The following is a 144179-nucleotide window of genomic DNA, read 5'->3' on the forward strand; positions in this document are numbered from 1 at the left end:
TTGATATAAAATCTTAGATTAAAGAATATTTAGTTAGAGGTTAGATATTAAAGAAATTGATATTTTTGCATACTCCTTCCACATTGCACCAATTATTTGCCAGTTACTAATTCTATAATTTTTCTAATTCAAATGAGTGATTATGATTTTGATTGTTTCTTTTAAGAATTATGTTACATACAGTCATTTTTTTATATTTTTTACACATTTCACTAATATGATTAGCTAAAATAATTATTTTATATTAAAAAAAGTGACGTAGTCAATCATATTAATTGAGTGTGTAAAAAATATGTAAAAGTGACTGTACATAAAATTTTTGCTATTTCTTTTAAATTATAAAACCAAATGTGATTATTTACTATATTGCCAATAAAAAAGTTATATTTTAATTGCAATTAGATCCGATCACTTTTTTTCAAATGGAGTACGTAGAATTTACACATTCTAAAACTATAGTATTTAACGTTACTCTAATAATTTTTGTGAATTGTCTTGAGTTTTAAACCATTCATGGATGTGTCTATTTATCTAGTATATGAATAAATAATTGGAATAAATGATTGTATAGAATTGTAGTCCGTGTATGTTTGAGTTGATTTGAATTAACGTCTTGCATCCAAATCTCATCCTAAAGATGTTAATATGAGTATTTAACTTACTGAGAAGACAATAGATATAGATTTCGATTATTCTCAATAGTTAAGAGTGTGAAATAAATAAACCCAGAAAATGAATTTCACAATACTAATTGAGAATTTAATAATATCTAAGAGATTTACACAAAAATAATAAATATTTATTATTCACTTTATTGTTATTATTAAATAATTACTCCCATTTCATTAGGTTGACATTAGTTGATTAATTTTTGAATTTTAAATCTTATTTTCTAAAATATTAAATATAGAATTTGATCAATTATACCAAGTAATGTTATAGACTGCATGTAAATGCGATTTATTTTTTCTAATATTTTCCTTAGTCTTAGAGGTTGGATGTTACACCTCGGTTTTTTCAAATATTTAAGATGGATATATTGACTTCACAATAGTAATAACTTAAAGAATAACAAGAGAAAAATGAACTAAAAACCTTTATTATTTGAGTTCAAACCATCAAATCAACTCAGATTGTTCTTTCATAAAATTTCAAATTAAAATTTAACTAATCTATAGATGACAATTATTTCATAGCTCTCATTCTAACCCTCTCATGTGTCCTCTAAGCTATTGGTATATTCCTATTTAATATCTGTAAGAGCATCTCTATTGGATTCCCCATAAAATTTTCTATAATTTAACTAAAAAGTACATTTCCTAAAAAATTTTTCTAAATTTTACTCATTTTTCAAAAACCTTCTACATCTCATTCCTCATTACTCAATCCTATCTCTATTATATTAAATAATATTTCTCTATTCTTTCTTTATTATTTTTTTCTCTCTTCCATTTATAATCTTAACTGCTAACTCTTTTGTCTTATTATCTTCTTTTCAAATATCACATTCTACTAAATACTTATACGATTTTTACTACAGAATATAGTACAACATAAAACACAATTTTAATTCAATAAATCTAATTGGATTTTCGCAACAACCAAACAACGGTGAGAAAAATGAGCAAATTTGGAAATATTAGCTTCGACCACAACACAAAACAAATTTCACAACTATATAAGTCCGAAAGTCACATCTCATAGAAAGTGAAAAAAAAACATCTATACAGCGTAATTTAAAAAAAAAATTCTACGAAACATCATCACTTTTTGGGCAGCCAAACTCTCAACACAGCCAACTAAAATACAGACAAATTAATGACAACGCAAGGTCAAAATGAGAATCGGTTTCCTCAAACAAAGCCCAAAATGAGAATGACTAAATGAGAGTGACAAAAAATAAAAAAATATTAAACTAATATGAAAGCAAAGAAACATTCTCGACAAGTAAACAACTAAACAATGAAGAGATCGTCAATGCAGAGCACCAAATTGTAAGTTCTTCATCACATACTTACCTTGATCATGGCCTCGGGAGGAAAAAAAAAAATGGAAGAGAGAAATAGAAAAGGAGAGACGTATGAAGTGAGAAAAGTTTTTCGAAAATGAGGGAGAGGGGCTGCGAAATTTGGTGTTGCGAAATCAAAATCACAAAATTTTGAAGAAATTGAAATCAAAACTTACAAAATTTGCCGATGGAGAGGGGCTGTGATCGTTGGTGTTTCGAGTGAGGGGTCAGATCCGGTAAACTTAAACTGCAAAATGGGGAATCCAATGGGGAGGGATTTTTCTCCAAAACCTAAGTTTGTCTCCAAATTATAGGGATAGATCCCATATAGGGAATCAAATGGGAATGCTCTAATATAAGAAATTTAACAAGTAGAAAGTAAGTCCACGACTCGGTAAGTAGGATTGATTAAAGTGGATGTAACTTTTGAGCCTCATTTATTAAATTAAGAATAAACTGAAAATGAAACCGATAAATAAGATCATAGTTGTGAAGGCCCCGCCTAACGCGAAAGGAGACAAACCATTTCTAGAGTTGAGTGGAAAAAAAAGCATAAGAAACGCTCCAGTGGTCTAAGGAATTAGTAGCAACGGGTGATGCAGAGTTCAGTTAGTCCAACGTCTAGGCGAGCGCACTGTATAAGAGGCCTGGTTGACATGTCCCATAACGAGATAGAGATGAAAGTCTCGGCTATGGTAGACGAGTTAGAAAAGTTTCCTACTATGAATACGAGAACGAAGAGCGAGGCTGGTGAACTCGAAAGAAGAGTTAACGGCTGGTGAACGAAGAGTTAACGGCCCAAATGCGAGATAGGACTACTCGCCTAAGATGAGTCACTGATAATAGTCGAAGTGTGCATAATTTTACTATTTTAGATAAAATATTATCACAACTATGTAGTGTTAATTCTTATTATTTATTAGTCTTGAAATATTTTTTTTTAATCAGAGTACTAACAAAATTGCTTTAGATGTGAGCATAAAAGCAAAGATAAAGAAAAAAAAAACTGATGTTGGAAGGAAGAAAAAAAATTGAAGAACTGAGATAATGAAAAAAAAAAAAAAAAAAAAAGCATGAAAAGATGGGTTGGACTGCGGCTTGGGCGCACCTAGCAGAGTACGAAATGGAAAGGGTCCCTTCAAGGTGTATAAATAGACCGAGTAGTGATAGGCTTATAATTTTTAATGAAGTAATAATTTTTAAATATTTAAAAACATCAAATTAAAATAAAATTCAAACTTAGATTTTAAAAAATATATTATTTTAATTCTTAGATGTAAACAATTTGTTTACAAATAGTAGGTCTATTATTTTTTTAAATAGACTAGATGCTACATACGAGAAAAAAGGAACAAGAGAAGAAAAAAAGTTCAAGCAGCACCGCAGCAGACTCGGATTGAAGAAAAGAACTGGATTTTTACGGTTCTACCTCCAATTTTATAGATATGTTTACATTTTGAAAAGTATTATAATTTTTATTTTTCTTTAATTTCTTTTAGATAATATGTTAATGTTTATTTACGTTCAGTTTTTGGAATTTATTTTTATTAACATACGATCTAGTTAAATTTTCAATGTCTAAGATTGATGATGTGTGATATCCTATATAATAAGGATAATGGTAGGTGGTATATGAGATCCTACATTATTAGGAATGAGAAGTTCTTGCTCTTTATAAGATTTCAATATGGCTTCAATTGTATCATTGACTAGTCCTTTTGAAATATAGGTCATGTGGTTTGGGCCTTCCTTGAAGCTTTACATGATGAAACTTCATCGAAGATTAGTAATATTATTTATGAGATTGATTTTTTTCCTCAGTTATTTATGTATTCAACGATATATTGTACTTGCTTCGTATCAATTGAAAAAGATAGAATTCTTGATATGAGTTTAATCATGTTTTTCTCATAATTTAGAATACTCTTAATAGGTTGAAAGAAAGCATGTTTCATAATTTTGTTAAAAATAAAATCTTATATCTTTTGTGATTTATTTTAACAAATACAAGTGATGATATGATTTTATATTTTTGAGTGAAGAAGAACATATTTTAGATATTTTCTAAAAAAATGTTTCAACGATGATATTTTCCATGACAACAAGATTGATTTCTAGATTATCATGTAGAATTCGGATTATTACTATGGAATTAACGAGGTGGATTCCAAAACCTTAGTTCATTCTCCGTTGCTTGTTTTTTCATTGTTTAGATTAATTTGCATATTTAGAATTTATTTTAGTTTATTTTATGGTGATTTAATTAATTAAATTAATTATTTTTTGCTTTGATTTATTGATTGTTAGTTCTTAATTTTTTATTTTATTTGAGGATTCATCTTTCTAAACTAGATTAAAACTTATTTGGTTTATATTTGATTGGTTTCTTACGTTTTTACAAGTCCATGTCGGTTCAACCTTATTCTTGCTAAAACTATACTTTGGTACGGTTTGTGCACTTGTGAATACAATTAAAATTTCACAACAAATTTTTGGTACCGTTGTCAGGGACTTGGTTAGGAAAACACATTGAATATTGACTAAATTTATTTTTCTACTAGTTGTAGTTAGTTTTTTTTATTAAATTTGTTTCTAAAAATTCAAGAATTCAAAAATTAGAAGAAAATTGCAATATTGTGTGGTGTATGAAAACATAGGTACATGATCATACACATTGTCTTGTTAGTCTTGATTCTGATTCATTGTCTACAATAGGGAAAAACTTTGATGATGCAAAAACTCTCAAGGAGTTGTTTTCACCCATTACCACTTGTTAACGTCAGTTTCGCATGCCTTTAAGCTAGGTTTCGGCAACTCAGATTTTTAGAACTTGGACCTGCAAAAGATAGGAAAGAAGGCAACTGGAAGAGGGGCGACCTTGGGGCTGGAAAGTCTCTGATGCCAAAGTTAATAAATTCTCTTAGAAGTTTGTAAATAAGTGAATAAATATTTTAATCATTATGTTTCTGTCTATATTTATGCACTGAATTTTCGATGTGAATGTTTTAACTGTTTTCAATACACAAGCATGAACCTATGTATGGAAACTTAACATCTCTGTGTACGAATGTCTATCTCTGTGTGAGTAAATGGTAGCGTGAATCTATAATCATGGTACAAGACAAAGAATTCATTGGGACCATTCCATGAAACGTTGCCACGTGCTCCACACGAGAAAGAGAATGCCTTGTGGGGATTGGGGTGGAACAGTGTCGTATTTGGTCACACCTGATAGTCAGGATGTGGAATCCCCCCAGTGTATCATGTGGTGATGTCCTCGAGTTGATTGGTCGGATAGAAGTATCCTCGGTACAACAAGTATCTGTTTGTGTGGGGAATAACTGTCTGTGAGGCGAATATCTATGTGATGAGCACCTGTGTGGTTGAAAACTATTATGTGGCTGAAATAGGCCGAATACTAATTTTTATGAGTTTTTATTATTGGTGATGGATTATTCTTCGCCTTACTAATATTATTATGTTTTTACCTAGTTTGCATATCGAAAGGGCAAGGTCTCTATAGGGTGATTCATTGCTATGCCTATATATATGTGTTTACCTAGGGGGTGATTCCTCATCATATTTAAGTATGCACATAACTGTAAAAGTGAGGGTGGTTGCTCACCACGCATATACGCGTATGTCTAGTATTTACATAAAAAGTGTTCATAGCATCTTTGATAGCATTATCTCTCATTAGTAGTCTTGTTCTAGCCACTTAACCTACCAATGGTTTCGTTCTTTGAAACACATATTTGTGATGTAGGTCCAGATCCTGACATGATGCCTGAGGAAGACAAGTCAAACCCACCTAAATCTTTTAGTACGAAGACTGTCTTAGTGCTAGTTCCCATTATAACTACCTTGTGCCTTTCACTAGCCTATATGATACTATGTTAGGCGACTACTTGTATCCAGTCCACCCCTTGTGGCGATTAACTTTATATACTTTTGGATAATATAATATTTTGAGATTTAATAAAGGGCGAGAAGCACCATTTTTGTTGGGAAGTTTAATATTCTATTACTTGGTAGTTATAGTTGTTATGACAACAAATTCTTTATAAAATTCTGTTGCAATTTCATAAATGGATATCTTACGCGTGTACTTCTCTCTGAAAAACTACACGCCTATTCTATTCCCTCTCGGGTGTTGACCATTAGCAAGCTTTTTGGACACCATAAATCCTCGCCTAATTCTTCATGAGGGACGGGATGCTACACAAAGCGAGAGAGCTCAATAACATTTCTCTCCATATTGGTGAATGTTCATCAACCGTTATACCAAATTGGTGAACTCTATATTTTTAGTGTCTTTAACAAACTTTGGGAAGAAACACTCAGAAAAACTTATGAAGATCCTAGAATTTGCAAAACCTATAAAACCTTTACTCTTATACCAAACTGTCATGCCCCAAATTTTCTAAATATTGAATGTGAATCTATTGGTGTTACAATGGTAACTTAAATAATAACAAGGAAAAATGAACTAAAAGCCTTCAAATATAATAATTTGAGTCCAAACCATCAAATCAACTCAAATGGTTATTTCATAAAATTTCAAATAAAACTTTAAGAAATATATATGACATTTATTTTATACATCCTCATGTGTACTCTAAGCCTACTTATTGGCATGCTCCTCTTTAATATCTGTAAAACAATAAATTATACAAGTAGAAGGTAAGTTCACGTCTCAATAAATACGATTGATTAAGCTGGGTGTAACAAATGAGCCTCATTTATTAAATTATGAATAAACTGAAAATTAAAATAATAAATGAGATCATAGTATTGAACGTGAATTAAAAATCTTGTACCATATGAAGAAGCAATTCCAAAAATTTCGCCCACATAAAGAACTACCCCTTCCAAGGGTAGTTATCATTCCCATAAACTCATCTCCATTTGGGATCTACACCTTTTAAATGTCTTTTGATGTAGTTATCATTCCCCTTACTTCTTTGTTTAGGGCCTACACATTCTTAACATCCTTTAGTATTCCCATACATTTTTTATTGAGTGGGTCTACAACTTCTCAAATTCTTTCGATGTAATTATCCTCCCAAATATAATATAGTAACGGTACCATAAAAATCTTCTATGAATATGCCATGACAACATTTGTAAATGTTCATGCTATGCAACCATTATTTTTTTACAAGCTCAAGTCACACATTCACTAGAATACTAATTTGCCTTGAGATGTTCTAACATTATTAATATGCAATGCAAAATTAATTTTTCTAAGCAATAACATTTCATATATGCTTAATAAAAATAAATGCCCATAAATTATCAATAAAAATACTAAATTAATTAAATCCACTTACCTAGATAGACATATTACCACTTGATAAAGACAGCATTATCACTCACAACGCATACAACTTATTAGAGAAGGGACCTGCAAATTGTAGGAATTACTCGAAAGAGAAATAATGTTTTTAGAGAAGATGAATGGAATAAATCGTGATTGTGTTGGGTGTTTTGCAGATCAGTTTTGGGGTTCAGGGTATTTATTTATAGGGGAGGGTGGAGGAAACCAATAGCCAGAATTTATTAAGGACTCGTTTGTTTTCAGAGATGAGATGAGATTAAAGTTAAAAAGTTGAATAAAATATTATTATAATATATTTTTTAGTATTATTTTTGTTTTGGGATTTGAAAAAGTTGAATTGTTTATTTTATTTTGTATAGAGAATTGGAAAAGTTATAATGATGAGATGGGATAAGATGAGATGAGATAAGATGTTTTCTGAAAACAAACGAGACCTAAAAAGATGTGTTACGAACTGCAGAAACGTACACAATCTGAAAAGTACTTGACGGTGCTCAAATATTCTGCTGTTTTTTCGTTTCGCTCAAAGGGATAGAGTATTGACTTTGGATTAGTTAAATGTTTTTTTATCTTTAAATTTAACAAATATCATCCATATTTACTCCATATTAAATTAGTTAAATTATTTTTATTCAAAATATAAATTACAGTAAATTCGTTATTCTTTTCAAATATGAAAAGAACTATAACAAGTTTAAAGTATTTTTTGAGATTAATATATTATAAATATAAGATTTTTATTTACATATAGGGTTTTACCATTTATATACATATGAGATTATTATATTATAAATTGTTGGATTGTGATAATGAAAATGAATATGATTGTTGGAGGTTATTGAAGATTATGAAAATAAAATAAACAACTAATTAAAAAATATAAAAATAAAAAATAAAAATATTTTTTTATTATAGACAGTGTAATGACTAATCTAATGTAGATTTCAAGTTTTGAATGATTAGTTAAAAGTGAAAAAACTATATATTAGTTAAAATTTGAAGAATAAGATGACCAATCCAATTCTAATACTCACTACACGAAAAAAAAACACCATAGCATTGGTATTAGATTAACCAAATGCATGCTATTGAATTAAAGTCATATTTTAGAAAATGTTCATTAAATTGAGTTTATATTAGATTAGCTAAATATAATTCATCTCAAATATTAGTTACAATAAATTCATCCCACTTTTCATATATGAAGATGACTGAATCACCTTCATATTAATATTTTATTCATTTCTATTGCACGGTCGTTTGGGTTTCTTCCCGCTAGTGTATCTCAGATTCACGCCTCTTTCCCTTTTGCTTCCCGCGGCCATCTCCTTCCTCGCACGACTCCTTTTCTCTTCTTCACAGTCACTTCTCGCAGCCATCTCCTTCTTCAGTACACGACCATGTCACTTACAATAGCTCTCTCTCTCTCTCTCTCTCTCTAAACTGAGACACCCATAATTTCCAGCCACCCAACAGGCCTTACGCAACAAAAAAAAACCCACTCCCTCACATCTCAGCCCTTGCCTTGCCGTAAACACAGTGGAGCCACCGTCAAACACAAGCAAACAAACCGAAACCATAGAGACCACCATATGAAGCCCCTCTCAAACGGCAACAGACCCCTCACGTAGCACCTCCCCCATGCAAGCCACCGTCCAACCCGTTGATGGATGCCAACTCAAACTGCTGCGACCAACAGGAAAGAAGCACTATACACGCACGACAGCCCCACGTTCAAGCTCCCTTCACCACGAAACCAACGTTAGCCACCCTATCTCCTCACAGGCGAGCAACTGGCAATCATCCAGCCACGATTTCTGTCATCCATGGTGTTGCATGGTACCTTTTTCTCTTGCTTTACTACCATGCACAGAGTAGACCCATTAGTGCTCACCGAATCTTAGCCCCAAATCTGCCGCATTCATCGTAAATCTCCCTCCATTTTTCCATTGGCTTCTCGGTGTAGCAGCGCCCCCAATAATCTCTATCTCTCTCTCTCTCTCACAGTGCTCTGTCGCCGCGCTAGCCACCGTTCACCTCACCCAGCTCCGTAGCGTCTTCTTCCCTCGGTGAATCACAGGTACGGCATCCTTCCCTGGTGAGTCTTCTGTCATTCACATAATTTGGACTTTTATTTTGTTCTTCCCGTGATTTAAACTCTAGGTGTAGTATTAACACAAATGCCACTCTAGGGTAGTATCAGAGCAGTTTTATTGGATTAGTTAATGTTATAATATATTTTTTATGAATGTAAAATAAATTTTACTTTTAGCTATTTTATTCACATAAATTTTAATATTGAAATAGCCATTTTTTAATTATATGACAATGAAATAATAAAAGATAAATTTAACTTTGACTATTCATATTAATCTCTATATTAGATTATCTATTTATTCATAGGTAATTAATAATTTTAAAAATATTTTTTTTAATTATGAAATTATTTATTTTATCATATTTTAGTATTTATAATATTATATATTAAATAGTAATCATATTCTAATTAAATTATGGATTAAAAATAGAAATTAAAGAGACATTGATGAGATCTCAGGAGAGAGAAACAAATGATATAAAATAGATTTGATGAATAAACAATATCTTTCAAATTTAGAAATTACTTTAGAAGTTACTATGAAATATAGTTATTCTAATGTGATATATTTTATGGTTCAATAGCTAAATTCTCATTAGATTTTATTTTTAACTAATCCAATGAGAGTGCTCTAAGAGAGAAAGAGCGCGCAATTGTAACTATTGTGGATGAGATACTGTAAGCGCATTTATGCACATTTATTATTGTAAACAATTTTGATTTCGGTTTTAAAGTTAAACTGGAGAAAGATTGTAAATATAAGATTTTGATATTATAGATTATTAGATTGTGAAAATGAATATAGTTATCGGAAGTTATTAGAGATTATGAAAAAAATAAAAAAAGTAATTAAAAAATAAAAATTAATTAAAGAGAGAAAAATAAAAAATAGTAATATTCTATCATTATAGAGAGTATAATAACTAATCTAATATAAATTTTAATTTTAAGTGATGAGTTAAAAGTAAATATAAATAAATTACATATTAATTAAATTTTAGAGAACGCAATACCAATGCTCTAACTACTAACTCTCAACTGACAAGATGTTACTATAATCACGTTCCGAAAAGTCACCTAGAATTACACTGCTAACCATTTTAAAGTCTACATTAAAACGCGAGTGCTACATATTAGATAAAAATAATTTTACAAGTTGACGAAATTTTATGTAATTTATTAAATTTATTTTATAATAAAAATAATTTAATAATTTAATAAAACACATTAAACTACAACAGTTTCTAAGATTATTTTTACGTAATTTATTTATAGCTAGAGTATTTTTCTATAAAAATTATAAACACACATAACTTTCACAATACTTTACACAACTATATTTTAAAATGAAGAGTATTTTTGTAATATAACTTATAAAAGCAACCTCATTTTAAAACATGAGTATATATTTTGAAATGTATTGTGTGGTATCAATGTATCATTACTCTTTCTCTATTTAAAAAGAAATGCTATCTAGTAGCCATTTGACTACTATCCTATAACTTGATAGAATTAGTAGTGGACTCAATAAGGTTTGACCAAAATTTAGTTGGAGACTTTACTCGTATAAATTTAGGTAGCTACTTTTCAACAACATCAAATTACAGACTCTCCAAATCTATCACTATTATATTAAAATATTAATTTTAACATTTTTATTTATTTTAATTTTAATTACAATTTGAATATTTATTCGTCATTAAAAAAAGTACACATTAATTTTCTAACATTGATATTAGATTTAAAAAAAAATTGGCATAAAATAATATTAATATTGTAGAATTAGAACTTGAAGCACTCCAACAAGATGATGCCACGTCATTGAAATGATGATTGATGGAGACTGATTACTTTTTGTGGTTGAGTTTGAGATTTGGGCGCTTTGTGATTTTGAAACGGATAGGAATTTTCTGAAGTTGTGAGCTCGAATGAAATGAATAGTACGCGAGAGAGAATTTTTTATACCAAAATAATATTTGGCCAGTAACTTGGACTCAACAGATTTGACTAGTAAAAATTATCAAAGTTAAAAGTACTGTAATTTTGTTGAGTCTACTATAATTAATTTTATACAATCTAGTTAAACTCTGGCCAAAATATAATTTTGTTAAGTCCACTATTAGTACTTTGATATAACTTGAGATCATTACACTACTATTCAATATTTTATCATTATTTTTTACTACTTTTTATTATTATTATTATTTAATATTTTATCATTATTTTTTTATATTTTTTTACTATTTTCACAAATTATTTGAGACTACTTCATTACTCAAATATAACTAATAATTAGAGATTATTGAGTAATGATATACACACAACATATTATACAATAATATTATAAAATGAGAATACTTTTATAAAATAGTATTACTTTTATAAGATGTTTTATAAAATTATCATTTATTTAAAATATTATTATGTAAAGTATTGTAAAATATGTTACGTGTAAATCATTTTTCATTTAGTAGTACCGGCCATGTCGCCGTGTTTTGACAGGTGGGTCCCTTTCAACACGACACCTCATTTCTGTCCCCTTTTCGTATATTCATTTTAGTGCATAATTTTCCTAAAACACGTGGCAATTTCTGACCCATCCCGGTTGAGAGATCAGAACGACAAAAACATTCGCAAAAGCAGAAGCAGCAAAGCCACAGAGAAAAGGGCAAAATCATCCTCATCCTCGAACTTTGGCAGAACACTGTACTTACAATCACAGGAACAGAAAAGAGAACAGCTTTGTTTCGAACAGGAGCAGATAGAAAGATAGAAGCTTTTTAGTTTTCTCTCTGTCTATGATCTGTTTAAGCAAGACACCGGTTTCGATCCCTATAGAAATTCAAATCCCAGTTCTTTTGGCGAAGCCTTCGCCATTACATGTCAGAAAGAGGAACCTGATATCGGTGGGGCTGACCCGATACGAACCCGGATTTTTTTTCAGGTGGAAGACAAAGAAAATGGCGAACGCCCTCGATACGTCGCCGTTGTCGCTGATGTTGACTTCTGGGGCGAGTGGGCGCATGAACGCGCTTCTCTCTCCTCGGGTGTGGAGGAGCCTGGTGATGCTTATCAACGCGTTTGTGCTGCTTCTCCTGGTCCCGGTCCGTGGGCGAAGACGAAGCCCGTCATCCTCGTGGCCGAGAAGGGAAGAGAAGCGTGAGGAAAGCGGCGGGACCCAGCATCATCACAGGAAGGGTGGTGACTGTGGACCCTTGGTTCGGGTCTCGGCGAAGATTCTTCCGTGGTTGAAGAGGAGCGTAGTGGAGCAGGAAGTCGCGGCGAGGAGAGCCCTGGCGATGAGGAGAGTGTTGCAGGATGATGCTGATGGCAAGAGCTTGGTGAGGGAGTACTCTCTGTTTGTTACGACGAGAGGCGATACCATTTTCACGCAGTCGTGGACGCCAGTTTCCATCAGGAAGAGGTAAATGGTTTCTCTATTTCTTTTCTATTTTCATTAGCTTGGTGGTTTTGGGAATATATTGGAACATAGAATCTGCTGTTTTTTGGAAATTACCATTGTTTTCAGTTCATTTTTCTTTCTTGAAACAACGTTTGATGGTTATTTAATTGCAGTTTAGGAACTGCCGAAATGGGTATCTTTTCAGATTGTTATGAGTGTATTGGCTTTTTCAGTTGTTCTTCTTGTTATGTGGCTTGAGAGGCAGACGTCTTATGGGAAAAATGGCATCCCGGGAGTGGTGATCATAAAGAGGTGAACTCGTCGTCTAACGAGAAAGGACAATAATAATGTTGTGAAATTTGTTATGACAGTAGGATTTGGAGATAGGTGTAGATTGGATTCTACAGTTTTTACTAAGCATTTATTTACAAGGACAATAGTAATGTTGTGGAACCCACAGTTTAGACCCTAGAGCTCGGACAAAAACTTTAGGAATCTTGGTCGAAGTCAGTTCATTATTGTTGGTCCAACATGTATTCAGTATTTAGGTCCATCTTTGAATTAATGAAGCTGTCATTCCTGCCCAAAGTTGGCCCCTTGAAGTGGTTCTTACTGTTCTTGGGTTCTATAGCAGTTTCACCCAGGTCTTCAGCTTTTTTTGGGGATCAAAGGCCTAATTGTCGCCTAATTTGTGCAGGGGGGTGGTTCTTATTATGCATGGCTTGAATGAACACAGGTCTGTTTTGAAGTCATTTTCAGTTGCCAATAAAGTATGATGTATTTCTCAAGAATTCTGTTATTGGAAACAGTGGCAGATATAATGATTTTGCAAAGCAGCTGAATGCTAATGGCTTTAAGGCTTATGGAATGGATTGGATTGGTGAGTCCAAGAATAATCTTCACATGCTCACCATTGAGTTTCACCTTCTAATTAAGCCATCATTATCTGTACGTGTTCTTCTATATATCATTGCTCAAATTTTATTTCGTTCGTACCTCTTAAGTTTTGTTTTTTTAGTTTTTGTGGTGATTTATTTTAAAATCAGAGATGATATCAGACTCTCATTACCTCCTTGATAGACCTAGTGTATCTCCATTTGCTTCTTTTATGATGGTATCATGAGCAATAAAATCAAAGATATATTGATGATACCCAGTGTTTTTTAGTGGTGTTCTTTCTCAATATTGCAAGTTATGAACAGTCTTGCAGAAGCAATTTATGAAATGTGTGAAAGAAAAGGTAGATAAAAGTATCTTTGATATAATTGACTGATAAGCTCTCTTACTTACCAAGGCATTATAATTGATGGGCTCTCATTCAGCAGAAAGAAGGAACAGAATTGTAAGTTAAGGAGCATATCCAATTTGCAATGCCCTTACTATGTTTTCATGAAGCTACTGTATGAGTTTAATCAATATGATACCTTTCAGGCCTGAATCTCTGATGCTGAACTGTAGAATGGGATAGGGATCTCAAATTAAATGGTGAAGAAATGTATATATAATCCAAAGCATTCCAATAATTTTTTGTTAAGTAAGCCCAGATGTTACTTAACAAAAAATTTCAGATGTTACTTAATAATTTCATGAATCTCTGATTCTAACAATCCAAAAAGTGCGTAGAAAGGGACTCAGATGTTACTTGTATTCGCCTTTAGTTTTTTTCCCTTTTGAACTCTGTTACTGCATGTGAAGGAGATTGCCCGTGATGTATTATAACATGGCCTGTTATTTTTGGCCCTCTTCTCTTAACATATTATATGTACTCCATTAATATCCCTGCCCTGGATTTATATATTAAATATAGATTAGTCTTCATCTTTTAGTATTTGGGGCAAGGAAATGGCAAACATTTTTTTCTAAATGATTTCCATATAACCTTGTACTTATTTCTTTTACATTTTTAATTTTCTTTTTGTGCTGGGGAAACAGATTCATATTCTAAATCTGTCTTTATAGTTCTTCATTTTTTTCCTGATTGGTGGGAGCCTTTTGAATTGATAACAATAGTTTGGGAATGTGATGCCTTTGCAGAGTCAAGCTTTTTAAGAATGTTAAACATTTTAATAATCGAACTTGCATAGATGCATGTGACCACGGGACTTTGATCTATAGGTATTATGCTTAATACACACTTTTGGGTGGTGTTTGTAACTTGTGTTTGGATCTGACCTCTGCATATGTACTGAACTCTATTGTTACCCTTGTAATATTATAATTTATATGGGCTAATTGGATTGTATTTTTTTTCTCTTTTATGTTTTTATTTTTCTTTTTGTGCTGTTAATTTCTTAAGCTAAAAATATGCTTTTTTGGTCTTCTTCTTCTGAACCTCAGCAAATCACTTCTATTAGGTGGCTGCAAATATTATAATTGGGCTCTTTATTAGCTTTGCAAATTTGACCACACACCTACTTGAGCAGCTAGACGGGATGGATTAAAATGTAACAATAAAATCTCATGTCCTTGGGTGTACAGCTAACTTTAGCCCCAGCTAGTTGATGCTTTTTTTTTTTTCCAGTTCAGTAGCTCATTCTTTTTGGTTATAGTATATATGTTCTCATCTGTCTGTTCGTTCCTATTCCCGTAGGTCATGGTGGAAGTGATGGGCTGCATGCATATGTTCATTCGCTTGATGACGCTATTACAGATATGGTATGTTATGAGGTTCATTTACAAGGGGGGCTGATGAGAATATAGTCAAAATAATCAACATAAATCTTTGGTTATTAATTCTTTCCTAGCATATAGGCATGGACAGGGGCGTTGTGTTCAACTTAATTGCTAGCAAAAATAAACTGTTTTGCTTTTAACGATGTGCATCTGCAACTCTTAATATCTGTACAGAAGTCATTCATCAGGAAGATTTTAGCAGAGAATCCTGGGCTTCCATGTTTTTGCTTTGGACATTCAACAGGTGCAGCAATTGTTCTGAAGGTAAAGTTTGGTTGAAGGATATGATACTTGCAATGTGCAACTTATCCACCGATTGATAATGAAACTTCAATCCTCTCTTTACGGACCCAATAGACCTGGAATTTATGTGAGGTTTGTATTTGTTCCGTGTAATTTTAGGCAATGCATGACCCAAAGGTGGAAGCCCGTGTATCTGGTGCAGTACTGACATCACCTGCAGTTGGAGTTAAGCCATCCCATCCCATTTTTGCGGTGAGAATATTCTTGTAGTGATATTCTATTGTATCTGATTGCCAAGTGCTCACGGGTTGAGATACCTTTATCGAGTACCACTTTGTTGAATTTAAAAATACTCACCATAAAAGTGGCATATTGATCAGTTAGTAGAATCTTCCTTATCATATTGTTTCTTTATGGCAGGTACTGGCCCCAATTTTCTCATTTTTGCTGCCAAAATATCAACTTCGTGCTGCTATTAAGAAGGGAACACCAGTTTCTCGGGACCCAAATGCCCTAATAGCCAAGTATTCAGATCCACTAGTGTATACTGGATCCATCAGGGTAAGGACTGGTTATGAGATTCTCCAAATAACCTCCTACTTGCAGCAGAATCTGAGCAAATTGAGAGTGCCTTTTTTAGTTCTCCATGGCACTGCTGACACTGTAACTGACCCAGAAGCTTCTCAGAAACTGTATGAAGAAGCTTCTTCGGCTGACAAAGCCATCAAATTGTATGAGGGATGCTTACATGATCTCCTTTTTGAACTGGAACGAGAGGCTATTGTGGAAGACATAATTGAATGGTTGAATTGTAGGGTATGATGGCAGATGGTGCAGTAAGAGAGAGTATTGAGAAGTTCTCGAACTAGAACTTCTTATCTAGTGACCATTTCTATGGAACCTTGGAAAAGGCTTTCCAATGAAAAAGGGGAGAAAAAAGGGGTAGCTGATTAAAACACTAAGGCAAGCCTTATGTTGAGAATATGACCCTGTTTCATTTTTCTTACACAACCTGTAAAACTAGTGACTGAAGAAAGAGGAGGATTGCTTGGTTTGGAGCATTTGCCTTTATAATGAATACATGTAAGTATTTGAACTTTGAAACAATAAAATTACTTGTTTTAATCCTATTTTATTTTCATCCCAATGTTGAATTTTCATCACTCTTGGATTGTTTCTTGCATGTTTTTTAATTAAAAAAAATCAAAAGTTAATGAGTAATTCTACTCATCATCCTAATTCTCATCATCCTCTCATCATCTCATGATGTGGCATTAGATGATTGTAAATTGTTTATTATATTTCACTTGTGAACCTATCATCTAATACCACATCATGAGATGGTGAGAGGATGATGAGAAAATAGATGGTAAATAGATTTTTTCTTATCGCGGTATCTACATTACAAAGATAATCTTGGCATTATGAGATAGGAACACGGCTCTCCCTCCCATTTCAACAGCACTTGTTCCCCGAACAACACCAACAGGCAACAACAAGAGCTTCAAAACAGGGAGAAAGCCTAAGGTAAGGATTTCTTGATTGATTTCCCTCGACTTTTCTTCTTCTATGGCTGTGTTCAATAATCTATCACACGAGCTCTGAGTTGGATATAGTTTTGAGGTTACCCTAAAGTTTGGTTATTAGTTTCTTTTGCACACAATTTTCCTACTATTTCACCTTTTCTTTTAATGGTGGTGCATGGAATTGAAATTGATCTATTTATTTTTTGTTTCAAGTTGTAATCCCACCATATGTTTTGCAACACAGTTCCTTGGGAAGAAAAACCAATACCAAATGAGCCCTGGTATTTCTTTTTCAAGGAGGGGAAAAACAAAACGAAACAAAAAACATCCTTGCGAGACACAGAGCTTAAGAACATATCGGTGCAGTTCTCTAGAATGATGCCAGAAATAAGCCTAGCACATAGTTTTTCTTAAGGACAAAAAAGGATAGGAGGGGGTAGCCGGAGGTGGTTTCTCTACCTGAGCATGACCACACCCTATCCCCTTAGAATTTTGCACAGAGATGCTATCCAGGCAAGATAACCAACAACAATCAACATCCATGCCATCTAGCATAGATGTAATGCACAACTTCTACAACCAAACAACAGCAGTTAACCAGCAACAATTTGCAGTTCACGACAATCCATAACTCGCATTGGCATTTTAGCAACAATGCCTACAAAATTCTGAATGACCTCCACGCCGTTTTGAGGTTGGTTGTGCTGTTTTGCGCATATAAGTGTTGAGAAGTGTTGTGAAAATTCTTTGCAAAACATTTTATCATCAAGCCAAAGCTATCCTGGATGTGACATTTTATTCTATTAGTTCCATCATCATAACTGATCGACATCATAAAGCAACTGGGTGTTATTCTTTGGAATTTTTAAACAAAGACTTAAATAAATGTTCTCTTAATCAATTTACACCAAAATAGTGGGTTCTTGTGGCGTGCACCTTACACGCTATAATGAATGGTCCTCAAGCAGTTGTGGGTGGGGAAATTAATGTTGATGGCAACTGTAATGGTCCTCAAGCATCTTGGACAATTGCCGTCTCATCTTCTAGCATGTATACATTGGAGCCAATCAGCAGTATTAGGGGTGATAAGTCGTGGCTTTCTTCTTTTTGACTCCTTTTATATTCCTCTTTATTTCATATTGTTCTGAATTTGCCTTTCCTTTTTCCTCGCTGCATACCAAAACCTTCATTGTTGGAGTGATTATTCCCTTCTTTACATTTTCATGCTTTCCTTTTATTCTGAAGTAAAGCAGAATAAAAGGATGCAACAAATCGGTGACATTGCTCAGAAGTAAAGCATGAGCTAACCACAATGTATCAGCAGATCAACAATGTGATTTTGAAACAAAAACAATGAACGACTCACAGAACGATTTTGGTGGCAGCAGCTGTGGTCCACTAATGGTGGCTATCGCAGTTCAATGTTGGTTTAGTCATTCATTTAGGCTGTTTGACATCACTAGATGAGGCTGTTGTCTATTAAACCACATATTGCAGCAATTAGCCCGAATAGATACCTCACCCAAAAGCTAATTATCAGCGCCTGCTATTTCATTCCAATTTCCTCCTGTTGCATCAGTGTTGAGTCAAGAATTTTTGTATCATAATTAAGAGATCTGATCAAGTCAGTGAGAATTGTGGAACGCTAGCAGTTGAGAACCACATGTAATTTTATTTTTACTGTTCTACTAGGTTGCCTTTGCCTTCCATTAGAATCGTCTAAAATTTATCCGTATCACTCAATAATCTCAGTGCCAGTTACATTTGTATCAAAAGAAGAAAGAAAAAGATGATTACACAAGTAGACATGCATAATTCAATTGTCACCAATAGCCTCTGCACGAGCAGGATCCATTCCTAAAATGATGGAATCGACTCGCATCTCTCAAAATAATTTCATTGTCAATGATCTTGGATATATAGGTAATAGCAGTGTGGCAATCACCACAGACCCGCAAGTTCTTGGTGATTCGGATCGGTGCTCCTTCTGGTGATGTTAGGATGCCATAGGCAAGCGCCAACTTCTCACTGTGTTCAAAAAGAAGGTCACCCTTCTCCTCATCGTCAACATCATGAAGAGCATAGCTCATCTCAGGAATATACCCCATGGCTTTGATGCGTTGAATTAGGTCAGCAAGGATCTCATATATTTGTTGAGACAGTGGATGAGACCTGTCTCCCACAAAGAATGTTGCAGTGCCTTTCTTTCCTTGGACCCAACTGCAGCCAGGCCTCTTTCTGATCCCTGTATGTTTCATCAGAGATCTGATTCTGGCCACATCTTTCCAACGCCTGGCATTGGCATATATGTTCGAAAGCAAAGTATATGACCCATCATTCTCAGATTCCAATTCTGACAATCGCTTTGCAGCATATTCCCCGAGTTTAACATTTGAATGGGTCCTGCAAGCACTAAGCAATGCCACCCACACTATCGGGGTCGGTTCCATAGGCATGCCTTCAATGAGTCTCAAGGCTTCATCCAAGCGACCAGCACGACCCAAGAGGTCAACCATGCAAGCATAATGTTCCACTCCAGGAACAACCGCAAATTCTTCCCTCATGTCATTGAAGTATTGGATACCCTTCTCAACCATTCCAGTATGGCTGCAAGCATAAAGAGCAACAACCAATGTCACACCATCCGGCACCCACCCTGCTCTCCTCATCTCATCAAAAACCTGGAGAGCTTCTTCTCCACGACCATGCATGCCATAACCTGTCATTAGAGATGTCCAAGAGACATCATTCCTCCGCCTCATGTTATCAAACAAAACTCGAGCAGCATCAATGTCTCCAGATTTGGAATACATATCTATGAGGCAATTAGCTACAAACACCATCGCAGAATCATACTGATTACGGAACACATGAGCATGAATTTCTTTACCACATCTTAGAGCACCCAAACGAGAACAAGCCATCAGTGCACAAGATAGAGTAAAAGCGTTTGGCTTTAGGAAATTCTTAGGTCCAAGCATCTTGGAGAAAAGCTCCAAGGCATCATTGGCTTCCCCATGCTGTGCATAACCACCAATCATGACAGTCCAGGTTACCACATTCCTACTCCTTGGTGCCATCGAGTCAAACATCATTCGTGCTACTTTTGCACTTTTGCACTTACCATACATGTCAATGAGACCATTAATTACCATTAGATCATCCCCAGAATCACCTCCCTCCAAATTCAGAATACATTTTATCGCATAACAATGGGTCTCTTTTCCATGAAGGAGTGCTCCCACAGAAGCACAACCAGAAAGAAGAGACATAAGAGTAACAACATTCGGCTCTAAACCACAAGCTCGCATTTGTCGAAACACGCCCAATGCTTCATAACCATGGCCCCTCTGAGCATACCCAGCAATCACCGCACTCCATGTTACGACATTCAACTTGATCTTCTCCTCCCGCATCTTCTCAAACAGAGCAAGAGCATCCTCAAATCTACCAATCTGAGAGTACCCAGTAACCATAGCATTCCAAGAGACAACATCCTTAACAACCATCCGCTCAAAAACATTGTTTGCTTCATCCATCATCTGACACTTGGCATACATGTCCACGATAGCATTACCCACAAAAACATCTTCCACTAACCCACTCCGAACTGCAAAACCATGAACCTCCTTACCCTGAGACCACGCGCCCAATGAAGCACACGCTGGAAGAGTATTTACAATACTAACAGCATCTGGACAGATTCTAGTATCTGCCGTCATTCTACCAAAGATTTTTAGTGCATTGTTTGCATCACCGCTTTGTACATAAGCAGCCACAATCGAATTCCACGAAACCACATCACCTATCCCTCTTTGGCATAAATCTTCAAACACCCGACGTGCCTCATTCAACATACCACACCTTCCATACATTGCCACCACTGCATTACAAATGAACACATTGGAGTCAAACCCATTTGCAAACACAACGGCATGGACCGAAGCGCCTCGACGATATGACGGAAGCTCACCGCAAGCTTTAAGAACAAAAGGGAAAGTGTAGTGGTCTGGTCTCCACCCAAGTCTCTGCATTTTTCTATACAAACCCAGCACGTCCTCAAGAAACCCGAGATGCACGGCATGCCTTATCAGGGCATTCCACCAAAACACGGTGGAGTATGTTGGAACAAGGCGTTCGAGCACCAAAATTGCTTGCCCTGGAGCTTTGCAGGCTATGTAGGTGCCCATGAGGCTGGTGGCCATGTTCGCGAGGCCCTGGACCAAGATTTGCTGATGGAGGAGCTTGGCTTGTATTAAGCTCTTGCATTGTTTAAAAAATGTGGCTGTGATGAGAGGAATTGTGGGTGTTCTAGTAGTAGTGCAGAAGAAGCAGGTGGTGAAGGGATTGAATGGAAGAAGCGGCTTTGGTTTTACATGAAGGAAGAAAGCGAGGAGCATGCTATGCTAGTGGAGCGGGGTAATGGCAGGAGACTTCAGAATGAGAGATGGTAGTTTTTCTCAGTTTTTTGCAAATGAGGTTTTGTTGTTAGTTTTTAAGGAATTTAGGAGAAAAGTTTGTGGTTTCATGTCACGGCCCCTGCTGGGGGGTGAACCCTTTAACCTGAAATCCATAATAATAAGAAAACTTATATACAATAACCCTCCAAAATCAAATATCTCAAAAAAAATATTCCAAAGAAATTAAACTCAACACTACTAAATATTCTCTAAAATCTCCCAAATTCACTTATGCCACCTGACACTTGTCTCACATTTCTTTTATAATCCTGTCATGTGCAACTCATACAACACCATATACTGTTTTGAATCCTATCAAACAACTACTAAAATCTAAACGCTTGCTCAACCAAAACATCAACTCCACAATGGCCCAACTGTACAAATCTACAACTGCCACTAAGTTTTCAGTCATCTAAAATCCCTCCCAACAGTGTCAAATCAACATGCTATGATTTTCGCCAAATATAAAAAATCCTTTAAAATCCCCAACATTTGACCAAACCAAACGTCACGCAACACTAGTAAAGTATAGGAATTTACCTACTGTCAATGGTGACCCAGCTCAAGTTTGAGGAGGACAGGGGTGTGCAGCGTGCGATCGGGCTTGACAGCGTGGAACGTCCGTTCGACTGGGTCACGGTGGCAATGCGGTGGAGTTTCTGTCATGGTGACATCATGAAAGGTGCGGCTCGTGAGAGAGAGTGACAGATAGATGAGAGGGACAGAGAGAGAAACTGAGAGGAAATGAGAGAAACGGTCGGAGAGGGAGAGGAGAGAGGGAAACCGAGAGACCTACCAGCCTTACTGGCCTGGTGAAGCACAGCGGCAGCAGGGCTTTTGGCGTAGGCGCCGTGGAGTGCGAAAGAGGCGTGACGCCGTCGGAAGAAAAAACAGAGAAAGAGAGCAGTGGCGTTCGATGGTGGAGGAGTTGGACGAACGGTGTCGGAAAGAGCAGCCTAATCACTGGGAGAAGGAGGGAAACCGAGTGAGAAGCAGAGAGAGAGAGAGAGTGGCGGCGTGCAAGCTGTGCATGTATAACGAGCGGCAGCGGCGGAGAGACGTGAGAGATAAGAGAGAGAATCAGAGACGGAAACGGAGAGAGAGAGAGAGAGAGAGAGAGAGAGAGAGAGAGAGAGAGAGAACGCCGGGCGGCGTGGCTTGGTATGGAGGTGCCGACGGATGTGAGCGAGAGACGTCGGGAGGCTGGGGAAGAAGAAGAAAAGAAATTATCTAAGGGCAGCCGACCAAATCCTCGTCGTTTTGGGTCATTTCATTTTTTTTGGAAACCGGGCGGGCTGGGTCTGGTCCTGGCCTGGATTCTAACGGGTCGGGTTAAAAAACATAGATAAATTTATGGGACCATTTCATAAATCAAAAGATGTCATTTTGTATATTCACTTAAGAGAAATTCATTCCAATTATTTGTATATGAGAACTTTTTATAATTGGGAAGATATGTAAATTCGCTCTATTTAATGTTGTTCGTATATTTTCTAAGGTCATGTTTGGATACGAAAAAAAATGTTTGAAAATATTTGAAAATTTTAGAAATTTATTTGAGATTAGGCCATGTTTGGATATAAAAAAATGTTTGGAAATATTTGAAAACTTTTGAAATTTGTTTGAAATGAGGTTTTAGAAAAAAAAAAAAAAAAAAAAAAAAAAAAAGAGAAATTCTTGAATAAGAATATTTTTAAAATAAGTATTACATTTGAGTTTATAAAAGTGGATAGATATAATTGAAAAGCTGCTTGAATATAATTTTTTAAGATTATCCTTTATTTTGAAACTTTTAAAATTTGTATTAACTTTTTTTATTTGAGTAATAATTAGGTAATTATTAGATGAAAAAGATAAAATAGAAATTTTTTTGTGTTTGAGTAATGTTTAAGAATGGAGTTATGAGAAAAGTTGAAAGATGTTGAAAATTTATGAGAATCCTAAGGTCACCAAATATGTTGTAGTGTTCATATTTATAGCTCTCTAATTATACATAGTGCCGGTAGGCAAACAATTTTGAGGAATCTTTATCTAAACTATCTCTAAATTATAGGAACTCAAACATTCTTGGTAAACTACAAACAAGGTGTCAAGGAGTCTTGAAGTGGTAAATTAGGATAAAGGTGAGTTCACAAGCTTTGCTATAGTCCAACTACAAACTCGTTTTCATTGTCCTCAAAGCTCTAGTCATTCATATTTTAAATAAGATCTTAAGTTTTATTTATTTCTCTTTGCGCATGTACAACAACAAATAACTCGAAGTCATTTTCTACAATGTGTCACTCCCTTGATTTTTAACATGCCGATAAAATCCTCTATGTCACAAGACCACTTAATTTAAGCGAGCAGCCTAATAATACCATTCCAATTACTACTAGTTACCTGATAATTAGGGTTGGGCGGCTAGGCACTGCCACCTGCCCGTACTCAACTAGGAGCCTAGGGAGGGACTCGGGCTGGGACCAAGCCCGCTCAAGATTTAACATGTCTGCCTGGCCAAACCCATAAATATATATATATATATATATATTTAAAAATAATAATTTTATTTAATAAAACAATGTGTTTCTTATTAGGTTTTGTTTAAAAACTTAAACCCCTCCCCCTAGCGTCTCTTTCTTTTCCCTTTCTCACTTTTTCCACTCTCAGTGTCTCTTCCTTTTGCGGCCTCGCCTAAACCCCCACCGTCTGATGTTGTCTCTCTTTCTTCCTCTTACTGTCGACCTTGCCTCCTAGTCGTAGTTATGTCTATCTCTCTCTCTACCAAAGTTTGGTTTTGGATATTTTTTATTTTTTATTTTGACTTTTCGGTTGATTTTGGGCAGTGGTTTTGGCTGTGGTTTGGGGGGCAGGGGGGAATCCGCCCATCGGCATACGGACTGGGGCCCCCACCTATCAAGGGCCAAACTCTTCCCCTGATCATGCAACGACAGGGGTGAGACTAGGGTGGCCCTCGTTCAAGGGTGCGAGTAGCACCCATACTCACAATGCAATAATAGACCATCTATCATACTTAAACTTATCCAAAATGAGTATCTTCCCTACAAAAGAAAGCAACTTTTAAAAGTTTCTTAATTTGCTACCAAGAAAAATATTGATGGATTCACCTTAAACTATTAGTATTAGTCATTTAAGAATTTCTTGATTTTCCTAGCGTAGTTGGGGTTTAAGACTCTAAGCTATGAATTAAACTCAACTTGAGAAAGCACCTACAATTCTTCGCCGTCCAGATTCCTCTTGTTTGGTTTCTAGCGGGTAAGATGCTTATATGGTCATGTTCAAGTAGTGAAGTCACTTCTAGTCACCCTCTCCTGCCCAAAAGAAAAATCGTGTTTATACACGTTAAATAGTTTATGATAAAGTTCACATGTTAAATAGTTTTTAATTGAAATCATCTCCTGCAGTTATAGTTGCTTTTGATGACATAAGCTTGCCAACAAGCATACACGAGGTTGCTTTGAATAGACTATGGGCAGGCTTGCCGATAGAACTTTTGCAACTGGACTATTCCAACTATCCTTTATTCTCTATTTTCCGAAGCTTTGAATGTGTTTGCTATTTTCACTGATTTATGATCGTTGTGTGAGAAACCATTCTCTTTGTGAGAGTGTGTGTGTGTGTGTGTGAGAGAGAGAGAGGGAGAGAGAGATGTGTGTCAATCAACATGGGATGGGACAAAGATTTCCCCAAACCATTCATGTAAGACGTTACCACAAGCTTCACACGGGAAAGAGAATGCCTCATGGTGACTAGGGTGGAGCGATATCGTATTTGGTCTCACTTGGTAGTTGGGATGTAGAATCTCTTGACGTATCACATGTTGGCATTTTCAAGTTAGTTGGTCGGACAAACGTTTCTTTAGTGCAACATGTTATCTCTGTGTGAGAGTTGACCTATGTTGGGATATAGGTGAGCTGACTTGCACCATGTTGGTCAGGTAGAAGGGATTTCCTTGATTTCAATGGTGGAACGGCTCATCCCCTATTGGCCTACCAAGCAACGTATGTCTATATGATGAATATCTATGTGATGAGCTTCTGTGTAAAGGCGATCGTGCCTTTTGAAGAAATGTTATTTATGGATTTTAACTATTAGAGTAAAGGGTGATTTCTCGCCTAAATAATATCTATGCTTTAAAATACATTGTGTAGAAATAATTCCTCGCCATGCTTATATATATGTATTTCACTAAGAGGATGATTCATCGCCATATTTATAGATCCATTTGTTTATCCGATAAAGGGTGATTTCTTGCCAAGCATACATATATATGTTCTTCCACTGTTTATAAGAAACTATATATTTCATCTTTAGGAGTCTTATGTCTTGTTAGTAGTTTTTGTCATTACTACCTAACCTACCTATGGTTTCATCCTCTAGACCATATACTTGGATATAGAGTTAGAACCAGGAGTGATGTCTGAGGAAGAATAGTTGATCCGGCCCGAACCTTGAGAACAAAGGCTTGTCTCTGTCGTAAGAACCATGCATCATTTGAGTTGTACTTAGTCCATTCAAAGGGGCGACCACTTGTATTTTTTCTATCACCCGTTAGGCAATGAATGAACTATTTAGGTTGTATGTATTTCTAAGTTTGGATTAAATGAGGAATGATGATAATTATTTATATGATGTGATTTAGATTTATGATACTACAAGGTCTAGTTTACCGACTATACCTCTATCTCTTCTACTACTATTTTATATTTGAAACCTGACACATGCACTTCCATCTGGACGATGTGTGCCAATTCCTAACTAAACCTTGGGTGTTAACCGTTTGGTTGACATCCTTAACACCATAAATCCTCACCAGGACTTTTACAAAGCAATGGGGGCCCATAAAGGCCCTTAAGGCTGAGCAAAAATCTGAAAACTCAACTCCGAATCCGAATCTAACTCCACTCCCACTCTGACTTCGTTCAAAGTCATAGTCAGATTTTTTTAATATTTTAGTCAGAGTTGAAGTCAAAGGCCGGACTAACTACGCTCCGACTTTATACTTCGACTCCGATACTGTACATATATTATAAAAATATGTATTTATCTATATATTGATCATATTTACTAGTATAGTTATATAACTAGAACTTATATAATTAAATTCAATAGTATACTAGTATGAGCTAATTATTATAAATTAATATACTTATACTATAGTATAAATAGACTAATAATAGTTTAATATATGCAACATGATAGTATTACTACTATACATAATATAACAACATGTAATTAGAAACTAGAAATAAGTATAGTATATATTTAGGATAGAAATAAGTTAGACACTATTATAATATGTAATTAGACACCGTAGTATAATAATAACATGTAATCAAACACTATAATATAAGTTTTGTACAAAGATAAATTAAACACTACTATAGAAATAAGTCTAGTATAATAAGTTAATAACACATAATACTAGTTTACTAAAGTATAATCACATGTAATTAGACACTAGAAATAAGTATAGTATAGAAATAAGTTAGACACTATAGTATAAGTCTTGTACAAAGATAAGTTAGATATTAGTATAGAATTTATCTAATTAAATTCAAGAGTAATAATAGACTAATAATAAATGTGATGATTGTTAAATGATAATATTAATAGATTAGTAATCAATTATATGTACACACTACACATCATAGTATTACTATCGTACATATTACATATGTTAAGGTAGATGAAACTTGACTAACTAATAATAAGTCATGTAGGTATAATGTATATATCGTACGACTATTAATCTATTATCTAGATTCTAATATAGTAGTACATAACTAGAAAAATGATTGTGTGAAATTGTAGATATAGAACAATTTTTGTAGTTATAACTTATAAACTACACATAACTTAATACTAGTACTTAGTAATTATTAATTTTAATGACTCAATACAAACAATTAAACTTAGTGTTTAGAAAAACTAGAATTTTTTTTAAATAATTAAATTTAGGGTTTTGGAAAAAAAAACCCAAAACTGCACAATTAGCCAAGCCCAAAAAGCACCCTAGCCCATTTCGACCGAAACGACGTTGTTCGGGTGATATAAAATGGCGTCGTTTAGGTTGTAAGTTTAGTGCCTCAGCCCAATGCCCATTAATTAAAATGGTGCTATTTTCTTCCACCTAAACGAAGTCATTTTGTGCCTCCATATATAACCCTAACCCCTTTATGTCGCTCGAAACCCATTTCTTTTCGTCGTCGCTTGAAACCCTCTCTCCTTCACTCACTAACCACTACTGTCCCTAGCTGTTGGATCCTCCTCGTCTAATTGCTCTCCGTTAGCCCATCATCTATCTCTTTTCTGACCTGTATGCAATTTGTTTAATTTGAATACTTCAATCTATCTCTCTCTCTCTCTCTCTCTCTCTCTCTAGATCAATATTTCTCTCTCAGGTCTTATTTGATTTGAGTGTTATTTGTTGGTTTTAGGTGATGAAGGTGGATTCAGATTTTTTTATTGTTCAAAATATGGTTGGTTTTAGGCGAGATATGTGTGTGTCTAAAATGTATGTATATGTGTATTTCCGACTCCGCACTGGTTCCGCTCTGATAAATCAGAGTCAAAGTTGAATCGGAGCCTATGTAAGTCGGATTCAGAATCAGAGTTTGGATTCGAACTCCAAAAAAGTCAAGTCAGAGTCGGATTTAGGGGATACCCACTCTAATTGAGTTGATGCTCAGACCTAAAGGTCGTACTTGAGCCTCATGCTCTTTTGGTATGTTCTTTATTTCATCCTTTTATGTGTTTTTTTAAAATATTTCTTACATTATTGGTAAAAGGGGAGATTATTTATTGTGTATTAAATAGAGATCATTTTATTTCTTGTTCATATAACCAAATTCTTATGTGTAAGTCCCACTTACCAAGTAGATTTTACAAATTGCAACAAAAAATAGACTGAAAAAAATTGTAATAGAATTTTAGGTATTGGGTGGGATAGTCATGGTCTTCAAATTTCTCTTGGTGGAATGGAGAATTGGGATTAAGGAATCTAAACACCTTTGTCATCGAGAATATTGATGAAGTCCATTTGGGACAGTTTCATTGAGAAGATCAAGCATAGATTAGCTCGTTGAAAGGGCTGTACTTGTCGAAATGTGGCATTAACACTTTGCTTATGAGTACACTTTCCAAATTTACCTATATATATCGTCCATTTTTGTGGCGCCCCCAATCCCCCTTATAACAATACACGGGGATCAAGACACCAGGATGGTGACAACACAGTCACATATCCCAACAAAGTGCCAGTGTGTGTACTTGCAACGGTGTACAAATAAAATCACGCAGCGGATAGTCAACTAAGTACCAGAATTTAAAATACAAATTAAATATCAGTAGAGGTTTAAAAGCAGTTATACAGTCATCCCAAAATAAAATTTAACACATGCCCCGAAGATACGATAAGCAAAATAAAATAATAATAACAAGTGATCCCAGATCACTCCTTTGGCGGAGCCGTCTCCTCAGGCTCGCCCTCCTCCTCCTCATCTGCATCAAAAATCTGCGTTACCACAGAAGGGTACCGCAGGTAAGTATAACCCAAATAATCCTCAAGAAATAAAATGCATTTAATGCAACCAACATGCATGCATATGATGAAATATGCATTTTTCTCAAAACATCATTTTTCCCGAAAATGACAATTTTCCAACACACGCCAAAATCTCATTGGCCCAAAATATCCGTAAAATATTTTCCCAGAAAATGATTTACACAAAATCCACGCACACTATTTTCCCAGAAAATAGCCAATTTAATCCTTTATTAACCTATGCACCATGGCCTCCCCTAGGGACCATCCGCACATCCTGGCTTCGTAGCGATGTTCATTTCCGCGCCCAGCGCGTACATGGCCGAACACCCACTACGCACAAGCGATGCCCAGTTCCGCGCCCAACGCGTACATGGCCAGACATCCTCTAGTCCCCGCCAGCAGAAGGACCACGGAGTTGGCACGAATCTCTTGTCCGATCCCATCATCGCCTAGCGACAATCCAGGGGACGTTACTCAGTTTATTCAGCTCCCGAGTAACCAGAGGAGCTCCATCGAGATAATGCCCCATCTCGGCTTGGGGTCGTGATACACACGCACCCAAAAATATTCTCACATAAAATCATAATTTCCAATTCACACATGAGCATGAATGCACAACACGAAAACCCAGTTTTCTTTACAAATATGATCATGCATGAAATAATGAGATGCACAGGTACCAACACCAATCCACAACCATCAATAACCAAACCAATCAACTCCAACCAAACACTCCAACCAACAAACCATCTGACTCCCGTACTCCTCGGACTCAGTCCGGCAAAACCAACAATAGATTAAATACAGTAAAATGTGTTAGTGCAAAAATACATTAAATTCACAAGAATTCTTTGGAGAAATACTTACAGTGCAATATAATAATTTTCGGAGGATCACGAAGCTGCAAGTGGTGATGTCTGAGCAACACCACAGTGTAAAATACACTGTGGCCGTGGGTCACAGATACCCACTTTTCAACGAGGACAAGCGAAGACCAAAAAATTGTAGGGTAGGGCCTAGAGAGGTCGGTGAACCCAATGGTGGTGGTGGTTTGCCGTGGGTGGCGGCGCAAGGAGTGGTTTTAGGTCAAAAATGCACAAATCGGAAATGGGCTTGGTGGGGCTTCACCGGTGACGGATCGGAGCCGGGGTTGGGTCCATTGGGTTGCCAAGAGGTCGGGGATGAAGTGGTAGGAAGATGGTGGCCAATGGCGGTGCGACGGCGGCGCAACGGCGGAAAGAGTGCCGCGGCTTCGTGGGCTTCGTGGGGGCTAACGGCGGCACGAACAGAGGTGATATTGGTGGGGTAGGACGGCCGGCGGCAGGGGAATGCAAGGGACCGGGCGGTGTCGACCACCGCCGACGGACAGCGACGCTGGGAGGGGACGTTAGAAACGGGCGGAGGAGAGGAGAGAGAGAGATCGCGTGGGAGAGAAGAAACCGAAGGAAAATTAGAAGAAAAAGAAAAAATGGAGGAAAAGAAAAGGAGAGGAAAGAAAAAGAGGGGAAAAGAAATGAGGTCCAATCCTCATAACTTGGGTCACAAAAATGATCCAACGGAAACGATTTTAAAACCACAAGTTAAATAAAATAATTTAAACGTAATGGTAAAGTCAAATTGAAATAATTAAATCCCACGGTAATTAATTTAAATATTAAATGTAATTTAAATGCGTAACAATAAATAAATATTAAGAAAGCACATAAAAATAATTTTCACCAAATTAAAATCATAGAAATAAACTCACTAAAAATCCAACCAATTTTAAAATAAGAGAATAAATTTTTGATTACATAAAAATAATTCCTTCAGTAAAAATACACTAAAATACGGGGTGTTACATTCTCCCCTCTTGAATAAAATTTCGTCCTCGAAATTGGCAAGGTCAACATTAAGACTAAGACAGGAATAAGATTCAACTAAGAGCAGACTTAAGAACATACCGCCAAAATAGTTCGGTAAGGCCACTATAAGCAACAAGTCCAACCTTCTCTACGATCTGAAAAGGGCCAACATATCTTGGCTAAGTTTTCCTTTCTTACCAAAGCGCTTAACGCCTTCCATAGGAGAGACTTTGAAATAAACCCAGTCACCTACTTCAAAGGATAAGTCTCTTCTTCTCGTATCTGCATAACTCTTATGGCGACTTTGCGCTTCCACCATTTTAGTCCTTATAAACTGAACTTGATCATTCATTTCTTGAATTAACTCAGGCCCAAACGATTTGCTCTCGCCAACTTCATCCCAACACAAGGGCGATCTACACTTCATTCCATACAAAACTTCATACGGGGCCATCTGAATGGAGGAATGAAAACTATTATTATAAGAGAACTCAATAAGCGGCAAGTGATTCTCCCAACTTCCTTGAAATTCCATGACACAAGACCGCAACATATCCTCCAGGGTCTGAATAGTACGCTCTGTTTGACCATCCGTCTGGGGGTGATACGCAGAACTAAACTTCAACTTAGTGCCTAAGGCTGCCTGCAAACTCTTCCAAAAATGGGACGTAAACCGCGGGTCCCGATCCAACACGATACTCTTGGGTACTCCATGCAAACGCATTATCTCCTTGCCATATAATCGAGTCAACTTACCCAAAGAGTCAGTATTATTAATGGGCAAGAAATAAGCACTCTTGATCAACCAATCAACAATCACCCAAATTGAGTTCTTCCCACTAGGAGTCCTCGGCAAACCTACCACAAAATCCATAGAGATATCATCCCACTTCCACTCAGGAATAGGGAGAGGTTGAGGTCTACCTTGATGCTCAGCCTTAACTTGACGGCACGTGGCACTTTCCTCAATGAACATGGCATATCCAACATACTCGTATTAGTCTCCTAGTGGCACATCACGACCAGTACTCCTAAGGTGACTATACTATCCAAAATCTCATTTCCTCGAGAACCTTAATACCACATCCAGAAAATTCCAATGATCAATAGCCCTTACAATACTATATGCCAACCTCAATCAACTACTATGCTACAACTTCTAAACCTCCATTGAATTCTACTTTTGGTAACCTAATGGCTACTTCCAAAGTTAACCATCAATAACAAATTGCACAACCAAATGATTAATCTTCAATTACAAGTATCTTGTCAAAATTCAAGTCACCACTAATTCCTCAAAAAAATAACACAATCTGAACTCCTGACTACAACAAAAATGCAACGCTTCTGCTGCACACTCTGATATTCGCCACATGCATAAAACTTATGTCCTCGTGAAATTAACACCATCGAGTACAAGGTGGCTCCATTCCTACTAACCAAAACTCTTATCACAATTTGGTAGAAAAATACTCTCTCCCAAAACCACGAGTTATAACTCAAATTCCTCAATTAACTCCTGCTGCCTTGATCAAAATCAAATTCCATAAACTACATTCATGATCATAGACAGAAACCCAATATCAAACAACCTTAGCATCCCAAATTGGAAATAAGCACTCTCAACCCAAAATACACTCATCTCATCTAAGATAAGAAACATACTTTAAAAGACTCAATTCCAACCTAGCGAACCAAAAAGAGCGCCTAGAGACTTCTACCTAACAACCTAAACCCCAAAGCTCATCATCTACATTATGAACAACATCTAATCTAGCTATGACTAAACTCACTACGAACCACCATTGAGTACACCAAAACATAATCGAAACCATCTTGGTAACTCGCCCACCTATTTCTACTCCTCCAAGCTAGCATTAACACAACTAATTCCTTCAATAGGATATCACTATTAAACCTCAGGGCAAACCATACCGATCAAGTCTTCAATCTACCAAAAGCCATTGCAAAGCACCCAAGGATCCTAGTATTTTATCAACCCACATACTCGATCATATTATCCACTGTTGATGCCTAAGCTTCAACTTCGAAGATATTTTCTTACACCATACATGATGTCCCAACAATCTCTCTTCAAGTTAAATAACAATGTCCTTAATTCAACCAATTGGATGCTCAATCTCCAAAAGAAAATATAGCCTCAAGAATTTAAATTCTTAGGTAACCTCAAGTCACAATTAATTCCTAAAAATAATCACAATAACTATTATCAACCATAATTCCATTAAGTAACCCACTCGACTACACACTTCGATCAACTCGCCAAAACTTCTAAGCCAAGGTCTCGTGACTTAGTACTATTGTGTGGACTCCTCTTCAACACTTACCAAAGTCACTTTCTCTAAACCAAAATAAGACTAGAACCTATACCCTCCGAAATGCATACACACCATTTCTACGCATCAATCTCAATGCACCTCAGCCAAACCAATAATCCTCAAAACGTGCAAGTGATCATCCTTACCATTTCCATCACTAAACCTATATCCTCGAAATCAGCAAAAATCATTTCCTAAATCCGCACCATCTATTATCCTTAAAATTGATATGAATTAAATCTTTAACCTATCACTGTAACATCAAGCTAAAAACAATTATTTAACCAAACTAGATCAACATCTTCAATCCCCAGAAAATAAACAAACTAGATCATTACCTTCCATCTCCAAGAAAATTCACGCCTGAAAAAATTTCTCATATCAGTAACTCAACTCTGTAATTCTAAAACCTTAACCCAGATAAAAATCATTTTCCAAAATTCTCAAGATCGATGATCTTAAATCTAAAATATTCACATTATAAAACTTATAAATCTCAAATCTCAAATGTTATCAAATTGCTTATCTAGGTCGACTCGATCGAAAACTTCTAATCTAAGTAATCCCATAATTGCTTGTTGAACCTACCACCTTAAATCTCATAACTTATTTCCTAAAAACTATGGATCCTCAAATCTTAGATGAACTTCTCATAAATCTAACACTGACATTCGTTTAACTTACAACCTCCTACCCATAGACTCACTACATAAATTCTACAGAACCTAAAACCTCAATTATTCTAAGCAATTAAAAACTATTCCCCTCCTTAGTAGCAACTTGAGTTCCTACTCCAAAAGAGTTCACTCAGACCATCATCTTCGAGCCTCGATACTAAAACAAACCAATGACCAAGAGTTCAGGCCTACTACACCAAATGTTCAAGCCTAACAATGGCCTTCTCAGTCGTATCACCTTCCTGTCATAGCACAACCCTTAACCCGCCTTTCAATTTCGAACAAAACAAAATAAAATAAAATTTCATAAATAAAATAACATACGACAAAATGCATAAAACCAATGAAGTGTTCACAATAAAATAATTAAAATAATAAAATAACATACCATAAAATATAACAATAAAATAAATAAATAAACAAGTAGTATACAATAACTAAACAAAACCAATAAAAACCACATATTTTAAATTAAATAATGTCAAATCAGAACTTAGAAAAATTTTCTAGTACCTCACCATTTTCCTGCCAAAAGCAATCCTCAACCCTGCTTAAATCCAGATAAAACCAAACTCAACCAAAAGTAAACTCCAACTAAACCAATAGCATAAATAAAATCAAATAACTTAAATTAACATAAAATAAAATAACAATAAACTCATAATATAAAATAAATAACTTAACTTACCCCACTTCAACAAAAATTTATTATTTTAAAATAATAAAAATAATTTTCTGGTACTATCCTAAGGGACATGTGGTTTTACCCAGAGCCGAACTGCTCTGATACCACCTGTGGCGCCCCCAATCCCCCTTATAAAAATATACGGGGATCAAGACACCAGGATGGTGACAACACGGTCACATATCCCAACAAAGTGCCAGTGTGTGTACTTGCAACGGTGTATAAATAAAATCACGCAGCGGATAGTCAACTAAGTACCAGAATTTAAAATACAAATTAAATATCAGTAGAGGTTTAAAAGCAGTTATACAGTCAACCCAAAATAAAATTTAACACATGTCCCGAAGATACGATAAGCAAAATAAAATAATAATAACAAGTGATCCCAGATCACTCCTCGGGCGGAGCCGTCTCCTTAGGCTCGCCCTCCTCCTCCTCATCTGCATCAAAAATCTGCGTTACCACAAAAGGGTACCACAGGTAAGTATAACCCAAATAATCCTCAAGAAATAAAATGCATTTAATGCAACCAACATGCATGCATATGATGAAATATGCATTTTTCTCAAAACATCATTTTTCCCGAAAATGACAATTTTCCAACACACGCCAAAATCTCATTGGCCCAAAATATCCGTAAAACATTTTCTCAGAAAATGATTTACACAAAATCCACGCACACTATTTTCCCAGAAAATAGCCAATTTAATCCTTTATTAACCTATGCACCATGGCCTCCCCTAGGGACCATCCGCACGTCCTGGCTTCGTAGCGATGTTCAGTTCCGCGCCCAGCGCGTACATGGCCGAACACCCACTACGCACAAGCGATGCCCAGTTCCGCGCCCAGCGCGTACATGGCCAGACATCCTCTAGTCCCCGCCAGCAGAAGGACCACGGAGTCGGCACGAATCTCTCGTCCGATCCCATCATCGCCCAGCAACAATCCAGGGGACGTTACTCAGTTTATTCAGCTCCCGAGTAACCAGAGGAGCTCCACCGAGATAATGCCCCATCTCGGCTTGGGGTGGTGATACACACGCACCCAAAAATATTCTCACATAAAATCATAATTTCCAATTCACACATGAGCATGAATGCACAACACGAAAACCCAGTTTTCTTTACAAACATGATCATGCATGAAATAATGAGATGCACAGGTACCAACACCAATCCACAACCATCAATAACCAAACCAATCAACTCCAACCAAACACTCCAACCAACAAACCATCTGACTCCCGTACTCCTCGGACTCAGTCCGGCAAAACCAACAATAGATTAAATACAGTAAAATGTGTTAGTGCAAAAATACATTAAATTCACAAGAATTCTTTGGAGAAATACTTACAATGCAATATAATAATTTCCGGAGGATCACGAAGCTGCAAATGGTGATGTCTGAGCAACACCACAGTGTAAAATACACTGTGGCCGTGGGTCACAGATACCCACTTTTCAACGAGGACAAACGAAGACCCAAAAATGGTAGGGTAGGGCTTAGAGAGGTCGGTGAAGCCAATGGTGGTGGTGGTTTGCCGTGGGTGGCGGCGCAAGGGGTGGTTTTAGGCCAAAAATGCACAAATCGGAAATGGGCTTGGTGGGGCTTCACTGGTGACGGATCTGAGCCGGGGTTGGGTCCATTGGGTTGCCAAGAGGTCGGGGATGAAGTGGTAGGAAGATGGTGGCCAATGGCGGTGCGACGGCGGCGCAACGGCGGAAAGAGTGCCGCGGCTTCGTGGGCTTCGTGGGGGCTAACGACGGCACGAACAGAGGTGATATTGGTGGGGTAGGACGGCCGGCGGCAGGGGAATGCAAGGGACCGGGCGGTGTCGACCACCGCCAACGGACAGCGGCGCTGGGAGGGGACGTTAGAAACGGGCGGAGGAGAGGAGAGAGAGAGATCGCGCGGGAGAGAAGAAACCGAAGGAAAATAAGAAGAAAAAGAAAAAAGGGAGGAAAAGAAAAGGAGAGGAAAGAAAAATAGGGGAAAAGAAATGAGGTCCAATCCTCATAACTTGGGTCACAAAAATGATCCAACGGAAACGATTTTAAAACCACAAGTTAAATAAAATAATTTAAACGTAATGGTAAAGTCAAATTGAAATAATTAAATCCCACGGTAATTAATTTAAATATTAAAAGCAATTTAAATGTATAACAATAAATAAATATTAAGAAAGCACATAAAAATAATTTTCACCAAATTAAAATCATAGAAATAAACTCACTAAAAATCCAACCAATTTTAAAATAAGAGAATAAATTTTTGATTACATAAAAATAATTCCTTCAGTAAAAATACATTAAAATACGGGGTGTTACAATTTTTCCCTACTAGTGTGGTCAAACATATAGAGAGGCTGCAACGAGATGGGATAGGAGAATAATTCAAATTTTACCTCGTAAATTGAACCAAGTATGCTCCCTGATTTTTTAGGGAGGTTTGGATATCTGTAGTTTTCTTGTATTCACAACATACTTTACTTGGAAAATGGTTATGAGATATGAAAATGGTTTGGATGATCCCTCTCTCTCTCTCTCTCTCTCTCTCTGTGTGATGGCCAATTCCGGCGCTTCCCATCGAGTCATTTCTTTGTGATCTTTATTTTTTAGTAATGGGTTATTTGGGGCGGTTATTGGTGGACTCAAAGAATTTCATTTTCTCAAGAGAGGATGAAAATTATCTTAGAATTACATAGAGGAGTAGAAAAGTCAGAAAATATATCTCTTTGGAAGGGGTAATGGTGGAATGGTTGGTTGACACATTATAGGCTTGCATCCATTTCAAAAACAATAAGAATTTTTATGAATCAAGTAAGGATGGTAATTGTGCATTTGTGGCACAATGATGCACGAATTTTTATAGTCGATTCATGGTGGTAACAGAATATAAGGGAAGTGTAAAACAATGTTTTATCATTATATCGAAGGGAGAAAATGGGAATGACTGGCATAGTTTCTTTGTTACTCTGATTAAGATGGTTAAAATGAAGTCTTATGTGACAAGGAGTGAAAAGAGAGGTAAGGATGGTAATCGTATGGGCCGACAATGGGAGTTTTTGAATAGGCCTCATTGGAAGGATGCGAAGATGAAGGGATGTTGGAGTGTGTAAGGAGTGAATTATTGGTGATTAAGGAGAGGATTAATAATATTTTGTTGAAGATTGACATGGGTCTGGGCTTGGGACTGGAGCTGGGGAGTGCTTTTAAGGCCGACATAAATGTGGGGGCCCATAGTCAATCTAAAGCTGTTGTGCAAGAGTTGTTGTCGAGCTGCATCTCTAGGGCTTATGGGTTTTCTTTGTTGGGTGTGCCCTATAAGAGCGAGACTAGGCTTAATGAGAAAGGGAAGGAAAAAGTTGGGCCTTCTCAACTGAAGTCAGCCCAACTCATTCCGTAGTGGTTGGTCAAAGCTGCCATGGGATCTTGCGGTTGTCTTTGAATATCCATAAGGGGACATCATCCCCTCCTCCTCTAGCGTCGAGGCATACATAGTACAAGTTGCCAGCAGCTTTTGAGTAATTACACTGGCGCATTCTTGTGAGAAGAAAAGTTGTGTCGGGAATAAAATTATAGCTGTTTTATCCTCGATATATCTTTTATGGGAGTCTATTGTTACAACTCAAGTGATAGAGACTTCACAAAAGTCCTCACCAGTAGTTACGGAGCATATGCATTATGCCCAGGCATCGTTGGATGCTCCAGTGATGTTTAATGGTGTCGGAACAACACATGTCCCATTCTCCAATGTTGATGGTGAAGTAAATATTGGTTTTAAGACTTTGTCGATACATTCCTAGTCGATGGAAGGTGGCCCAAAGTAAGAGGAAATGGCAGCGTGTGAAAACACAGAGGTGGAGGTGGAGGTGGAGGTGGAGGTGGAGGTGGATGTGCCAATAAACTTGCTTTTTGTTGAGAATAAAGATGCGTTGATTCAGGCTTAGGTTCTAGATTGTTGTATGCAAGATAAGAAAGAACAAATGGGGTTAGGGGAAGTATAGAGGTTGGAGGATATACAGATGGTGCTTAGGATTGGGACTGTATAAAGTCTTGTGGGCAACAATGGAGGGAGAGCTTCGATCCAACTCATTTATTCTCCTTGCCTCCGCATTCTGAGATTGTGGTTTCACCATCGAAATGGGTGCTTAATAAAGTGAGAGAGACTCAAGATTGTGTGAGCATCTCATGTGAGGGATTTGAAGAATAATTTCAAACTTTGCTTATTGCAGTTGAGTCAGGTCGTTCTCCTTTAGCAAAATCAGCTTCAAAACATGGCAGAGAGCTAAAGAGACTTACATGCTTTTTAAATTATAATATGAAGGAAGACAATGTTAGCCAAGGTAGATCCAAGGGTAAAGCGACATAATTGTTTTTTTATAAAGCCTAAGATCTTATCCTGGAACGTTCAGGTGCTAAATGATTTCAATAAGTGTCTTTATATTAAGAATTTGTCGAGGCTATAGAAGGTAGATATTGTATATTTGCAAAAAAAACAAAATTGAGATGGATTAATAGAATTACTATTATAAGGTTGTAGGGTTGTTTATATGTGGGATGGGCGTTTCTCGCTTCTAATGGGGCGTTGGGTGGTGTGTTGGTAATGTGTGATAGGAGGGTAGTGAAGAATTTGGAGGATTGTATGGGAAAGTTTTTGGTGGCTTGTCACTTTAGAAACGTGTGGATCTTGTTGCAATATATGGTCCAAATGTTGATAGTAGTAGAAGACTGTTGTGGGAAGAGAGAGCTAGTTTGCTTAGTTGTGAGATTTTCATGGTGCGTTGGAGAGGACTTTAATGTTACTTGATTCCCAAGTGAGAAATTAGGGGATTCATCTTTTACTTTAGCTACGAGAGAGTTCTTGGAGTTTATCGTTGAGTCAAATTTTGTGGACTTACCTCTTGCGAGAGTTGTTTTTTTACTTGGTCCAACAATCAGGCTTGGTCCTAATTGGACAAATTCTTAGTATCTTCTTTGTGGGAGGCTAACTTTTCAGAGGTGTATCAAAAGAGACTTTCACGGATCTGCTCGGATTATTTTCCTATTCTCTTGGACCGTGATTGTATTCATAGGAGTCAAATATAGTCCAAGTTAAAAAAAAAGTGGCTTAAGGCTTATGGTTTCAAAGACATGGTGAAATAAAGGTGGTCATTCTACCAGTTAAGGGGTACCTCAAGTTTTATATTGGAAAAAATATTAAAGGTTCTAAAGAGGACTTGAAGACCTAGAATGTGCAAGTCTTTAGGAATGTGGATAGCCATAAATATTCTCTTCTTGAGGAGCTGCAGGGTTTGGAGAGTAGGGTGAAGGATAGAACTCTTTTGGATGAGATCTCAAGGAAAAGTATCATTGTTTCAAAACTTGAGAGGGTGATCTTGATGAAGGAGATTCCGTGGAGGCAAAAATCAAAGGCTCTCTAGTTAAAGGAATGAGATAAATGTACTATAACACTCGACATCCTATTTAAGGATTTTAAGTTATTTTTATTTTTATCATTATTATTACTAATATTTTGGAATTTTCTTCCCTTTCACGCCGCCATGGTGATTTCTTAATCTAGAAGTAGCCTAACTTGTAACTGACTTACAGGTCGAAGCCCTCATGTATGAGAGTTGCTACCAGCTGAATGAGTGAAATACCATATTTAACACCCGTGAATGAAGAGCTGACATGTATGGATTGTAGCAAACTATACAAAAAAATCGCATGCAGAGAATCACATTAATTTCTTCATGTGAAATACCTAGCCCGATCTTTTCTCCTCTCTCTATCTCTCCTCCCTCTCTCTCTAAAGTACGTTATCTCTCCTTTGAGGTTTGAAATACTCTCTCTTTCCAAGTCCCCTTTCGCCCTCTCCTCCGATTGGTTCCCCTCCCCTCTCTCTTTCTTAGTCAGTCGAAGGTTGAAAGTCGAAGCGTCTCAACTCTATGTAAGTAATTGATTAGGTGTATTGTAGGGGTTGGGTTACTTAAAGGTTTTGATTGGATGATTTTTTTGGGTGTATTATAGGGGTTGGGTGAGTGAATGTTTTGGGTATGGATTTGTTGTAATAAAGCCTTCCATTGCAAGGTTCTATCATATTGAGTTTGTGTTAATGATATTGAATTTGTTCTCTACCATTTTATAGCTATTGTTGTTGCGAGGAGTGTTGTTTTCTTTAATCAACCTCAGATTAAGGAGCACATTTATCTCTTTTATGAGAAGCGCTTAATGGAGTAGTTTGTTTGGATGCCAAATCTTGATGGTTTAGCGTTTGACAATATTGACTCTTTGAGTGCTACATGGCTTAAACAAACTTTTGAGGAGAATGAAGTTCTATAATTAGTAGGAGTGATTGCTAAAGACAAAACTCCTAATCTGGATGGTTTTATCGTGGCATTCTTTCAGCTTTGTTGGGAATGTACGTGAGGATGTTATGAAGGTATTTCATGAATTGCATTCTTTTGGCAAGTTTGAAAAGAGTCTAAATGCAACTTTCATTGAACTTATTCCTAAGAGGGCGGGGGCTTCTGATGTGAAGGATTTTCATTCCATTAGTCTAGTTGATGGGGTTTATAAAATCATTTTCCAAAGTTCTTACCAATTGCTTAAGCACAGTCATGGAGATGATTGTATTGAAATCTCATAATGCATTCATTAGAGGGAGAAAAATTCTGAATTTCATTCTAATAGCTAATGAATGTCTAGAAAGTAGAATTAAATTAGGAGAGCCAAGTATTTTATTCCAAGTTGATATGGGAAGGTTTATGATCATGTCAATTATATTGGAATCTATTCTTTATCTACTATGGAGATGTGGTTTTGGGGGAGGCAGTGTAATTGGGTTAACCATTGGTGAATGGCTCCCATGTGGATTTCTTTAATAGTTCTAGTGGATTGAGACAAAGGGATCTATTGTCTCCCTTCCTTTTTGTTATCATTATGGATGCTCTTAGTCAAATGTTGGGGCTACAATTGATGGCAGTGTTTTGACAAGTTTCTTGGTGGGAGGGTCTTATAATGGATTGATTAATGTTTTTGACATTTGGTTTGCAGATGATACATTACTTTTTTGTGATTTGAATTTAGGTCATGTGCAAACTTTGAGAGCTCTCTTGCTTTATTTTGAGGCTATGTCTGGCGTTAAGGTAAGACTTGATAAATCCGAGATGGACTCAATGGGCCCAGTGTAAAATATTAGAAGTTTGGCATACATTTTGGGCTATCAAGTTTCTTCACTATAGATAAGATACATTGGGATCCTTTTGGGGGCTACTTTTAAGGCCATAGTAGTTTGGGATGGGGTGATAGAGACTGTAAACAGAAGGCTGGCGTGATGGAATAGATTGTACTTATCTAAAGGGGGAATAGCTACCTTAATCAAAAATACTCTTTCCAATCTCCTTACTCATTTACTCTCATTGTTTTCCCTACTAATTGGTGTGGCTAACCAAATTGAATAGATGTTTTGAGACTTCTTGTAGGGAGGTATTGGGGAGGAAGCCAAGTTCCATTTGGTTAGTTAAGACAAGATTTTTACTCCACTATTGTGTTGAGGGTCGGGGGTTCGAAAGTTGAGGGCCTTCAATATAGCTCCTCTTGGGAAGTGGTTATTGAGGTGTCATCAAGAAAGTGAGTTTTTGTGAAGGGTTGTGATTGATTCCAAATATGAGAGTGCATGGAGGTTGGTGCTATAAGGAGTTAGGTACACATGGTGTGGGGATTGGCAACATATTAGGAATGGTTGGGAAGAATTTGCCAAATATGTTAGTTTCAAGGTTGGTAATGGTTCTAGGATTAGCTTTTGGCATGATTCTTGGAGCAGTAGTAGGGGCATTTGCGTTGCATTTCCAGGTCTTTTTCACATCTCTCAGAATCATAATGCTTTAGTGGTTGATGTTTTGGATTGTTCAAGTGGATCTCCACAATGGAATGCACATTTACTAGAGCAGTCAATGATTGGGAAATGGATCCAATGTATGATCTGTTTGGTATTTTTTATGGTTCAAATCTTGGCCAGGCCGAGATGGACAAGCTAGTATGGATTCATACAAATAATAAGAAGTTTACAGTTAGATCTATGTACAAGTTGTTGACTAGTCCAAATATGGTACACTCTTTTCTTTAGAAGTGTATTTGGAGGACCAAGATGCCTTTAAAGGTTGCGTTCTTTGGCCGGATAACTTCTCGAAAGTTTTGACTTTAGATAATCTTAGGAAGCGTGATTAATTGTTATGGATTAGTGTGACATGTGTAAAAAAGGTAGAAAGTTAGTGGATCATTTGTTCCTTCATTGTGAGATGGTGAGAGTGTTATGATATGAGATTTTTAATAGGATTGGAGTGGTGTGGGTGATGCCTAAGAGGGTGGTAGATCTTTTTGCTTGTTGGAGAGGTCTAAAGGGTAACTGATAAATTGCCATTGTTTGAAACATAATTCCTTTATGTCTTGTGTGGTGTATTTAATTTGAAAGGAATGACCGGTGTTTTGAAAATAAGGAACGCTCAGTGGATGAGTTTAAATGCTTTTTCCTTAATACCTTATTTCTTTGGGCTTCAGCAATTGTTTGTAATGGAACTGGTGTCTATAATTTTCTTATTTCTCTCTAGTTCCTGACTTGTAATAGGTTTCTCTATTTGTATACTTATTATATGCTAGGGCTGTGTTTATTTACTTGTTTTAATAAAACTTTCTTATCTATGTATACATATAAAATAATACATGTATGTGGAAGGCAAGAGAAATTACTTCTGTACAAAATAGATCAGGAAAGATTTCTTTTAGATCTTGCCAGGAAAAGCTCATAACAACAATAATGCCATTCCACATGTTACCATATCTCCAAGGGGTAAGGAGGTTAAGAACAATGCAAAAAAAAAAAAAAAAAAAAAAAAAAAAAAAAAAAAAAAAAAAATTCATCCTCATCATAGAGTCTGATTCCACCGCCAACTCAAAAGTGGCCAAAATATAGAATAAATGCAAATCATTCTTCAAAGTTGAAAGTTTTGCATGAGTATGCAAAGCCAGTTCCATATAATATATAGAAAATTCAGATACAAAGATAGGTTTAACTTCCAGATTTGGTTAATCATGCCTTATATATTTATGCTTAATGTAATCTGTGAAAAGGGTGATGCTACATCCACAAAGGATCCTCACCGAACAGTCAAAAAGGCTTTTTCTTTTGGTTTTTTTTTCAAACATTTTTTAAACACTTTAAACATTTTTAAAAAATACAAAAAAAAAAAAAATCATAAATTCATTAAAAAGCACTTCCTTAACCATTAAGGGGAAAAAAAAAATAGAGAATCGGTACAAAAAATCAATGACATTACTCGGTAAGAGTAGTGTTTTCCCTGTAAAAATGCCCTATGAATTTTATCCATAGCTTTTTCCGGGGATTTAAATCAGAAAAAAAATATGAAATAGGCAAAGAAGAAATGCTAATTTAATTAGAGTGAGTTTAAAAACCTAACAATATATAGCAATCTACCCTTCATACCAACCATTTTCTTTTGAATCTCAAATAGTAGATGCTAAAACTTGAGAAACAAGGGACATATGTGATATAAACTCACATGTTTATTACTTCTCTACTCTTGGATTGGATATATTTTTCTTTATGATGGATGTGTCTCTTAAAGATATAGGTAATTAGAATGGTTCATTAGATGTGTTTCTCTGTGTGAAAACATGGGATTTCTCTACAAGGGTTTTCCCAATGATCTCTTGCAAGGGACTTGATCCAAGTATTTTTTCATGGTGCATTTGGGTTGACAAACCCATTGTGAGTATGTGATATGGTGAATTTCTTCGTTGTGAACATAGGCTTTAGTTTATAATTAAGAGTAATGTTAAATACAGATATAGGATATGCAAACCTTATATATGCCATATAAAAAAGTGAGATATATCATGTAAAAGTATACATTTTTTTTTGAGTAATACTGCTCGTCATTTCAATTTTCATCATTCTCTCATTATCCTATGATATGACATTAAATGATTAGAGACTATTTATTATATTTTATTTGTAAGTTTATTATCTAATGTTACATCATGGATGATGAGAAAATGATAAAAAAATAATAATAAATAAAATTTTTCTTTTTTTTTTTTTATACGAATTCCATTTTTTTCAAATGATCAGTGTGCGATTTGCATACTTACTCTATACAAATCATTTGCACTTTCCATTGTTTATCCTTTGGTGGGCTTCATCAGCAAATCTTTGCAAATCTTTATATTTTTCTTTGTCATTTAATGATAGTCTAGGATGCGTTAAACACCCTTGCTTCAAAAGTGGTTGACAATTATCAAATTAGATCCTAAAAATCAGAACAAAATCTCACATGATCGTAAAAGATCACTACTCTAATCATCTGACTTTGTTATTTTAATAGAAACTTTTTTATTGAGATGATTTTATTTTTTCTAAGTTATAATAAATTTAATTTTTTAAGTTGAAATATATAAAATAAATTAAAATAAATTTAATTTTTTTATAAAAAATTAAAAAAATAATTAATTTTATCAATAATTAATTTAAAATAAGTTGATATGAGTTGAATTTAGTTCAATTATAAAAATCATTTTTACCTATTTTATCTGTCAAAGATTGGACATAATAAAAAAATAATAATTACTGAATTTTTTGACACATATTAAATTAATGTCATCATGGTTGATCTGAGTCGTTGGATCCATCAACTTTGGAAACCCATGTAATTATTTTTTATTAGGGTAGCCGGCTGGCAATAATGCACATAAGGAGGATTGTGTTTGGACGGAAAGAATTAGAGGAAATAATAATAATAAAAAAATGGATAAGGCCTGTCATTGCCTTGCTGGACAGAAAACACTGTAATTATCGAAACCATAAATTTTATTAATTTTTTCTTCATTATTTTATGGAATATTACCAATGTGTTTCATCTCAAACATTTTTCATTTTATTTTATTTTTTAAATTTTTTTCTAATTTCTAAAATCATATTTATGCAGGAGTTTGAAAGTGGAGGATTCCTTAATATTTTTTTTAAATTTTAGGCCCATATTCAAAATATAAAAGTAAATTAGATAGAACAAAAGTGTTTAACAGTAGTGAAGTCTTCTGAAATATTCTTTTAATAGAAATGAAAAAGTAATAAAAAAAAGTAATGATAGAATATTGAATAGTAGTAAAAAATAAGTAAAAAATAATAATAAAATAATAAATAGTAATGAGGTATTGTGAGAATACGTGAAATATTTTCAATACCCAAATTAGGCTAAGTCGTGATTCTCCAATTTCATAAGATAATTTATCGAGCAATTTCTCTGAAATCTAATCATTCTTTTAAATTTAACATGAAAGATTTGTAGTGTATAATTAACATATTATATTCAATTTTAAAAAATAATAAAATAAATAAAAATAAAAATAATACCCCTATAACTATTTTGCAATTAATTTCTCGTTCAAATGCAAGTATTCCACCTCATTTAAAATGGGTTTTAATTTTATAAAACTATCCTTTATTTCACATAAAGTTATAATAAAGCTGTAGATTAATTATTTTTCAAACATAGTGTGTATGAATTACAATTTTAGTACAACCCATTTAAGGAAAAAAACAAGGTCTACTGTAAAAAATTATTTTTAAGTGGATTTAATTTTTTTAAAAAAATACTTACACGAAATTTATGCATTCTAAATTTATGCAAATTGTTTTTTTTAATAAAGAGAAATATTTTAATCACAAAGAAATTACATAAAATAAAATCTACAAACTGACGTGGCTTGATGCAATACGTTAGATTGTAAAATTATTTTTTATGTAAAGTAGATCTAACGCATCACAAGAAGTCACACCAATTTGTAAGTTTATTTTTATGTAATCTCATTATGTTTACAATAGTTCTCTTTAATAAATAAATTTAAAAAATAAAATCGGATTAACAATTTTGAAAAAAAAAAAAGAATTCTTTTATTCAGTATCCCCTAGCCATACACCTGTTGAGAAAAAAAAAAATATATATATATATATATAAAAAGAATAATAATTATTTTTATTTTTTGAAAAAATTACCATCATCTGATCAGCATCAGTCACTAGACGCGATCTTATAAGCAAACAATCTCAACAGCCTTGACCTTCAAGAGGCAGAATCCCACGCAGGCTCCAGGCTCCAGGTGTGAGTGACGAGGCTCTCTCTCTCTCCCTATATATATGCGCGCAGAATCCCTCCTCATACTCCCACCAAACCAAACCCCCCACACCAGACCACACCAGACTCTCCCTCTCCCCCCCTGCCACATTTCATGCAAAAGGCTCTGTGCTACCTAGGGCTCAACTCTCCTTTACAATATGGTGTTTCAAGGCAAGAAGCTCATCAACGATCCCAACGGTTCGTCTTTTTTTTTTCCCCCCTCCCTCTTCTCCAATCTCTCTCGATTTTCTTCGCATTTTGGTGAAATTCATCAACCAGACGGGTGGTGCCACCTTCTTGTTTTTCTTCTCTTTTGGTCTTTTTTGATTATCAATCTCTATTTTGAGTGTATTTGGTTGAATGTGGATACGAAGTTAACTTCCTTGTACCTCCCAGTTTGTTTGCTTTGAAAATTATAGAAAATGCAAGTATTATTATTATTATTTTGTGTGGTTTTCTGGAAGATAAATTTGGTCGCATTAGTTTTCGTGAAATCTCTCGTGCTTATTTGTGTTGCCCGGGATGATTTATGACTATTTTCCAGCTCAACATTCTTAGGTGTTGGTTGCTACTTGAACTGTCTATTGTTGAGATAAATCCACTTTGAATGATTGTACACTTTGTTTGGTTGCCAAGACAATTTAGGACAATCTCGAAGCTATGTTTCATGTTGCTTTTGGGAACTTGAGATGAAAAACGTGGAGTGGAGATTCTTTTTTTTTTTTTCAATTTTTTTTATAAGTAGAAGTTAAACTTATGGTAAAAGCCAAAAGGCATATTCAAGTACACAGGAAGTATACACAAAATACACCTAATAACCACTAAGCACTAGTGATGGATACAAGCAAATTATGAAAGCTATCCTCATTACAGACAATGACCGACACCCAGGAAAATAGTGTGTCAAAAAAGAATCTCTTCAAATTATGAAAGATTCTTTCTTCTTGCATGTTTGCTGCTACCAAACGGGTATTTAAGGCTGAGTTGAGGACCCCTTATTCCTATTCACTAAAGTGTCGAGATCTGTTTGTTTGTTTTCCTTTTCTTTTCCAACAGCTTTTCAGCAACTAAATTGGCCTTAATGTTCTAATCTGCTTGCTTAGTGTAATTTGTTCCAAGATGGTTCACTGTGGTAATCGATGTAGGCTAGATGCCTACAGCAATTTATGGAAGAACAATTATCGATAGGATCTTTCGTTGCATGCATGGATGATGTTTATGTTTAGAAGATATGATAAATAGATGGAAATTTTGCTATTGTTGTTTCAGACATCAATTTCTGAATTCGGGGAGCGACTTAGCTTTGAAATTGGACCAATTGGATGAGGGACATGGTCCTTGCATCTGTTATGGGACTCATGTCCTCATTCAATGAGTTTGGTTCCAAGCCCCTCCCTTTTAGTGGAAGCTGAAAAAGGCCGATTAGCGGACAATGTTTCCAAAAGAATCTCCAAAAGCACATTTTCACTACAAAAGGCCCTCAACGCTAAATATTTTAATATTTTTCTCATTATTTTTATTTTCTTTATTTTTTTCCTTTTTTAATATGTAAAAATATTTGTTCTTTTTGATTTTGATATTAACTAAAAAACTGTAAAAACTCAAGGAAAGTCCAAGCCACAATTGGGTCTATACTCTAAAAAGACTAGTTAATGTTACAATTGGAGTTTTGGGAATCATTATTAAAGGAAACAACTTCTCCCTCCAAAGGAATGTGAGATCTCTCATACACTACACTTCATAATAAACTTGGGGCATTATATATTCTCCTTTTAAATCCTCAACGTCCTCATCATGCCATTCCGAATGAGTGGCACAACTCAAGTCCTACGATCCTGGTTGGGGGTTGGCTTTGATACCACCTATGATAGCGTGGCTTGACGGGGACATCGGTGATTTAAGGGGGGAGATTTGTAAAACCTTGGATTGAGAGTAGGACGGTGGTGAATAGGAATCCCACATTGATTGGAAAGGAGAAATTTTTGCCCTTTATAATGACTTCATAGGGCTCCAATTGTAATATTGATTAATCCTTTTGGATTATGGGCCCAAATGGACCTATGACCTAGGTCAATCTCAACTACATGGAGTAGCAAGCTTAGAAAACAGGGCAGGGAGAGTCAAGGCAGTTCTAAAGTTTAAACCAATGCTAAAGGAAGAATGAGGTCCATTGAAGAAGAAGACTGAGGTTTTTGCGTCAAATATTTTTAGTCCAATGAAATTCTGTCGAGCTTTTGTAATGACCCAAAGAAGGCCCAAGTCACAATTGGGTTCATACTCCAAAACGACTAGTCTATAATTGGAGTCCTTTGGAATAATATAAAGGGCTTGAACTCCACCCTCCCAAGATATATGTGATCTCATTCACCACCTTTCTATACCGAATCCAATCCGGGGCATTACAGGTTTATTTATTTTTATTCCTTAAACCATTTGTTTCTTAACCTAATACACCTACGAAGAGTAGCAAACTTAGGAAACATGGATTCTTAAGGCAGTTATTGACTGACATGAAGTGCTATATCACCTAAAAAGTCTGTTCAGAAAATAAGACTCTGAAACATGAACAATAGTTTTCTTTTCCTCTTTTCTTTTCTATTACATGTGTTACTTCTTGGGGCATTATATATTCTCCTTTTAGTCTTATCCTATCTTAGTTCCTTCAAGGACAAGAGATGGGGAAAGGAAGAAGCTTAAGCTAACCTTCCTTTCCTAAGGAGTATGATTTCCTTTTTGTCTTTCTTTTGGAAGTATATATTGATAGTTAGGGAGTTGGCCTTTGCCCTTGTGTAAGTAGATCTCTATTATAATGTTTTGGGTTGTGCAAGCAAAGCAATGAGTTACAATGTAGTCTTTGCTAATTGGGTGTTGTTTTCTTGTTATTGTGTTTGCACACTGTTGCAGATGTTGTGACTGAGTTCATTGAGGGACTTGTGGAAACTTATCCTGGGCTGCAGTTCTTAGATGGTTTCCCTGAGGTTTTTTTTTTTTTTTTTTGCTCAAATATTTTGTCAAGGAACTTATATGCATAAAAGTGGATTTATTCTGACATTGTTTGTCTTATTACACAGGTGAAGGTTGTCTTACGTGCTGATGTTTCGAGTTCAACATATGATAAAGTTGCAATTATATCAGGTTTGAGACGATGCAAGATTTTAAGCACTGTTTTCATTTTTAGTTTCTTATTCTTTTACAGTACAAATAAACTATGAACAGAAAAAGTTAGCCTTTTTGTTTTTTCTGTTTTTAATGAAATGTGACTGTTACCTGTGAGTTAATATGATACAGAATTTGTTTACCGATAAAAAAAAAGTTAATATGATACAAAATTCGGATTCCTTTTCTCTGAATTAATATTGAACAGAGAGCTTTTTTCTTCCACGTTTGCATTTCATTGCATAAATTATGTTTCACAACTTCATTAGCCTATGGTGCAACATGAATCTAACTGCTTACGGATTCTTGATGACATGAATCTAACTACTTATGGATTCTTGATGCCATCTCTTACAACTTCTTGCACAATCTATTCATGAAATGTTTTGGCAAAAGCATCAAATCAGCATCTCTGTGAAAGCTAATATTGTCAAATAAGTGATTTTGGAAATGGGTCATGCGTTTAATGCCAACTGTGCTATGTAACTTGAGATGGAAGATCCAGAATGGGGAGGTAAATTTTTGGTATGATAACTGGATGGGTGATGGACCATTGGCGGAGGAATATCCGGTGATTGGGAATGTGAGTTTGAAGTTGCGTGAGGTGATTGATGATAATGGGTGGCAGGTGGCTCTGCTAAGAACGCTTGTCAATGAAGCTGTGGTGAATAAGATTTTACAGGTGGGTGTTAGTTTAAGGGAGGGGAACGATATTTGTGTTTGGGAGCATTCCGTCGATGGGAAGTTCACGACCAAATCGGCCTAGACTCTAATTCGAAAACGTGGGATTGTTTGCCCATGGAGGAAGTGGCTGTGGCAGGATCATGTGCCGGCAAAGATGGCTTTCATGTGTTGGAGGGCTAGAAGGATAGCCTTGCTTGTAGATGATGTAATTCAATAGCTCGGTATTCCAATGGTCTCAAAATGTTATTGTTGCGTGGAGTCTAAAATTGAGACATTAAATCATGTGTTATGGGAAGGGGATGTAGCGACTAAAACATGGCAGTATTTTGCATCAGTTTGTGGGGTGCAGGTGCCAAGAGTTCAGAATTGGGAAGGAGCTATGAATTTTTGGTGGGGTCATGCGACTAATTCCTCTCAGGTAGGATGGATTCGAGGGATCGTTCCTATCATTATTTCTTGGGCCCTTTGGCGATTTCGATGCTCAGCTCGAATGGAAAATATTCATTTTGATTGGAGGAGTGTTATTCGGTTGGTGAAAGTGACGCTGATGGAGGCATCTAGCAGGGTGTGGCACTTCAGTAAAATGGGGAATATAGACGAACGAGTAATGTAGGATCTAAATTTTCCAATTATTCCTCTACGTGTAACTGTACCGAGAATGATAAAATGGAATGCGCCGGATGTTGGAAGGATAACGCTGAATGTGGATGGTGGGTGTTGTGGCAACCCGGGGATGTCGGGTGGTGGAGGAGTCATTCGGGACTTGCACGGAAAAGTATTGGCAGGATTTGCTCACTTTTATGGCCAAGCGACGAATACAATTGGGGAGTGTCGTGCTTTACTTGATGGGTTACGGTTGTGTCATATGCTTGGATTGAGGGATTTTTTGGTGGAGTCCGACTCTTTAGTATTGGTTGGATGGCTTAATTCAGATATTTGTAAATATTGGTATTTATGGGATTTCTGGGAGGAAGTAATGTTGCTTGTTCGGTTGCTTAAGGCACGAGGTCGGCATAATTTTAGAGAAGCTAATATGGTTGCGGATTTTCTGGCTAAAAAGGGAACAAAAGGGACGAATATAGATTTCATGGGAGAAGAGCATGTCATAGGAAAACTTCGGGGTTTATTGCGCTTAGATAAATTGGGGATTGCTTATATTCGAGCTTGATGTAAAGTTTATTTCTTTCCACGTCGTACTCATGGTTTTCCTCCACCCTAGTGAGGTTTTTAATAATAAGAGGCTGAAACCTTGTTTTCTTTAAAAAAAAAAAAATTGGTTTCTGAAATTCAACTTCTCTGTAGGTCAAAACACTCACTATAAGTGGGCCCCAGCTAAAATTGTGTTTCCTTTGTCTCGCATTTTTCCTTTCTTAAATCTTAACAAAAAAAGTTTAGTGACCATTTTCTATGGTAGTTATGAATCAGCCATAAAGACAAATGAGGGACTAGATTGTATGGATTGTTGTGATTGACCGTTGGCCCTCACAATTCATGGGAGATAGTGGTTGCCAAATCTGATCCTATTATCACTAACCCTTTTTTGAAGTAGTATGTTGAACAATAGTCATTCATAAGCTTACAGCTATTAGTTCCTGCAATTGAATTGGTCCTATGGAGCCTTTTATTACATCAATCTATCTCATATAGGAGGTGGAAGTGGTCATGAGCCTGCACATGCTGGATTTGTGGGGGAGGGAATGCTTACAGCAGCTATTTGTGGGGATGTTTTTGCATCTCCACCAGTCGATTCGATTCTTGCTGTATGTGGCCTAATTTGTACCATTCTGCCAATATTATTATCACTACTCCTCTTAGATGAGTCTGATCTAACCTACTTTTACTTTAGGGAATCCGTGCGGTAACTGGTCCTATGGGATGTCTTCTAATTGTCAAGGTACATTGTTTTTATGAGTAATATGTCAACCACTTTTAGTTTGCTATATCATGATTTATGGTGGTGGCCATGTTCATTGTGTCTAGTGGTGCTTCTTTTTTTCTTTTTAAATTTTGTGAAGTGATAATGATTCTGGGCATCCAATTCCAGTTTAAAAGAAAGTGAAATAGAAAAGGGGGTGGGAGAGAGAGAGGGGGGGGGGGGGGTTGTGCGGAGCTGGGGTCAGGGAGCGATAGAGCAATGACATATTCTTTACAATATGTTTGAAACCATATTGGAAAGAGTGGTGAGCTTTGTGTTTGGTCCATTGGTTGAAGTGTGGTTAACTGGACGAGGATGGTCTGAATCGTGGGGGTCATTAAACTTGTCTCTTTATTTAAGGTGCTTTAATACGTTGTTGACAGAATTATACTGGCGATCGATTAAATTTTGGTTTGGCTGCCGAGCAAGCAAAATCTGAAGGTTATAAAGTGGAGGTATGCTTCCATTTAAATCTATACTTGAAATAATCTCATACATGGTTGGAACCCGAAAACATATATATATATATATATATATATATAACTGTTTGTATCCTGTAGACTGTAATAGTGGGAGATGACTGTGCTTTACCTCCACCTCGTGGCATAGCTGGGCGAAGAGGACTGGCTGGAACTATTCTCGTTCATAAGGTTCCCCCCCCACTTCTCTCTCTCTCTCTCCATAACATGTACACATGACGAAGCTTGGTGGCATGTGCATTTGCATGGACCCTGAATAGACTCCATACTTCTTGTGTCCTTCTATTTCAGTGTCTCTCTCCCCATCCTTATATTCTTGACCCTTTATACAGATTTTTTCCTATTAATAGTCTGCTTCTTCCTTGGTTGATGACTTTCATGATATTTATTTCAACATATGCATGTGTTTAATAAGTGAATAAAGCATAAGTACGGCGCCAACATATAATTGAAGAAGAATAATCTTTCTTGACCATGCAGTAATGACAGAACATAAAGAAAAATTATATTATGGTCAGTGTTGGTAAAGTGGGCTTAAGTGCCAAGGCTGAAGTCTTACCAAAAGCAAAGTGCAATGATAAAAGCCTGCTTTTGCTGCTTTTTGCTTTGTATTGCATATGTTAGCACAGAGATCTCTCATGTATACATCTTGTTTACTTGGGCTTTGCCTTCTCTTATGAATAAAACTTCTTGATTACCTATCGGAAAAATGTTAGCACAGAAGTCAATGCCTACAGTCCTAGTCCTTTTTTTTCTTTTTTTTTTTTTTTTTTGTCACTGCTTTTTGGGTATATTTATTCAACCATGTACTTCATTTTTATAATGGCTATAAAATATCATGGTTCTATATATAGAATTATATAAATACTATGTTTAAGTTTTGTGTAATTAGTTGATCTTCAGTGTCATGTTGCATAACACGCTAACAAATTTAGCAATAGCCTAAATATATTACTATCTTGCGTTTTTAAATCTTTTTTTATTGTATATTATAATGATTTGGTTATTAGACTTTTTGTTTTTAAAAATGTGCGCTTTACTTCAAATATGTGTGTGCATGCATGATATTTGTGCATAGGCTCTAGGCAGTGTTTGCGCTTAAGTGCACCTGGTGCTCCACCTACACTGGTTATTGTATCTCTGTTATCAATGTGATTATTCTAGTATTCCGTTTTCCCTGTTGGGACTCGTGGCTTGTTAAATTAATTAAACAATGTTAGCAATAGGTTATTCTTTCTAATTTTTCTTGCTAAATTTTTCCTATAAATTCTTACCCATTGTGAAAGACAGGTTGCTGGAGCTGCTGCTGCTGCTGGCCTTTCGCTTGCTGATGTTGCTACTGAAGCAAAGTGCGCATCGGAAATGGTTGGAACAATGGGTGTTGCTCTATCTGTTTGCACATTGCCTGGGCAGGTTACATCAGATCGGCTGGGTCCTGGGAAAATGGAACTTGGACTTGGAATTGTAAGTTACTTTCAAGTGCACCCCTTATCTTTGAAATATGAAGTGCAGTATATTTTCTATAATTAAAGTTGTAGTGTTTCTAATGGATGTAATCTAAGCTGGAGTTTTTTGTCTTTCTGAACGTATCCTTAGTCGATTAACTTTGTCTATTCACCGGCTTTTGTTTACTGGTATTTTGTACCAATTGCTTGGTTCTAGTTATACTTGGATAATTCGATTTCTTGTTCCACTTTTACCTATCAAGCATACTAAACATGCATTCTTTACAGCATGGTGAACCTGGTGCTGCGGTAGCAGATATTCAGCCTGTGGATGTGGTGGTTTCTCATGTTCTTGATCAAATTCTCTCACCGGTAATTCAAGTATTTTATTGTCTACTTTGCTTTTAATATATAACATTCTCACTCTTGCTCATTCAAAAAAAAGCTTGCTTTCTATTTATCTTTATGCCAACAGTCCTTGAACCCAAGTAGCATCTTCTCATGCCATGCATAAGAGGTGGAGGGTTAGGTTATGGGCAATGTGAGCAGTATTTGACTGAAAATAGCCTGAGAAAAGAATATTGAAGCAGTTATGTTGTTCCATCTTAACCATTTGTCCAGTTTCATTCTTTGTGTTTTTATGATTGAATTTTTATGTGATTTCATTACAAATCAAATACTTACCTGAAGAACTGGAAAAATTTTTTTGTGAGATTTAGGTTATAAGTGCTTATACTGATCCCAAAAAAATAAAAATAAACAAGTGTAGAAGTGTATATGAATAGTTGTAAAAACTTTTTTAGAGGACGTTTTGATAGAGTTTTAAAAAGTAGTGGGACCCATTGAAAATATGTTTGGATGTGAAGACTTTTTAGAGAAGTTTTTGGGATGATATAAGAAATAATTTTAAAATAATTATTCAAAGAAAAGAGAAATGGCACCCTCATGGTGGCTGCCACCATGGCGGTTTGATCTCGGCTGCCGTGGTGGCTTTTGGCCACCAGGAGCAGCCCAGATTGGGCTGCCCTTGTTATTGTTATGAATATATTTAAATTTTGAGATCCAAACATTATACCGTTTTGGATTTACAACTTGAGGTTCCTTTTATTTTTTTCTCAATTCCAAAAATCTTAAAGCTCAAGTTTGATGTCCATTATGCAAATGTTCAATCATTGCAGGAAACGAACTATGTTCCCATTACTCGAGGTAACAGAGTGGTGCTCATGATCAATGGGTATGTCTTTTTTATTTTCTTTTGTGCTTTGGATCAGAATTCACCTTATCCAGTTTTATGGCACAAATCGTTATTTCACAATTAGCATCATAGTGATCTACATGATATGTTTGTTCTCTATAGGATATTTTTCAAGTAAATTTTTTTTTTTTTTTTACTTTGGTTTCACTGATGGTCAACAACTTATCTGATATTCCACTTTCCTCATGGCACGCCCCTTGTTTTTTACAACATTGTTCTTTCAATTGCAGGTTAGGAGCCACCCCTATGATGGAACTAATGATTGCGTCTGGAAAAGCAGTGCCAAAATTGCAGCTTGAACATGGACTGGCTGTTGATAGAGTATATACTGGGTCATTCATGACTTCTCTTGATATGGCAGGTTTGTTATTGCTGACAAGAGCATTCTGCCAAACTAATAATATAGTTCTCAGCATCGGTGTTTTTTGTCAGGTTTTTCAATAACCATCATGAGGGCAGATGAAACTATTTTGCAACGTCTGGATGCTGCAACTAAGGCTCCATATTGGCCTGTTGGAGTTGCTGGTCTGTGAATATGTGTTTGGACAATGCTTCCTTTCCTGAATTTCCCTAAATTTCTTTTACTTATAAAAAAAAAAAAAAATTTCCCTAAATTTCCTTCTAGCTATGGAATTGTTGTTCATGAAGATTATACAATGGTGTTTCCATGATTTATATTGATCTAGAAACAAAAAACGTTCCACTTGTTAGTATAAGTATTATCATCCATATGCATATATATAAACATATTATAATTTATCAAAACAATATATATGAACATATTATACATCAGATAATGTCTCCCCTGCCTTGATTTCATTGAGCTCAGGAGTTGTCTTTACTAGCAGGTAATCATCCACCTGCCAAGATTCCTGTCCCAATGCCACCGTCCCGTTCAACAAAGAGTGATGAGGTATGCTTGTTCAATTTATTGGAACTTCGTGGAAAATCAGGTTAAGATGCTTTATTCTTTGAGACAAGTTGCCTACTCAGCCTCTCTTTTACAATTTCTATAAATTTTTTCTGTACAAACCTGGTTTGCTTTGCTTGCCTGCCATAGAAAAATGTGATATCCTTACTTCAAAATGTATGGCAATCTCATTAGTCAGTACGCATAGACATATATGATGTAGTTGGGAAAATGTTGGGTTTGTTTTGGTGGATGATGCCATGGTATAACTTTCATTAACACCACTGATCTTCTCTTTCGGTCACATTCTGCAGCACAATTGACGTGCTTTTTATTTTCTGATGTTATTTATTTTCAGTCTCTCAATCATTTGTCTTCTGTTTATTTTTTTCCTCGTTACACGACTACCTTATTAAACCCGGTTGCTGATATCTGCTTTTGATTAGTCATTAAGTCGACCACCACAACTAAACCGACAAGGCCAGATTCTTGAGGTTGCTATTGAAGCTGCAGCAAATGCAGTCATTGATCTAATGGACAGTCTGAATGATTGGGATAGCAAAGTAGGTGATGGTGACTGTGGGTCAACGGTGAGTCTAGCCTCAAAACCCTATCGATATTTCCCCTTTACTGTTTGGTACATTGCATAGAATGCATTGTTCCATGTCTAATTTATCTGCTTCTGCAGATGTATAGAGGTGCAACAGCAATTCTGGAGGACATCAAAAAGTAAGTTTATGTTCACTTGGACCTTTTTTCTCGGTTTATCTGGAAAATCATATTTTTTTATAAGATCAAATTATATTAGGGCGAAAAGAGGGTGTTGGCCCAATACACAAGAAGTATACAAGAGATCCATGTACTTGGAAAAAGGAAAGTGATGTTTTGTGGCAAATCTAGAACTGGTTTTTTCTTTCGGAAGTTCACTGCACATGATTGACCTATTTACCAAATTTCCATAATTGTTTGAAGAGGCTTGAAATTTCAAAAATATTTATTCAATGGACTTAAAGTGGATGCCATTCAAGATACCATTGTTAAGTTAACCCCTAGGGGTTGGCTCAAGTGGTAAAGGCCTTGGGTGCAAACAATCTCTAGTGGCCATCGGCCTGGGGATTTTCCCCTTGAATTACCTGAGGTGCACTTGCGGGAAACTCCTTGCTGAGGGCCTGCGCACCCCCGGGATTAGTCGGAATGTTGTTCTCGGACACCCGGTGCCAATAAAAAAAAAAGAGATACCCTTGTTAAGTTTGGTGGGTGTTGCCAGGGTTGGTCCAATGTAAATTGAAGGCTAAGGCGAAAAATCTAAACAAGACCTTTATAACTTTAATATATTATAAAAGTCTGGGCTTGTGCTTAATTTGATTTGTGAAACTAATATTTGTCTTCTAATGTCAATATCAACTACTATCTCATGGAAAAGTTAACCCCAATAGGAATGATTTTCAGGTTTGAAGACATCACTTGTTAAGTGAAAAGGTTTACCCATACCATTTACCCACCCTAGTTAATTGGGCCATAGGCAAACTCATTTATTTAGTTTTATCATAGGTAACAGAAGATTTTATTAATAATCATAAATTATTTGGCCCGAGTACACAGGAACTTTACTGGTAAACTCATTTATATATCTTGTATAAACAGATAATCGTCCTGTAGGACTAAGATTAGATGGTGCCTTTGAATGGGTACCCCGGTGCCAAAATAGCATGAAAAATTTAGTCAGATTCTCTCTCTCTCTCTCTCCTTGTTTGTGTGCGCCCTCTTACCCCAATCTCTCAAAACATTACTTCTCCCTCAATTTTCAAACCCCATAAACTCCTGCAATATGAATAAGGCTTTGAATTGGCAACAATCAAAGTCTAAAATGGCAGCGTGTTGAAGACCATCAAGGTCCCAAAGTGGCTTGATTATGACTGGGTGTTGGGTTCCATGGCATCTTACAATTGTTCAAGGACTCTGGTCGTAAGTGCTTTGGATCAGGCATGCAGCAAATGATCATGTGTATAGCACACCTGCATACAAATCTAGGAACTAGGTTTTCTGGTTGTGTAATTTTCAAGTTTTTCATGGAATATGTGCGGATATGATCTCTTAGATTGTAGGAATTTATGGAATTCTAGAAAAGGGGTTGGGGGATGAGACTAGATAATGTTTGGATTTCTGTGATATTGAATGCGTATTTTGTTTTCTGTTTTTGGATGGAAACATAGATCCAAAAAAGTTAAACGTGTTCACTCAAGAACCACTTCTTGACTTGCTAGGTGTTATTTAGATGTTGCCTTTTCTTTTAGGAAAAATATAGGAGACACCCTGTACTTTGGGCCATTTGGCTTTTAAGACCTGCATATTCAACTTTTTAGACTTTAAGACCTTGACTTTGGCCATGTTTAGATGAACTTCTGTCCACTTTTCTGCCCAATTGTTTACAGAGATCAATTTTCAGAAAAAAGAAAAAAGCAAGAAAGAAAAAGTCTGGACATGGATCTACCTCAAACTAGGGGCTTGTGGCTGGAGGGATCTGACCCCCTGCAACCATCTCCTCCCTTGCTCAGGCTCCGAGTGGGGTCACCTTCCCCCATGCTTGCATTTATTGATTATATTGTTTTATAAGTAATGAAACTTTATTTAAAAGCTCAAAGGGCGCAATCCTATTACATAGGATGCATGCAAAAGAAAACACCCATCTAGCAAGAAGAAGAAAAGGAGCAAGTTTTTAAAATCTAGAAAACTAGGGATTAAGGGCTATGGTGAGCAGTCATCCAGTGCTGAAGAGAGTAGCTTTCAACTCCTTCACTGTCCTCTCTTGGTCTCCACAAGTACAAACATTGTGTTCTTGGAATCTTGCCAAATACGCTACATTAAGCATGGGGGAACCATCCCCCAAACTTCTGAGTTTCTATGACCTCCATAGCGAACATGGCATCGGCTCCACCACTCACTGGGACCTAACTACTCAAACCCAAAAATTTTGGATGTCATCACCCAGAAGTCCCTAACCCCCGACACTATATTGATTATTTGGTTGTGCTACTATGCAATATTCAGTGGTAGCATGCATTTGCAGTTATTGAGTTTATAGACCACCACACATGGTTTTTATCTCCCGTTAAATTCATGGTTTATCTGTTCCCAGTTATCCTCTGAATGATGCTGCAGAAACAGTGAACGAACTTGGATCATCTATTAGAAGAGTTATGGGAGGAACGAGTGGGATAATGTATTTTCCTTTATCTGAATCTTTACTTTATTAATTTTGTGATTAGTTTCTTTCATATTAATCTGAAAATCACTCTCTTTTTGAAAAAGATACACCATATTTTTCAAGGCAGCATATGCACAGTTGACAGCAAGCTCCCAGTCAGTTGTCACAGCAAAACAATGTGAGATAATCCTCCTAATGTCATAATAATCAAAGTTGCACCTTTCCTCATTGACTTTCTTGATTCAGGGGCTGAAGCACTTGAAGCTTCCATTGCTGCAGTCAGTAAATATGGTGGAGCCAGTGCTGGTTATCGCACATTGTTAGATGCCCTTATTCCAGCATCAGTAATGCTTCAGGAGGTCATTTACAAATAATCATCATCATTTGTTTTAGTCAATATGGCCTTATGGGACTAACACATTGAACTTCACATACAGAGGTTAAATGCTGGGGATGATCCTTGCACTGCTTTTGTTCTCTCTTCCGAAGCAGCATGGAATGGAGCTGAATCAACTAAGCACATGCAGGCACAGGTGACCTTGCTTCTTTTCCTGTTTCATTGGTCTATCCACTGAACTATTTTAGGTGATTTATTCTCAAATAGTATGTAGATCATTTGTACATACACTTTCCACACTCTTACGCTTTGGTTTTCAAATAAATGGGGTAATTGATGAGATGGGTTTTGTAGGCTGGCCGTTCAACCTATATCTCCGGCGAGATCCTTGCATCAGTTCCAGATCCTGGTGCAATGGCGGCGGCTACATGGTACAGAGCAGCAGCTGTAGCCGTTAAGGAGAAATACGGGGCTTCATCATGAGCCAATGTGTGCCTCCTGCAATTCCTGCTTCCTTTTTAGCTGCGGGTTTGGCGGAAGTTTTAGTCATGGTTTTCCGGTAGTCTTAACTAATCAGGCTCTCCGCATATGCTTCTCGAGCATGAAGCTGAGAGAGCGAGTCTGATCTCTACATCTCAAAACTTTTTCTTTAGAGAGAGAGAGAGAGAGAGTCCGGGGGAGGGGGAGGATGTAACTTGATAAGTTTTGGTACCATCAATTCAGAATAATATGCATTGCAATCTGAGTATGTGGTTGAACTTTCATGGTTCAAAGATGAGATTTCTTTGATCTCATGTGATCATACTCATTCTTTTAATTACCATCTTTTCATCGCCCCTTCTTTAACATAAAATGATCATGATAAGATGAAATGATGAAAACTAAAAACAGATGATGCATAACGTTTCATATATTTTAATGAGTTATGACCATATTTATTCCTTATGCTCCGAGGGATTTGTGTATTTCTAATAAAATTGGAATTTCATAAAGGTATTTAAATCCTCCGAAATAATCCTTACTCCAACCTGATAAAACCATAGAGGGAGTTAGTTTTGCCACAAAATTATTACTCTTTATATTTTTTATGCAACTCTATTAATGTTTCATGTTTCTGGACTCTGATTTACGTGTTTGAAGAAGAATGATACAATTCATATTAATAATTTGAGATTCCAAATTAAAAAAAAAAATATATATATATATATATATATATTGAATATTAATAAAAAGTAGGTGATAAATAATAAAAAAATAATAAATAGTAATAAGGTATTGAATACATACCCAAAAAATGGTTGGACTAGGACCCTCAAATCTTAATAATTTATTTTCAAATTTAAATATGAGGACTTTACCAAGTGAGATTTAAAAGGCGGTTAAATATAAGAAATGTTTAACTTGTGAAAAGCGGATTTTTCTTTGTCACATATTAAAAGGGACTAATGCTAATGTTTCAAAATCTCAACCATTTAAATAATTAAAAAAAAAAGATTCAAATATAAAATATTTTACAAAGACAAAAATAGTAAAATGACAAAATTATAAACTAATAATTGATTTTATACCAAATATTGAAAAGTAAAATGGAAAAGAGAAATATTTGATTACCCAATAATCTTCGGTAAAGAAGTTTACGCACTAACGTGGTTTAATGTAGTCGTTAAATTGTGAAATTATTTTTACTATAAAGTAGATATTATGTGATATATTAAAATATATCAGTATATGATTATTTTTTTTTTGTATAAAATTTATGTTTAGACCTAACGTTTCTAAAAAATAAGAAAAAAAGTATTAATTTATATAAGCTAACTATACCCAAAAAAATATAAAAAATGATAATAGAAAATTTGCCGTCTCATAATGTGATACTCTATATGATAATGATATTGGTAACTAGTGAATGAGATTCCATATTACTTGAGAATGAGAAGTTCTTGCTCTTTATAATAGAGAATTCGGAGTTTCGAACCCAAAATAATATAGAGAAATGATAGTTACAGTCGTGAGTGTGCAAGCACTGTGCAATCATTTTGAAAAAAGTAAATAAATACGGGATCTACATGAAAAAATAATAATTTTTTAATTGTATATCTTACTCTTTTTTATAGCGATTACATGCCGCTTATGTATTTTACAATTACATGTAGCATTATACAATAATATAATAGAGAATTCGGAGTTTCAGACCCTGACCCGGTCCCGGTGGACACGGATCTCACCAAATAACCCCACCTACGGAAACAGCGTAGTTATACATCACGGTCAACATTTACTCCCGATGGACAGAAAGTAAACACACACATAAGTTCATGAAACTCTCTCTCTCTCGTTTTTACCTCTGATATTATTTTAAAGACGACCAGGCCAGACTTTTTGATTCCGAGATCGATGGCGGAGCAGCTTACGGAGGAGCAGATCGCTGAGTTCAAGGAAGCCTTCAGCCTCTTCGACAAGGACGGCGATGGTATTTTCTTTATTCCTTTCTTCCTATATTTGTGTTAGTATTCATTTTCTCCTCCTTCGTATGGAAGATGGGAAGTAGAGAAACTAACTGGCTTATACCTTGTATCTTTTCTTCTTGTTTTTATGTTTTTGGCGGTTTTGATATTATTATTCGGACTACTCTTTTTTTGGTTGCGATGTTGTAATATTTCGTAATTGAGCATGTTCTGGATGGTTTTTGTGAACGTGTTAGACTCGTACTCGGACTTCAGATATTTCTCGCTTCAAATACAATTGCGTTGTTAATATATTTCCTTGGTGAATCTCTGAGCAGTGTGTGAAAATCTGTATTATTATGTTTGAGGAGTTCTGTTTCTTTAGAGGCTTGCCATTTTGATGCAATTTAAAATAGTTTAACATTTAATTGACATATTTAAGTTATTCGTCAATGTTGTGACTTGTACCAAAAATTTAAGTTGATGGGAAGGTGTATATTTTATTATTTAATTTTTATGTTCACGCTCTCCTCACGTATGAGCCAGACTTTTTCTTAATGAGTGGCCTAACACGTAGAATATTTAATTAAATAGACTTAAAGTGTAAGTCAAAATTCAAACTCAAGTTCTTTGCTTTAATATCATATGAAATCATCACTTATCTCAAAATCTTGAGCCAATGCTAAGAGGAAGAATTTATTTTTTCATTTTTATCTTAACAAATGGATTGCTTGTTAATGATTTTTTAGAATGGCAGGTTGTACATGTGTTTAGCTTTTCAACAAATTTGTGGAGCAGATTTTGTTTTCTAAATGGCTTCTGAAAAGCACGCAGGCATTGCATCTTGGTGGGGCCAATCTTCAGTGGTGTTTCAGCTTTTAAAAAAACAAAAGCTACTTGCATCACGTTTCACTAGTCAAAGATGCTCAAGTGTTTCTCTAGTTTTGTGAAACTGCCTTTGAGAAGTGGGCCAAGAATGGCAGCTTTTAAAAGGCAGAAGCTACGTGTGTTGTGTTTAGTATACCTAATGTTTTTTCAACTTTTTTTCAATGTTATGAAGTGGCTTCTGTTTTTAGGCAGTTTTTAAGAAACAGCAAAACGTTTCATCTTTGTGGTCTTTTCCACGGGTGCTTGAACATTTAAGTGGTTTTTTTCCATTTAAGCGGTCCAAGATTTGGCCATCATTTAAAACCAGGAGCTATATTTAAAAACTAATATGTTCAGTTGTTAATCTCTTAATCTTTCCTCTGAAGACAACGATGGACCTATAGATGTATACCATTGTGACATGCTGTATGTCTTGTTATCAACATTTTTATTTCCGTTGAAGCAATAATATGAGTTTGGAATGGTATTGATAGAGAGCTTTTTGCTGTCTTATTTGCTTGTAAAGGCTGCATCACTACGAAAGAGTTGGGAACAGTCATGAGATCTTTGGGACAAAATCCTACTGAAGCTGAACTGCAGGACATGATCAATGAAGTTGATGCTGATCATAATGGCACAATTGATTTCTCTGAGTTTCTGAATTTGATGGCACGGAAAATGAAGGTGAGTTCAGTTCTCTGTCCATCAATGTCATAGTGCTTACCTCACTCAGCACGAGACTACTTTCTACAATTTAATTGGTTTCACTTCTGGCATATGAAATTTCTGTGCTAAACTACTTATCGATGTCTTTCCAATCAATGTGCTGCACGTTCATCTTATTAGTCTGTCCATATTTGACCAGCTGCTTAGTGGTGATGATGACTTGCTACATAACAACTCATTTGAAAATGGACTGGCATCTGTGTTTGGACAATTCTGCCCATCATTCACCCGGTTGATTGAAAATTACTCATCTGAGATTTTATTTGTGAAATCCATCATGTTGATTCATAATTATGGACCACAACGTAACTTTTATTGTCTGCTCAATTCGGCTTTTGATTTTTAACTGTTTCGTTGGAGCTATGGAATCTGAATTTTTGTTACATACCAAAATGAGGAAAATACAAGCGATGCAGAACACCCCAAACTAGCTTGTTTGGTCAAACATGATTGTATCAATTTCTTTTCTCCTTTCAAGGATACTGATTCTGAGGAGGAACTCAAAGAAGCTTTCAAGGTGTTTGACAAGGATCAGAATGGCTATATTTCTGCTGCAGAGGTAAATTATAACGCGAATTTGTTTCTCTCTTTGTTGTTGTTCTCAACATTGTTTGAGGACTATATATAATTCAAAACCTATGTTAAATTTCTGCAACTGATCCTATGTGTGCCTTTGATTCTTTACTGCTTTTGGGATCTTTGTTCAGCTTCGGCATGTGATGACCAATCTTGGGGAAAAGCTGACAGATGAAGAAGTGGATGAGATGATACGAGAAGCAGATATGGATGGTGATGGTCAGGTGAATTATGAGGAATTTGTGAGGATGATGCTTGCAAAGTGATCTTTGGCAGATGTTTCTCGTTCACAAGGTAGGGATACAAGACATAAGTAGTTAATGTAGGACTGCTGGTAGTATCTCGAGTAAGACTTCTGTTGTTGTATTGTCCATAAAGTATTTGTTGGTACTGACATGGATTTGTAAACTGGCATGCTTCATTTTACATGTTTTTTTTTTTCCCTCATATGATCGTTTTAATTTACTCCGTGGCATGACTTTGGTACTGATGTTTTTACAAAAGAAGATAAATAAGAACATTAATAGCAATATTCTGTTGTTGCTCTGGAAAAGTTCGTGGTGCCATAGTTATTAGAAATAGAACATCCTCATGCTGCAGCATTCAATCTTCTTGTGCAATAATTATTTTAAAATCTCTGCCCTTTGCAGTTTTCCTTTGTTGCTGTTTCAAGAAATTTCACACGACAAAAGATGTTTGTTTGTGTTTAAAAAAACATGCATGATGCCCTGTTTGGAACTGGAAAAAGCTATGTTCTTATTGTTAGTTGATGCTTTCTGTAGTACTTTTTGATCCTAGATAAATCGCTCCAATCTATCTCCCTGGGATTTTGTTTTTCTCGTAATTCTGGAGATTATACTTCAATCGATGTTAAAGGAACAAATTGGCACTGTATATCTTGCCCTAATAATTTAACATGAAAGAAACAAAGAGAAATGGAATGCTTTAGCCACAAAGCTATGTCAAAAAAGTAAACTCCCAAATTAACGTTGTTTCATGTGCTATGTCATATTAAAAAAGTTATTTTTATTATAAAGTAGATTTAATGTATCATATGAGTCGTAAACTTTATGTCAATTTATAAATTTATTTTTATGAAATTGTTCTGTGACTGTCGCACTCCTTTGATTCAAATATTTAAATTAGGACAAAAATACAAATTACATTTGGGCTTTAGATGAATGGCATTTGTCATTATTTTGACTGGCAACTAAATAGCCCTTATTGGTTACCATTCCCGATAATAATCCACAATATTATGGGTCACTTCAAACGACCTTTTTTGACCCATTTCTGTGGTTGAATAATTTTTCAGTAAGCTTCATAACTTTGAAAGTTGGGGTTCGGCCTTCTTTCTAGGGAGTTCAACACCATTAATATTGATAACCTTTTCATGCTATATATAGTTCAACATGATTTCTATGTCACATGATTTTATTATATCTTACACTACAACATAGTCTAGCAATTCAGGCCGCCAGCCCAATAACAACTAAAAAAAAAAAAAAATCGTAAAAATCATTTATAATCTAACTATACCTAATAACAAAACAATAGTGATTTGAAAATCTTGTAATATTTCGCCTAATAAGCATGAATCAATCGATTCATTCTAAGTTTTACCGAATTAGCATTGTTCTAAGTCATTTCGGTCGATTTAGCCATAGTTTGGTTTCACAAATCTTTCAAACTCATATCATCTTCTATGAACATCCAAATACTATTTAAACACAAACATTTTTCAATTTTCAATTTTTAACTTTTTCATCTAACAATTACTCATTACAAATTTCTCAATTTTCAAACAAAACGTAAAAAATAATTCAAACTTTTTTGAATTTTAAAACAAAAATTATATTAAAAAATTATATTCTAACCTTCTTTTAACTTTATAATTTTTTTTATTTAACCTTTTTTCTCTCATTTTTCAAAACTCTATAAAGCATCTTAACTCAAGTCTCATTTGGTTATACAAATGAGATGAGATGAGAAATTTGTGAATAGTAGTGAGATAATTTGTGATTAGTAATGAAATAGATTGAGTTAAAATTTTTATGGAGTTTTGAAAAAAGAAAGGAAAAGTTATTTCCATCGATTTAGTCTGATTTTATCCACTTGGTTGTAGGGGTATCAAATCTTGTTAAAGGGTCGTGTTCGTGTTCTGTCAAAATATGTATATTATACTATATGGGTCAACCCTAACCCGACCCGTTAAGCTTATCGTGTCAAAATCTCAAACCCTAACACGACCCATTAACATAACAGGTCGTGTCGTGTCAACCCGTTTTGATCCGTTTATGTAAATTGGTTGAATAGACTCGAAATTAATCCGTTTGACCTAGTTAAGTTTAGCATAATTTTATATAAATGTTAAAATCATAATATTTATAAATTAATATAAAACTAACTACAAGTCTAAAATTTAAATCCAAACAATAAAAATATTAAAATTAAAATCCCCACAATTTTATTTTTAGATATAACTTTCTAATGGGTCATAACGGGTCAAAACGGTTTGACTCGTTGAGCAATCGTGTTTTAACAGATCAACTCATTTTGACTCGAACTAATTAAGGCTAAACCCTAACCCACTTCTATCATGTCGTGTTCGTATTGAGTTAACAGGTCGTGTCACATATTACCATCCCGACTTGGTTGTTCTTGATCAATTTGTTTCTATTGGGGTTTCCTCCATTTTTTATTGGGTTCAGATGATCAGTACAAGCTTTATTTAATTGGATTATTCACCTAATAACTAACTTAGTAATATTAGCTACAAGTTTTAAATAGACAAGTTTCATACAAATTTTTTATTAAAAAGTAGATCCCACTAATAAAAAATAAATTTTTTTGATATTTTTTTAAAGTAGTGTCTACTTCTTTACAAGAATTTGCATGAAACTATTTATATATTTGAGACTTTGGACAAATCATTTTTCTAAGTAATAACAAGCTTGCTAGCTGTACTCGGATTAATTGCACAACCTTATCTGCAGACGACTGACAGAATATTAATGTCTTTCTTTCCCCCACAAACTTATGCAAATTGCAATATGTCTCTTTCTATATATCTTGATCCCTTCAACCGAAGACCGGACCTATTTCATTTCCCTCATCCTCTATGATTGTGCCCTTGTACTGGTAGTAACCATGGTATACATAGTACAAATTACGTGACATTAATATTTGATCATATATATGAAATATACAAACAAACAAAGAAAAAACCAGAAACAGCAACTTCAAATTAAGGACGATCATCACATACGTACGGTGTTGATTCTCATTCATTGAATCCCTCCCCATTATTATTTATAATTCACGCAAGGAGTTGTAAGGTGTACAGACATGGGCTACCTTTATCATGGGATATATATAGATATAGATATAGATCATGTATCAGTACTCATCGATCCCATTAATTTTACCCTTTTTTATACTTGAAATTAAATCTTGAAAACCGGATCAAAATGTCATATGCTATGATCATCCTAACCCAAATGATACTACTGCATGCCCTAATTAATCCTGGAAAGCCAAAGTTTTGCCTAGAAAATCATGCATGTGGGAGAAACAAAAAGAAAGTAGAAAAAGAAGTAACGCAGATATGCATCTTTTCCTTAGAAAATTAGGATAAATTACAACCAAACATATAAAAGAAGATATGAAAAAAATAAAGTAGATCAATTAATAAAATTATAAACTTTCTTTCCTCTCTCTCTCTCTCTATGGATTGAATCCTCTCCCAGAAGTAGTAGTAGTACTACTACTACTGCTGAGTGAGAGATGAGGCATTGCCAGTAGAAGCAGAAGAGGGGGATGAAGAGTTTTTGTGGTTGTGCATCCAAACTTTGAACACCTGCCTACTCACCCCAACTCTTCTGCAGAACCTCTCAATCTCTTCGTCTAGATCCTTTCTCTGTAGCTTCCATCCCAGCTTCTCTGCAAAAGCCAGCATCTTCTCCTTCTGATCCTCTGTAAACTTTGTCCTGAATCTCTTCTTGCTGAAGCTGCTTCTCTCTGCAGCCTCCCCCGACTCCACCATCGCCATGACCGCCTGCCGCCCACCACCGCCGCCACTGTACTCCATGAGATCGGTTGTGGTCGTCTCGGGGTCTCGGCCGCGGCTGCTGTAGCTCAGTCCTGATCTCCCATGGTGGGTGGGTATGTACGTGACCTTGCGGTGGAAGTTGCGATGGCAACCACATGCTGCGCATTGGAGGCTACCTGGAGAGGTGTCATCGAGTGTAAACTCTCCACAGCCGTCTGTGGCGTAGCTTCCGAGGTTGGCTGCATGGTTTCTCAAACACTCTCTGTATAGATCATTTGTGCTCTGATCTGCCTCCATCTGATCTCTCTCTCTCTCTCTCTCTCTCTCTCTCTCTCTCTCTCTCTCTCTCTCTCTCTCTCTCTCTCTCTCTCTCTCACACACACACACACACACACACACACACACACAGCTTTTATTCTCTCTTCCTTGGTGCATAGATATTAGATAGGATATATCAAACTGCCCACGCTTGTCGCAATTCATAGCTTTTTATCTACTTGTGCTGTGTAGCATCATGGCTTTCATTGCTACTTTTCACCCACCCAATGCAAGTAATTGGAGTCCTTTTACAGACAGTATATATTGCAATTAAAGGAGAAATTTTGATACTTTCTTGACATTAAATAGCATTAATATAGGCCATGAACTTCAATTAATCATAATGTTGATTATTTTTTTAGTTCTATTACATACAAATCGATGCGTTAATATACTATTTGTTGTGAGATTAAACGTTATAGTTATAAAAAATATAATCAAAACATCATTTTTTTTTTTTTTTTTGCTAGTTGATGTTGAATAGTGCTTCTCATGTGTTAATAACATGTTGAGTAATGAGTATATCAAATAAGTAGACTCGTAAATTAATTTTTTTTCCTTAGCAAATGTGATATCGATCGGACTAATGAGCATTTGTAAAGGATTATTTGTGACTATTTATGACGAAAATAGATCATTTTAACAGGAAATAATTATTTTCGTAAAAAATAACTGACCACAAATAATAATTTTTCTTGTAATGATATTCTTTTTTCTTTCACATTTGGGGCGAAAAAACTTAGTTTTAGGTTCCCCTTTTATCATCTATTTACTATTTTAACAACATTATCTTGGACTAGTAAGTAATGATAGCAAAATAAGATCGTGCTTAAAAGAAACACATTATTTAAGCAATATTTACCTTTGTAGCTAAATAAAATCGTTTTCTTTAGATAAGGCGGCCTTTGGGAAGGGGTCCCCGAGAAGTAATAAACATGATTAATTTAACAAGAACTTTAATTTTTTATTATACATGTTAATTTATATGAACAAATTTTGAGACAATGGTTGACTTTGAAATCAAAGTTCTCATCCCCTAGATAGCTAACCTTATTGTGGTATTAATGCCTTGATCCATCGACCTTAGAATAAATATGGGAACAATTAGTACTTCTCATTATTTATATGTATACACACGATAGATGAGAAGTGCTACGTACCGCTACAGATTAGAGATCTTTTAAAAGTAAATTTATAAATTGATATGATCACTTTATATGATGCATTATACATACTAATTTACATTATTAAAAGTAATTTTATAATTTAACATATCACATTAAATCATGTTAGTATGCATATTTACTTTTAAAGAACCTTTTTATAATTAAAGTATTTCTATTGATACGAAAAATAAATAAAGAAATGAATCTCATCTTTGTCGAGCAAAGGCTAGTCAATGAAATTTGTAGCCAATCCCTATAGCATCCCATCACATGGCATATATTTATATATTTTGGAGGAGATCGAAAATGCTTGAGCTTTTATTTTTATTTTTTTATTAATTTTATGAAGGGAATATATATAGTTGGACGGTCTCTTGGTTCATGAACCCTAACAAGTCAATATTATCATAAATTAAATATATTTTATAAGACATGAAGGAGTACTTCATGTGTCCCAATTAAACCCTAGCTAGCTAGCATGCACTTTCGTACGTTATATATTAACAAAAAAACATTGGTTTCCATTGTCAAACATATAAAACTATTCATTACGTGGGCCCCTGAACGGTATAGGTTTTTGCCAATTAGAGCATTAATATTGGATTAGCTATCCTATTCTTTAAATTTTGACTAATATATAGCTTTTTCATTTTTAACTAATCATTCAAAACTTGAAGTCTACATTAGATTAATCATCACACTCTCTATAATAATAAAATATTATTATTTATATTTTTTTAATTAATTTATATTTTATTTTTATAATCTTCAATAACCTTCAACAATTATATTTATTTTCATTTTCACAATCTAACAATCTATAATATAATAATCTCATATGTATATAGATGATAAAATCTCATATGAATAAAAACCTCATATCTATAATATAATAATTTCAAAAAGTACTTTTAGACTTGCTATAGTTCTTTTCATATTTGAAAAGAAGAATAGATTTACTCTAACTTATAGTTTGGATGAAAACAATTTAACTAATTCAATATGGAGTAAATATAGATGATATTTGTTAAATTTGAAGATAAAAAAGTATTTGACTAATTCAATACCAATGCTCTTATAATTCATGTCGACTGGATTATTAATGCTGAGAAAACAAAAAAATAAAGTCGTTGGGAATTTCATTATTAATTATCACATGCGGCCAGTACTCGATCACCTCCCCTTTATTATTATTATTAATTTTTTTTTGTACATTTGTGTAATTTTTTTTTTTGAGAGATGATATTTGTAATTTTAATGAATGTAAATTTCGTATATTTTTTTAAAAAAAGTAGATAAATTTCGGATTCACATGATCAAAAATGATTTTTTAATAATGAGACCTCACTTTTTTTCAAAATAAATATACGGAATTATACACCTTAAAACTGTATCAACTAGCAAACATTACTTTTTGTTTTACTAAGTTTTTGTTTTGCATTTTGCCTCAGAAATTCTCTGCTTAAATCTCAAGTTGTACTACATAAATATACACATATTTACTGATAATTACATTTTACTTGGGCCAAAACCTGTGTCTTACTGTCGTAGCACCCTACCATGCATATATCGGTTTGCATGTAATATAGTAGTTATGAGTACCAACGCTACTTGCACGAAGGTTCCACTTTAAAAAAAAAATAAAAATAAACATAATCCTTTATGACTAAGTAATGCTACGTACATACAGTATTAATTTTAAAGCGTGTAAATTTTGAGCAATACTCATTTTAAAAAAGAATGATCTGAAATTTATCATTAAAAAATTAATTTTTTATGTGGATCTCATATTTACTTACTTTTTATAAAAAGTGCGCGAAACTTACAAAGTATCCTAAGACTCTAAATATATATCATTTCTCAAATTATAAACAGTGCTCTCATTTTAGTGCTCTAACCGTTGATAGAGAAAAAAAAAAAAATAGGTGATACAAGAAGCCATTTGACACGATCTTATAAAACATAAATGAATCTTAAGAAATTAATTGCACATTTTAATTTTGTAATGATTTGAATAATTACTGAAGTACAAAATATAAATTAATACAAAATAATCAAGTATGGGTTTGGTTGATTATAAGTTTTCTAAAGAAGTGTTTTAATTATGCCATAACATGATCATGCGAAGTGTCTTGGAATGTTTTTAATTATATTGTAGCATAAAGCTGTAATTAAATGGTATTTGGTAAGTGTTTTGTGAAATGATTTTAATCCAAAGGTTGGGGAGATTAATAACCCTCACCATGGGCATTGGGGATCTTCTAGTTTAAAGACTGGTTTGGAAACATAACTGTTCTCGTGTATTTTAAGATATTTTCAAATATTTTATTTCAAAATACAACTCAAACGTAAAATATTTTTTAATTTCAAATCTACATTTTTTTTATTTAATTATTACAACTTTCTCAAATTTGTAAACAAAACACAAAAATCAATTAAATTTTTTCAAATTTGATAACAAAAATAATATTAAAAACTTATATTCTAATAATATTTTAATTTTATAAAATTTTTAATCAATTTTTTCTGTTTCATTTATCAAAATCTAATAAAATATAATATATAACTCAAACATTTTATTAGTACTCATATAAACTACTTTGCTAATGTCTCACCACAAGTACTCATTATTCAAACATTCTAATTATAACTGTTAGACTACAAATAGGCAAGGAAGGCAGATCAATTATGGTAAGAAAAGGTATTGAGCTGGATGGGGATGGGTCCGGGTGGATTAGAGATCATCGATCGAGCATGATCATCGTGTGGAGTACTGAAACTGAGTGGCGGAAATTTGCCGGGAAAGGGATCAAAAGCTTTCCTGTTGATGTTTCAGCAAGCTGCTGCCTCGATGACCATATGTCGGAATAATAATAATAATAATGTTGTTGGCTCTCAGAAGCATTGCTTTTGTCTGCTTTTCTTCCCACTGATCAGTGTCTTGTCATTTTTGATAAACGGCATTATGTACAGTGGAAGACTGCAAAGGAATAACAATGACGCAAGCTGATTGAGTTAAGGCTGCAAACTCTGGCTCACGGAGGATATTATTGGGGCTAGCATTCAGCTTCAAACAAGGGCAACAACACATTCCAAACTTTAAAAAATATTGGAATTTATAAATAAATAAACAGATAAATGAGTTTTGTAACTTGATAATCTTAATTATATAAATATAATCTCATAAATTTATATTATTTATTATATTTATTTGATAATAAAAATAATTTTACAATTTTATAAATTATGTCAAATTATTTCAATTTGGTAAATTAATTTTATATAGTTTTTTTATAATTAAAATATTTCTCTTAAAAACTAATAAATATAACATAGAAGAAAGAGAAGAGAACGTAATGAACCTGTTTTTATTTATTTATTTATTTACAATCATAAAAGTCAATTAACTACCAAGTTCCTAAATAGATAATGGTAATAAGTAGTCTGCCATAATGGGCTATTAGCTTGATTAGGAAATTTCCTAATAAAATACCTAATTAAGGAAATAAAACCTTGGGTACTAGATACCTCCAAATTTATAAATATTAAGATTGAAAATATTTTTAATGATAAAAAAAAAGGCATCCACTTGTTAAGGCTTTGATACCACTTGAACATATTGCATGAAAGGTACTTGTCAAAAGAAAAAAGAAAAGAAAAGATATTGCACGAAAAGAGAAAAAAGGTCTTTGCATTATTAAATCCTATTATCAATCAAGATATTGTGGAATTTAAGTCATAAATAATCTGAAATAGATCCTTATCAGCATGTATATTGTTAACATCGTGTTTCACATACTTTTAGGTCAGGTTTCGACAATTCAAATTTTCAAAATTTAGGTCTACAAAAAATAGGAAAGAAAGCAACTGGGAGAAGGCGGCCTTGAGGCTGGGGAGTCTCCGATATCAAAGTCAGTAAATTCTCTTGAAAGTTTGTAAATATGTGAGAGAGTCTAAGGCTCAGAGGCATTCTCGTATCTGAGATTTGTTAATTATACCATGAGTCTGGGGAGGGGACATATCGTGTCTGTCCTTACGGAGTCCGTGCTTTTCATGTTGTTCCTTCTGTCAGAACCCTTTAATACGGCGTGACTCAAGTAATGGTGCCATTAATTCGGCATGGTTCCCCGACCTTGCTTTCTTCCTTTGTGAGCAGTCGATGTTTCCATGTCAATAAATCGAGGGTTTTTCATATTTCCCACTATGTCTTGTACAAGTTCCTATGACCAAAGTGTGGCTGAGCCTCATCAGGCAAGCCTGTCCACCGACCACTTGATTACTTTCCCTTGTAAGCACCTTGCTTCAATGGTGGCCTTTGGATCCTGTGATCAAATATTGGGACAAGGCCCAGTGGGTTTTGTGAAGTGGAAAAAATTCCTTTATAGTTATCTCGTCAATTCCTCTCAGACAGGTCTGAGGGAAATTCTTCCTTCACTCCCTTAGTCTCTGTGCTGCAAGACTACTCAACTTCTTTTATTCTAAGCCTTGCAACGATTGGTCTTCAGCTTTTATGGCTACTTTGTGACAGTTCTGTTCTGCATTGAATGTGGTGTGTAGCTTTTTAGAGAACTAATTATGAAAGAATTGTAATTGCAAAAAACCCATGTAAAATTTGTCTAACAAAAAAATGATCCTTTACTTATAAAGGGCTAAGATTTCAATTCGATCCTTGAAATGATTGACCTTCGCATGGAGAGGGCTATATATTAAATGAATAAAAGAGTAATGATATATACACTATACTTCCGTTCCATTTTTATCTCATTATGTAAGATGTGACACGTTTATCACTATTGGATGGTAAAAAATATTCAATAGTGATAATTAATATGCCACATTTTACATAGTGGGATGGTAATGTGGTGTATAGAATTTTTTCTCATAAATACTATTAACTTTTGGGATATAAAAAACAATACAATCAAATTGAGTAAAGTATTTATAGAAAGAGAAGTGATATTTATAGTCTCAAGCCTACATACTCTTTTTAGAAAAAGTAGATAAATTTGAGACTCACATAAAAAAAAAATTTATTTTTTTAACATTAATAGCTTTACTTTAAACATTAATAACTAACTTCTTTGTTAAAAATAGGACTTAAAAATGGGAGATATACATATACATACATATATATATATATATAATATACATTATATATATAATTAAGCTTTTCTAGAATTGCACTTCTCATTAATGGAGAGGGTATTTAATTATGCTCAGAGAGAGAGAGAGAGATAATCAGGGCATTTTAATTTCTTCTGTCTCTTATCTCCTGGCTAGCTAGAGTTTGTTAGTTCGTTCTCTTATTGATACGTGGAGATGATCAAGTCAATACCGATTCAATTAATCTTGTCGGTTAACATGATTATGAAAAGTGAAAACCCACTTGCCTGTTGTTTGATTTTTCTTTTTTATTTTATAAAAAGAAAAGATGAAAGAGAGGTTTTGTTCAACCCTGTTTAAATTTTAGAGTTTCTAAAGAGACAAATAAACACATAAAATGAATTTTAAAATACTTATCAAGTAGGCTTTTTACCATTTTATCCAATTGCAAAAGCTACATAAAATGAGTTTGAGAATCCTTCTTTTCATTTCTCTTCTGCCATGAGTTAGTTCCAACACATACTTCCCTCCCAAAGGCCATGAATGAAGATGTCTCTCACCTTCTCCATTTAGATTAGGGGTGGGGCCGGTTGCCCACATCTAGTCTACTCGGGCCACATTTGAGGCAAGCGGGACTGTCCGCCCGCATTCGACTAGCGAACAAGTCGTGAGCTCCAACCCCCTCGAAAAACAAGGGGTGGGTGCCAAGTGGGGCACTATCCCGCCTGGGTTTTACTTGCATGCCCAAATTAAGATATATAGTACATATATTTAAACAAAATTAATGAAACGAAGTCGTTTCAAATTTCGTTTTGTTTTAGGCTAAAAAAAAAAATGTTTCCCACGCTCGTTGTTTTATTTTAGGTTAAAATAATTAAAAAGGTTACCCCATTCTCCCGTCGCATACACTTCTGTCTTTCCTCTCTCTCTTTTGCCTCATCCTCTCTAGCCACTCGGTTACTCGCTTCTCGACCTCTCGCTGTTGCTACAACTTGGTCTCCCAAATCTAAATTTTAGACTCAAGAAAACGCACTTTGTTATAGACTTATAGTTATAGTAGCCTTTCTTATGAGGGATACTATAGAAGTTCTCAATAATTCTCTCACTATATAGTGAAACCAAACCATCTATAGAGTGACTCATTTCTTAGCCAACATTACAATCGATCCATTGATAATTATAATAATAAAAATAATAGTAATAATGACAATAACAAAATGAGATCGGGAGTACCATTGTGTGGTCCCAATTTCCCCATCTTTATATGTCCCAATATTTTAATCTATTTTTAGTTGCTTATCAGTTTAGTTTTTATTCATTGGGGTAGTTGTAAGGTTCTACAACCCTCACCTTGGTGCACCTTATCTTGCCTAAAAAACTATTTAAAAAATAAAAACTATCATGTGAGATAGCCCATGGACTCCACGTATGCAAACTTATCTAGAGTACTCGATCGATCGATCTTCTTGTCGGGTATCCTAAACATAACAGGCAGTATGCTATGTATTGTGTCCACATTTGAGTATGGAGAATCAACCTCCAATTGTCCTCTCTCTCTCTCTCTCTCTCTCTCTCTCTCTCTATATATATATATATATATATATATATGTATGTATATATTACCCGAGTCATGGGAGAGATGGACAGTTTTACCAAAAGCTTAATTGGCCTCTACCGTAAAAACCTGTGAGACTTGTACCTAGTATATATTACTCATTTTTCAAAATTAAATTTTTAATTTTTTTTTAGAAAAAAGAAATGACTTCCTTCACTATAAAGAAAAATACTTTAACTACAAAATTAAATTATATAAAAATAAATTCATAAACTGACGCACTTGATGGAGAGTAATTCATATATTCATTCAAATAGAGAGACAAAATTATGGGATGTCCTGAGTTCTGACATAGTGATTTACTACATAGTAAGGTAACAAAACTATTCTCAAATATTCTTAAACTATTTTATTATTAATCATATACTATTTCTTACTATTATATTACTATTCACAAATATAAGATATGCTTTAACATCAAACGCAACCTCAAGCTCCATCAAATCACACGGGTCTAGATGCATATATTGCATGTGCAGTTAATACTTCACCTGAAACAAAGAGCATCTTTTGACTTCTATGTCTGTACTTCTCTAGAGAAGGAACATTAGTACTGGTTTCGCTCCAACTCTTTAAATCAGTTGCATGCATGAAGACAGCAAGGCCTCTTGCTAGCTAGGAAATGTGATATAAAGAATAAGGTAGGTTATAGAACCTAGTGGCTAGTGTTACGTACGTACAATATTGGTGCCGGCCGAGAAGAAACAAGGAGCATAAGAAAATTGTTCACTACAGAAACATATGCTTGGAGTCTTCTTCTTCGTAAAAAATATAATTTTTTTTTTAATTCTAATAAACCATTCATGCATCTATGTTTGAATGGAAGAAGAAAGAGATCAAAGAAGTTTGAAAATTGATAAAAGCAAAAACAATAGATGATCAGATTAATATTACAAGTAGTACCGTATAGTACCGTATTCATGTGTTCTCTATATACCATGTGATTTTGTAAAGAGGTAACCGAGCTATCTCATCATGATCATGAGATGCAATGGATCGAATGAAGCAAGCTGCAGTGAGCCCCTGAAGATCGAAGGTGATGATGATCATGATCATGTACAAATAAATATGTAGGTTCATTAACCAAACAGAAAAAGACACTCTCTCTCTCCGGCTTGAGCAAAATCAGTTGTTCAAACCCATCATGATTTTGTTCTAGGGACAATAACATCCAGTTCGTTTCCATGCATTGATCACTCGAGTCATTTGACAATGAAATCACGAAAATACGATGGATAGTTTATGGGATTAAAAAAAATGTTTGCTTGCATTACTATATTATATGAAATTTAGACTAAACATATTCGATCAGTTTGAGGAAATTCTAACTTGCTGTCGCTTGCACATCGGATGTGCATTTGGGACATCATGACCATGTCATGAGGGTATGGTATAAATTAACGAGTTCATGAACCCAATCAAATCCGAGTATTTTTAATGTTCAGTACATGAGAGAAACCAGCTAGCTACTTCGAGTACATCAAAGTGATTTCAACAACTAAAATAATAACATAATTAATAGCTAGCAGGTCAAACATGCCTAATGATTTTTCGTAGTACTATAGTTTATGCTCTTCTATATATAATCATATATTATTAATGGCATTTAATTAGGTGTGATGATCAAGAACGACTTGCTAGCTAGCAAGCTTGTGTAAATAATCGCAAGAACGTCCCAGCTCTACAATGATTTATTACAAAAATATTACTTAATCTTTGTTGGGGTATATGTGGAGGCTGGTTTTGGAGTTGAAAAATGTGTTTGTTGAAAGTTGGCTCGAGCCAAAGTTCGCTCGACATCACCTGACATACTGCTCGAGCGAATCTCAAGTCCGAGAGTTCACTCGAGTCCTGCTTGACACTCTGCTCGAGTGATAAGCAAACGCTAATGTTCTCTCGAGTTCCGCTCAAGCTAATATTCATTTAGCTGTTCGCTCGAGGCACGCTTGACATGCCACTTGAGCAAAGTACGCAATTTTGCTAGATTAGGGTTTCCACGTCGTGTGCTATATATTTGTCATATTTTGACATGTCTTGGACGGCCTTAAGCATATTTTGAGAGAGAACAATTGTCTAACGAGTGTATATTGTGTGAGAGAGTAAAAAATCTTAGAGAGTGTGAGTTGAAATTGAGTGATTGTAATCTCTTATAGTTAATAAGATTTATACAGCTCTGTGGAAGTAGGCAATTGACCGAATCACGTATATTGTGCGTCGAGTGTTTGATTGTGATTACTTTTACTTTATTTGCTATCGTTGATGTGTTTTTTTGTATGCATGAGGGCAGGCTGTTTTGGAGCAGGAGTACTTAATTAAACATGCATGGAGTTTATATATATATGGATCAGCTTAATCAGTTAATTAGCTCCAAAACGCAGATTTCGGTTTTTAGTTTTAGGTTCTGCAGATATTAATTGAAAGTGAAAGTACTGCAGGGTTTGTGTGCATGCATGGGGTGACCACACAATAACAGTCATGTGCATCCTGCTGCATGAACATCCTTGATGATCCTATGGTGACAGTTCCTCCGGAGGTGTGTGAAGCTACAGATCGACATCATAATCTTCATGTCAATATTGTTAACCTCAGACAAAGTTTAGAGTCGTTTTATTGTACTGATGATCTCTGCAATGTCTGTCTCGTTCTTTTTTGGTATTATTAATATTGCAGAACAAGGCTCTTAATTAATTGCATGTGTACACGTGCTTTTAGGGCATCATGCTGCATGGATTTGTTTCATGCATGCACCTGACCCAGTTTTTGACAATAATCCACACGGAACACCCTCAATAATTTACTTGACTGAAACACTTAAAACATACACAACCAACCAGCACAGAGATTGAGAAATTAGAACACTGAAATCTCAGAAGAAACATTTGTTTTTAAACTATAATATTGTGGGGCATGCAGTACGTTGTGGTTGGTGGCCAGGAAACCAGGGAAGCAAGTAAGTTCATGCATTTATTTATCTAATCGATCGTGCTTTGAAATGACTGGTTCAACATGACAGTTTGAAGGAGAAAGCTGTCCTTTGCTCATCGGACATTGGCATATATTGCTTGGCTGGAGAATCCACATCAGTCTCTAGACCTGGTTACAGAATCAAACACCAAACTGGCATTTTATAGGATACCTGGCCTCTATCTGTTGCATTGCCAAGTAATTATTTTCTAGTACTGATCAGTAGGAAGAACATTGAATTTGTTTTTGCTATAATATATATATATATATATATATATATATATATATTGTGTGTGAGATAAGGTTCATATATATAATCATGTCATTATTATTATTATTATTTTGTGAAGATTGCCCGTGATGATGAACGTCATAGTAATGAGTACACCTGTATTGCATATTGGCATTGTGTGCTGGCTGTGTTCATCACGTCTGGCTTACGGTTTAATTAGCACGGTACGTACTCTTTTCGCATCACTAATTCCCCATGTTCATTGAATGTCAATATGGTCGGATCTACAAGCTGATCATCATTTCAATCGCTAGTTCAATCACTAGATCTAGGGCACTGCATTTGTCATATTGATCGAGAGATATATTGGCAACTAAAGATCATTTTATTGGAATGGATACACTTGATGATTGATGCAAACCCAAATTGATATAAATCATTTGAAAAATAATCGTATTTGTTCGGTAGTGAATCTCTTACAAGATCAATTTAGATTAGTTTTGTTTCGTTAGAACGTACCTTACAATGGTGGGTAGCGTGCAGAGTAATTGCATGAACACTAACACACATATATATATATATATATATATATATATATATTATATAACACAAGTAATAGTTATTCAATATCACAGAACATACCATTTTACATGGTCAAAGGGCATGCAGTTGATTGTGGCGTGGCTGCTTTCTCCTTAAATTTGACATTTTTGGTGTTTGGAGTTGGGACTATTGGTCTTAAAGATCATGTATATATTGGAGATTATTAATCCTAACCAATTTGACCATTTCACACCAACTCTATCAGAAACAGTAGAAGGAAAATTACGATTATTTAACTGGACATTTCTACCAAGTCAGAAGCCAAAATAATGGGAAAAAAAATCCTCCAATTGCAACAAGAACCGTCTTTCCCAACTTCCATTCCTAAGATTTTAAACTTTTTTAAGAGGAAAAAAAATAGAATAATGCTACATACAGTCATAAAGTGCGCAAGCGACGCACAATTGTTTTGAAAAATAGTAGAGTCCATTATTAAAAAATTAGTTTATTTTTTTTCAAGTAGATATCATATTTACTCACTTTTTTCAAATGGATTGCGCGGCGCTTACGCACTCCACGACTGCAAATATCATTTCTCAAAAAAATAAAACCAAAACCCCAATTGAGACTTTGGCTTGTTTCCTTTAAGATTAGAAGAGAGAGAAATCAATCTGCTATAAAAACATTTCTGAAGCCAGCTGCTACTCCAGCAAACTCGTCATTCTTAAGATTTTCACTTATTTAAGTAATCCCTTTTTATGACCCTTTGAATTATGCGCCATTCTTCCTCAGCTGGAGAAAACTCGGGCTCAAGTTTCAACTTTCAAGGTGCAGAAGCCTTGAGATTTTTTGATGCTCTAGAATTGCATGTTTAGCATACAGCAGAAAGCTTGTTGAAATCTTCTCTATTCAGTGGGAGATAGCAATGACATGATGATAGGTCCATCTCAGCAATGGGACCGTTCAACTTTTATCCACATAACAGCCGCCTCGCTGTCTTCCACTCCCTTTTGAATAATACCAGCTTCAATGGGTACCAGAGAGTTTAAATTATAGCATATACAAATTTGAGTAGACTCAGTTATTTTTACAAAAAACCTATATCACCCTTAGAGAAGGTTGAACTATGGCATAATCTCTAGGAACTACTGGCAGCACATTTGATGACTTCTGCATCCTCTATGATACCGTATTTGACTCTACTTAGTTCACATGCTCAAACTTCTTTTCTTCAAGCAATTGAACACAAATATTCAGACCAGCAAGCACTAAGCAGAACTAAGCAGCAGCTTGTTTAACCTTTCTGCTTTCTGTTCTTGGATTTCCGGTCACTGCATAGTTCTCGAAGCAATAGGTTCAATGGTCACTTACACTTGGTTTCTGTCTACTTGTCTACCACTGGAAACACTAGGCTTAGTCTCTGCTATGAGAACAGGTTCTAACAGGATCAGGAGATGTAGAGAGAGTTCAATGGGATCCATATAGACAACTTAAAAGAGCCAACACTACCAAATCTATCTTGCATAAAGATAAAATCCTTTAGAACTCGTAGTTCAAGTCAGCTAAGACAAACCACTTGCAATTTGACCGGCAGGCAAACTTGTCAAAGTAATAGATCACAAGTTCTTTAAGGCTCCAGGAATTTGGTATAATATCACCTTGCCACAAGTTATCCAAATAAGTACATAGGTTGCTTCCACCGCCTGAATCATTTTTTCATTTTTTTTTTTTTTTCACAACCCAATCTGAATCCACATTACCAACGAGTAGGCCATAATCTGATTCTCCCTTATAAAGTTACTAAGAATCTCTATCGCAAGCCTCTAGCAAAACCTCTCAACTAAATATAGCCATGCCACTGCCTCATCCATTAATTTCTCAAGGCATAACCAAGTACCTGTTAGAACTCATCCATTAAATGGTTAAGACAGAGCACCAGGTCCAAATGGTTTTTCTATGGGATTCTTTCAATCATGTTGGGAGGTGGTGAAGGAGGATCTAATTAAAGTATTCTAGGAACTTTTCTTGATTGGAAAATTTGAGAAAATCCTTAATGCACATTTATTGCAACATTTCCTAAGAAGAGTGGGACATCGAAGGTTAAGGATTTTCGGCCTATTAGTCTCATTACAATATAATTTATAAGGTGCTTGCAAATCGCCTAGGAGAGGTATTGGGAAAAATCATCACAAAACCCCAAAATGCATTTGTAAGGAGTAGGCAAATTTTGGATTCGGTTCTCATCGCCAATGAATGCATAGATAGTAGACTAAAATCCGCCAATACAGGTATCCCAAGCAAGTTGGATATGGAGAATGCATATGATCATGTTAATTGGGACTTTCTACTCTACCTACTTGGAAGGTGTGGTTTTGGAGAGAGATGGTGTTCGTGGATCAGATGATGCATTTCAACGACAAAATTTTCAATTTTAGTGAATGGTAGTCCAATTGGTTTCTTCAGCAACTCCCGAGGACTAAGACAAGGAGATATGTTGTCCCCACCCCTCTTCGTTGTGGTTATTAATGGCTTTGTGACTAAATTCTCGATTAGTGACCCCAATAGGGGTACTCTTACCATTTCTTATTTATTGTTTGCAGATGACATAATAATATTTTGTGAGGTAGACCAGAACTAGGTTTGGGCATTAAGGACACTTCTACTATATTTTGAAGCTGCATTTGGTTTGAAAGTGAACTTTGACAAGTCAGAGTTGGTGCCAGTTGGCAATGTTCGTAATACTACCTGGCTGACACTCTTGGATGTAAGGTTTCCTCTCTTCCTATGCATTACCTTGGTCTCACGTTGGGGGTTGCCTCGAGGGCCAAATCTATCTGGGATAGAGTGATCGAGAAAATAGAATGTAGATTGGCTGGTTGGCTGGTTGGAAGAGACTGTACTTGTCCAAAGGTGACAAGATCACCTTGTCTAATTTACCAACGTATTTCCTTTACCAATTCCATCGAGTGTGACGAACCGGATTGAGAAACTTTATCGGAATTTCTTATGGAGTGGCATGGAGGATGGATTCAAATTCCATCTAGTTAATTGGGACAAGGTATGCTCCCCAATCTCATCTGGTGGTTTGGGAATAAAAAATCTAAGGACTTCTAATCGAGTCTTACTTGGAAAATGGTTGTGACGATATAATATGGAATCGGTAGCCTATTGAAGTTGGTGATTGATTGCAAATATGAAAATGTGCGTGTGTGTGTGTTGGGGGGGGGGGGGGGGGGGGGGGGAGGGGGGGGGGGGATTTTTACTCGTCACACTAGACTTGTGTTGGGAGATGGCTTTAGAAAAAAATTTGGGAGTAACCGTTGGTGTGGGAATAATGCCTTAAAGGAATCATTCCTTTCAGTTTTCCGTGTTGCAAGTGAGAAAGAAGCTTCAATGGCTGATCTAATAGTGATATATGGGGACTAAGTCCAATGGAACATTAACTTTAATAGGGCGGCCCAAGACTGAGAAGTTGGTAACTTTGAGGAACTTTTTAGTTCTCTTGTATTCCATGACAACATTGAGCACTCCAGGTGTTGACTCGTTGTGGTGGGTACTTGCATGTAAAGGCACATTCTCGATTTGCTCTTTCTATAAGTCTCTCACACAGTCGCAGAACATTCAGTTTCCATGGCGAAAGATTTAGCGAAACAAGGCACCTCCTAAAGTGGCATTTTTTGCTTGGACAACATCTCTTGGTAAGATTTTGATGACGGATAATTTGCGGAAGCATAGGGTGATTATAGTAGATTAGTGCTGCATGTGTAAAAAAACTAGCGAGACCGTGGATTATCTCTTACTGCATTGTGAGCTTGCTAGAGCACTATGGGATGATGTGTTTTGCAGACTAGACTTAGCTTGGGTTATTATGCTCGCCTCAGTGACAGTGTTGCTGGCCAGCTGGACAGTGCTAGGAGGAATCCCACAAATCAAAGCTATGTGGAAGATGATTCCTATCTGTATCCTGTGATGTTTGTGGCAAGAGCAAAATGATTGAATGTTCGAAGACAGGGAGCACACAATAGAGGAACTTAGATCTCTTTTTATTAGAACTCTATTTCTATGGGTCTTAGCTATAGATTTTAATGGCCCTGATGTTCATGACTTTCTTGTATCCCCTGTTTCTTCCTAGATGGGTGTTATTTCTTATATATCATCTTGTATCTTATGTATTTGGATTGTGCCTATTATTATTAATACAATCGTTTACTTAAAAAAAAAAAACTAGGACAGAAACTTGATATTTAAGAAGGAAAAGCCCTCCAAATTCATATAAAACCCACAGTACAAATGTTCTAACAACATATGAACATGTGTACTACAAATTCTATCACCACCTGACCACAACAAATGCCAACCAAAAACTACCATCAATTTATTATGTACAAAATAAACATGATAATCTGCCTCTTAACTCTACGATGGAAGCTGGCATGTCGCCAATCTACCAACATTTACGAAACTAGATGAACTATCCTCTCCCAACCCATACCAACAAAACAGCATCCCCTGAGCTAGACTCACAGCTAAATAGACTTGTAGTATACTTGCACTTCTTAAGGAGGGGGTCTGAGTTTGACCCACCATAAGTGTGATTTTTACTAGAGTCTATGGGTTAATGTGACCAGAGGAATTCTATCATTACAGGAAAATAGACTCACAGACTAGTATCGAGTAACACATTTCTTTATGCCTGAGAACGTGTCTCGTTGCCCTGTATCAGTAATCCTTCAAAGGCATCGTAAATGCAACAATGACATCACAATTTCTTATCAGTAAAAACTCTCATTTTAATTCAAAATTTAATCAACAAAATACATTATAACACTGTCAGATTCTCCTAGATTTTATTGTATATAAAAACTTACAGAATTGGTTACGTAAGTAGCAAATCAAGCAAGTGTCTCCCAATGGGTGTGTGTATCTAGACCAGAAACTAATGTCATGTACCCATCCATAGACATTTACAAATTATTCACCAGATATATCTCGACTTTTATCAAACCGGCCAAAAACAGATTCAACAGAATCCAATAGCCCTACTATGGTCTACTGTGGTGACAGAGTAGTAGTCCTGGATCAGGAAGATTGTCATCAAACTTAATGAAAGAATGTGACTATTAATTTAATATGCAGTATTACTTTCTTTCTTTTTTTTTATAAGTAAAAAATTATATATATCAAAAGGAGAAACTAAGTACACTGAATGTATACAAGAAAACACCTTGTCCAAAATGATCCAAAAAGTCCCTAATGAACCAAAAAGCCCGAGGAAAAACAACCCAAAATACACCAGACCCGACTCCAACCCCTTGTTTCCCGTAGAATTAAAACTCTACCTGTACACCCAACCCCTTGATTCCCATCTTCACAATGCCCTCCCTTTAGACTTCCTTCTAGTTAAGCTACAATATGCAGTATTACTGACTATCATAGTCTCCTAAATAAAGGTATTTCAATTAAAATTTAATGAACAAATAATAATATCATCAGCTTCGAAGTAAATAAAACATAAGTGGTCAAATATTAAATAGAACCCTTGCAACTTATCATGATGCATAACATATCTTCAGAAACAACTGTCTATTGCTAATGGAAAAGTAGAAATCTTTTAGGCAAAATTCTCGACCTATCAAATCATGAATGCACAGCAACCATATTACATGAGTAGGAGGAAATAGATAACAACCTGAACATGACATTTTGGTCAGGAAGAAAACTTTTGCTGCAAGAATCCAATACATTTAGCATTACATCCCTTTTTCTTAGAATTGAAATTTCCTAAACACGAGAAGGAAGGAGAACAGAATGATGTATCTATAAAACATAAAGCATGACATAAGATTCATTGGGAATATGCCTCTGCTAGGAGACGGATACATATATACATGCTGAACGTAATTGAATATCATTATGAAGATCCACTGAGTACATCTACCTGATGGTGACAAACTTGTTTGTACCATGTTTAGCCCAGTAGGTCCTCAAATTGATCGGATTAGTGAAGTTGTAACCTTCTCCTGCAAGTTTCTCTAAAACCTTCTTGAAAGCTCCTATACTCATTTTTCTACCTGCAATCCTAGCTCCACGTCGTTTGGTGCTCATTGGCAAGGGATACATTGACATAGCAGTGGTACAACAAGCAGATTGCCACCCACCAGAGCCCCATCGATAACACTGCTGTGGTGTCCCAGTACATGAGCAAACAGGTATGGGAATCCCTGATATGTCCATGTCAACCCCATTAATAGCAATCTCCGTGGTTTTCTTTGTGGCGGTCCTTGCTCGCGGAGCTGAAGTACCACTTCCCGTCTTTGGTGGACGAGGGCTCTCTTAGTTTTCTTCTCTTTGGGGGATTTCGGGCTTTGACTGCCCGCCTTTTCTTAATAGGTCCGTTTTCCTTCTCAATTCCCGTCTCTTCTGCACTCACCGTCTTTTCTTCCTTGGGCAAATCAGGTGGTAGAACCATGTCTACATGATGAGCTGAGGATGTCTCTGGCAAACCCCCATAACCAGGGTATCCAGGTAACACATTAATGTATCTCTCTCTCTGATTAATCCAAGCATCCCTGACGAACTCCATGGGGAATCCTGAATGCGAAACCCCAAGATCCCTATGCTGAAAAGCTCCATTCCCACTAGCCATGGCCACAGCATTGCGTCCCCCAATTAGTGGTTTTTCGGGTATGGAGGACATGAGCTGAAGACCAAGATGGCTTCTTGCTGGTTCATAGTAACCCCAATGACGCATTCTCAAACTATTATCTCCATCCATCGTTACCAACAGTATTTAAAAAACCCAAAACCGCAAAAACAAACTACAAATCTCCAACTTTGATCCTAAGTACACAAACAGCGAAACAGAATCAAATAAAAAAAACGAAATGGCCGAGAAAAACAATAATCAAAACCAAGGAGAAGAAAAAAGAAAAAAGGGTATGCTCGGGAAGATTAATATGCATAATTGAAGCCTAAAACGCCATTACCTACTAAATGAAAGATTACCCACATGAATAGAGCAACAACACCGTGTTTGGGTCAAACAGATCTTCGGGAATTTCAGATCTCTGAAGAAAAATAAACAAGTGAATGGATAAAGGAACAAAGAAACCAATCTAAAAAGAGACCAAAATTTTTGAAACAGGTTGAGAGAGCCATAAGATACGAGACTTACCTGAGAGATAAATTAAATAACTGGTTTGGTTTGGCTACGTCTTCCCCTCTTCTGACGGGGAGAGCGGCAGGACTGCAAAGGCACGAGAGAGTATCGAGATGCACGCCATTACAGTGCATGTACTGGTTTACACTTGATATTATATAAATATATAAATATATATATAATATTTAGCTGCGAAAGATGGAGTCTTTGTTCCTCAGGTGACCGGAGTCCTTGTCAGGACGTTACTTGCAAAGTTAAATGTTGTTCCTTTGATAGAATTTCTTGACTAGGATTGGTTTATTGGCTAAAGTTTTCAACATTTGATTTTTCAAATTAGGCATTGGCCATTTGTCATGACAAACTTAGAAGAGAAGTTTCAGTAGAATATTTTTAAATTAAATATATAAATTTGACGCAAATTGATATAATATTTTAAGGTCTGATTTGGTTACACAGTTTAGATGAGATAAAATGAGATATTTTAAATAGTAATTAAATTTTTTGAGTTAAGATGATATGAGATAGTTTGTAAAAATGTGTATGTTTGTATAGTGAGATAAGATGAGATAGTTTTGACTTTTTAAGATTTGATAAAAGAAAATACTAGAGCCACAACTGGGTATTCCCAATTGGGATCCCAATTGGTTTTTCTTTTTCTTACTTAATGATTAAATAAGTATTTTTTATTGATATTGTAAATTTTTTTAAAAAAATTATTTAAACTGATAAAAAAATGCATAAAAAAAGCAAAAAAAAAAAAAAAAAACTACACACACTGGGCTGGATCCCAATCAGGATCCCCTATGTGTGGGTGTAGAAGCACTATTTGATAAAAGCGTGGGTCTCACCAATGATTGAATAATAGTTATGATTATATTAATAAAAAATAATATTTATGAGTAATTTAAAAATCTATCATAAATAAATTTAAATCCTAAAATATATTGGAAAGTTGTTGGCTGAAATTTATAATTTCTCTTTTTTAAAAGATATTTTTATCTAGTTATTTTTCTATATATAAGAAATTCGTCACTTTTTATTTTAATTATAAATTATAACAATTTTGATTAGTGTAATAAATAAGTATATGAATTATGTTGTAGATTTGTTTTAAATAATTTATTAATTTCGAGTTTTCTAATAAAATTCTAAAATGCACTTGTATTCAATACTCACAAAATTATCAATTTCTTTGTGAAAATATATTATTCTAATAATGACTTATTGATTATTCTATTTTAATCAAAAATGAATATTTTTACTGTATGAGATTTCATTTACTGATTATGTCAGAAAGTAATGAGATAGATTTGAAAACTTAGAGTTAAAATATAGATGTGAAATTAACCGTTTGGATAAACAAAACTATCTTATCTGTACAAGCCATATGAGATAGTTTCATCTCATCTGGTAAACCAAACCGGGCCTAAATTTATCGTGAAATAATATTTATAATCATATTACATCAACTTAAATTAGTTTACAAGTTTAATTTTATAAGCATTTTGTTAACTTAGAATAAGAGATCATTTATTCTTTTTATTTTGTATATGAAAGTCTTAAATTTAAAGGGCTCGTTTGAACACAAAATATCTCAGAGTTGTGTTAATAATAATGAAATAATTTTTTAATAGTACTGAAATAGTTTGAGTTAAGATATTTTATTAGATTTTAAAAAATAATAGAGAATTAGTCGAATAAAAAGTATTATTAAGTTAAAAAAAATTTGAATATGGTTTTTGAAAATTATTTTTATTTTGAAAATTGAAAAGTTATATTATTTTTTATGTTTTGTTTAGAAGTTTGAAAAATTTATAATGATTAGTTAATGATTAAATAAAAAAGTTGAAAAATTAAAATTAAAAAATATTTTTTGTTTGAGTGATGTTTGGAAAAAAATTATGAAAAATTTTGAAAATATCTATATACCTCATTATCCAAAAAAGTCCTTAGAGCATAGACATTGGATTGGCTATTTTATTCTCCAAATTTTGAAGAATATGTAACTTTTTCACTTTTAGCTAATTATTCAAAACTTAAAGTCTACATTGGATTAGTCATCACACTCTTTATAATAATAAAATATTATTATTTATTATTTTGATATTTTTATAATTAATTTTTATTTTTTAATTAATTCTATTTTCATAACCTCCTATAATCTCCAACAATCATATTCATTTTCATTTTCACAATCCAATAAACAAAATTTCATCACAAAATTTCATTCAAAAAATTTCTTCACAATTATATTCTTGATAAATGCATCTTCTCGAGCAACTTTCTCAGTCTCTATACTGCATCTTTCCAATTATTTTTTTCTTTTATTCATCTTCTTAGATTTTCATAGTTTTGACTAATATTTTTTCTGATCTTGCTCAAAGCTGACACAAACACAAACGAGACAAGCAAATAAACTACCAAGCGAACATGAAGACAAGCAAACATTCAGACTAGCGAGACCGAAGAAACTACCCGAGACCAACAAAATCAAACCCAAACAACTTCATCAAGAGTAGAATCAAGGCTAGGGTTTCGAATCAAACCCAAACAACATCAACAAAATCAGACCCAAACAATAAAAATCAAGAGTAAAATTAAAGCTAGGGTTCGAATCTTACCGTGTGCTTATTGTGGTGGAGAAAAGCTGCGGCGGTGTCGTGCTAGAGAGTGTTGTCACGGGAGAGAATGGTTGCCGAAGAAGAAAAAGAGGGAAGAAGAAAAAAAAAATTAGAAGAACAGAAAGAAGGAAGAGACGCAGGAGAGGGAAGAAGAGAAAAAAAAATGGAAGCAGAGAACGGAGGAAGAGACGCGAGAGAGAAATAGGGAAGAAGAGAAGGAAAAAGAGAAGAAGAAACGCAGGCGGGAGAGAAGAGGGAAGAAGAAAGAGAGAGAAATCGCGGGAGAGAGCCGAAATTAATAAACAATGTATTTGAAGGTGAAACAGTACTTTTCATCTTTGAAGAAAAATATGAAATTACTGTAGATAATATTTAGGATGAAAAGTGTTTGGCTAATTCAATGTGGGCCAACTATTGATAAAGATAGTTAAGTTTAGAGATGAAATGTTATTTGAAGAAGCCAATGTGGATGCTCTTACATTTCCTAGTGTTGGACAATCAATAAAATCACATTAACAAGTTGGCTCCGTTTGGTTTCACGGATGGTCTCAACCCATTTCATTTCATCTAATCTCAACATCTAAACACAATTCAAATATAAATACTTTTCAATTTCAAATTTTTAAATTTTCAAGTTTTTCATCTGATTATTATTTAATCATTACAACTTTCTCAAACTTCTAAACAAAATACAAAAAAAAAAAAAAATCAATTTTTCTTAAATTCCAGAATAAAAATAATATTCTAACAATATTTTTATTTTATAATATTTTTATTCAATTTTTTCTCTATTATTTCTCAAAATCTCATAAAATATCTTAACTCAAATAATTTTATTACCATTTATAAACTATCTCACTACTATTTACTGATTTCTCATCTCATATGTGTAACTACTATGTATGTCTAAAAGCATTAATTTAGCTGTACGTGTATAGTTTAGCACGTTACTACTTAATGAATGGGGGATAATGGGGTTTAACAATTTAGAAAACTTTAGGAAATAGGACAATTCGGTTTTAAAGTTGACGAAGAAAAAATGAAGAGGGTTAAGTGCAAAAATAATATTTGAATTTACATGATTATCTTTTTTCCATTTTATGATTTTGTTCTCTAAATTTACAATTTTAATAACTATATATATTTGCTATATCTTCGTTAACATCATGTCGACACAACATCCCATGTGTCTGTTTTTGAACATGTGACATGTCATAGGTTTAAAAATATATTAAAATATAAAAGAGAAAAAAAATCAAATCAAGATAATTTGTTAAGATGTTTATATAAAACAAATGCAAACACATAAAAATAAATATATATTTATAAAAACCAAAAAAGAAATTGCAAACAATTAAACATATAGCAGAAATGCTAAACCCACCCAAAGTTGGGTTTCGAAACTGTATTTCAAAACTTTTTTTTTTACTTAGTGATTAAATTTTTTAATGATATTGTGAATTTTTATTATTTTTTTAAATGTATATGATGATTAAAAAAATACATAAAAAAAAAAAGAAATGCACTGTTTGGGACACATCTTCGGGTGATTTCTTCGATGACCGTAGAAAGACTCAACATATAGTTATAAAATGACAATAAAAAAGAATAAAGCGAAAAACCTAAAATAAATTCTTTACATCAGTTACTATTCACTATCTCACACCTCACACTTTAAGAAAAACACTCCAACACCCTATGAAAAATACTCATACACCCTATGAAAAAAAATTATAAGTGTGAAAGTGAATAGTGGCTAATGGATGGAATTCCTTTAAAAGGAAAACATTGTGTTTGCAGTGTTTTTAACTTTTTATGGGCAAATAAAGTAGAAAAATTCTATTTACATGCCTCGGGGACTGCTTTGCAGGTCTAAATGAAACACTGCGTTTCATTAGTAAAACTGAAAATGAGTAGATGGAATCCCTTCCTTCCTCAAAGAGAAATCGCTTCCTTCCTCAGATGAAATCGTTACCGAAATCTTTTTCCGTGAACCTTGCCTGCGCACTTTCATATCATTCCTCATCTCTCTCTCCACTGATTCATCTCCTCCATCCAGCATATATTCCTCATCCTCCTCTTCCCACCCATCTGATACCTCATTTTCTTCATCTGAAATCACATAACCCTCATCTGAATCATCTAAACCCTTAACTTTAGACTGAACCCTTCCGTTGAGATTTCTCTTGCAACCAACCTTCACTGCCCTCACCATCTGTTCTTGTGCCTAAAAGACATAAATTTGCAAAAGCCCAGTTACTTAAATCCAATCACACAAACATTATCAAGATTCATGAATTCCACCAATCGATATCAAATCAATCGCATATAGAAATTAATATAAAGATTCTTTGACTATTTTTCCATTTCTAGCTTACGGCATACTATTCAAATGGGGTGGCAAAAATTTCTTATTATTGATCTGTTTCAACAAAGAAATAAAAAAACAAAAAGAGCCCAAAAAAAAGAAAAAAAAATCTCAAACATGCTCTAGAACTTATTCAAAACACGTTAGAATTAAACCAAAAGAAGTGATGAAATAAATAGTTACAAAAATCATCCGTTGGACGAATAACATTTTACTTGAATTCTAATTTTTCATAAAGGTCAGAATAGGAAGAAGAAATCTAAAGTTACGAAGAAGCCTTTGAAAAAGAAAAGAAGAAAGAATATAGATCTAGATCTCGTGTCTTCTGGATCATCCGATTATCACTTCACCCTTTCTGGGTATAAGAAATAACACTCCATCCTCAGCAGCTCAGCAGATGAAGAAGACACCTCAGCAAATGGATAGTGCAATCGTCCTTCATAAAGAATAGTCTGGAACTTTCGGCGTCCTACAAATAGCATTATGTTATATAGAATATTCCACACTCATTTGTATATAAATAGACCACTATGTAACACAGAAAATCAGTGAAGAAAATCACAATAGAATTCCTATTTTATTTTGTCTTCTTTTGTTTTCCTTTATGGTATCCAGAGCTGGTTAAAGGACTCACGTCCAAAGCTCATCCATGGCCGAATCCCAGACTCCCAAGTTTTCCCTCCCATCTCCCTCTTATTGCATTACTGTGAAGTTGAACCAAAATAATTATCTATTGTGGAAGGCTAAACTTATGCCTTACCTTAATAGTCAAAATATCTATGGATATGTTGATTGGTCCATTATGGCACCTAAACTTCTCGATGAAAGTCCCACAAAAGAAAACTCTAACTATTTACTCTAGAAACAACAGGATCAAGCTATTATGATCATTCTCATTTCCTCTCTTTCCAAAAATCTCATAGCCCATGTTGTCGAAGCTTCTACCTCCAGAGAAATCTGGTTGATACTTGAGGATGTGTTTGCCTCAAAATCACAAGCCCGAATCATGCAACTTCAATATCAACTCTCCACACTCAAGAAAGGTTTCGATACCATTGCCGACTACTATCAAAAGGTTAAACTCATTTGTGATACCCTTGCAGCGGCTGGTAAAATTTTAACATCATCTAATTTCATTGCTTATTTATTGGCTAGATTGAGCACCGATTTTGATTCAGTTGTTACCTCCATTACAACCTAAGTAGACCCACTCACTCCCTCTCAAGTTTACAGTCATTTACTTACTCATGAATCCTGCATTTCTCACCAACACACCACCCTCACCGCATCACCTGAGTTGTCGGCCAACATCACCTCAACAACCACTAACAGCAGCAGTAGTAGAGGAATGGGTCAATCAAGAGGCAGAGGTGGTTACAGGGGACGTGGGCAAGGTCGTAATGGAGGTTGGTTCCAATCTTCTCATTTTTCACCCAACCGTCCACCGTGTCAGGTTTGTCATCGTCATGGGCACACTGCTCTTCAGTGCTACTATAGGTTTGATCATAGTTATCAATCTCCCTCTCCTCCGACATTATCTGCTCACTACACTTCAGCTCCTTCTTTTTCCTCTGATAATGGCTCCATCATTGATAACAACTAGTACCCGGATTCAGCCGCTACACATCATTTCACTCATAATTTCTCTAACCTTTCTTTGAATCCTTCTTAGTATAAGGGAGAATAGCAGGTGTGGGTTGGAGATGGAAACTATCTGCCTATTCATCACATTGGCACATCTCATGTTCCTTCATCATTTGGAAATCTTCTACTCTCTCATCTCTATCATGTTCCTTCTATCTCAAAAAATTTAATTTCTGTCATAAAGTTCTGTGAAGATAACTGTGTCATTTTTGAATTTCACTCATCTTGTTTTTATGTGAAGGATTCCCGCACCAAGAAAACTCTTCTCAAAGGCCATACTGACCACGGGTTATATGTCTTTCCGCCTATATCGACAACACCTCAAGCCTATCATGGGTCCAGAGTCACTTTATTTCAATGGCATGCCCATTTGGGACATCCATCTATGTAGTTAGTTCGCAAAATAATCTCACAGTTGTCTCTTCCTGTGAAATCCTCTTCTCACAATGGGTTGTGTTCCTCCTGTTGTCAAGCCAAATTTCATCAACTTCCATATACTTCCTCTCCATCCTAGACCATTGCTCCTCTTCAACTTCTGTTTGCTGATGTATGGGGACCAGCTCCCATTTTGTCTAGAGGAGGAGGTTTAAGATATTATGTGTCCTTTGTTGATGATTATAGTCGGTTTACATGGATTTTTCCTTTAAAATGTAAATCGGATGTAGTCAATGTCTTTTTATCTTTTAAGCGTCTTGTTGAAAATCTTCTTAATACTAAAATTCATGCTTTACAATCTGATTAGGGTGGTGAATTTCTTCCTCTTACTAATATTTTGCAATCATTTGGCATTTCTCATCGCTTGTCTTGTCCTTACGCACATTCTCAAAATGGCTCTGTTGAACAAAAACACAGGCATATTGTTGAGACTAGACTCTCTCTACTTGCTCATTCTCATTCTCCTAAAAAATACTAGTCTGATGCGTTTGTTACTGTCGTACCAACACCAGTTTTGCAAAATAAATCACCCTTTGAGTTAATATGGAATAAGAGTCCAAATTACACCTTTCTAAAGACATTCGGTTGCCTTTGTTGGCCCAATCTCAGGCCATATAACAAGCATAAAATGTCATATCGCTCCTTACCATGTGTTTTCATTGGGTATAGCTCAAATCATCATGGATACCTATGCTATCATATTCCAACCTCCAGGATGTACATATCCCGTGATGTCTTATTTGATGAAGGAGTATTTCCTTTTTCACAAACTATCATCAGCCCAAACAATTCTATATACACATACCTTCCTATTCTTATTCCCCCTAGGCCCACCAACTTGATACAAACACCTTCAACTCCACCAAACTCTAGGCCCGTTGCTTCACCCCTACATCGATACCCACTCTCAAGCCCATTTCCCCCTCCACGTCCGTACCTTCTTCTGAGCCCATGTCACCTTCTACTTCACCTCAAGAGACCCTTATCGAATCTGTGATAGAGCCCTTCTCATCGAATGCTTCTCCTCACTCCACGGGTTCGTCTTCTTCCTCTTCTAGGGCACAATCAACTCTTCCTACACAACTTTCCTCTGTTTCTGTCCCATCTTCTAATGTCCATCCCATGACAACTCGTTCTAAATCCAGCCTTCATTTTCCCAAAATCTGAACTGATGGAACCATTGACTGGCCAAAACCTCATGCTCATGTTGCCTCAGCTGTCACTCCCGATGACCCCTCCTCTGTTATTGAAGCTTCCAAGTTCCCTGAATGGAGAAAGGCTATGCAGGTTGAGTTCGATGCCTTGCTTTCTACCAACACTTGGACTCTTGTCCCGCCCTCTCCCTCTCAGAACTTAGTGGGATGTCGTTGGATCTTCAAAACTAAATACCTCTCTGACGGCTCCATTGAGCGCAGGAAGGCACGGCTTGTAGCCAAGGGGTACAACCAATTAGAAGGACTGGACTACTCAAAGGCGTTTAGCCCTGTTGTGAAGCCAACAACAATCAGGTTGGTTCTTTCTATTGCACTGTCTGAAAAATGGTCAATACATCAGTTGGATGTGCAAAATGCATTTTTGCATGGCACCTTGGAAGAAACTGCGTTTATGTCTCAGCCTATGAGTTTTGTTCATCCTCAGTTCCTTTTCTATGTATGCAAGCTAAATCATGCTCTATATGGCCTTAAACAGGCCCCTCGTGTGTGGTATGCACATCTCAGTAGAAATTGGTTGAATTGGATTTTGTTATTGCTAAGTCTGATACATCTTTGTTCATATATCGACATCAATTTGTGGTTCTTTATTTTTTGGTATACGTTGATGATGTTATTCTCACTGGATCGGATCCAAAAGCTATTGCACAACTTATTCAGTTATTAAGTGTTGAATTTCCTTTGAAAGACCTTGGTGCACTTCACTATTTTCTTGGTATTGAGTGTCACCGAAACTCCACTGGTTTAGTTCTATCTCAAAAGAAATATATCTTGGATCTTTTTAAAAAGACCAACATGACAAATTGTAAACCAGTAGGCACTCCAATGTCACCCTCCACAAAGCTATCAGCTTTTGATTCTACTTCCATGGAAGATCCTACACTGTATAGGAGTGTGGTAGGGAGTTTATAGTACCTACTTTTTACCAGACCTGAGTTGGCTTTTTCTGTAAACCATGTTTGTCAGTATATACATGCTCTGTGTATTTCTCACTGGCAGGTAGTGAAGAGAATTCTACGGTATTTAAAACAAACTCTGGATTATGGTCTGGTCATTTCTCCTTCAGTTTCTCCTAGCTTGGCTGCCTTCTCCAATGCTGACTGGGCAGGGTCTCCAGATGATAGAAAATCTATTGGAGGCTATTGTGTATTTTATGGTACTAATCTGATTTCCTGGAGCTCAAAAAAGCAATCCACCATTGCCAGGTCCAGCACAGAGGCTGAATACAAAGCGTTAGCTCATGCCACATGTGAACTCATTTGGGTCCAAACATTATTATCTGAACTGGGTATTTTTCTCTCTAAACCTCCAATCCTCTGTAGATATTGATTATCACTTCGTTCGTGATAGAATTCACAAAAAAACTCATTAAGTTTCATTTCTATCAAGCAAGGATTAGATAGCAGACGTATTCACAAAACCGCTGACCATTACTCGGTTTTGCACATTAAGATCGAGCCTCACAGTCCTTCCAGGAATGATGGGCTCGCAAGGAGCTATAAGAAATAACACTCCATCCTCAGCAACTTAGTAGATGAAGAAGACACCTTAGCAAATGGACAGTGCAATCGTCCTTCATAAAGAATAGTCTGGAACTTTATTTGTTGTATATGTGTCCTACGAATAGCATTCTGTTATATAGAATATTCCACACTCATTTGTATATAAATAGACCACTGTGTAACACAGAAAATCAGTGAAGAAAATCATAATAGAATTCCTATTTTATTTTGTCTTCTTTTGTTTTCCTTTACTGGGGAAGATAAGCATACCATATCTGAAAAAGAGAGATAGGAAGTGACAGAAGCCAGAGAATTTTGTGGAAATTTACATGGTAGTTTGAGGCGTTTAGGAAGAAAAGGGTAATGTAGTCAGTTCAAGTCTAAAAATGGGGATAATTTTGTCACTTCATGCACTAGAACTGCAAAGGAGTCCTCTTGGAGGACTGTACGTAGAATTACTCAATAAAGTAATGCATAAGAGAGATGAAGATCATAGGTTCGGGGAGGGTCAAAACAATATACCGAGTGTAAAATTTGGGGTGGGATAGATGTGATAGGAATGCATAAGGTGGTATCATTGAATGCGGCTAAGAGTAATGTTACGTATAAGTTTTAAATAAATAAATTTTGTACAAGTATTTTATAAAATATGAATCTCACTAATAAAAAATATTTTTTTAATTTGCGCTTTTTTATAATGGAGTACTCAAATTTTTTTTTATAAAAAATAAAAATAAAAATTACACGAAACTTATTTATTTGCAACTTTTACATCTCATCATTCTTAACGAAGAGTAACCTTAAATTGTGGGTTATGAAATCGACACTTCTCTGTATATCGTGAGTACCTTGCAAGATTGAACGTCTTTGAATTACCGATTAATATCCTTAAGAATCACATATATTTTCCAATCTCTTATCATGCCTTCATTTTGAATGTATGTGATAATATTGAGTTACCTTCTATGAGCAAGTTGTCCATGCACCAACTCCATGTTTCATTAATTGCCATAAAAACTACTTTGGTCTCCCCTACACTATGGTCATCTTGTGGTCTTCTAGATATCAATGCATGAAGAATCTATTTACTATCATGACAAACTGATGCTAGCAGCTGGAATTGTTCTCATACCACCATGTCAAAGTTGTGCCTCATGATTGTTTGGAAAGGGACACACTCTAGTAATGCCTAAAATCGGCATAACATGCCAGAAGTGGAGAAATATTCTATCAATCCCAACCCGTTATGGCAATCTCGGCCTTAATTGGCATCGTGTGGAGCCCCCAACAGTGATCCAGTGTAGCTGTACAGTGTTTGTGCATAAGTCCATGACAGTGAGTAATAAATAAATTCAAAGAAAATAAATAGAGAGAGACACATAGATTTAAGTGGTTTGGCACTAGGCCTACGTCCATGAGGGTTTGAGAAGGGGAGAGTCCACTAAAATATGCTTGTTTTACATTATCTCATGGTCTCTCATCCTCGCAATACAATGGAGATTAGAGTTCTACTTTCTAGTGGAGCACCAAAACTAGAGTCACTCTCGTAAGGTTGAAGAAGCTTAAGGAGAAGTCTGGCCAAAAAGGTCCCTGAAGTCGTATCGTTCCCTCCCTATTATCTTCTGCCCCTTGTTCCTTCACGTCTCATCCCCTCTCTTTTATGTCACTTCCCCCATTTTTCTCCTGACACCCTGCCCTTCCTCAACCTCTTGTCCCCTCCTCCCTTCTCTCTTTCTTCCCCCCTGATGAGACATCCCATCTTGGGCTGGACCTAGAAAAAAACTTTGGGCCTAGTAGATTTTATCCATTCCAGTTGCTCGCGATTCTTAAGAGCAATTTGTTCCAAAAAAGAAGATATTGTGAACCTTTAAAGATAAAATATGCAATTGAAATAATTCGCCAAAATCCGTAAAGAAATAAATTTCAGGAGTGGATCCCTAGTTATTCGTTTAACTTATGTTATGTGATGAAGATTTTCGAGCTCAAGGCTAAGCGGGAGATGGGCTCGACCACGTGCAGCACGAACATGGAGCTCAACTTTGGCAGGAGATGGGCTCGACCGCGTTAAGTGTGAGTGCGGGGCTCGGCTTAGCAAGATAAGGATGAGGCTAGCTCAACCGCGATAGGTGTGAGCAAGGAGCTCGTCTTGGCGAGATAAGTGGGAGACTGGCATGATTGGGTTAGGTGCAAGCGCGAAGCTCGTCTTGGCGAGATAGGCAAGAGGCTGGCAAGACCACGTTAGGTGTGAGTGATGAGCTCGTCTTGGTTAAATAAGCGATAGGCTGGCTTGACCACATTACATACGGGCGCGAAACTCGTCTTGGCGAGATAAGCAGGAGGCTATCTCGACCGTGTTCAATGCGGGTGCAGAGCTTGTCTTGACGAGATAAGTGGGAGGATGGCTCGACCTTGTTTTGTGCGGGTACAGAGCTTGTCTTGGCGAGATAAGTGGGAGGCTTGCTCGACCGCGTTAGGTGCGAGCGCAGAGCTCCTCTTGGAGAGATAAGTCGGAGGCTAACTCGACCGCATTAGGTGCTAGCGCGGAGCTTCTCTTGGCAAGATAAGCGGGAGGCTGGCTTGATCGCATTCAGTGCCGGCGCGAAGCTCCTCTTGGTGAGATAAGTGAGAGGTTGGCTAAATCGGGTGAGGCCCGGGCGCGAAGCTCGCCTTGGTGAGATAAGTGGGAGGCTGGCTCAACCGCATTAGGTGCAGAAGCGGAGCTCGTCTTGGTTAGATAAGCGGAAGGTTAGTTCGACCGAGTTAGGTGTGGGTGCGGAGCTTGTCTTGGCGAGATAAGCAGGAGGCTGGCTCGGCCATGTTAGGTGCGAGCTCGAAGCTCGTCTTGGAGTGTGAAGGTCGGCAGTCGAGTGACTTGCCCACTTGGTAGGTGCCAGGGAGCCGAGCAGTCCCTGACCTTTCTCCTTTTTTGACTCGTTCAAGGTAACCCAAGAAAGGTGGTCATGGATTGAGTGTAAACACTCGACATTTGATGAAGGAGATGATGTCTCAAGAGTAATGTCAGACAGTTGAAAAACTAGACCCATACTTCACCGTGAGGCAAGTCAGGCCGCTACAAGGCTAGACCCACCTGTCGACCCTCAACGGGAAGGTAAGTATGAGATGTCTGACCGTGCTGCAAAAGTCAAACCGGCTAGCATAAATAACTCTCAATCACGAGTGTGAAATTTACAAACATGAATCGTCATTCTGGAGTGTGGCAAAAGTCTGAGGCTCGGTGTTTGCGGGAGGAGATGTGATCCCTAGAGTAATGTCAGGTAATCAAAAGATTGAACCCATACTCCACCGTGAGAGAGGTCGGACAACCTGGAAACTAAACCCGCATCTTTGAGTCTCACAGGGAGGTAAATAAGAGATGCTTGACAGTGCTGCAAAATTTAAATTGGTCAGTGTAAATAGCCTCCAAGCACAAGTGCGGAAATTGCAAACCTAAATTGTCTTGTTAGGGTGCGGCGAAGATCTGAGGCATTACTCATTCGGTGCTCGTTGGAGGAGATATCATCCTAGGAATAATGTTGGGCAGTCGAAAGACTGAACCCGCACTCCACCATGAAAGAGGTTGAGCAGCCTAGAGACTAAATCCACCTCTTTGAGCCCTACGAGAGCGGTAAATCATGTAGCTGAGAAGCTGGACCCGCACTTCACCGCAAGAAAGGTCGAGCTACCTGGAGACAAGACTCGCCTATTTGAGCCTCACAGGGAGGTAGGTCGGGCAGTTTGAGACTGGACTCGCACTCACCTGTTGGCGCCGCAAGGAAGGTCAGTATCAGGTAGGCTAGAGCTGGTCTAGCACTTTGCCACGATGGAGGTCAGGGTAAATCGTCGAGTAGCAAAGAGGCTGGACCCATGCTCCTCCGTGAGAGAGGTCGAGCTACCTGGAGAAAAGACTCACCTCTTTGAGCCTCACGGGGAGGTAAGTCAGGCAGTTTGAGACTGGACACGCATCAGCCTATTGACGCAACAGGGAAGGTAAGTGTCGGGGAGATTGGAGCTGGCCACGCACTTTGTCGTGACAAAGGTTAGGGTAAGTCTTCAGCCAACCGAGAGGCTGTACCCGCACTTCGCCTCAACAGAGGTTGGGGTAAGTCGTCGGGCAACTGAGAGGCTTGACCCGCACTCTACTGTGAGAGAGGTCGAGCTACATAGAGACAAGACTCACATTTTTTAGCCTCACAGGAAGGTAAGTATGGCAGTTTGAGATTGGACCCGCTTCCACTTGTTGATGCTGCAGAAAAGGTAAGTGTTAGAGCAGGCTGGAGCTGGTCCCGCACCTCGCCATGAGGGAAGTCAAGTCACCGGGGGGCTGGACCAGCCTATTGACCCTTATGGGGAGGGTAAGTAGGAGAGGCGCTTGTTCGTGCGCATGTGAATGCCAAGCAGTTTATTCCAATGGATATATATTGAGACGTTCGAACGGTGTCCAAGTGGGGTTGTGCAATCAGTGTTTCGCACTGTAAGACTCAATTATGTTAGTAAAAATAAAATGCACACAAGCTTTGAGGGAAACAAACCATATGTTTTTGTCACTATAGTCGGTCCTTGCTTGACTGAAATTGGCACTGTTGGTTGTAGTTTTTCCCTTTCTGGCCTTTTTTCTTCTTCTTCTTCTTTTATTTTTATTTTACAACTTGTTCGGCGTACACTGTGCAACTTTGACCACCTGGATCAATCATTGCATGGGACATGAGACCATAGCGGCATCCTAGCCTATTCTTTAGGTGGGTTGTTGGTGGTTGAGATGGTGTTGGCGAACGTAGTGGGCAAGATACATGGGTGGGCTGTAGTGGCGAGGGCGCGATGCATGGGCGAGGTGTTGTGGGTAAGGATCATGGTGTTGGTTGGGCAGCTTAGGCGAGGAGTTCTAGCGAGGTGGTGCTAGCCGAGGTCCATAATGCTATTGGGTGGCCTAGCAAGATCTCGCCGTTAGATGATCAATTTGGGTGATGAGTGGTTGCTCGCCAGTAGGTGGTGTAAGCAACCTGGGAGAGGAGTGGTTGCCCACCAGTGGGTGGTGTAAGCAACTTGGGCGAGGAGTCTGTCCGAGAAGTTTGTCCTGTACAAGGAGTGGGTCTGAGGAGCATTAGGGCAAGTCGTGTCAGACCTTGGGCCGAGGAGGGGAGTCTGTCCCCGATTAGTGGCGAGGCCGAGTCACCCCACGTGGGCGAGGAGTAGAGGCCAAGGTGTTAAGGTGGGCCGAGTTGCTGCCGGTTGGTGGTGGTTGGGGACCACCTTTGAGCCAACAAAGGATGCCGGCGGGATCAAGAGGCTCACGACAGTTTGCGGTGTGCTTGCTGCTTGCATAGGGTGCATGGTCGATGGCCACTATTGCCAGTCGTGCATTGGGGCTTGACGGTGGCACTCAGGCTGGGATAGAATGTACCGGCGGTCTACATGGTGGTTGCCGGAACCCCTGTTATGCCACAGTGGGACTAGGTCGAGGAGATCTCAGCCACGTGTAGTCTCATGCACGTGGCCATGTGGCGAGGTCCCCGCCGTGGGGAGGTGGTCGAGGACTACCCCGGAAGGTTCAAAAGACGCTGGTGGACCGTGGGGTGGTCATTAGTGAGTCCTCGGGGCTCGTGGTGTGCTTCCATTCTACCTTCAGCCTTGGTGTGTGGACGAGGGCCACCATCAGCTGACGGTGGTGGTTGGTGACCACCACTGAACCGGCAGAATATGTCGGCGGTCAAAGTGGTGGCCTTCGGTGTCCTCGTCTACCCCATGGCTAGTGAGCAAGGGACGCCCAGGGTTCACGGTAACATGCACGTACCCTCCCCACTGTGCATGGCACTGTTCATGCCATGCACAGGACGTAGTATCCCATGAATAATGCACTTGTGCGTTTATATATGCCCGCATGTGTTTTCCAAGTGTACTGTATTCTCACCCATATACTTCCCCTTTTTGCATAGTGCCCTTAAAAGTGCACTGGCATTTGCAACTCAAACGACAAGTAACTTGGGGTTCTCACCTAGGTAAAATCGTTCTTCTCCCACTTTCAGTGTAAAAAATAACTAAGATCCTATAGACGGCGCTAACTGTTAACGCCTAAAATCAGTACAATAAGTAAGAAGGGGAGAAAGAGTCATTCTCGACCCACTATAGCAATTTGGGCCTCGATCAGTGTCGTGTGGAGCCCTTGGCGTGGTCTAGTGATGTTGTACGGTGTCCATGCGTACATCCATGACAGTGAGTAGTAAATAAATATAAGGAGACACACAAATTTATGTGATTCAACACTGGGCCTACGTCCACGGGTTTGGGGAGAGGAGAGTCCACTATAATATGCTTGTTTTACAGCCTCTCATGGTCTCTCATCCTCGTTATACATTGGAGATTAGAGCTTTATTTCCTGGTGAAGCACCCGTCGCTAGAGTTCCTCTCGTGAGGATAAAGAAGCTGAAGGAGAAGTCTGGCCGAAAAGGTCTTTGAAGTTGTCTGGTTCCCTCCCTTTATCTTTTGTCCCTTGTTCCTTCATGTCCTATCCCTTGTCCTTTATGTCACTTCCTCTTTTTTTCTCCTAACACGCTGCCCTTCCTCAGCCTTTTGTCCTTTCCTCCCTTCTCTCGTTCTTTCCCCCTTATGAGACCTCCCACTTTGGGCTAGGCCTAGAAAACCACTTTGGGCCCGGTAGATTTTATCCTTTCCACACCCTTATTTGACTAGTAGAGATTAGGGCTGTACAGAAACCAACGGCACCGGCCACTACCGACGCGAACCGACCGGCCACTTCAGGAACCGGCCGGAACTGGTAGAGAACCGGTCGGCGTGCGGTGGAAATTTCAAGAAACCGACGTTTAGCGGTTCGGTCTTGGTTTGAAGCTGGACCGGACCGCTGAATCGACCGATATAATAAAATCTTTTTTTTAATATACCCTTATCGAAACAACGCCGTTCCATTTAAGTTTAATAAGTATTACAACAGGTACTAGAAACGACGCATTTTGACATTTAAACCAAACGACGTCGTTTTATTAAGGACGTAAGAAAAAAATAATAAGTCTGAAACGACGCCGTTCCACTTAAACTTAAGTGGAACGGCGTCGTTTCGATAAGAGTCTTCTTCTTCCCCAATCCCCTTCATCCTGAATTCAATTCTGTAACTCTCTCTCTCTCTCTCTCTCTCCTATGCATCTCTCTCTCTCTCAGTCTCTCTCATTATTCTCTTAGTAGAACCGCCGAGAACCGACGCCAACCGAGAACCGCCTAGATTGGTGTCCTCCTCCCCATCAACCGGTTACTGTCGGCGCCTCCCCCATTTTTCCAGACGTCGGTCGGCATCGGTTTTCACCCCTAGTAGAGATGGTTTGTCATGCTTCCTTATGACGTTTGTAGCTCCTTTTGACAGCATTGATCACTGCCAAATCATCTGGGGTCTTTTATTTATATATCACTTTGTCCTAGCTTAAGTGTTATGCCATATCCATAACAATTATTGCAAAAAAAAAAAAGAAAAGAATGAGTTTTGCTAGCTTGTTTTTGCATGGTTCACAATGTGTCTACGTCTACAGAGCTACAGGAGTTTTTTATTCAGTGAGAAGTTGAAGTACACAATAAAATACAAGAGTTCCTCACTCCTCCCACTCACTCCCTCTCTCTCTAGGCGCCTCTCTCACTCCTTTCGTTCAAAGCATCCGTTTATTTCAAGCTCACACCCATTTTCACTATTTTACAAACACACACACATATGCGGTGTTGTTAAAACTTTAAGGCGGTGAATTCTCAGGTTATTCAATTGAGCGAGCGCAACTTAAGTGAACTTTCTAACTAGTGTTCGCAAGCAACTAGTCGAGCAAGACTCAAGTAAACTATACACTTGGGCTTCGCTCGAGTTAACTATCGAGCAAATGTTTAGCGAACTCTAGGGTTGCTTCTGCTCCAGTATAGAACAAGGCTCCACACTCAACAAGAGACTTACTATGTGAATTTCGCCAATTGAGTTTATGGCAAATGCCATCATACCAATGAGACAATATGAATTTCGCCACAACACCTACACAACATGACAACCCAAGAACAAACACAGCAATTTCTGACGTAGAGTTGCAGAAGGAGCATATGATGCATGTCTCTTCATTCAAGGGAATGAATTTTTCCTAATGTTGTTACGATCGGAAGCACTTTCAAGTTTTCAACCTACTTCCCAAACTAAGAATTTAACCACTCATAGATATGGGTTGACCATAAATATTTTCACACAACAAGGTCGAGTAGGCTTGAGACTTGAAACTTATGTTGATCCAAAACGTAGGTTGACTATGTGATGAATTTTCCTTTCTTAATAGGGATCCATGTCATTCCATCATTGATAGGAGTTTGAGAAATGTGGACTTGAAGGAAAAAATCTACCAACTCATGATCAAATGTCCCTCTCACCTTAAGTTAATCCCATGCATCTTCTAAGGGAGCAATGTATGAAACTTGAAAACTTGTAATGGTCATTGCCCGACTCATTGGTCCTTAACTAGATGGGACACAGGTTTGGGTCCCAAGTTTTCCATCTTTGGGATTCATGGGTCCTCACATACCTTCACTGTTAATTAGTGGTTGGTTTTCACTATGCTCCCCAAATCCATGTTGGTTGCAAGTAAATTCGTTTTTTAAGGAGTTTCCCCTCACATGTATTTTATGGCTTGTACCAATTTCTGATCCAAGTTGTTAACAGCTAGCATGGCTTGGATTGTGCATAGCATGTCATTAGATGATCGACTTAATAGCACTTGGACTCCGTTTAGATGATAAGACTATCTCAAATCATCTGTAAATTATAGAAATGAAGTAATCTGAAAATGTTTGAAAATAGTTGTGTTCCCAAACATAGCCTTAGTTGATTGATTTGCTACCAAGGCATCGCCCAAGTTCAAATATTACGAGAAGTGTCTTGCCTTCTAAACTTCAGATTTCGGATCCAGCAACTGATAACTTCTTGGGGGCCAAATTTTAAGATGGACCATCACAAATATAGAGAGTAAATCTGCGGTACAAAATAAAATCTTTTGCACTTTAAATTGTAGAGCTTTATTAAAAAACTTTACTATTAAAAAAATTGCTTATTGTTTGATAAATATGCACCTAAAACGCTTTTAAAGTTCATTAGGAAGGCCTTTTTTTATTATTATTTTATATACATATATATAAATATATATAGCATTATCTACATGAGTTTTTTTAACAAAAACTTTAATTCAGTATTTTTTTTTTAAGTGGACTTTATAATTTTTTTAGATGCTTAAAACACTTTTTATAATGTTATCAAATATCAAATATATTTTTTTTTCTTTAAATAAGCTTTTAGGCTATTAAAAACACTTTTTAAGCTTCCAAATTTAAACCCAAACATGCACTAAGTGTATCTTAGATAGCTTTTATTTATATAAAAAACCATATAATTGTACTATACAATTAATACATGATGCATAAATTATGAAGTGTTTTCTTGTTAGAAAATCTATTTAGAAGCTTTATTTTTAACAAACTCGGCACACTGTTGATGTGGAAGTTTTCCATATCAACAACGCTAAAAAATATGAGTAGTGTTATTGGAATGCTTTTACACTACATACTATTTATATATCATAATTTGATTTGTAATATTTAAATTTCAAATTTTATCTTTTAAATCAAATTGTGTCACGTAAATAGTATATGGTATAAAAATTTTTAAATAAAATTATTAAAAAATATTAGTGTTTTAATTTTTTTTAAGTTATAATAGTATACAAAGTTCGTAATATATTGATTGTATATAGCAATTTTTTTCGCCTTAATTCGATCCGTAATCCGCAGACGTAACACTCGCTGCTGAATTAAAAAGAGTGATGCTAGTGTGCGGCCTAGCTTTGACCGTTGGGCGTGTCCATCAGTATAAATTTTATATTTTATTTTTTCATTCTTTTATTTTTTTCATATTTTTTAAACATCTTTAAATAGTTTTAAAAAAATAAAAAATATATATACCAATATATTAAAAATTACTTATTCATTAAATAAAAATTAAATTGGCCAAAATGAATGGGCAAAACTAGACGGCAAACTTACATTTACCCCGCGCTACCTCTCCCTCTCTCTTTCTTCACGCATGGTGTACTAGTCCATATGTAGTAGGGGTGGGTAGTGGGGCCTCGCCCCCGGTGCCACGCCCCGCCCCCGCATGCGCTCCACCCATGCGGGGGTGGGGTCCCCCGCCCCGCATGGAGAGGGCCTAGAGGGGGCGGTGGGCAGGATGACCCTAGCGGGGCCCTGCCCCACCCCCAACCCCCGCTCCATATATATAATTTTTTTTATTTATATATATAAATAAATATATTGTATATACAATTTATTAAAGACTTAAAATTTTATTCAAGTCATTCTACTAAGTCTCACATTGCTTAAGGATGACTATTGTATTATCTTGGCCTCCTATATAAAGGTTGGCCTAGAAGACCAAGACAATCCAAAATCTAACTCTAATGAGTTTAAGTTCTTTTTATATTTATAAATTTTAATTTATTATTTAAATTATATTATAATTTTGGTCTAGAAAAGTATTTTTAGACCAATTTTTTTTTTTAAACACAGTGTGTTGGCCTAGGCGGAGGGTGGGGTGGATGGAATTTTTTCCCCCGGCCCCGCCTCCCGGAGGCGGCAGGCGGGGGATCAAAAACCCCAACCCCCTGCATGGTGTGGGGCGGGGTGCGAGGGAGGGTACCCCCGCCCTGCACCATGCGGGTATCACCCCTACATCCATGACAACCAATATGCTCTCACTCGCTCTCTCAGGCCGATTCATACACCATTTTGCTCTTCTCAGGCTATTTCACTCCCTTCTTGCTCTTTCTCAGGTTGGTTACAATCTCTCTCTCCCCCTCTGATTTATTTTTATTTAGTTAGATATGTACCTTTTTTCATGTTAATTTTGAAGAATCTTCTGTAATTTCTTGATCTGCTGATCTAGGTTTTTAGGTTTCTTAAGGTCCGTTTAGTTTCTCAAAAATAAACATAAAAGCAAATAAAAAAGATCATTGTTTCGAAAACTCTGAAGTGAATACCTAGAAATGTTAAAAGAAGAATCGAGGTTTGATTCCAAATAATTAAGCAAACTTTTTTTTTTAACTATGTCGTTTGATTTTTTTTTTCTTTTCCTTTTAGAAAATGCTTTGGCTTCCACTGGTTTGGGGGGTTTGTTCGTCATCAACTCATCTGTATTCTATGCCCTTGGCATATGTGCTGAGAAATCATATTTCGTTATTTTTAATATGCAATGCGGGCTTTTTTAAATGTCGGTTTGTGTTGTGTGAAATCACCACTTGTCCAAAAAACTTAAACGGATGGGAAGAGATAAATTTTATTATTTATTTTATATCTTAACACTCCTCTTCACGTGTGAGCCAGACTCTCCTTTAATAGATAATCCAAAACGTAGAATATGTAGTTAAATGGGATAAGTGTAGAGTCAAGGTTCAAACTCAAGACCTCTGCTTTGATACCATGCGAAATCACCGTTTGTTTCAAAAATTTAAACTGATGGGAAAAAGTAGATTTTATTAGTTATTTTATATCTTAACTTTTGCAACACTTTTATCGTTGGTTATCGCAGACAAGGTATGATGAATCAACATTTGATCAGTTTATTATGTTCAATATGTAGTTCTGTTAATCTTGTGTCTGATAATTTTTGAATTTTTCTTCTTCTTGTCTAAGGATGGGTTTTGTTTGAAATAATGATGCTATTTGGGATCTTTTGTGGCGATGTTATTGAAACCTCTTGCTATCGTAGCTGAGCTTCCAAGAGATTGTAGCTGCAGAAATCTTCTAGAAAATTTCTTGTGCTCTTTTGGAATAATTTTTTAGTTCTACTCTACCAAATTTACGCGATTGCCTTGTTTCAGTGCTTATATGTAGTTAATCAGTTTTTTTATGATGTAGGTTTTTTAGAGTGATCATAGATGGGAAACTGAAAGTTCAGACAGTAGTGAATGTATAAAAACAATGTAAATTTGTTTTCAGTAAATTGCAATGCTCTTTCATCTTTAATCAGTTTCTAATTTTCAATATTTCTGCGATAATCTTGGAATGAAGGATTTTGGGATGAATGTTTGAGATTCTTGTAGTCTCTGAAACAAGCTTTTACATGAAAGGAAAGCATCCTTTTTTTCTCATCTGAATTATTTGTAATTTGCTTCAAGTTAAATTTTTTGGCTAAAGTACATCGTTTGCCCCTCAAATATTACATGGATTCTCATTTCGTTTGTGAAAATTACTAATCAAGTTCTAATTCCATCCCTAAACAATTCAAATGGCAACATTCCTTAGCAAAAAACGTTTAAGTGACAGTTGCAGATATAGAGATTAAGATGGCACATTGGGAAAAATGACCGTTGGAATAAAGAAAGAATAATATTTTAAATGGAGTAGATAAAGATTTAGGGCATGAGATAGAATGGTTTTTTTAATGCTTTGCTAAAATAGAAAAAAGTGAGTTTGTTAGCTAACATTTAGAGAAACTTTAGGGAATGAAATAAGGATGCTCTTAGCCGTTGGAGAGGGGAGTCGAATCGTAGCTGGGCATGCTTGGATGTTGATTGAGTACCATGCAGATCAATATTCATTGCAGACTTGGAGGAGGACTTGACCCGCTAGCTTACTGCATACAATTTATCGTTCTTAGGTTTCGGGATTTTCTTTTTCTTTTACTGTTCAAGTGTATCTCTGATATATTTCTGTGTACTTGGATTGAGCCACTTTCTGATGATCCAAGTAAATATCAGCAACTTATAAAAATATATATATATATATATATATATATATATATATATCAGTCACTTCGGATTTGGTGCATATTGATCATCTTTTGCATTTAACGAGGTTTATACTTTATACACTTATATATCAACCATAGGCCCAAAGATACCTACAGAAATGAGGGAAAAAGGGAAGAAATAGAGAGCTCAATTACATGTATTCGACTAGACTGTAAGCCCATGTTTGCTTCCTCCATCTATGCTGAAGCTCTTTTTCGTCTTATACATGTAATACCTTATGCTTCAATCAGGTTTTACTTCCATGCACGTTCTTTGGTCATCATTAGAAGATAACAATGGTAACCAGTCCTCATTCTCATCCTTGATTGAAAGTAAATTAAGTAGTTTCCACCTGTAGAATCTGAAAGGTAAATTAAGTAAATGGACAGGCCCAGATCAGTTCTCGACCTTCTGTGACCGGTTCTTTATTCTATATGCTACAAGAAAAAAAATTAAAATCAAATAATTATGAAAACGTGAAGGGTTTTTCCAGCAAAAATTTGATCATGGTATGTAAAGTTTAACTCAGTTTCTAGGCTTTATACTAAGAAAGCAAAAGTTAAAAAACTATACAAGGAAAATCAATTCACCAGAGAAATTTCATGTTGAAATAACTGTAGATATTCCTTCCTTTGGTCCCCTTCCTTCCTTTGGTCCCACTCCTTCCTTTGGACACAAGTAGTGAAGTTATCAATATTTAAGGATTTGCAAGTTCCAAAAATGTTTTAAAATGTTTTGTTTGTTTGCTTCTTGGAATCGAATCTTGGAAATGGTAATATGACAAATGTGTTGACATCAGCTATGGTATCATGAAGGCATGCAGGATGATGATTATCACTTGGTGGGGCGTTTGACATACAGGATGAGGCGGTAATGTTTTGTGGTGGTGGAGGGTAGTACTGGAGTTCGATCTGGAAGTATTAATGCAGTGAAACATTGGGGATGATAGTGATGGCATTTGCACATTTAGCTATAGGTTGGTGGTGTTTATGGTAATTTTATCGAAGATAAGGAACTGCATGCTAGTGCTCGAAGAGGCAGTGTTCATTTTTTATGTTTTTAGAATTTGATATGGAACTCGAATCAACAGAACTTGTGAATGAGAAACTCCCATGTTTTTGGTACGAGTGCAAGGATTTTTTTTTATTTTTTATTTTTTAAAGATATAGATTTCCCAAATTTCTTCATCAAATCGGATTTCTTTTTTCTGGAATGATGTATTTGTAGATCCTTATAGGCTTTGTTAATGCGAGAGTTTTATAGCATATGGATTTATATTTCTAATCATGAGACAAAGAAAAGAGCATTCAGGGGCATGATTTTTGTCCTTTTGTTTTTTTTTTTTTTCATATTTTATTACTACTGCACATTAATTGTTAATGTTTATTGAATTTTCATCGGAGTGGCATTAGTTTAAGAGGTTCTTGCAACAATTTAGGTATTAGGATTCATATTGCATTTTGCAGTATTTTGAATAATGCCATTTTGGAATTGTCCTAATCGCGTAGTGACATCTCCGACACAACATATTTTATAATATATTTTAGAATATATATTATAAGATAAAAATATTTTTATAAAATGATATTAATTTTATAAGATATTTCATAAAAATATCTCTCATTTTAAAATATTATTGTGTAAAGTATTATGTAAAGTTTTGAATTTATCATTTTTCATTCCGTTTATAATCCCGAGGGCACTCCCAACATCCAAACTGTCTATATTAATGGCATGATGGCCACACTGCAGGTCTCTTGACCAAGTCAACTTCTTTTCTTCATGTTTGATCACTTGTATTCTTCAAGTCATGACTTTATGCTTTTCCTGATTCAGAAAGTGGTCCTGTCCACCAGCAACGCTACAATATGCCCCTTGGTATTTATTGAACGTTGCTTGGAGGTAATTTGAACATATGGTTACAGATTTTGCATATGACCCCACCTGCAGAGATTCTAATCCTTCATCAAACTGATTTTGTCTGTCCTTCGTAGTTCACATATCGCATACTCGTTTTCCCAATTTCGTTCTGCAGTCTTATGTGAAGTAGATTTCATTTATCCTAATCTAAGATTAATGCTAGATATATACAGTCTTAAGGTGTACAAATTTTACGTACTTTCTTTAAAAAGAGAAATGATATTTACAATCTTAGAGCTTGCAAGTTTCGCACACTCCTTTAAAAAAAGTAGATAAAAAAATTACATAAAAAAATTATTTTTTTAATGGTAGATTCCACTCTAGCATTACTCTTGTTAATGCTAAAAATTGCACAACAGATCAAAAAGAAAGAAAGAGTCATCCCCAACCCACATTGGTGATTCGGGCTTCAATACGGTGCTCATCGCGTTTATCCATAACATAAATAATAAATAAGCGAATAAAAGTAAATAAGAAAAAGACACAGGAATTTACGTGGTTCGGCATAAAAGTGTATGTCCATGGGTTGTTGGGGGCAAAATTCACTATATTAGGTGATGATTTTACAATGTCTCATGACCTCACATAGCGCCCAATACAATGAGAGAATTTAGTCTCTAAAAAGTTGGTGAAGAGTGCATGGAGAGAGCCGGTAGAGAGCCTGTCCAGAATCCGTCAGATTTGTGGGGGAGCTACTCCTTATATAGAGGTTATTTCCTTGGAATGATAGAGTCCAACTTGACTTGTGATATCTTTTCCTTTTAGGAGTCTGAACCAACTTCTTTGTCTTATCTCTTTCCTGCCTTATCTCCTAGCTTTATCTCTTCTCTTAGTGATAGGTTTTCAAAGGGTTTGACCCAGTCAATTTAGTCCCAAACAGATACCCTCGATTTTTAAGGTCAAATTTTTTATCAAGAAGTCTTTGAGAATCTTCAAGTCAACCATGGTAGAAGTAACGTGCTGAATAAGAAATTCTGGTAGTTGGTTCGTAGTTTTTCACTATTATACAATAGAGATCTCTATGAGTGGTCCTCAAGAAGAATTTGTAAAATTTGTAGTAAGAGCCTTCAAGGATGGGCCCTTATGAAGTTTGTTTGTGAGAACATTTGCGTAATGATTGTATGTGAATGTTTATCGTTAGTAGAGTGCGTATATTTCCGTGCTCGGTGATCGTTTTTGGATTTTTGGTGGCCTCAATGAATTTTGCCCCATGTTGTATTTTTTGTTGGTGTTTTTTCGTTTTGATGTGGATGTAAGAGTTTGTTTAATAACCCGCACTTAAGTAGTCATGCCCGTCGACCCCCTAAATCTATCTTAGACGGTTGCTGAGCCCGTCAACTCGTTTTTGAAAAATACCCGCGCGAGGCAGTTATAGAATTTGAAGGCTCGTTCTCGAATGTAACCCAATGGCAGCAGTCGTAGCAAGTGGAGACATCGCATGTGAGTATAGCGGGAGATGCCCTCGACCGCGTAACTCTTGGCGATGGGCGTAACAGGAGAGATGCTCGATCATGTAGCCTTGGCGAGAAGGTGTGGCGGGAGTGATGCTCGACCGTATAACCTTACCGATTAGAGAAAGGCGGAAGAGATGCTCGACCACTTACTTTTTGGTGAGAAGGTGTGGCGGGAGTGATGCTCGACCACGTAACCTTACCGATTGGAGAAAGGCGGGAGAGATGCTCGACCGCTTAGTTCTTAGCAAGAGGATGTGGTGGGAGTGATGCTTGACCACTTAACCTTATCGATTTGAGAAAGGCGGGAGAGATGCTCGACCGCTTAGTTCTTGGCGAGAGGATGTGGCGGGAGTGATGCTCAATCGCGTAACCTTACCGACTAGAGAAATGCAGGAGAGATACTCGACTGCTTACTTTTTTGGCGAGAAGGTGTGGCAGGAGTGATACTCGACTGCGTAACCTTACCGATTGGAAAAAGGCGGAAAAAATCTACCGCTCAGTTCTTGGCGATGGGGGTAACAGGAGAGATGCTCGACTTTGTAGCCTTGGCAAATAGGTGTAGCAGGAGATGTCCTCGACCACGTAACTCTTGGCAAGTGGCGTAACAGGAGAGATGTTCGACCGTGTAGCCTTGGCAAGGAAAGCGTGGGGGGAGGATGACTCTACCACATTGATGTTAAAGTTGAGCTCAACTGCTCCATTGTAGTAGGAGACAAAATGCGACCGCACTCTGTGGTGGAAGCTAGAGCTCTCCTTGTATGAAAATGAAAACCAAATAGGTTAAATTAAATAATTCAACTCACAACTTTGAGGTTTGCAAACCGTTCAATGGTGATCTTTGGAGAGGGTCGTGTGGTCTTCTGACCTCCACGCATGTTTGATGGCGATCTCTGGAGAGGATCGTGTGGTCTTTTGACCCCCATCCTCTTTTATTTGCACCGCGAGTGTGTAACTCGACTTTTGATTACACCACGTCCTAAGAAGTTCTCACAAAAAACAAAATAATTAAGTGTAATACAAATTACAAGTTTGAGATTTACAAACCTTGGTTATCTTCCTCGGATTATCGCTGAGTAAAATTCATGCGAATGACATGGAAAATAATGTGTATGGCGATGGGCCCTCTGCGTGGTGTGCAACTAGCGAGGAATACCTCATGTGGTGGGCAATTGGCAAGCATAACTTTGTGGGCGAGCAGCACCGTGTGGGAGAGCAACTGGCGAGGAACACTCTGTGCGTTGGGCGACGAGGGGACATCGAGGAACACTGTGACGGCTACGGAAAAAGCGAGTCTTTTGGTGGAGTGTTAAAATGTAAACAACAAGAAAAATAGCAAAGTTGAGGAGATCTTATCTAATATTTTGATGGCGATCTTGTGAGTGTAGAATTATCATCGTGCTGGGGTGTGGTGAGCAGCATATAATAAATATATATCTGTTATTTTTCTTTTAGACAATTTCACGAACCAAGGAATCTGAACTTTTGTAGATGATCCCATCGAAAAATATTCTTCTCCCAATTCCGGTATAGAGAAAAAGTCGATCCAATAGACTGTGCCAACTATTAATGCCAAAAATTGCATAACAGACTGGAAAAGAAGAAAGAGTCATCCCTGACCCACGTTGGTGATTCAGGTTTCGTTACGGTGCTCGTCGCGTTCATCTATAACATAAATAATAAATAAGCGAATAAAAGAATATAAAATAAAGACACAAGAATTTACGTGGTTCGGCATAAAAACCTACGACCACATGTTGTTGGGGGCAAACTCCATTATATCATGTGATGATTTTACAATGTCTCATGGCCACACATATTACTTAATACAATGAGAGAATTTAATCTCAGAAGAGTTGGTGGAGAGTGCATGATGAGAGCCGATAGAGAGCCTATCCAGAGTCCGTCAGATTTGTGGTGGAACTGCTCTTTATATGGAGGTTATTTCCTTAGAGTGATAGAGTCCAACTTGACTTGTGATATCTTTTCCTTTTATGAGTCTGAGCCAACTTCTTTACCTTATCTCTTTCATGTCTTATCTCTTAGCTTTATCTCTTCCCTTAGTGATAGGTTTCCAAAGGTTTGATCTAGTCAATTTAGTCCCTAACAACTCTTTGAAAAAAAAGTGAAACCCACTATTTAAAAAAAAAAAAACTTTTTCATGTGGATCTCATGGTCATGTTTATCTACTTTTTTTTCAAATTTAGGCGCATTATTCCGAAGTCATATCTCAATGTGGTTGCCTGTGAAGGTAAAGCATGTTCGTATGCAATCCTAGTCGGCCGTGTAACATATTGGATGTTGCAATTATTTTTTACGGTACTTGTGATATCTGTGAGTAATTAATACACATAATATATATGTTGTTTACAACTGACTCTAATGCTTGACTTTACTGTCAGATCTGGGAATTTTTTGTAAACATGACCAAATAAATCTAGTTCCTGAACCTGGACCGTTCTAGAAAGAGGCATAAAAAGAAAAAGAAGAAGCTAAAACTCGATACATCGTAGAGCTTAGGTTTAGAGTAATTTTCCAAATCTCAATATGATCTCCATTGTAATGCATGTATATCTATGGAGTTGTTCTAAAGGGACCACTGGGGGAGTCCAAGAGGATGTATATATATAGAGACAGATATATATATATAGGTGACTTCTCTGCCATTTCCTAGTTTTCCTCATTGCCACAAACTTTTGGTTTGTTAGTGATAGGGTGCACTGACTTGACAGGACGAACATACAATATATATGTTCTTCACGGACCACTTCCTGCCCAAGAAATCCAGTTTATATATATATATATATATATATGAGCAATACTACGTACAGTCTCCATTTAGGGATTGCATATGCAAGTCTAGCCAATTTTATCTTAAAAATTTCTTAAAAATACAATAATATCTTTCTCAAAATGGTATTTTTTTCTATTTGATTAAGAGTTTGCACAAGCAATCCCCATTTGGAGACTACAAATAGAATTTCTTATATATATATTTATATATATATATATATAATATCATTCTCAAAATGGTATTTTTTTCTATTTGATTAAGAGTTTGCACATGCAGTCCCCATTTAGAGACTGCAAATAGAATTTCTCATATAAATATATATATATATATATATATATTTTCTGAATATGTTTGGGTTACTTGAGTGGGAGTCACAGAAAACAATGAATTAGATATATAGCCCCTTAAGACCCTTTGAGGTTGGGGGGTGCATGGGGGGCGTTTGAAGCAACTATATGATTTTGTGCTTGGTAATTTTTGTTTCTAATTCAGCACCTGATCATCTGTTAAAAGAAAAAGAATAATAATATATAAAATTCCCGATGATTAAAATAAAATGAAAGTGTTGTGTATAGCATTACTCTTCATTTTTACATGGCAAATAGATTATATAATAATCATCATGTGTCTATTATATTTAATTATATCAAATGAAATAATGACTCTATTATCATATGAAACTTTAATCACTTTATTTATGAAGTGACTAATAAAAAAATAAAAAAAATACTTTAAACACAAAAAGATTACATAAAAGTAAATCTACAAACTGATATGGTACGCCAGATTGTAAAATTATTTTTTATTGTAAAATAGATTTAACGGATCTTATGAAATTACATCAGTTTATAAATTTATTTTATATAATTTTTTTTTTTATATATATGTAGCGGTTGATTTAAAAAAAAAACAAAACAAAACAAAAATAAGAGTACCCAAATTGCATCTCATGAAGAACAAGAACGTCTCATGCATGCATACAGTGGTACCAAAATTGGCAGGAATTGAATAGAACTTATTGCCAGCTTTTTCTGATTTTTTATTTATTTCTGGAGAAACCAAAAGTCAAGAAGATTAGCTGGTTTAAAGCCACATACAAAAAAGCCCATATAGCCTAATGGCCCCGGGGTGGGGGGGACGCTAGCTCTAGTCTCTGAGCCCTAGACTGTCCAGTGTCCATCCAACCCGAGATGACATACGGGAGACGACATAAAAGTATCACACATCAGGGACGTTATAAATGTTCTTGTCGTTTTAGTACCAAAAAACATCGATCCTTCCTTTTTGGCAAGGATAGAGGATTTGTCGCTCATGGTTAGTGGCTTAGATTCTTCCTCAAAACTGCAGGGGGTTGACTGATCTAATCCTCGTCAAGCTAGCCCATGAGGATGGAGGGATGACATAGGATCGAGTGATGAATTTCTAAAACCAAGCTAACCAGTTTTTGTAGATACTTCTGCTGCATGCAGCCAAGTTAGTCTAGACAATAGATCATATACATATAAACTCTTAGGGGTATATAGGGCTCAGAAGATAACTGCCTTAATCAATTATTGCAGATTTTGAGGGTTTCTCTTCTTTTGTTCTTTTTGTTTCTATACTTATGTTCTAGCTGCATCATGTTGTGCTTCAATTTTCATAGGAAATGACCTTAAAAGCACTTAAAACTTACAAATTTGTCCCATGAGTCTTCTAGTATCTTTAATTAGGGTTAGTAAAAGGTATTATACCTTGGTCTAATTATATATGTAGGGCACTCTCAACATTGCACTATTATATTAACTATTAAGAATAATTATTCTCATAAGTTATTATTTACTATTCTATATCTTATGAAAAAAAACTGTTAAGTATGGGCTGTGAAGATGAATAATGACTGATGTATAGAATTGCCCTTATATTAATGATAAACTAGATTGGCACCTCTTTGACAACAAATATTGCAACCATCATAGTGGCCGCACATATAATTGAAATCGAAGTTTTGATATAGAAAAAAATTTATTCATCATTTTTTTTTCTCATCATCCTCTTATCATCTTATGATGTAGTATTAAATGATAGATTCATAAATAAAACATAATAAATAATTTTTAATTATCTAACACCAAAATGATGAAAAAATAAATGATAATAACATTACTCTGTAATTAACTCCAAATGAGTAACAACTTTTATCTCTGTCTATATATATACTTTTAAAGTCTATTTTCTTTTTCCTTCCATCTTCTCTCTTTTTTTTTTTTTTTTTTCAGATTAGATGTTAGGGAGAAGGACTAGATCATGATGAAGGTAGATGGGTCCTGAATCTGAACTCACAAGGCCCATCAATGAGCTAAGGTTCACAGCTAAGCTCCACTTAATAAAAGGAATAAATAATTGTACAATATTTATACGTAAGAAAGAAGGGGAAAAAGTTGGGGGGAGGCCAGGGGTTGGTTTTACCAGTAGTACTGCCGCAGTAGCATTGAAGGTTGAAAAGAAAAAACCTGCACATGGTCCAAGAAAAAGGCAAAGGAAAAGAGAGAAAGAGCCTTTAAACATGTTCACGAGTCATGCCAGTGCCTCTCGATTTGTTGGCCTTTTTTGTTTTGGCTCAAGCCATGAAAGAGAACACAAACCACACCCAGTACTAGTTTTTCTTTTCTTTTTTTACGGTAATTTTTCCTTCCAACTCCGAATTAAGCTTTTGAATGGTCTCTGCATATTTGGAAAAGATACTGTGCTTCCTCTGCACACGCTGCATGCCCATGGCGCTGATTCTTATGCGAGAGCGAGAGCTGCTAGTGAATGAAATCATGAATAGGGCTTGTTTGTGTCTGTGCTCTAGCTGGCCACTAGGAGACGTTTGAGAGGGACGACTGAGTCTGTCTTTAACCCTCTTACAATTGTGGCACTGAAAAACATGGCGCTTTTTATTCACATTTATAAGAATCCCAGAAACGCAGTGGAAAAGGACTATCCGGTTCCCCCCCCCCCTCTCTCTCTCTCTCTCTCTCTCTCTCTCTCTCTAAGTTATTATTTATTGTCGGGACAAATTTTTAATGCTTTGGGGGAGCAAGGGTCATCTCCGTTATCTGACCACCTCGGCCAGCAAGGACCACCATATAGTCCAAAGACAAAATCTAACACAACCAAAAGTTCAGGCAAGAAAAAATGAGTGTCTCAACTCATTTAATTCACTGCAATAGTTGGAGTTTTGAGTTAACCTAGGTAGTAGTGAAGATCATCTGAGCCTATATATATATATCGACTAAATGATCATCTCGAGCTTTGAAACCAGCTATATATATATATATATAATAATTATCATGGGATCGAATATAGTTTAACCGAGGAAACACATTATATATATATATATGTTTATTTATATATGTAATAGTCTGCATTTACCAAATTAATGAACAAATAACAACAGATGAATTTCAAGATACAACGTACACTCTTCTAATTATCAACCTGAGACAACCACAACAACTCACTTGGTATATTGGAAGATAGGAGGAAAAAAAGTTAACAGAGATATGGAAGGAGAGAGAGAGAGAGAGAGAGAGAGATCATTTATGGGTTAGCTGATTTTGCATGATCATGAGTTCGATTGTCGTTCTCTACTTCACCCTGATCTGTTGTTATGGCAGACGACATGTAACTCAACACCAAAGAGTTCTCATCAGGAGGCACCATTGCAGCTCGGGCTTGAAATTGTAGCTTGCAGGAATGGCAAGTGACTTGAAGAATTGCCGAGTTAACTTGCTTGATTGCATGATTTTTCAGAGCCTGCGCCTTGTCTAATTCACCCTGCGCTTGTTGCCTAAGTTTCTTTGCATTATCAAACTCCTGCACTGCTAGTTCAATCTGTCGCTTTGCTTGCTGTCTAGCCTCTTCGGCATACGCCTTTTCTGCCATGGCTAGCCTTAACTGCTCTCGCGCATGTTCTTTGAGCCTTGAAGCAGCCACCACAGATTTATCACTAGTAATAATATTAATGCTCTCCTTGGACGAGTTTCTATTATTGATGTTGTTGGATTCATTCTTCTCTCCAAATTCACATGACCCAATTGAGAGCTGGAGTTGGGTAGAGTGATTGTGATCATCTCTTTTTGGGGAAACCGAGGAATCAATCATGGGATTCGATGTCGTCGAGAGCTGAAGCTCTAGATTGTGGTAGCTGGGATTCCTCGATGATGAGTTCCCTCCTGCAGTAGTAGGGTTCAAGAACGTGGTTTGATCTGGTGGTACTGTTGGCTTTGGCACTGCTAAAGCACTAGGCCAAGGACCTGTGCTGAAATTGGTTTCACTGGATGGGCTCGGACTTGAGGCCGTTCGAGACAAGCAAGCAGCTGCCTGCAGTGGTTGTGAATCCGGCCGGAGAGGCCCCATGCTACAAGCATCTTGGTGTTCAATGAAACTTTCCACCCTAAAAGCGTCAAAAGAATCATTCAAATGTATTATTGTTTTATGATAGAGTAATATTCGAACAGATTTCTATGATCCTACACGTAAAAAAAGTGCATGGAAATATTCAAAGGATTTGTTCTGAAAGACTTATAAATTGATGAAGATGATGAATACATATCGAAATCAAGGGAAGGAAGTGATAAAGTCATGAGCATTAGCATGCTAGAGAATAATAAATAAAGAACAAAAAACATGCTTTGACAAATAACTTACTGGGATTGAAAATGGTAGCTAGCTAGAGGAGGATAGATTGAATTAAATAATGATATTAAACCTCGTTCATTAATCATTTGAGATACATTCCCTATGGTCCATACCATCCTGTACTGGAGAGATACAATGCTGCTTCGACAAAAGGGAAGTGGGATATACAGTGTATATATAAAGTAAAATAGTTACAAATATGGAACTGTTTTGGGTCTCGTGGAACCTAAAGGATTTGAAACCCAACAGCTGTGTGACCAACAGAAACTGATCTTTGGGAAATGTGTTCAACTGTCAAGAACAGTTGATAAAAATTGGATTAAGGTTCCATCAGTCAAATCTAAACCTTTTTTTAATAATATTTTTCCTTGGTCAAACCCAAGTTATAATTAAGCTGGAGCGATCAATGAAACCCGTGAAGTTCAGTTCATGATCATGGTTTTGTAATTATATCCGAAGTATGGAGCTAGTGAGAAGAAGGCTAGCCAGCTAGCCAAAACATAACCCAGAAAACCCAAAATCATCAAAACACAGATCGAATTGATTTTTTTGTTAATTTGCTTAGACGACCTGATCATGATCATAAAGGAGACGAATTTGGATTTAAACCTTCTGTTTTCTTTTTTGTTCTGAAGGAATGAGTTTGATTAATTCAACAACCAGTACCGGAAGCTAGGTAATTAGAGATGGAGAGACATGATGATGTGTTTTTGGGATTTTGGAAGAAAACCTCGAGAAAACACGACCGCAATCACAAGAATGACCTCTGGTGCCACAGGTTTTGAGGTGAGCTTTGTAATCTGATTGAACTGCATAACCTTTGGAGCATTTCTCGCAGACCCATTGCTTGTGATTGCTATGCTTCCTCCTGAAATGCTTCTTTATCCCAACAAGATCACCCAGAGCATGGCACGGATCATGGTGCAGGCAGCTTGGCTCGGGGCACACGAAAACTCGCTTCCTAACCACTGGATTCTCTCTCTTCAGCAACTTCCATGGCACCTTGTGCCTTCGCCGGTGCATCTGAAGGTTCTGGTCTCTCTGAAATCCCTGGTTACAGATCTCGCAGACATACCGATCCGATTCCAATAGTGTTTTGGGTGATAGAGAAACCACTTCGGCATCTGGATCTATTATATATTGCCAGGATAGAAAATCATCATACACACACACACACACACGCACGCACACAGATTAAAACAAACAAGTATGGAAGAAGCTGAGAATATTTTCTATACCTGGAGTTCCTGCCGGCCTTCTTTTCCTCTTGTTGTTACTACCGTTTTCTAAGCAAGAAAATGGATCAGAAGAAGGAACTGAGGAAGAAGTGTTGTTTCCTAACATGGGTGGGGAATTCTCACTTCTCTTCTCTGTGATTGCTTCAATAATATATGTAAGACTAAGAAGGAAACCAATCCTCTGATCACTTTCTAAATAAAGATTAATGTTAAGCAAAAACCAAACGAGCTGAGAGATTGGGTTAGAGAGGTGGGGGTGGGGAGAGAGAAGATACTGCTAAAAGGCTTCCCTAGGCTAGGACAGAGAGAGAGAGGAGGAAGAAAAGCTCCTTCTTTCGGTTTACCTCATCAGCTTTCCTTTTAAATTGGCTTTTAAACTTTCAGCTTTATTTCATTCAGCTCTCTCTCTCTCTCTCTCTCTCTCTCTCTCTCTGCTTTCTTCCAACTCTCTTCTTCAGCAGGTATTCTTGTAGAGCCATCCTTATTAAGGTTCTTCAGAGGAGAGAGAGAGAGAGAGAGAGAGCCAATCACGATGCTTCAAACTTGATCCCACAAGCAGCAAGCAATGGGCTCCAGAAGAAGAAAAACAAAAAAGCCACAAAGAAACAAAAGCACTCTCATAATTCATTACACAGTAAAAAAAAATATAGGTTTTTGCATGCAAAAAAAAAAAAATACAAGGCCAACCTCCCACAGTGTATAGACACACGTACGTGCAAGTCTCCCTGATCTCTAAAACCACCGTTTTGGAATCTCTCTCTCTCTCTTCCTCTTCTAAAAAGATCTTCTAAAACAGTGAGGGGTCCAGTCGAAGATCTAATTAATTAAGTTCTTGACCAAACTACCCCTTACTCCAGAACTTATGTACAGAGCCTGATTAATTAAATTTGAAGCAGCCTTTATAAAGGTAAAACTGTGGATGTAAAGTCACCTTCAAGGGTATAATGGTCAAGGATATTATAACTCTCTGTGTGCAAAAGATGCTTACTTTTTGGTAAACTTGTTGCATCAACACTTACACCGGTACTGATCGATGTTTTTCTTCCCCCTTTTCTTTTTCTTTGTTTATTTTTGAAAGTTGGGGAAGTTAGGGTGAGAAAGATAGCTTAACAGCCAGATAAAGTGGCATCATTAATGTCTTAATTTCAAGCTGAAGGTGTCAAGTTAACTACATTGTTGATGATCTGTAAGCAGTCCTAATAATTATTATATAATGTCACATGTAAAAGGATAAGGATAAATAAATATCACTGCAAAAAATTATTTATTTGTGATCAGATATATTATATATTACCGAAATGATAATTTCTTACTAAAATGAGTACATCTTATATTTTTCTCAAAAATAATTCATCACTTATATTTATACGTATATTTATTTTTCTTATAATAAATATGTAATATCGTTTGTATGTGTGTATATATAGCCATAAGAGTAATGTTATTTATTATAATAAATGTTATCATTTTAATCACAGTTATTGATATGATGACATATATATTTTGAGTACTGGTTTTTATGTGTCAATCATATCAGTACTTCACATTCATCACATATCAAGTAAGAATTATAAAATATAATATAAAGATCAACATTTAATGATCTGGTAAACATATTTACTCTATATCATTATATACATGTATAGTGAAAACAATATATATAACAATTAGGCCTTGTTTGGTTAAACAGTTCAGATGAAATGAGATGAGATATTTTGTTAAAAGTTGAATAAAATATTGTTAAAATATAATTTTTATTTTAAGAGTTAAAAAAATTGAATTGTTTATTATATTTTGTGTGAGAGTTTGAAAAAGTTATAATGATAAGATGAGATGTTTTATGCATCCAAACGGGCCTTAGATGTTGTGTTGCATGTGTGGAAGATTTGTAAAGAACAATAATTTCATTTTATATAGATATATATACATATACATAATAATGAACACAATTACAAAATTCACAAATAAGATATGAGGTTTGGTAAAGGGCCTATACCTAGCTGGCCATCTAATATATATAATATATATAAGGACATTGAGAAAAAACTTTTCGATGGAGATGATCATCGATCAAGAGGGGTTCCACAAAATTAAATGGCTCCCACAACCATCTAATCTTTGCATAATTATTATCAAAAGGCTTTCTTCCATAAACTAAAAGATAAACCCAAGATTATTTGGGCATTAATTATATATATGCACATGTTCTTCCTGAAGATTTTTTAAATATGTTTTTTTTTTCCAATTTAACAATGGAATAAAAAAAAATCTGATGTAATCTACATTGTTTACAACAAAAAATATTAGAAACCAAATTAAGGGCTGCATTACAGACTATTTGTGAATGATTATTTGCGACAATAATGACTATTTGAGACAAAAATAGACTCATTAATTTGGTGGGAAATAATTATTTTTGCTGAAAATAACTGGTTACAAATAACTAATTTTCTTGTAGCCGCGAACCAAAACTTAGCTAGCTAGCTTTATTCTTGTTGCCTTATAGTAGGCTTCTTTTTCTTGTCATTCTTTTTCTTGCTAGAGGGTCCCCTAGTTGGGTTGGTACTTAGTTTCTATGTATTTTTTTCTTTCAAAGATGAAATGTGTATTCCAAAATGAACAAATCAAAAGTGACAATTACAATTGGACAATGAATTTACAGTAGTACTACTTCCAAAGAAAAAAAAAAGTAGAGAACTAATTACTATATCATCAATACCTAATTAATAGGTATATATATATATATATATATATATATATATATATATATATGGATCCCATTATATTCAATGCTGAGTCAAGTAAACTATTTTGAGATCGATGCACGCGATCTACCCAAACTTGACACGATAGTCCAATATTTGTCTTTCCGAATATCATCAGCAAGCTGTCGGTGATCATATAGCTACGTATATATATATATATATTCGTCGAAGATTTACAAATTTTGAAAACGTAAGTACAACAAGATTAGTGCCTATTTCATGAATAGAAGTTACATCTATAGTTATATATGTTAATTGAAGTACATGACGTTAGTCAAAAGCCATAGAAATCTTATATATATAGAAAACAAATACATGAAATCGATAACATAGTTGAAATCTTATAGGGCAGCAAGCTGAAATCCAAGAAAATAGAGGGTAAGAAATTAATTAAGAAACGATGAAATATGTGATTATTAGAGGTTAGTTATGGGAAAAGAGAAAAAAAAAATAGACAACGCGCTGGAAAACAAAACAAGATCTTTGATAAATTATAGGGGTGCTACCCGCATGGTGGGGGCGGGGCACCACCTCCCCCTGCACCATGCAAGTGGGAGGGTTTCATACCTTGCCCCGCTATTGGGGGGTGGGGTTGAAATTGCACCTCGGGCCCGCCCCCCGCTCAACCCAATGTCTAAAATTTTTTTTTGTCTAAATTTTCTTTTAGAACCAAATTATAATATAATTTAAATTATAAATTGAAATTTATACATTTTAAAAAAATATAAACTCATTAAAGTTGTATTTTAGATTGTCTTGACCTTTTAGGCCAACCATTATATAGGAGGTTAAGGCAGTACAATAATCATACTTAAGTAATATAAGACTTATGGTGCGGAGTGGAGAGAGGGGTGGGGTCCCGCTCAGGTCAACCCGCCTCCCGCCCCAGCATCGGCAGTGCATGGTAGCCCGCCCGCCCATGCGGGGGCGGGGCGAAAGGGGGTGGGGTAGCAGGGGATAGGGGATTGGGCCCCGCTACCCACCCCTAATAAATTATATGATTTTTTCAAAGTTCTTGTGCGCTTTATCTTAATTTGAGGCCTAATTAATAAATATGACATGGCCTGCAAGTACTACTTATATTCTTGCTCCAATATTTCTGGAAACTTTTCTGTAAATCTAAGTACTTCTAAACTTTTCATAATTTTGTGCTTAATTTCATGAAATGGATACATATTTGAAACTCAAGTACTTTTTATATAAAAGCCATGCATGAAATTATATATATATATATATTATATATACATGTACATATAGAGACAGAGAGAGAGAGAGAGAGAGTGTGATTATTTAAGTCAGAATTCTTCACAGTAATTCTCCCTGCTGCTGACTGCTTAGCTAGTTACATATACAAACATACAAATAAATATATATATATATATATATATATATTTATAAAAGGCAACATTTATTCATCTACCACACGGACCAATCTATACACGTAATATTACAAATACACGCACACCCTTTTTTTATAATTTTCTATATAATTATTTTTAAATTGATGGTATTTTTATAAAATGATAAATTTTATATAAATTATTTATAAAAATGCCCCACATTTAAAACAGGTCAAGTGGTGTAAAGAGTTGTTGTGAAATAATTATATGTATATCATTTTCCATATATATATATATGTATATATAAGAAATAAACACATATAAGAAATCTTATAAAAATAAATTTATAAACTAATATGGTTGTATATAATACGTTAGTTTTATTTTATGATAAAAATAACTTTATAATCTAACGCACGTACACATCAAGATATATCAATTTATGAATATCTAAATTATTCTCAACTAATCTCAACTCATCTCATCTCATCATTACAATTTTTTCAAATTCCTACACAAAATATAATAAACAATTCAATTTTTTCAAATCTCAAAATAACTTTCCTAAAATTTTTCATAAAATATAATAAATAATTCAATTTTTATTTTACTATTTATAAATCATCTCAACCAACTCATTCTTGAATCTAAATTACTAATTAACTTTTGCATATTATTAGCATGGATGAGATGACGTAGTACTGTAGTAGTACTGTACATGATATAAGCATGCCATCATAATTCCATGAGCTGCAGGTTATAATTCATTATTATTGAAACTTGTAATTAATTAATATGCAATGGGTGGGTAGTACGTACTGACCTCTTTGTACAACTTCATTTATATCTACATTAATATATGTTTGCAAAGTTAAACAATCCGATCCCAAAATTCCTCAGGCTATAATTATTATCCGTACGTATATTAACGTACTTCTTGTGATGCAGATCAAGTAGCAGTACTGATTCCTAGCACCATGATGAATGCTGGGCTGCGGCAATATCAGGCTGTAACATTATATATATATATATATATATATATATATTGCCATAAATATTAATATAATTAATGCCGATGATCGATCAAAGTGATGACACGATCATCATGATCAGCTGAAGAATCTAAGATCGACATACGATGGAGATAGAGAAATTAAAGGTCACCCGGCTGACGACGTTACTTCAAAAATATTCTGGCGGCCTCCTCCATCCTGCAGTTTGGTGGCTGCCGGATTCAAAAAAGAAAAAAAGAACATGATGGGGGGCCCCTTACCATAATTTTCACCACCCTTATAATTATATATAATGATCTAATTTATATATTATTTTTTTGGGATTAATTAAGATGAAAGCTAGCGCTATCGATGATCGATCTGCAGGAGGCCCCATGCAATATTTATGGATAGAGAAATGATGGTTGCATTAAGTGCGTACGTAAATATTGTATAATTATTTTTTAAAAAATAAATAAATATAAAATTTACTTAAAAAGAATTTAATTTTTTAATATTAAATCTCATTTTTTTTAAAATAACTATATATAATACTTGCATATTCTACTATTAGTATATATATATAATATTACTCAATATATATATTATATAAAAAATAATAGTTACAATTATAAATGTATAAATACTGTATAATTATTTAAAAAAAATAAAAAAATATAAGATTTATATAAAAAAATTAATTTTTTAATAATACACATACACTTTATAATTGTAGGTAACATTTTATATATATATATAGGTTTTGATGTAGTTAGGTTGATGATGATGATCAGATCATAATAACTGGTTATAATTATATGTCGAAGTTAATAGATCAAGTTTGAAGACAGAAGTAGTACTTGGTGAAGATGATGATGATGGCAAAGGACATATATTCATTAATTAATTCACATGATGATCAGATGTTGCGCTTGAGAATCCGACTGATCCCATCATCCCCGGCCGGCCCCTATATTCCTGCTACATATTAATTAACAAATTAATACCTACTTAATTAATTAGCTAGGCAGCTGGTTTTGCTTTGTTTTTTTGTTTTTTGTTTATCTCTTAATATTTTGATCTTTTTTAAATATTCATTGTTCTTTTTAAGTTTAGATATATATAATATCTCCCTCCGTGAGCTTTTAGAGGATGAAAATAATGGCTTAGAATTAAGCTGACAAGTACATGTCAAGTGAATACCTTCCACGATCTGTGAATCTAAAATAAATATAATACAAAATTAACGATTTTAAGTTTGATATAAATAAGTTCAACTCAAAATAAATTGATCCGTTAAAATACGATTAATAAACTGGTCAATAACAAGTCAATCCGTTTAAATTTTATTTCAAAATTAAAATTTTATTATTATCAAATTCTAATTTTGGTATTCCTTTATATACTTACGTTTTTATTACTGAGATCATAATTTTTAACCTATGCTCATATTTGTTATTGTTGGGTTTGAATATTAATTTTATTATAGGTTAAAATCTGAAAAATATTGATTTTTTTTATTAGTAAATAGTCTTATTTTTTTGGGATATTTTGACTACTAATAAATATAGATTTTAACTTTTATGTGAAATTATGTTAATCATATCAAGCAGCTTAAGCGAGTCAGCTCAACTCATTTAAATAAAAATGGTTGAAAAGCATGGGCCGTGTCTTGCATGTTGACCAATTTCTTAAATCATTAAACAAGTCAAAACAGATCATGTCGTGTCACCCATTATTTAAATTGGTCGTATTAGGATTTGAAAATCGGACTCGTTTATCTTAACGAACAGTTTAGTACGCCTTGAGTATTCTAAACAGTGATATTTTGCCTTAAAATGTATTTTTGTGATTCTTCAATATAATAAATCTTCTGCAGCTTTGTGAACGTAGGCACGTTGTCGAAGTACGTTAGTTTTGTGTCATATGCATGATTGATTTGCTTGTCTTGCTTTCACTTGTTTGTCATCATTGTTAAATATGTACCTTGGTTAAAATAATTTACAAGTAATGCGGAAAGAGTACTAATATCCTGACCGAATATTGACATTAATTCCATTAGTATATACGTATCATGTACATATTATATAGTGGGGATCGATCAGTGCTAACAAAATATAGAATGATTACAACGATTTTTCTGGTTCTAAAAAATTAAACCAGAAAAATCGATCGTTACATATATATTGTATTGGTTTTTATATTTAAATAATAATTAAGTAATAATTAGATAACAAAATTTAAAATTTAAATTTAAAAAGTACTATATATCATGTATTTGTGTGATGTTTGAGAATAAAATTACATAAAATTTTAAAAATTTTGAGATACTTTCATGATGTTTGCCAAACATACCTTAATTAATATCGTAACACCTAATCCTTTTTCAATCATGTTTGCTGTGTGTATATATATATATATATATATATATATGCAGTACTTAATGTGACTGGTAAAGCTTTCCAGCACTCAAGCTGATCCTGATCTATATGATCTTCAACACATATGTCAAGGATCTTTATATATATAGTTGTCATGCATGCAATATTTGATAATTTATAAGTTAGACCGATCGATGATGATGATGATCACGAGGAGCTGGAGCTAGCTAGCAGCTTCTGACGATCCTCTCTTAAATACTTAAATAAAAGTACGTATATAGAGTTTTGATCCGACAGATCAAGTACTGCATGCAGCCGCGTTTCTCCAAATTGATACCCATGGTTTTAGGTTTTTATAAATAAATGTATATATTTATATAAATAGAAAAATGATATATATTTATAGTATTAGTGTGTATAAGTTTTATTTATTTCTTTTAAAAAAATAGATAAATTTAAGAAAAAAATTATTATTTTTAATGGTAGACTTAACTTTTTTTTTAAAAAATATGTAGAACTTGTAAATTTTAAAATCGACTGTATCTAAAATTATCCTTGTAAATAATATATATATATATAAATATTAATATATAATATGGGCTAGCTACTCATGCATGATCAGATATACGGATATGGAGATAGGGTATGAATGTTGGGTGAATAATTGTATTTCTGGCAGCCAAATAATTTCATGATGCAGGATAGGGCAGAGGTAAATGGGGCCCCAGCATTGACATGCACACTATTCCCCGATGCCCTTGTCCATGTCTTTTTTTATTTATTTTATTTTATTTTGTTTCTATATATTCGTATATATTTATATGGCTCATATAATATAGCTATCTGAAACAAACAAACATCATACTGCACGGAACCTCTCTCCTTGTCTCTCTCTAACATGAATGATTTAGATAAAAAACATTACTACTACACACGAGTCTAATTAGTCAATGTAAGAAAAATAAAAATAGAGACATTTGTTTGATGATGGGAACGTATATATATAGTAGTACTGTACATGATTTAGATATATATGGATGTATGTATACATGTGTTTACATCGAAAAACTATATATATATGCATGACGACCGGAAGATCATATCATGTCGACAAATATTTATTAATTATGAAGGCCACACGAGGATGTTAGGTGGAATAATAGACATGTTTTTGGTCCAAGAAAATTATAAAAATATCAACCCAATTATATTCTTTATATCCAGTCGGTGAAATATTATTGCAGCTGGATCCATCTGCATCGTCGCGGCCTCCAGTTCGTCGGCAGGCCGATCGAGGATCGATCGATGAATATCATAAAGAAGATCAAAATATATATCAAACACGTTCTCTCTCTCACACACACACAGATATATATAATATATATATGTTTTCGATTACATGCATGCAAAGTTTAACATGATTTTATTAATTTTCAGGTCTAATATTATTATGATGATCTTCTAGTACCTGGGCTTTTATAATTCCTAACTAATTAAATTATAACCTGTTAAGATTTTCAATGGTACTTGTGCAGCTAGCTAGCCCTGATGATCACACAAAATAAATAAATAAATAAATAAAAGAAAATTATCTATGTATATATGTATATTGCAACGGGGTTTGCACCCTGCTACTTCACATGGTGGGACGGGCAACCTGGACAAGATGTGGAGGTGCAAACCCTAGTTACCCCGCATGAGGGGGGCGGGTTGCTGGTAAGGGTCGACTCTGCCCGTGGGTAGCACTCCTAATACTTAATTGTGGTATCACAGCAAGAAAAAAACAAGAAGAAGAAGAAAAAATAAAAAATAAAATAAATAAATAAATAAACAAGAAAACTTGTGGTTCGAGTACTCGATCGAAGCTTATAGGTAGCTCGCATGCATATATGGACTGGGTTTTCATTGTCCTGGCGTCTCCCTTTTTCATCATTGCATGAATATTATATAATATGAAAATTAAGAAAAATAAAAAGAAAAAGGAGAGACAAAACTCGAATCTTCCAAACATATATACAAGGTATTAATAATGTTGCAGCTTTAATTTGTCCGGTTGTGGACAACAATATATTTAGGCAGAGTCACAGTCTGTAAAAGTAGCTATGTTTTGACAACTTTTGACATTGTTATTATAAGTTAGGAGGAGCTTGCATTTACTGCATACATATATATATATATATATATATGGATCCGATCGACTCATTATCTATGATCTCTATCTGTGTGTGAGATCTCCAAAAGCTAGCTGTTTTCACATTAATTAAGTACTGGTAATTACTAAAAATGAAAATTCTTTTTTTTAATTAATTAATTAATGTCACACGTGAGACTGTAGCTTGGATTACCGACACCATTAATGGATCTTTTTTAATGGTGCATGGAAACTGGGGGAGGGGTGTGGGGATATTTGAGCTTTCCCAGCTTACTTTTTCTCACACCTTCTCAGACCACTTGATCCCAAAAAAGTTGCAGTCTGCGTATTATTATCATTATTATTATACATATATATACATATATATATATAGAGAGAGAGAGAGAGAGAGCCTCGTGTGAAAATCATTACATCACGCTACCTAGCTAGCTAGCCACCAGCCATATATATATTATCACGAATATTTATTGCTTTTGCTGTATTATAAGCTAAGTAGATACAGAAGTACTGCTTGCTTTTTTCATCCTTCAAATATATATATATATATATATATATATATATATAGCATTAATAATCTGGTTTTGCTAACCATATAACATGAGATCTTCAAATCTTTGCTTTTTATAACTTGTTTGTATGATCATGTCGTGTGACGTCTTCTGCATTATTTAGTATAGAAAGTGTATTCATGTCTTGAATTTTCCTTAGCAGTAACGACGAATGACTCATACATATACGATAAATTATCATGTGTTTATCTGCAGAACTTTTCTGCAGAAAAGAAAGAATATATATATATATATATATATATATTAAGTAGAGGTTAAGATCATTCTGATCTCTCGATCGAAAGCTTTCATAGTTGGTGTCATGTGCAGAAAAATTGATGAAATGAGTGAATGATCTGAAGATAGAATGAAATATCGCCGATCAAAATTAAGAAGGTTTTGAGTCCGTTCAAGTGAATATCAAATCTCATAGATCAAAATCAATACCCATTTTTTATTTTTCTTTTGAAAATAATAATAATTATGCACTTTTGTTGTGATGCTACAGGTGCCAGAGTCTCACATGCTTTGATGCTATCATGGCTTTGACTAGTGTTGGGGGAAGGACAACATGATCGATGAAATATTAGATCCTTGGAAACTAGAGAGATCGATCAGATATATAAATATATATATATATATATGATTAAATAATCGGAATGCATGAAATATAATCACTATTGAATAGGTTATATTTTCACATAAAATAGTACTCCATATAACTTCACATGATGACTACTTGTGTGATACACATATTGTACATGATTAATTAAAAAATTGACCAAATAAATCTCTAAATGATAAGGAGACCATCCAAATTAATTAGTAGTAATGAAAAACAAATATTTGGTTCATGAATTAATATATATTTGGATCGATCCATATTCAACTTAGATATGATTTAATAGACTAAATTTTGGTTCTTGACATCATGATCATCATGGACGAAAAGACTCTCATCATGGACTGGTATTTGTCCCATTTTCACTAACATATATATAGAGACAAAAGCCACTAGATTGCTTCCACGTAACAGCAGTCAAAAACACTTGGCATCCGAACCACTATGTACTTGGGACCCACGTACAAGTGTGTCGAGCTATCAGCATCATAGAGAAGAATATCTTGAGTAGGCCAAAGAGTTATCTCTCCCCTCTCTCTTGGTACGTAGGGTGATCCGATTAATCAAGCCCACAAGAGTCTTCCAAGGACCCCACCCTCCGATTTCTTATATTTTCACTCACGGAACCTTTACTTCCTTGGCATCTTCTTGTGCATTTAGAAGTTTCCCTTGTCATTTTCGTCCTAACATTTTTTATTTGGCTTGGGATTAAACACATGACTGCATGCATACATGAGTTCATGTTGATCAAACAAGACCAAAGGAAAAACTACAAAAATCATTTATTTGCTAAGAAAAGGATAGAGATTAAAACTAGTACTACTACTACGTGACATTGCATTATTTATTGCATATAATATGCTTTCAAGTACCCCCGGCCATTCCTAATTTACCCTCTTTTAATTCATTCGTTTCATTTGTCCTTCTACATTCTTTTGGCAATAATTTCTTGGCTGCCAATAGGGTTGATGAAGACTCTTGCTGAAGTGTAGCTTTCATTTTGGAAACAAACAAGGGTTAACGGCTGGCCTAGCTAGTCATGATAATGCACGCAATTGGATGCGATTCCTAACTTTGTGATCGACTTATAATATTGCTGGTTACTGTTATTCAGAAATCCTAAATAATGATTACTTTTTCAAGCTTTTTTGTGTAGTTCATCTCATTATATAGGAGAGGTAGACCCCCGCCCCCCGCTGCGTGATATATGGAAATCGATCATATACCCTATTACATGTTATAAAGTATATATATATATATATATATATATATATATGGACATTGATCCTATGCTCATGAGTTAGAGGGTAGATTAATTTAAGGATATTTTCATGGGTTATATGCCCCCCATGTTTAAACTAATTGCTTCTTTTCATTTCTGTTTTGGCTTCCTTTTTCTCCCACACAACCAATTATTAGGAGCTAATGATCGATCGATGTTGGGAAATGGATATATTAATTTCACCTTATCATGCACTTCTACAGAGAGTTAATGGAATTTAGAGATCTATGGTAGGCTAATAGAACTAAGATATTGAAATAAAAGACTCAAAAAGACTCGAATCCCTTCGGGGAAAGATGGGCGCTGAAAGGAATATTACATATCCTCATGATCATGATATATATATATATATAGATCAAGAATATGCAGAGATCTTCTTTTAAATTTACACAATTAATTGAGAGTATGGTTGTATATTATTGATCATCATATAAATATACAAATGATCACTGGCTGAAAGATAAGACCAGAAAATCATGTATGCATGGAGAAATAAGAGGATGGGTGGGGCCGGTATATATGGAGTTGGGGGTAGGGCCCCGGAGAGAGGGGTCGTCGATGCAGTTTGTGGAATATTGATCAGATAACAGTGGTAGTAGTCCAGAACATAAATATTCTTAAATTGTCTTGTCTCAAAGGGCCCTAGATCTACATGAGTCTTTAACATTATTAATTCAGGTATATATAATGTGTATGATATCATTGTTTTCTCTTGGAAGTATGTCCTGATTGAAGCCATATATATGTGTCTTTCTCATGTTGTCATGTTGATAAAATCCTCTCCCTGCTGGCCTTCTCCTAGCTTTTCCCTGCTCTTTGTTTGTATCTTAGTACTTGTATTATTAAATTATAGACAAATATAAGATCTCTCTCTCTATGATTATTTCTCTTGTCAATAGTCCTTCAACATATCAATGTCTTTGAACAGATTATATTATATATTGCACAGGACAAACATCTCTCGTTCATTATTGTAGCGAATACAACCTGTGACAGTGGCTATAGGAAAGCAGGTGTGAGATGTTGGGTATGGCCATCATGTACTTGATCATGTTCTGTATATATATATATATATATATATATATATATATATATATTTATATATTTATATATATATATATATTTATATATATATATATATATATTTATATATATATATATATATATTTATATATTTATATGATGCTGAAATGAATTCCACCACTAGATGTACATATATATATATATATATATATATTTATATGATGCTGAAATGAATTCCACCACTAGATGCCAGTACCTGCAGGTAGATCAATAGAATAGTACTATTTATTCCATATTAATTACAACCTGCATGCACATGATGGAAAGCACGACAAAAGCTAGCTAATTAAGCTAAGCTAGCTTCAAGTCTTACTTCCTAAAAGCCAATAACTCGTGTTACCCAAAATAAAAAATTCAATAAAGCAAAACTGATCATGACGAGTGGGGTTTGCTCCCCTTTAATTATAATTATTAGTTAGCCAGCTTTCTTTTCCCTTTTTATTTTAATTATTTTTTGTACATGTTTTTTTGTTTTTTACCCAGTAATTGTACATATATATAATATTTAATGATATTTCTTGAAGTATTTCTTTATTGAGTGAAGGGGTGTGTGTGTGTGTATATATATATAATCAAGAGCAGATATATATATATATATATATACTAGTTGGAAGTTAAAACATATATTATAATTCCTTGCATTGCACTCAACATCAGTATGGAAGGTTCGAGGAACTTTCATGTATTTCCCAGAGTGTGGAAACTAGTTGGCTAGCTGTTTTATTCAATTTTCTTTTTCTTTTTTGTTCTCTTTCAAATGGAGAAATTAATATATATATACGGTTAATTAATTTCCTTGGAATTTGCTGAAGTTGACGTTAGGATATTTGGCATTTCATTTGAAATTGGACAATTAATATCCATTATTATTTAGCATAAAAATGAGCTATTTGGGTTATTAAAATTCTAAGTACTAGATTGACAATATTTAAATAATCAAAATCTCACATTGCTGCATGTTTTGCATTCCATGAATAATATTATGAGATCAGGATCCTTGATCCGATGTGAGAAATATTAAATATTTTAGTCATAGAGATATTAATTAATTAAAAATAAATACATAAATTGACGTGACTTGATGCAATATATTAAATTATAAAATAGATCTAACAGATCACATTAATTTATAAATTTATTTATGTGTAAATCCTTTATAATGCTAGCTAGCAAGTAGCACTAGTACCCAGTAAATATACATTTTAAAAAAAAAATCATTTCTCATTTTTTTTAAAAAAAGAAAAAAGAAAAGGTGAACTAGCAAATTAAAACAAAGTCCAAGAATATTATAAATTACCAGTACCACTAGGTACAAGGAAACGTACTAAGGGAGATGAAAAGATATCATAATTATGTTGGTACTGAAGAAGATGGCTTGCCCCATTTTACAATCAACATCATGATGTTCAAAACTTATAGCCCAACATTAATATTGATCTATATAGGACATTTTTCACTACTAATTGCATGTATGTACTTTGATAGGAATCCCCGCGAAGCGAATGTACGTATATGTTATAAGAAAATTACTTATTTATAGTCAGTTATTTTTTGTCAAAATAAGTCTATTTTTGTCGCAAACAGTCTGATGATGAGCGGAAACTGTCCAAGCCCTAACTAGGTATATTTATTTGTTTTCCCCTGCACGAATTATATATCAAATCAAACTGCATGCAGTTCTGAAAATATTTTGTCCACAATAAACGAAATAATTTTTCTCTGATGACAAAAAACAATATTAATTAATGTTCTCAACGCAATGCAAAAAAGGTCATTATGGTATGAAAATTGTTTTAAGGGGTTTCTGGTAGTGGTAGGTACTTTGAATATGCACCAATATTCCGGCCATAACATGAAGTCACCATGCATGACCAACATTAATTAATGTACAAAAAATTAAAAAAAAAAAAAATTGTTTTTCAAAGTGGCATTTTGTGAATAACTCTCATTTAATAAGAACTTGAACACACGCACACACACAAAAAAAAAAAAAAAAAAAAGATTTATATATAATTCTTAAATATATATATATAGATATATATGCTAGTAGTGCATACATAATTAGTAGGCCATATTGATTCTAAAATGTTATGTCCCCCAGCCAAGACCCACATACTCACAGTATATAGCACTAATTGCAGGGAACTGGCATGGGGCATGCAGACAAGCAGAAGGGAGATCGAGTGCAAACAGATCATCCATATAGGTATAAAACACACACTAGGGTTACAAAGATAAGCTTATATATATAATATGATCAGTAAATTCACCCAGCTTAATGATGGAGATGAGCCAAACAAGAAAGAGGCAGAGAGATATGATCAATCAAAAAGATTTAGTGAATTCTTTGGAAAGGTTTGTCATTTCCTAACCTAACCAGATGATATATCATGCAGAAGTGCATGGTTTTGGTAATGAGTTAATTGGTTCCTTAAAAACTTTGCTTTTGTCCATGCCAAAGCCGATATATAAACATGAAAACCGGCCATGATCTCTTTGATTATCTTGTATGCTGATGATCTCTCACACACCCGGCCACAAGATTCCCGGCCTATATTATATTGATCATCTTCTCCAAAGAGGAACACTAAAAAAATAAATGTTGGGACCTTAAAGTACTACATGAATTTTATATATATAAATATATATATATATATATATATATATATCTAGTAGGACAGGGCAGCGTGGGTGTTGTTCTCTGCTTTAATATTTTCCTCTCTTTCTCTCTTCTTTTCATCCCTTTTCTCTTTATCTTTTTGGTACCCTTTTACGGGAGGAGATGCAGACGACCTTTTTAGTCTCCATGTGCCTCTCCATCACCTTCATAACACAAGGTAGTGGATCATCTCACATGAAAGACAAACAGTACCTAAAAAGTATGGAGATAACTTCCCCAAGCAGTGCATGAAATACTCAGATAAAATGGAGGTTGAGAGAATATGTACATCTCCTTGAGATCACGTGTCGCTCCCCAGTGCCAAAAGCATAAAACTTGCATGCTTTCTATGGTCGTGAAGCATTTTTAAGAAAGTAAAAAACAAAAAGAGTCCAAAAAGAAGCCATAAGTGCTAACATGTCACATACACTAGAAAGAATAAAGATAATAAAGGTGTTATTTACAACAAAAAAGCTTCCATGAATTGACACATGCTTTGCAGGCGAAGGATCTATAAAGAACTTGGATCAACTCATGTTATATATATATATATATATATGTTAATTAATGAGAAAAAGTTAGTCCAGCAAACCCTAATCATCAATTGGGATGTTGGGCACGGCTTTCTTTTATCCACTGCCCTGATAATAATTTTCTCAGCTTCCAAAGTAGAATAGTGATAGCTCAAGAAACAAACCATGTGAGTGGGGGAGACTTATCTTTAAATCCAAAAAGAGAAGTTTGCATGCCCTGTGCAAAGTCCGAAAGTCAAAGTATCAAATTCAAAAGATCAAAAAGCCCATCTTTTTTTAAAAAAAAAAAAAGAAAAAAAAGAAAAAAGAAACAAGCATATATCGATCCAATTAAACATTGCAGCCTTCGTCGCACGTAAACAGTAAAAACAAGAAGGAAACAGGCATGGACAGCTTGGTTCTCAGGGTCATAAACGTGGGAGATTTTGGTCGTTTCTTTATATTCATTGCTGTAACATGTATTTATTCTTTGACATCCCCAAACAGCTAGCTAGGGATTGATTTCAAAGTTTAGCTTCATGTACTAGCTAGCTACATGGCAGCTTTGACCATGCATCATGCATGCATGAACAACATATATACAACATATCCAGGACAATTGATAAATGCATACGACCTCTCTCTCTCTCTCTCTCTCTCTCTCTCTCTCTCTATATATATATATATATATATATATCACTACATGTTAAAGATGAAACACTAGTTTGCCAATCATGTCTCGAGTGTATTGCATATATTGTCGCTCATCACTGGAGATATGTACAGATAATTCATGAAACGGGTATTTTTTTGCGTATAGTGATCGTAAACTTATACTTTATTTGATTGGGGTGGGGGGAGAGAGGTGATAGGTACCAGAGATATTATAGCAATATACTGCAATACCAAATCTAGGACTTTCCACACATGATATGAATCATGAGGCCCTGATTTAAACATTTGTCCCACCTCCTGGCCTTCTAATTACCCCTCATTTTAAGGACCACTACTTCAGCAAACAGCTTGTTGGCCAATAACTTTCACAAGCTGCTCTCTCTCTCTCTCTCTCTCTAATCTGTAAATGTGGTCATAAGAAAAATAAAAAAGATATGCTCAAGATCAAACAAAGAACAAAGAAAGATCTCTGCGGCATAGTCTTTCATGATCTGATCATGATCTCGATGCTTCTTAGTATGATAACTTGATAATATCTATCAATAGATTGCCCACCAACGAAAAAAAAAAACTGGTAGGACCTTAATTTACACTAACCTTACACTTTTTTTTTTTTTTTTTTTTTAGTCTCAGAAGGAACGGAGAAATTCTGAGATATGGACATTAATATGAGTTTACTTGTTCATGTTGAAGTAGTATATAATATGGTTATAATATTAGATAATATTAATAATGTCTCCAAGCTACCTTATACTTTTATTAATGTTAGATGGCAAAGGAATTATATATATGCAGGAAGTGGATCATTTAATAGAAATATGATTTTCTTGTCCTAATTATATTGGACTCGTACTCATCTCGATCGATTGGTTCATGTTCAGTACTTGTGATGGAGAGAACAGGCGCAAGAACTGTAGTCTGTACGCCCAAAGACTAGAGTACTGCGATTCTACTTTGTTCAGTGAAACACGCCTTCCAACCTGCAGACTTGTGGCCAATATTTAAAACGAGAGGGAGAGAGAAAGCAAAAGAAAAGAAAAAGATCGAAGTTTCGTGCCCAACTTTTTGTTCTAGTACTCTCTTGTGTTACATGATGCATGCTGCATCTCTCCATCTCATATGATCCCCAGCTAGCTAGCTCCCTTAATTAATTATAGATCGAGTTGGGATCCGTACGTACTTAATTGGGTACTTAGTTACATGATGCATGTGGGGGGTAGTATTTCTTTACTTGATCTTGAAAAAGAACAGGCATGGATAGGCCGTCTAGCTATTAGAATTGATGAGCAGTAGTGGCGGGCCCGATCTATATACATATATATTCTGCCAAAACACGATTGAACAATTTAATTTTCAAGGGTCTATATATCGGGCGCTTATGCGTATACCTTTTGCTGTCATCTTCATCAATCCATTTCAGAGGAAAAATTAAAAGAAAAACCACAAAACAGGCCCTTGCACGCAATATACAGGCATATCTCTAGCTCTTTCCTGCAGGGTGCCAATTTCTAGTGCAACTGATCTCAATGCATGGGACGAGTCACCCCAAATCTCAATGCTGCTTATTGTCAGTCAAGTTGGCAAAATAAGATATAGGGCTTTCATCTAAAGTTGGGAGGGAGGATGATGCATGTAGTATCGATGCTTACACTAGACCCCATATTGGATAAGGAACCAAACCTAATGGGATTTGGAAAAATCCCAGCCTTTCTTTACCATCTTATTCACTACCTTGTTTGAATAGCACATAATCCAGATGAGCCGAGCTTTACTGTATAGTGGCCCAAATGAGAGGAGAGCATACTACTAATAATATAATTTCAGATACCCAAGAAAAGGCTGTGCTTGCTGTATGGCTAGCTTACTCTGAGAGTGTGAGAAGTTATGAGATTGTTCACAGGGCCCATCCCCTTTGTGACAGTCTTGGCTGGCAGGCCTTCAAACTGGACTATACCTAACCTTGACAGATGGCTTTGTAGTCTCAGTTCACTTTTACCCTAAGGCCTTCAACCAAAACTTCAGGCTTAGAGAGTGAATGAATACATGCTTCTGCTTAAATCAGGATTCAGGCATCTTCCCCTGGAGTTGTTGGCCATATTACGAACGATTAGTGGACATATTCAGATCCCTCTAATTCAAAAGAATCATTTGTGTCACATTCCATTAAGATAATGAAGCTTGATGAAAACCATTGAAGAGGTATGATAGATACCCTTGATCTGGTTGCAAGAGAGATTTGTTAACTTCATGTTGGAAGAAAGGTACCAAAAATAGTTGGGGATAGTGTTCGAGATTCCTACATTTTTTTATAGAATAAAATTAGGTAATTTGGCATAGTCCAGGTACACAAGAAGTATACAAGTGGACCTAATTACATTAGACATATCGAGATGTGACGGTCTGGTTTTGAAGCCATCGAGCAAAAGTTGGCCACCATGTGCAAGAGCAGACCATAAAAAATGGGAATTCAGAGTTCATTTGCACCATATAATAATAGTCTGAAGCCACATTGATGGATCTAAGTCTAACAATATATACAGAGTTTCAAAACTTATGGACAAATATCCAAAAAGCTGGTTGTCATGCAGTGAATTAGTCTGCCAAACCAAACCAGAATATACCTTCATTTCAAAGCAGCTCAAAGACCAACCTAAGTTCTCAATCTACCATCTGAAAATAGTAAAAATGCAACTTTCCAAAAACCTAAATTCTTCAGTCAGCCTCAGACGGTAATCCATATGTGCGGGTGATGCGGATCTGGAGCAAAACAATGATTTAATAGTTGTTAGAAGACCAAAACCAAAAGGATTCTCTAAGCTTTTTTTTTTTTTTTTTTTTTTTTTCTTGTTTGGCTTCACGCCAATTTGCAAGCCAGAAATAAATTCTAAGCAAAATTAAATGTTTTGACATTAATGATGTTCATTTGTAAAAATGCTTTTCTTTTTCTGTTGCAGTATAAACCTGATTGCACTCAATTTGGGTTCAACACCATGACAGAGATCTTGCAACTTACATACCAAAGAGCCTGCAACTGAAGTTAAGAGCATGCTGACGGCCCAAACACTAACAAACTAGATAATCCAAGTCCATAACTAAGGAATGAAGATGATCTAATAACAACATATTACCTGCGCAAAAGCATAAATTGCTCGCAAGATTCTAGCATAATCAGTTCCAAGCATTTGAATGACAACGTCTGCCAGAAATGTCCCCCAAAGCCTGCATTAGACATCAATGAGATAAAATTTTATGACAATATCCCTAAAGAAAAGAGAATGAGAGAGAGAGAGAGGAGGAGAAGGACGAGGGGGGGTGGGGTGGGGGACTTCAAAAGCAGAGCACTTTTTTAACCCAAGAAGGTAGCAGGTTTAGTTCTCTTTTGTTATAGAACATTTTGAATACCTGAGCAGATAAGCAACTTTAACCATACAGAATATTTTTTTTATAGGTAAAAATGACTTTATTAATGAGAATGAAATAGGTGTTGCCCAAGTATACAGGGAGTATGCAAAAGAAAATACCTAAATACAGAATATTGTACTCATTGTTTAGTTGTTTAATTACATGGCATGCACTTCTTTAGCACAAGCACAAGGCTCTCAACAAGTTGAGTTCGTAGTCTAAATATTAAAAAAAAATTAAACCTTTTTTTTTATATATTATGTATCTCTTTAGAATATATTATACCTATATTTAAAAAATGTGCATTTTATTTCCGTCAGGCCCATGCTTTGCACTTTGTGCCTCGGCTCCAGGCGGCCTTCATACTTAAATGAGTTAAATGGGCCTAGTTCATATTATAATAACACTAGAGTCTCTTAAAGAATTAATAAATATAACAAAATAAAGGGAAAACCATACTTAGCCACCCCCCCCCCCCCCCCCCCCCCAAAAAAAAAAAAGTACCACCTCTTTTTCAATGTGACCTTTGAATTATCAGTTTCAACACTTCACACCCCAATTTGAAACTTCAGTTGCAATGACTCTTGCATGTTCTTTGAAGTAACCAAATCTCCCTCATTAAAGAAACAAAATAATAATAATTAAGCAACACGTGAGGACAATTTATCAAAGAAGTCAGAGCAGAAAGAGTCAATACACAGGGCCAAGTAAAGCCATCATGCTTCTAAAACCCAGATATCTTGATGCAGCACCAGAAAGGCCCTGTCCACAGATACAGAGAGAAGAAGTTCTGATTCGGAAAAAAAAAAAATGCAAAATGCGACGCATGTAATTGTCCTATATATGAACATACACATAAAAAGACATAAATTACGATGATTATTTTTTCAAATTGAGCTGCTATAATTATCATCTAAAAATTACTACAATTTTTTCTAAAATTTGTTGT

The 144179-nt window shown here is 35.6% G+C and overlaps 8 protein-coding genes across 16 annotated transcripts in view; 3 read left to right on the forward strand and 5 right to left on the reverse strand.

The window, feature by feature from the left end:
• Nucleotides 1-12050: 12050 nt before the first annotated feature.
• Nucleotides 12051-16896, forward strand: LOC121242672 (monoacylglycerol lipase-like). Of its 2 annotated transcripts, XM_041140589.1 has the most exons (7): nucleotides 12053-12871; nucleotides 13548-13586; nucleotides 13660-13730; nucleotides 15441-15505; nucleotides 15698-15787; nucleotides 15926-16018; nucleotides 16187-16896. In XM_041140589.1, exons 1-7 carry the CDS (start codon nucleotides 12246-12248, stop codon nucleotides 16586-16588), a joined length of 1386 nt encoding a protein of 461 aa, XP_040996523.1. In that variant the 5' UTR covers nucleotides 12053-12245; the 3' UTR covers nucleotides 16589-16896. The 2 variants fall into 2 exon arrangements, with proteins under 2 accessions (XP_040996524.1, XP_040996523.1); XM_041140590.1 differs by lacking the exon at nucleotides 13548-13586 and having other exon boundaries at nucleotides 12051-12871.
• A 2052-nt stretch (nucleotides 16897-18948) lies between these two features.
• On the reverse strand, nucleotides 18949-21835 carry LOC121242670 (pentatricopeptide repeat-containing protein At5g16860). Its single transcript, XM_041140588.1, has one exon. The coding sequence runs from the start codon at nucleotides 21690-21692 to the stop codon at nucleotides 19116-19118; it is 2577 nt and encodes an 858-aa protein (XP_040996522.1). The 5' UTR covers nucleotides 21693-21835; the 3' UTR covers nucleotides 18949-19115.
• A 25081-nt stretch (nucleotides 21836-46916) lies between these two features.
• On the forward strand, nucleotides 46917-61227 carry LOC121242752 (putative 3,4-dihydroxy-2-butanone kinase). 2 transcript variants are annotated; one of them, XM_041140699.1, is made up of 20 exons: nucleotides 46917-47192; nucleotides 49926-49999; nucleotides 50093-50156; nucleotides 52509-52621; nucleotides 52708-52755; nucleotides 53160-53231; nucleotides 53337-53426; nucleotides 54546-54719; nucleotides 54989-55072; nucleotides 55879-55934; nucleotides 56186-56316; nucleotides 56388-56480; nucleotides 56804-56868; nucleotides 57312-57455; nucleotides 57554-57594; nucleotides 60002-60085; nucleotides 60175-60248; nucleotides 60317-60429; nucleotides 60508-60603; nucleotides 60762-61227. In XM_041140699.1, the coding sequence occupies exons 1-20, from the start codon at nucleotides 47180-47182 to the stop codon at nucleotides 60888-60890; spliced, it is 1758 nt and encodes a 585-aa protein (XP_040996633.1). In that variant the 5' UTR covers nucleotides 46917-47179; the 3' UTR covers nucleotides 60891-61227. The 2 variants fall into 2 exon arrangements, with proteins under 2 accessions (XP_040996633.1, XP_040996632.1); XM_041140698.1 differs by having other exon boundaries at nucleotides 46918-47219.
• Nucleotides 61228-62680: 1453 nt separating this feature from the next.
• On the forward strand, nucleotides 62681-65467 carry LOC121242753 (calmodulin-like). Its single transcript, XM_041140700.1, has 4 exons — nucleotides 62681-62877; nucleotides 64245-64402; nucleotides 64923-65003; nucleotides 65152-65467. Exons 1-4 carry the CDS (start codon nucleotides 62802-62804, stop codon nucleotides 65284-65286), a joined length of 450 nt encoding a protein of 149 aa, XP_040996634.1. The 5' UTR covers nucleotides 62681-62801; the 3' UTR covers nucleotides 65287-65467.
• Nucleotides 65468-68617: 3150 nt separating this feature from the next.
• LOC121241947 (zinc-finger homeodomain protein 10-like) lies at nucleotides 68618-69609 on the reverse strand. Of its 2 annotated transcripts, none has more exons than XM_041139807.1 (2): nucleotides 69479-69609; nucleotides 68618-69397 (listed from the first exon to the last, which is right to left on the reverse strand). In XM_041139807.1, exon 2 carries the CDS (start codon nucleotides 69366-69368, stop codon nucleotides 68790-68792), a length of 579 nt encoding a protein of 192 aa, XP_040995741.1. In that variant the 5' UTR covers nucleotides 69369-69397; nucleotides 69479-69609; the 3' UTR covers nucleotides 68618-68789. The 2 variants fall into 2 exon arrangements, with proteins under 2 accessions (XP_040995741.1, XP_040995742.1); XM_041139808.1 differs by having other exon boundaries at nucleotides 68618-69405; nucleotides 69479-69552.
• A 17104-nt stretch (nucleotides 69610-86713) lies between these two features.
• LOC121242508 (protein BASIC PENTACYSTEINE2-like) lies at nucleotides 86714-88342 on the reverse strand. The gene is given in 5 exon segments (XM_041140363.1): nucleotides 86714-87341; nucleotides 87344-87376; nucleotides 87379-87852; nucleotides 87999-88079; nucleotides 88187-88342. Coding segments are annotated over 3 exon segments (837 nt in total). The 5' UTR covers nucleotides 87788-87852; nucleotides 87999-88079; nucleotides 88187-88342; the 3' UTR covers nucleotides 86714-86946.
• A 31972-nt stretch (nucleotides 88343-120314) lies between these two features.
• Nucleotides 120315-123374, reverse strand: LOC121242509 (zinc finger protein SHOOT GRAVITROPISM 5-like). Its single transcript, XM_041140364.1, has 3 exons — nucleotides 122818-123374; nucleotides 122310-122709; nucleotides 120315-121334 (listed from the first exon to the last, which is right to left on the reverse strand). Exons 1-3 carry the CDS (start codon nucleotides 122921-122923, stop codon nucleotides 120479-120481), a joined length of 1362 nt encoding a protein of 453 aa, XP_040996298.1. The 5' UTR covers nucleotides 122924-123374; the 3' UTR covers nucleotides 120315-120478.
• Nucleotides 123375-142281: 18907 nt separating this feature from the next.
• The window catches only part of LOC121242511, a 15738-nt gene continuing 13840 nt past the window's right edge, over nucleotides 142282-144179 (reverse strand). For 3 of the 6 annotated variants that reach the window (XM_041140371.1, XM_041140368.1, XM_041140365.1), the window contains 4 exons: nucleotides 143928-143992; nucleotides 142957-143047; nucleotides 142790-142859; nucleotides 142282-142585 (listed from right to left, as the gene is read on the reverse strand). In XM_041140371.1, the coding sequence (XP_040996305.1) occupies nucleotides 142800-142859; nucleotides 142957-143047; nucleotides 143928-143992 (216 nt within the window). In that variant the 3' untranslated portion in view covers nucleotides 142282-142585; nucleotides 142790-142799. The remainder of the gene's footprint in view (nucleotides 142586-142789; nucleotides 142860-142956; nucleotides 143048-143927; nucleotides 143993-144179) is intronic. The other 3 variants (XM_041140370.1, XM_041140367.1, XM_041140366.1) reach the window with 2 other exon arrangements.

Source organism: Juglans microcarpa x Juglans regia, chromosome 8D, assembly GCF_004785595.1.
Source record: "Juglans microcarpa x Juglans regia isolate MS1-56 chromosome 8D, Jm3101_v1.0, whole genome shotgun sequence".
In the NCBI taxonomy this organism is placed as follows: domain Eukaryota; kingdom Viridiplantae; phylum Streptophyta; class Magnoliopsida; order Fagales; family Juglandaceae; genus Juglans; species Juglans microcarpa x Juglans regia.

What these genes read in the sequence shown, in the direction of transcription:
- LOC121242672 (XM_041140589.1), top strand. Translation starts at nt 12,246, where the DNA reads ATGATCTGTTTAAGCAAGACACCGGTTTCGATCCCTATAGAAATTCAA. An exon ending in GTGCAGCAATTGTTCTGAAG is followed by an intron (nt 15,788 to 15,925) that starts GTAAAGTTTGGT and finishes GTGTAATTTTAG; the next exon opens with GCAATGCATGACCCAAAGGT. An exon ending in CATCCCATCCCATTTTTGCG is followed by an intron (nt 16,019 to 16,186) that starts GTGAGAATATTC and finishes TCTTTATGGCAG; the next exon opens with GTACTGGCCCCAATTTTCTC.
- LOC121242670 (XM_041140588.1), bottom strand. Translation starts at nt 21,692, where the DNA reads ATGCTCCTCGCTTTCTTCCTTCATGTAAAACCAAAGCCGCTTCTTCCA.
- LOC121242752 (XM_041140698.1), top strand. Translation starts at nt 47,180, where the DNA reads ATGGTGTTTCAAGGCAAGAAGCTCATCAACGATCCCAACG. An exon ending in TAAAGTTGCAATTATATCAG is followed by an intron (nt 50,157 to 52,508) that starts GTTTGAGACGAT and finishes TATCTCATATAG; the next exon opens with GAGGTGGAAGTGGTCATGAG. An exon ending in CTGAAGGTTATAAAGTGGAG is followed by an intron (nt 53,232 to 53,336) that starts GTATGCTTCCAT and finishes TGTATCCTGTAG; the next exon opens with ACTGTAATAGTGGGAGATGA.
- LOC121242753 (XM_041140700.1), top strand. Translation starts at nt 62,802, where the DNA reads ATGGCGGAGCAGCTTACGGAGGAGCAGATCGCTGAGTTCAAGGAAGCC. An exon ending in TGATGGCACGGAAAATGAAG is followed by an intron (nt 64,403 to 64,922) that starts GTGAGTTCAGTT and finishes TCTCCTTTCAAG; the next exon opens with GATACTGATTCTGAGGAGGA. An exon ending in GCTATATTTCTGCTGCAGAG is followed by an intron (nt 65,004 to 65,151) that starts GTAAATTATAAC and finishes ATCTTTGTTCAG; the next exon opens with CTTCGGCATGTGATGACCAA.
- LOC121241947 (XM_041139807.1), bottom strand. Translation starts at nt 69,368, where the DNA reads ATGGAGGCAGATCAGAGCACAAATGATCTATACAGAGAGTGTTTGAGA.
- LOC121242509 (XM_041140364.1), bottom strand. Translation starts at nt 122,923, where the DNA reads ATGTTAGGAAACAACACTTCTTCCTCAGTTCCTTCTTCTGATCCATTT. An exon ending in AAGGCCGGCAGGAACTCCAG is followed by an intron (nt 122,710 to 122,817) that starts GTATAGAAAATA and finishes AATATATAATAG; the next exon opens with ATCCAGATGCCGAAGTGGTT. An exon ending in TGCGGTCGTGTTTTCTCGAG is followed by an intron (nt 121,335 to 122,309) that starts GTTTTCTTCCAA and finishes TGACGCTTTTAG; the next exon opens with GGTGGAAAGTTTCATTGAAC.